Source organism: Molossus molossus, unplaced genomic scaffold (genome assembly GCF_014108415.1).
Source record: "Molossus molossus isolate mMolMol1 unplaced genomic scaffold, mMolMol1.p scaffold_m16_p_10, whole genome shotgun sequence".
In the NCBI taxonomy this organism is placed as follows: domain Eukaryota; kingdom Metazoa; phylum Chordata; class Mammalia; order Chiroptera; family Molossidae; genus Molossus; species Molossus molossus.
The window spans coordinates 72750166-72894344 of NW_023425345.1; the positions used below are offsets into that span (position 1 = coordinate 72750166).

The 144179-nt window shown below is 38.3% G+C and overlaps 1 non-coding gene across 1 annotated transcript; it reads right to left on the bottom strand.

The window, feature by feature from the left end:
- Positions 1-92103: 92103 nt before the first annotated feature.
- Positions 92104-92210, bottom strand: LOC118624939. The gene has a single exon (XR_004958575.1). It is a non-coding gene; the product is annotated as a U6 spliceosomal RNA (small nuclear RNA).
- Positions 92211-144179: the final 51969 nt, after the last annotated feature.

Consider the following 144179-nt stretch of genomic DNA (forward strand, 5'->3'; position numbering starts at 1 on the left):
AGTTGAGGATAAAACAATAACAACAAAAATTTAATCGGAGGAGGGAAAATGGTGGTGGAGTGAATGGAAGCTACACAGACTGTCTCCCAGGGGCAAACTGGAATTACAACTGAAAAAAGACAAGTCATCTGGAAAAACCAACTGAAGAGCAGCTGGAGAGAACCCTTATAATCAGGGATGTAAAGAGGACCCCAAATCGAAACTGGTAGAAGATGCAGAGGCACAAGAGGGCTGGCTTGGTTCCCATAGGCAGCAACGTAGGGCTATCTTGGCTGTGAGAAGCTCCCTCTGAGAAGTCAGGGGTTTAAACCCCAAGCTGGCTCCACAGAACAGAGCATTGGAACAGGGAAAGGTTTCCACATGACACCTGGCTGAAAAAATCACCAGAGCAGAGGTTCTGTCTGGCTGGGAGAGGCACTGAGAACACTGCACTTCCCTGAAGGGCCAGTGCACTAAATTATAGCTACAGCTACTCACCTTGGGCTCCACAAAGGAAAGGTGGACTGGACTGGAGCTGCATGAGGAGAGTCGGGGGTTTGTGGTGCTGGGGAGAGAGCTGGAAAGGAGGCCATCAGGAGCTCTATGCTGAGTCACTCCCCCATGCCTTAGTAGCCATCTCTGTCAAGCAGGCCCTTCCTATCAGAGTGCCTTTAGCACTGGGAGAAGCAACTGCCCCTCCCTCAGCAATTTAACACCACCTGGCCTGGGGAAGTGCAACATGAGGCTCATTGACAGCCAGAGACTACCAGCAAGCCAGTAAGCAGAGACAGGCCTCTGAAGGCTTTGAGTCTGAGACCTGGCTTTCATTGTCGGTGTCTTGGATCTGGGGTCAGAGCTGTGAAGGCTGAGGCCTGGGTGGCTGCACTGAGCCATTAACCCACACTGTAGAAACCATTTTCTTCTCAAAGCAGCTTTAGCCCAGGGGAAAGCAATTTCCCCACCTGCTGGAAATCCTCTTGCCCTACACATCTGTGGAATTTTTCATACACCTGAGGGCTACAACCTAAGGCTCATTAAGTAACTGAGACTAATAGTAAGCCTGCAGGCAAAACCTCTAAGATAATTGAATCTTTGCTTGGCCTGTGATTCTACCAGGAAAGTAAGACTAGACATTGGTGTTCAACGTGGTCCCTTTCATACTCATCCAAACCCAGCAGAGGGAGCTACAATCAGTGGAACATTGACAGTCACAGGGAAATTTTGGCAGCCTCCAAACTCTACTGAGACAGCCAAAATGTTGAAACAAAAAAATAAATTCCAAATGAAAGAACAAGAGAATTCTCCAGAAGAAAGGTGAAATGAAATGAAGTTAAGCAAGTTATCAGATGTAGAGTTCAGAGTAATGATTATGAGGAGGCTCAACAGCATGAGTAAAGAGCTCAACAGCATGAGTAAAGATACAGAAAGAATGAAAATTAACCAATTGGAAATAAAGAATGACATAGCAGAAATAACACATTGGAAGGAATAACCAGCAGAGTAGACAAAGCCGAGGATCAGATCAGTGAATTAGAAGACAGGGTAGAAAAAAATTACCCAAAGAAAAAAGAAAGAAAGAAAAAACAGGAGGAAAATTTAAGAAAGTTGTGGGACAATATGAAGTGTAACAATATCCACATCATAAGAGTACCAGAAGAAGAAGAAACTGAGCAAGGGTTAGAGAATATAGTTGAAGAAATAGTGGCAGAAAACTTCTCTAACTTGGTGAAGAAAAAAGGCACACAAGTTCAAGAAGCACAAAGAGCCCCAAGTAAGAAGAACCCAAATAGGCCCACACCAAGACACATAGTAATTAAAATGACAAAGAGAGAATCTTACAGGTAGCAAGAGAAAAGCAACAAGTTACCTACAAAGGAGCCCCCATAAGGCTATCAGCTGATTTCTCCAGAGAAACACTACAGGCCAGAAGCAAATGTCATGTAGTTTTCAAGGTAATGAAAAACAAGGATCTGAATCCAAGACTATTTTATCCAGCAAAATAGAAAGTGAAATAAATAGCTTATCAGATAAAGGGGGAGGGGGGGGCCTAAGAGAATATATTAGCACCAAACCAGCACTGCAAGAAATGTTAAAAGGACTGCTGTAATAAGCAGAAGAAATTGAGAGAGAAACATAGCCATAATAAATAAAAATGGCAATAAATAAGTTCATATCAATAACAACCTTAAATGTAAATGTATTAAATGCTCTAATCAAAAGACACAGAGTAGCTGAATGAATAAGAAAGCATGACATATATACACTGTTTACAACAAACCCACCTCACAACAAAAGACTCACAGGTTGAAAGTGGAGGGATGAAAAAAATCTTTCCAAGCCAATGGAAAGGGAAAAAAACCTCGGTAGCAACACTCATATCTGATAAAAATAGACTTCAAAATGAAGGCCATAACAAGAGACAAAGAAGGTCATATAATATTGAAAGAATCTATCGAACAGGAGGATATAGCTGTGATAAACATAAATGCATCCAATATAGGAGCACCAAAAGATATTTTAAAACTAGAGGGCTTAAAGAAGAAATTGACAGCAATACAATCATAGCATGAGACTTCAACACCCCAGTGACATCACTAGATAAATCCTGTAGACATATAATTAGCAAGGAAACAGAGACTCTAAATGATGCAGTAATCAAATGGATTTAATAGATATCTACAGAGAATTACACCCCCAAACTACAAAATTGACATTCTTCTCAATGGGACATGGGACATTCTCAAAGACAGATCACATGTTAGGACACAAACTAAGTCTCTACAAGTTCAGTAAGATTGAAATTATATCAAGCATCTTCTCAGATCATAATGGCATGAAACTAGAAATTAATTACAATAAAAACACTCGAAAACATTCAAACACATGTAGGCTAAATAGCATGTTATTAAACAATGAATGGGTTACCAAAGAGATCAAGAAAAATATTATAAAATTCCTAGAAATCAATGAAAATGAACATACAACACAATATCTATGGACACAACAAAAGCAGTTCTGAGAGGGAAGTTCATAGTATTACAGGCCTATGTCAAGAAACAACAACAAATAATTCTAATAGACAATCTAACTCTACAACTTAAAGAACTAGAAAGTAAACAAAAAGAAAAACCTAGAGCAAGTAGAAGAAAAGAAATAGTAAAGTTCAGAGCAGAAATAACCAACATAGAGACTAAAACAACAACAACTTAAAAGATCAATGAAACAAAGAGCTGGTTCTTTGAAAAGATAAACACAATTGAGGAACCTTTAGCCAGACTCATCAAGAAACAAAGAGAGAGGACCATAATGAACAAAATCAGAAACAAAAGAGAAGTAACAACTGACACCACAGAAATACAAAGGATTATTAGAAAATACTATGAACAATTATATGCCAACAAATTGAATAACCTAGGAGAAATGGAAAAATTCCTAGAATCACAGTCTCCCAAAACTGGACCAGGAAAAGCCAGAATACTTGAACAAACCAATAACAAATAAAGAAATTGAAGATGTTGTCAAGAAACTCCCAGCAAACAAAAGCCTGGGCCCAGATGGCTTCACAGGGGAGTTTTACTCAATATTCAAAGAAGAACTAATACCTATTCTCCTCAAACTATTCCAAAAAATTCAAGAAGAAGGAAGACTTCCAAGCTCTTTATATGGAGCCACAATAATCCTAATTCCAAAACCAGATAAAGATACTACAAAGAAAGAAAACTACAGGTCAATATCCTGATGAACATAGTTGCCAAAATCCTCAACAAAATATTAGCAAATAGGATCCAGCAATATATTTTAAAAATTATTCACCATGACCAAGTGGGATTCATGCAGGGATGCAAGGCTGGTAAAATATTCACAAATCAATAAATGTGATACACCACATAGACAAAATGAGAAGATCATAAGATCATTAAAATTATAAGAGCATATCAATAGATGCTGAAAAAGCATTTGACAAAATTCAGCACCCAATTTTGATAAAAATTCTCAGCAAGGTGAGAATAGAGGGATTATATCTTGACATAATAAATGCCATTTATGAAAGACCTACAGCCAACATCATATGGCAAAAATTAAAAGCATTTCCCTTAAGAACAGGAACAAGACAGGGATGCCCACTTTCACCACTCTTATTCAACATAGTACTGGAAGACTTAACCACAGCAATTAGACAAGAAGAAAAAATAAAAGGGATCCAAATTGGAAAGGAGGAAGTGAAATTTCATTATTTGCAGATGACATGATATTGTACATAGAAAACCCTAAAGACTCCATCAAAAATCTACTAGATTTAATAAACGAATTTGGCAATGTAGCAGGATACAAAACTAACATCAAGAAATCAACAGCATTCTTATACACCCATAATGAATACTCAAAAAGAGAAACTAAAAAAACAATCCCATTTACCATTGCAACAACAACAAAAAATGACCTAGGAATAAACTTAACCAAGGAGGTAAAAAAAATAATAATAAACCCGTTCTCAGAAAACCACAAAACATTGAAAAAAGAAATAGAGGAAGATATTTAAAAAGTGAAAACAGCCCTGGCCAGTTTTGCTCAGTGGTTAGAGTGTTGGTCTATGGTACAGCGAGACCCAGGTTTGATTCCTGCTAAGGGCATGTACCTCAGTTGCAGTTTGCCCCAGCCCTGGTTGGGTCATGCAGGTGGCAGCCACTCAATGTGTCCCTTTCACATTGATGTTTCTCTCTTCCTCTCTCTCCCTCCCACTCTATCTGAACAAAAAAATGGAAAAATGCCCTCGGGTGGAAGAGGATAAAAAAAAAAAGTGGAAATATATACCATGTTCATGAATTGGAAAAAGCAACATCATTAAAATGTCCATACTACCCAAAGCTATCTACAGATTCAATGCAATCCCTATTAAAGTACCAATGGTATATTTCACAGATCTAGAAAAAATACTCCAAAAATTTATATGGAACCAAAAAACACCCCTAATAGCCACAGAAATCTTTAAAAAGAAGAAGAACAAAGTGGGAGGTATCACAATACCAGATATCAAGTTATACTACAAAGCTGTTGTAATCAAAACAGCCTGGTACTAGCACAAGAACAGGCATATAGATCAATGGAACAGAACAGAGAACCCAGAAATCAACCCAAAATAGCATGCACAATTAATATTCAACGATAGAGGCAAGAGCATACAATGGGAGGGGTGGGAAGAAATAAACTAAATAACTTATGTGCATATATGCACAACCAATGGACACAGACATTAGGTTGGGGAAAGCAGGAGTGGGGGTGGGAGCAGGGAGTAGGTTGGTCAATGGGGAAAAAGTGAGGACATCTGTAATACTTTCACCAATTTTAAAAAAAGAAATTGAATTGGAAATCACAGAACATGTATTATGAATGTATTTGTTCCAAAAGGAAAGAAAAATATGCTTAAATAATTGGCTTTGACCCTAAATCGCAACATTGGCTAATGAATGTTATATGTATGGTGATCAAATAAAGTGTTTAAGATATGAGTATATTATTTTTCTTATCTTACAAACTAGCAGTATTAATCTAAGTTTATATCCAGATGTTGGATACACATAACAGAGGTCAACTCTAGCCAACATAAGGCCAAAAAGTAATTGATTAGAACAAAGTGAGGTATGTCAGAGAGAAAAAATATTTCTCTACCTTTACAGGTTCTTCCAGTTGTCTCATAATTAAACTGGCATGAGACAGATTAGCAAGAGAAAAAAAAAATTAAGGTTTTAACATTTATACCTCCTGTATACATGGGAGAGACTCAGGAGAACAGGGTAATTCACCAAAATGGTGGAAGCCTTCACCTTAAATACCACCTTTAGCTAGAGACAAAAGAAGATGTTGCTGATAGGGAGTCAGTAGTGGTAGGTTACCAGGAAAAGCAGTGAACAAGGGCAAGATTTAAGTCCATGCCTTCTCCACTAATAATGGTTTCTAGAGATTTAGATATCCTCCTCTTCCAGATGCAGTGAGGGAAGAACTTTTACAAATGGGGGTTTCCTTCACAAATGTAAATGATCTTAAAATTAACCAGTATAAAATAGTGGATATCCCCAAACAAGCATACTTTGGGGTGGCAATGTCTGCTCTCATCAAATCAAAAGAAAATCTGAACAACCACATTCTACAAATGACAAGAACCAGGAAGTTTCCAGTGATCTAAGGAGCAGGGCCTACAGAATGGAATAGTCAGGGAAACAATGATATAATTATGCAGTCCTAAACATTTTTTATCCTTTATTCAAGAAATAAATTCTAAGGTGAGAGACACTGCTTGTCTTACTTTGCATTATATTCCTTTCCTTCCCTTGGTAAAGCAAGACATCTTGAATGAGAGTCCAAGTAATACTGCAGGTGATGGAAAATAAAATAATTCTCCAAAGATAATACAAATGCTATTATTAGATGAAGAGGAAATACATTCTGGGAAAAAAAAACACATCCAGAATCCAACAAACAACTAAATATACATTCAATGGCAGATGAGAGGAAAGACATTCTTTAATACATTCCATGTTGGGTTTTTTTAAAAAAGCAAATTTATTTTATTATTTATTTATTTATTTGTCTTCCAAATGTTTCTCCCTTTTCCCCCATTGACTCCCTCCTCCTGATCCCACCCCCACAACCCTCCCCAGCATTGTCAATGTCCATGGTTATGCATACATCCATATAAGTTATGTGGTTTATCTCTTCCTTCCCCCAACCCCAAACCCCCCCTTCTGAGGTTTGTCAGTCTGTACCCTACTACTATGTCTCTGAGTCTATTTTTTTCATCAGCTTGTTTTGTTTATTATATTCCACAAATAAGTGAGATCATGTGATATTTGTCTTCCTCTGATTGGCTTGTTTTGCTTAGCATAATACTCTCCATGTTGGTTATTCAGAACTTTTTCTTTCATCCAAGAAATGTTTACTGAGCATCTACTCCAAGAGACTGGTTCAGGGAGATAGAACAATATACTAATTCATCTTTTGGATTGTGAAACTGCTTGAAGATGTTTTAAAGGCAGAACTGTAGAGAAGCAAAATTTGCCACCCAAAACATAAGGATTTTTTTTTCTTCCACCTCCATCCACCCTTCTCCCTCCCACAGTCACCACACTGTCATCAGATTATTTTAGTTTTAAGAAACAAAAGACTCAGAAAGAGCCTTTGACCTTCCCCAAAATTTGCTTACAAGAATTTAAGATAGCAAATCTGTTCCAAGAAGAACTATCACTGTAGATAACTACAATGTAATATAAACTAGGTGTGACAGACCAGCAAGTCCTATTTGATCAAAGTTCCTTCTGTGACCTATTGTCTCTAGATGGCCCAGCAAATGTTTGTTTAATATTAACTCTATCATCTCCTTTGAATTATCTTTGAAGTTCCAGACCTTTAACTCCTTCTCCTTAACCCAGAATGACCTATATACCTCTTTTGCATTATTGTCTTTGGAATACTTCATGCTTATATGTATTCCCCATGCATATGTAGTAAATTTTATTTTCTTCCATTAATTTGCCTTATGTCATTTTAATTATTTGACCAGCCATAAAAACCAAGAGGCACAGGGGGGAATTTTTACCTACCCTACATCATAGAAAGCATGTTCTCTACACTATAATTTAGAAATTAATAACACCCCAAACACCAATCATAAAGAATATATGCATCCCTATGTTCATAGTAGCATTATTTATAATTTCTAAGATCTGGAAACAGCCCATGTGCCCATTAGTAGATGAGTAGATAAAAAGGCTATGATACATTTACACAATGGAATACTATTTGGCTATAAAAGAAAAATCTCTGACCCTTTGCAACAGCATAGATGAATCCTAGATTATGCTATGCTAAATAAGACAAACAAAGACAAATATCACATGATCTCACTTATATGTGGAATCTAATGAACAAAATAGGTCCAGAGGCATGGAAACATGGAACAGACTGACAGACAATGGGTAGGGAGGAGGGGATTAACCAAAGAATATATATGCATATATTCTTAGCCCAAGGCCTAGGGAGGGTGGGAGCTGGTGGAGGGGGACAAAGGAGAGGGGAGAGTGGGGGATATCTGTAATATTGTCAATAATGAATAAATTTTTTTTTTTTAAAGAAAGAAATAACAGAATGTGCCCATACAGTGGATCATTTAAACACACACTATAAATAACTTCATGGGTTTAAAGAGAAGTCATAATGGAAATTTTAAATTCTTAGAATTGAATAATAATGAAAATGCTACATAGTATGACTGTGGGATGCAGTAAAAGTGGTGGTTGTGTTCACATACCATAAAAATCTGGCCTGTGATTCAGTTATCTAGTTAAGAAGTTACTAAAAGAATAGTAAAACCTACTCAAAGAAACAGAATGAAAGATGACAAGCAGAAATTAATGAAGTAAAAATACTTATAACTAAGAGAATCAGTAACATCAAAAATTTTTTTTATGAAAAGACCAATAAAATATGTAACCATCGGGCAAAACAGATCAAGAAAATGAATTAAACAGTATTAGGAAGGGATAAATGAGGTACGAATACAGATACAGTGGGCGTTTGAAAGAAAATAAGGAAATTCATGAACAAGATTATGCAAATAAACTTAAAACATACAAAATGGACAAATTCTTAGAAAAATAAAATGTACTTAAACTGACTTAAGAAAAAAATTTCATTATCCTAGGACTATTAAAGAAATTGAAGCAATAGTTTGAAATCCTGCCATCCTAAATGTGTTTCTAGACAATTTAGAAACGAATATGAACAACCTCCAAGGAACTGGATCTTAAACAAATTCTCACAGAAAATACAAAGACAAGGAAAACTCCCCAATCCATTCCATTAGACCATTATAGTACTGATACCAAAAGCAGACTAGAAAAGAACAAATCAAGAAAATCATAAGCCAATATAACTCATGAGAATATATGCAAAAACTCTAAATAAAATGATAAAAAATTTAATCTAAGGTTGCAAAAATGGTCTAACATTAGAAAATCAAAATTCATTAATCTGATATTCTAAAAATTTACACAATAACCTAGAAAAAGCATTATTTCTATTATGGAAATGTTAGGAGAAATCTGTTAAAATCAAGAAAAGAATGCCCACTATACTTGCTTATATTCAACATTGTATTAAGACATTATACGCAGCAGAATTGTCACTGATACATCACCTAAGGCAATAGAAACAAAGGAGAAAATAAACATATGGGACTACATCAAACTAAAAAGCTTCTGCACAGCGAAAGATACAATCATCAAAACGGAAAGGCTACCCACTGTATGGGAGAGCATCATTGCCAATAATATATCAGATAAGGGGTTAATTTCCAATATATAGAGAGTGCTCATACAACTCAACAAAAGGAAGACAAAGAACCCAATTAAAAAATGGGCAGAGGAACTAAATAGAAACCTCTCCAAACAGGACATACAAATGGCTAAGAGACATATGAAGAAATGCTCATCATCACTAATCATCAGAGAGATGCAAATTAAAACAACAATGAGGTATCACCTCACACCTTTCAGAATGGCCACCATCAACAAATCATCAAACAAGTGTTGGCGAGGGTGGGGAGAAAAGGGGACTCTACTACACTGCTGGTGGGAATGCAGACTGGTGCAGCCAGTATGGAAAACACTATGGTGTCACCTCAAAAAATTAAAAATTGAATTTCCATTTGACCCATTGATTCCACTTCTAGGAATATACCCTAAGAAGCATAAAACACCAATCAGAAAGAATATATGTACCCCCATGTTTGTAGCAGCACTATTTACAATAGCGAAGATCTGGAAACAGCCCAAGTGTCCATCAGTAGACGAATTGATAAAAAAGCAGTGGTACATATACAAAATGGAGTACTACGCAGCTGTAAAAAAGAAAGATCTCTTATCCTTTGAAACTACATGTAGGGACCTGGAAAGTATCATCCTAAGTGAAACAAGCTAGAGAAAGATAAGTTTCATATAATCTCATTAATTTGTGGAATATAATGAACATAACAGTCTGAAGAATGGGGTAGTCCCAGAGACGTGGAAGTGGGGTGCAGACTGACAATCCCCAGAAGAGGGGGAGGTGGGGGAGAGATAAACCACAGAACTTATATGCATATATGCATGAACAATGGACATGGACAACAAAATGGGGACAGGGTAGGGTGGGAGGGGGAGGGGGAATCAGTGGGGGGAGGGAGGAGAAACATCTGTAACAAAAATAAATTAATAAAAAATAATAATAAATAAATAAAATCCCCTAGACTTTGAAAAAAAAAAAAAGAAAAGAAAAGAATGCCCACTATACTTGCTTATATTCAACATTGTGTTAAGGATCTTAATTAGCATAAGAAAAGAAAACCATTAAAAGAAAGATGCAAAATCAGCATTCTTTACAACTGATATCAATTGCTATTAAGAAAAACTTTTTTAAAATTTTCTTATTGATTTGAGAGAGAGAGGAAAGGAGAGGGAGAGAGAGAGATAGAAACATCAATGAGAGAGAACATCAATTGGTTGCCTCCTACATGCCCCTTCCTGGGGATTGGACCCACAGTCTGGGCATGTGCCCCTACCAGGAATCAAACCAGTGACCTCTTGGTGCATGGGTCGACGCTCAACCACTGAGCCACACCGGCCAGGCAAGAAAATCTTTTTTAATGCATTGGGAAGAATATGAGAATTTAGCAAGGTAGTTAGATTATTAGATCAATATACTAAAATCAGTAACATTTTTATAAAGCAGCAACAGTAAAACAACACAGATTTTAAACAAAACCATTTCCAAAAGCAGCAAAAAGTCTTAAATATTTTATGAATAAGTTTATAAAATGTATATTTTATTACAAATAATAAACAAAATCTAAGTAAATTGAGAAATATACAATGTTCATGGATAGTAAGACTCAATAGCAAAAATGTCAAATGTTCCAGATTGCATTATAGAGCCTTATAAATCTTGATATAAATATTTAAAAAAATGATCTAAAAATTATAAGAAAAAGCAAAGGGCCAAGAAAAGACAAAACATTCCTAAAGAAGAAGTTGGAGGATTTACTCCACCAGATGTAAATTCTCATGTAAAGTTATAATAATTAACACAGTTCCATATTAGAGCAAATACAGATAAACTGACCAATGCAAAGAATAGCGAGAGCCCAGAAACAAATCCATGCATATATGCAACTATCATTACTAAGACAATCACTCATATGCAAACCTTATTCTGAATACAAATCCAGAACTCTGGATTTCTTCCATCCTATTCTACAGAGGAAGAAACTGAGAATCAAGAAGGTAATTAATATGACTCATATCTCAAGACTAGTAAATTACAACACGTGAATTTGAAATAAGTTTTATTGAGTCCAAAAGCCATATCTTCTTGGATGAGAGACATTGCGTTATTTACCTTTGTATCCCCATCAAATGCTTGGCATGTACTAGATCCTCATTATATACTTCTTGATTGGTCTATATGCACCTACATTATTTTGGTCTGTCACTTAATTTACATAGAATATATGAACTTTTTTGCCTTTACGTATTTAATAATCACTTCTAGTTTAGAAAGAAGAAAATTCAGTTTCTTCCTATAAAACTGGTCTGATCCCCTTTTATTTAAATAACACCAAAACAAAGGAATAAAAGGTATTTTTAATAAACAAATAATATGCATCATAAATTGTTCTGGGTGCTTATAAAACTATGTTGTCTTTATTACATTTTAAAGTATTAGAGACCTAGTTTTGAATTTTGTGTGCCCCTTACTAACAGAGTAAACATTAGGAGGTCACTTTACCTCTTTGGCCTTTTAAGTTTTTAACTGTAAATAGCTAGTAACAGCTGGGCTACTATATCTAGGTAATACCGAGTGATCCAAAACAGCTTATATATGTAGAAGAGCATTGTATGCTATTAAAGGACAGCTGAATATACCACACTACAGTATATTTCTTTGGCATAAAAATTATTTTAGACTGTTTATTTTTTTTAAAGCAGACATAGGAAAATCTCTGAAAACTGAGTAAAAGTTACTTTTTTGTAAGAGATATTTACATTTATAAAGAAAATCTCTATTTGTAAGGGTGTCTCCCTTTGTGTACCAGGAAGAGGATAACTTTAAATCTTTAGAAAATTATCAACAGAGAAGGCAAAGACTTAATTAAATATTATATTATTTTATATTATATTATATTATATTATAAATATAAGACTATATAAATATAGTTATTTTTGTTTACTATGCTTTTCCTGGTAACATTCCATAACTAGCCTCCTCCTTTCCCCACCACAGCATTGTTTGTCTTTAGTTGGAGATAGTACTTCAGGTGATGTCTTGGGTCACTTGAGAAAGTTTTTCAATTTTCTAGTTCTCTCCCATGTATTCAGGAGGTATACATGCTATTAAACATGTTTGTTTTTCTCCTGTTAATCCATCTTTTATTACAGTGAGTTTTCAGCCAAGAACCTAGAAGAGTAAAGGGAAAATTATTTTTCCTCCCCGACACTAATGAAAAGATAGTGGTGATGTTATTGATGGTATCTTATACATATTCATTCTCCTATTTCACTATACACAAACATGGCATAAATTGTGAAACATTTAACTTAATAATACAGCACTTTTTCCTCCCACTGCTTTAAGCTTATCACCATTTACTGAGATTTCTGAATGACCCACACTGGGAAATGTTACTCAGTGAACTGTGTCATCGTTTTAGACTTAGATCATCATTTCTCTGAGCTGAAAACAGGAAGGAACTTGGAACCAAATAGCACAAAGAATATTTTCAAATGTTTCCCTTTAGAGAGTTTTCGATGAACTGAAATTTTCTAGCATATATAAATGAGAGATGATTACCAAGAATAAAAAATTTATTTTCTTGCTTGTCCCAAAAGCAATAAAAATGGAATTTAATTAGGTTTTATACAAACTGGTAAAAATAACCTTGATTTTAATATTTAAATTGTATTAAAGAGTAAACTATAAGTAGGTCTCCTTTCAAGGTTTTTCAATCTTTATATTTCTTAAGTGAACCAGAATAGTAATTTCTATTTTTTTTAATTTTTTTATATGCAAATAACTTTCTGTTTCTCCTTTTTTTCCCCATTGACACCCTCCTCCCCATCACCCCACCCCGACCCCAGCTTTGTTGTCCATGTCCATTGATTATGTGTACATGCCTGTAAGTTCTGTGGTATATCTCTTCCCTCCCCCCCCCACCACCCCCTCTTTTGAGGGTTGTCAGTCTGTACTCTACTTCCAAGTCTCTGAGTCTAACCTACTCCTCAGACTGTTATGTTCATTATATTCCACAAATAAGTGAGATCATATGATACTTGTCATTCTCTGTTTGGCTTGTTTTGCTTAGGATACTTTCCAGGTACCTCCATGTAGTCTCAAAGGATAAGAGATCTTCCTTTCTTAAAGCTGCATAGTACTCCATTGTGTATATGTACGACTGCTTTTTTGTCCATTCGTCTACTGATGGACACTTGGGCTGTTTCCAGATCTTAGCTATTGTAATAGTGCTGCTATGAACATGGGGGTACACATGTTCTTTCTGATTGGTGTTTCAGGCTTCTTAGGGTATATTCCTAGAAGTGGGATCACTGGGTCAAATGGCAATTCAGTTTTTAATTTTTTGAAGTAACACCATAGTGTTTTCCATAGTGGCTGCACCAGTCTGCATTCCCACCAGCAGTGTACTAGAGTCCCCTTTTCTCCCCACCCTCACCAACACTTGTTTGATGATTTGTTGATGGTGGCCATTCTGACAGGTGTGAGGTGATACCTCATTGTTGTTTTAATTTGCATCTCTCTGATGATTAGTGATGTTGAGCATTTCTTCATATGTCTTTTGGCCATTTGTATGTCTGTTTGGAGAGGTGTCTATTCAGCTCCTCTGCCCACTTTTTAATTGGGTTCTTTGTTCCCTTTTGTTGAGTTGTATGAGTACTCTATAAATTTTGGAAATTAACCACTCATCTGATGTATCATTGGCAATGATGTCTTCCATACAGTGGGTTGCCTTTCCATTTTGATGGTTGTTTCTTTTGCTCTGCAGAAGCTTTATAGTTTGATGTAGTCCCATGTGTTCATTTTTTCTTTTGTTTCTGTTCCCTTGGGTGATATATCAGTAAACATTTTGTTGCCTACTTTTACTTCTAGGATTTTTATGGATCCATGGGTCACATTTAAATATTTTATCCATTTTGGCCCTGGCCAGTTTGGCTCAGCGGTTAGAGCGTCAGCCTGCAGTCCCGAGAGACCCGGGTTTGGTTCCCACTAAGGGCATGTACCTCAATTGCAGTTTGTCCCTGGCCCTGGTTGGTCGTGCGGGTGGCAGCCACTCGATGTGTCCCTTTCACATCGATGTTTCTCTCTCTCTTCCTCTCTCCCCCTCCCACTCTACCTGAACAAAAAATAGAAAAATGTCCTCAGGTGAGGGAAAAACATTAAAAAATTAAAAAAATTAAAAATAAATATTTTATCCATTTTGAGTTTATTCTTGTGTATGGTGTAAGTTGATGGTCTAGTTTCATTTCTTTGCACGTAGCTGTCCAATTTTCCCAACATCATTTATTAAAGAGGCTGTCTTTACTCCATTGTATGCTCTTGCCACCTTTGTCAAATATTAACACAGCATAATGTCTTGGGTCCACTTTGGGGTTCTCTGTTCTGTTCCACTGGTCTATATGCCTGTCCTTGTGCCAGTACCAGGCAGTTTTGATTACAATAGCTTTGTAGTATAACCTGATATCTAGTATTGTGATCCCACCTACTTTGTCCTTCTTTTTCAAGATTGATGTGCCTATTTGGGGTATTTTTTTGGTTCCATATGAAATTTTGAAGTATTTGTTCTAGTTCTGTGAAATACATCGTTGGTATTTTGATGGGGATTGCATTGAATCTATAGATTGCTTTGGGTAGTATGGACATTTTAATGATGTTAATTATTCCAATCCATCAACAAGGTATGTACTTCTACTTTTTCATATATTCCTCAATTTCTTTTTTCAATATCCTGTAGTTTTCTGCAAATAAGTCCTTTACTTCTTTGGTTAAGTTTGTTCATAGGTATCTTAATTTTTTTGCAGCGATGGTAAATGAGATTGTTTTCTTCAGTTTCTCTGTGAGCTTATCATTGGTGTATAAAAATGCCATCAATTTTTTGACATTAATTTGGTATCCTGCTACTTTGTCAAATTCATTTATTAAGTCTAGTACATTTTTGATGGAGTCTTTAGGGTTTTCTATGTATAATATCATGTCATCTGCAAATAGACATTTTCACTTCCTCCATTTCAACTTGGATCCCTTTTTATTTTTACTTCATGTCTGATTGCTGTGGCTAAGACTTCCAGTACTATGTTAAATAAGGGTGGCAAAAGTGGGCATCCCTGTCTTGTTCCTGTTCTTAAAGGAAATGCTTTTAGTTTCTGCCCATTGAGTATGATGTTGGCTGTAGGTCTTTCATATATGGCCTTTATTATGTCAAGATATGATCCCTCTATTACCACATTGCTGAGTGTTTTTATCAGAAATGGATGCTGGATATTGTCAAATGCTTTTTCAGCATCTATTGATATGATCATGTGGTTTTTTATTCTTCATTTTATTTATGTGGTGTATCACATTTATTGATTTGTGAATATTGTACCAGCCTTGCATCCCTGGGATGAGTCCCACTTGGTCATGGTGAATAATTTTTTTGATGTATTGCTGGATCTTATTTGCTAGTATTTTGTTCAGGATTTTGGTATCTATGTTCATCATGGATATTGGCCTATAGTTTTCTTTTTTTGTAGTGTCTTTCTCTGATTTCAGGGTTAGAAATATGCTGGCTTCATAAAACGCGTTTGGAAGTCTTCCTTCTTCTTGAATTTTTTTGAAATAGTTTGAGGAGAATGGGTGTTAGTTCTTCTTTGAATATTTGGTAAAACTCCCCTGTGAAGCCATCCGAGCCTGGGCTTTTGTTTGTGAAAGAGTCTTGATTATATCTTCAATTTCCTTAGTTGTTCTTGATCTGTTCAAGTTTTCTATCTCTTCCTGGTGCAGTTTTTGGAGACTATGTGTTTCTAGAAACTGGTCCATTTTGCTTAGATTATCGAGTTTTTTGCCATATAATTGTTCATAGTAGTTGTTAATAATCTTTTGTATTTCTGTGGTGTCAGTTGTTACTTCTCCTCTTTCATTTCTGATTTTGTGCATTTGGGTTCTCTCTATTTCTTGGTGAGTCTAGCTAAGGGTCCATCAATCTTGTTTATCATTTTGAAAAACCAGCTCTTCCCTTCACTGATCCTTTAAATTGTTTTTTTTGGACTCTATGTCATTTATTTCTGCTCTGATCTTTACTATTTCCTTTCTTCTACTTGCTCTGGGGTTTTCTTTTTGTTTGCATTCTAGTTCTTTAAGTTGTGAGGTTAGATAGTCTATACTAAATTTTTCTTGTTTCTTGAGGTAGGCCTGTAGTGCTATGAACTTCTCTCTCAGAACTGCTTTCGCTACATGCCATCGATTTTGTGTTGTTGTGTGTTCATTTTCATTGGTTTCCAGGAAGTTTTTAATTGTTTCCTCAATCTCCTCAGTAACCCATTCATTGTTTAATAACATGCTATTTAGCTTCCATGTGTTCAAATGTCTTTGCATATTCTTGTTGTCATTGATTTCTAGTTTCATGCCATTGTGATTTAAGAAGATGCTTGATATGATTTCAATCTTTTTGAACTTGTAGAGACTTAGTTTGTGTCCTTACATGTGGTCTATCTTTGAGAATGTCCCATGTGCTCTTGAGAAGAATGTGAATTCTGAAGTTTTACGGTGTAATTCTCTGTAGATGTCTAATAAATCCATTTGGTCTAGTGCTTCATTTAGAGTCTCTGTTTCCTTGCTAATTTTTTGTCTAGATGATCTATCCAGTGATGTCAGCAGGGTGTTGAAGTCCCCTGCTATGATTGAATTGCAGTCAATTTCTTCTTTGAAGTTCTCCAGAACATTTTTAATATATTTTGGTGCGCCTATATTGGGTGCATATATGTTTACCAAGGTTATATCTTCCTGTTGGATAGATCCTTTCAGTATTATGTAGTGGCCTTCTTTGTCTCTAGTTATGGCCTTCCATTTGAAATCTAATTGATCAGATATGAGTATTGCTACCCCGGCTCTTTCTTCCTTTCCTTTTGCTTGGAAGATTTTTTCCATCCCTTCACTTTCAACCTATGTGAGTCTTTTGTTGTGAGGTGGGTCTCTTGTAAACAACATATAGATGAGTCATGCTTTCTTATCCAATCAGCTACTCTCTGTCTTTTTATTGGAGCTTTCAATCTATTTACACTTAAGGTAATTATTGATATGTACTTGTTTATTGCCATTTTTGTTTAGTTTGGTTATATTTTTCTTACTATTTCTTCTACTAATTACAGCAGTCCTTTTAACATTTCTTATAGTGCTAGTTTGGTGCTAATGTATTCCCTTAGACTTTTTCTGTCTGGGAAGCTCTTTATATGACCTTCTATTTTGAATGATAGCCTTGCTAGATAGAGTAGTCTTTGATTTGGATCCTTGTTTTTCATGACCTTGATTACCTCATGCCATTCCCTTCTGGCCTATAGTGTCTGTTGAGAATTCAGCTCTTGCCTTATGAAGGTTCCTTTGTAGGTAACCTATTGCTTATCTCTTGCTGCTTTTAGGATTCTCTTCTTTGTCTTTAATTTTTGGCATTTTGATTACTATGTGTCTTGGTGTGGGCCTGTTTGGGTTCTTCTTACTTGGGGCTCTCTGTGCTTCTTGAACTTGAAAGCCCTCTTCCTTCACCAAATTAGGGAAGTGTTCTGTCACTATTTCTTCAAATATATTCTTTAACCCGTGCTCATTTTCTTCTTCTTCAGGGACTCCTATGATGCAAATATTATTGCATTTCCTGTTGTTGCACAGTTCTTTTAAGGTGTCTTCCTGTTTTGTGGTTTTTCTTTTGGTTTTTTGATTGGTTGATTTTTTTCTACTCTGTCTTCTAATTCACTGATCTGGTCCTCAGCTTCCTCTACCTCGCTGTTTAGACCTTCCAATGTGTTTTCTATTTCTGATATGTCCTTCTTCATTTCTTCTTGGTGATTTTTAATTGCCAATTGGTTGATTTTCAACATTTCTATGTCTTTACTCATGGTGTTGATGTCCTTACTCATGATGTTTAGCTTCCTCAAGATCATGGCTCTGCATTCTAGCTCTGTTAACTTGCTTAACTGCACCTCATTTATCTCATCTTCTGTAGAGGTCTCTTGTTCTTTCATTTTGGATTTGTTTCTTTGTTTCACCATTTTGGCTATCTCAGTGGGCTTTGAAACCTGCCAAATTTTCCCTGTGGGTGTTAGTGTTCTGCTGTTTGTGGCTCCCTCTCCTGAGTTTGGATGAGCGAGGGAGGACCCACATCAAACACCACTGTCATGTCTTATTTTCCTGGGCAGAGTTGTAAGCTCAGGAATGGTTCAATTATCCTCTAGCTTTTTGCCTGGAGGCTATTAGTCATTGTTACTTGAAGAGCCTTGGGTACTCAGTTGAATGAAAAACTCCCTCAGGTGCTCAGCATAAGGGGATTTCCCGAGGGTGGGGCAGATGCTGATTTTTAATAAGCCTCAATTTGCATTTCAATGTCTCAGTGGGTGGGGTTAAATCTTTGAGGGAGGGGCCACTGCCTCTCCCCAGAGCCCTGGGAAGGAGTCAGATGGCCATTGTTTTGCATGGCCTCAACTCAGCAAAAGCTCTGAGCACCCTCCAAATCCCCAGTGTTCCCACATAGTTCCGGTCCAGTCGCCCTCCCTCTGCCAGAGCCCAAGGTGAGTGGATGTGGCTATTTTAGCGCTCTGTCCTGGCTCTGCACTGTGGAGCCACTTGGGAGTGTAACCCTGAGTGTAACCCTGCTCACAGCTAAGACCACTGCTGTCTGTGGGCTCCCCTCTCATGCCTTCATAATCCTACCAGGATGGAGTCAGTGTCCCTGGTTATATAGTCCTCGCAAGGTGCTTTTCTGTTGCTTTTTCCTGACGATTTTTCTTTATTTTAGTTGTTATTCCAGTTTGGTCCTGGGAGATGGTCTGTGTATCTTCCATTCACTCTGCCACCATTTTTTCCATATGCAAGTAATTTATTTAAAAAGTGCTCCTAGCCCTGGCCAGTTTGGCTCAGTGGTTGGAGCGTCGGCCTGCGGTACAGAGAGACCCGGGTTCGGTTCCCGCTAAGGGCACGTACCTTGGTTGCAGTTTGTCCCCGGCCCTGGTTGGTCATGCGGGTGGCAGCCACTTGATGTGTCCCTTCACATCGATGTTTCTCTCTCTCTCTCTTCCTCTCTCTCCCTCCCGCTCTATCTGAACAAAAAAAAAAAAAAAATGTCCTTGGGTGAGGAATAAATAAATAAATAAATAAATAAATAAATAAATAAATAAAAAGTGCTCCTAGTAAACTGGTGAAGGAGGGAGGATGTGAAAGCAAGGGTGCTATTTCAGGCAAGAGTAGCGACAGCCTGATCCAGCAGGGTCATTTTGTACTGTAAATTAAAACGCACTGTTTGTCCTAACTCAAGACTAAGTTGCTGGGCTTTCATACTATATCACCAACCAGTCACCAGCTTGTGGCCATCCTTGGAGGCAGCGGTGGATGTGAACTCTTCAGCACATCTTCCTCTCTGCTTCTGCTGCTGAAGATGCTTCACCAGCTTGAGTCTCTCTTTGGGAAAGATGGCAGGACTGGCCTCTAGAAACTTTTTTAAAATGTTAAGAATTAGCAAACAAATGTATCAAATGTTACATGACTTTCTAAATGCTCAATCTTAATTTCTATATTTAATCCCTTTATGGTTTTTAGATTTCATAGTAATTTTTAATTTATAAGAAATAACATACTTATGATAAAAAAAAAAAGGTGTCTGGGAAATTGGATTAAATTTAAATTATACAAGATCAGAATAATTCTGAAATCTTAAACTCTGTGGGTTATCAAATGCATTTTTTCTACCAAAACTCAATAAATGATAATGATTAAAATACCAATATAGAGATATTTGCAGTAATACTCACATCCCTGGTTAAGTTATGAAAGTAAGATGGGCATACAATGTAATATACAGATCATAGAAATGTATGCTTGAAACCTATATGATCTGATTAACCAATGTCAGCCCAATAAATTTAATCAAAAAAATAAGGCCAAATGATTGGACTCAAAAGTAAAACAAGTTGTTCTGGAAAAAAAGAAACTATAAACTGTGCCAAAATTGCTTTATTTCTCTGAGAACTAATTTGATACATTTGGGTATTTAGGTGTACAGTATGTAATAATGAAATGTGTTCTTTGTAGATGGCCGCAGTTGTTCAACATTATTCACTTATCAGAGAAGCATATATTCCAGCTACTTTGGGAAGTTATGTTTACATAAGCAATTGTACCTAAAAAAAAAAATGAGTTAAATAAAAATTTCACTGAAAAAAATAATGGAAGTCAGATAGATGGATAACTTCATCAAAGCATGTGATTTGAAACATGATAAAAGAAAGCCAAGATACCTAGTCCTAACTAAATAAAGAGAATTAAAATGCATCTTAGTTTACGGCTATTTTCAGAGCACAGATCTTGCTACGGGGAAGAAAAAGCATGTATAAGCCCATTTTCACTACACGGCTTCCACACTATTCCATTATTCAGTATAATGAAATTGGGCATTCTGTCAATAGATGAAAATACCTGGATTTTAAAGTAATGGATTTTAATCCCCACATTCAGCCTGTAAATCTAATGAAGCCAGTGGTTTAAAAATCCAGAACCATAGGTATAAGTCTTTCTCCTCTACTAAGAATATCTCTGAACTCCAGGAGACAACCTTGAACAGGTGATGTGACTAAAAATATTTAGTCAAAAATAATTTTTTCTGAAATGCCAAGTTTCTGTCAGGAGAATATGTATATACCACAGGGTTAAAAATGAGAAAATAAAATTTTCACTTTGGGGCATATAAAGCAGTAAGTTCATTTGTTAATATGCCTTTTAGGTTTATTATCAAAATGTGAATTGAACTTTTATGGTACATTAGCTGAGCTATTTCTAACATTCTTTTGAAAATGAGAAGATTCATGTCCAAAACTGACTATCTGTGACCTATTTCTAATAAATAAGTGGGTATGTGAATAACAGCTGCCTCTGTAATTCCCACTGACTTGAAAACTGCTTATTTTGAGCCATTTGGGGATAATTCTAGAAAGTTATAATGATTTTTATGGGACCATACAAATGATGAAACTCTGAGAAAGTGATACATTCTCATAGTGTTATTGGTAGGGAGAGGTCCTCACCCTGACCTGTTGCTCACAGGGGTGGAATTCTTGTGATATCCTGAGAAGAAGAATTTTCTGAGATTTGCACAGGAGAATGAGTGATTTTTATGTCTGTGGAATTAAATCCCTGAGTTTCCAAGGTCCCATTTCCCTTTGTCCAGCCAAGGAAGAAAAATAACTGGAGCTTCATCAGAGTTAAAATCAGAGTCAGTGTCCAGATTTTCCATTCCATGTTGGGACAGTCCAATTCAGCATCAGGCTAGCTTAGCTTGTGTTCCCTGCTGCAGTCCATCCGTCCACTGCATGTGGGATCTGCATGGCTGTGGGCCATGCAGGCAAATGCAAGAGAGCCAAGAGCCAGGAGACAGAATTCCTTTGTTTAGGGGAGTATGTATTCCCAAATTTTCATGGGCTTGCAGTGGCCATACCCAAAGACAATAATCTCTGTTCCCAAATGTGACTGACAGGTACCTTCCTCAGTCATCCCAACTTTACTGCACATACATCTATCTCCCCTTTGTTGGACCCTTTCTCCCAGTGATCTGTGGGAAATGGGCCGGTAGTTCCCTGGGGAGTATAAAATTACAGCATCCTGGTGAAGCTGCCCAAATGGCATACCTATAATGTCTGGTCTTCCCTTTGCCCCTTTCCTATTATTAACAACTATCTAATTACTATAGTATCAATAGTTTTACTCTAGAATTTAGTATAATAAAATTGAACCTTTTGTCAACAGTTAAAAATATTTCAGATTTACTAAAGCAATCAGTGTAGAGCTGTCTTTGAGTTGACTTTATAAATGAGACACGAGACCTACTGAATGCAGTTGTTATAATAGAAAACTAATCTAAAGAAAGTAGAAACATGAAACACTCCACACATTCTCAACCAGATTCTACGTGGTCTGTTAAATTTAACAGGAAATATATCAGATTGCTGGATATTTTATTGTTGTATAACCACCAAAGATGGTAAGCAGACAGGTAAGATATTTTAATTTTCCCCCCTCTGGTGAATACAGGACCAACCATTGTCAAGGGTGGCACAGTGCAATTATAAAGTAAAATTTTCTTTTGCATTTCAACAGCAGAGAACTTCTCTGGCTGCCAACAGTATCTACATTTAAATTCTGCAGAATCACAGTTACTTGTTCTTGCAAAGGACAAACATTAGGTCCTGAATGGCCTTTGAAAGTCATCTCATTTGGATTTGAGTGAGAGCTGAACTATATCTCTTTACCATGTAGGAAGAAAGAAAGTGGATTAAAGAAGAAAGAAACCTGTTTGAAATGCACAATGTCTTTCCTAAAGGAATTGAATTCAGAGGAAGCTGAATTCCAGACTAGTAAACAGGTTCAGTAATCCTCTCTTTGTTTACTGAGAATGAATCACTTCTCAATTTCTGAAAAGAAACAAAGACATATGCTCTCTGTTTACAAAGGCTATAAACTCTCAAGTTGAGGCCACTTCGAGCTCACTGAGACTGCTGGCATGATTGAGTCATGCTCTTATGAATGCCATGGCACAGTTTCAAGAAATCAGCAGAGCTGTTGAGCCAACTGATGATAATGCTCCAGGAGAATCAGCCTTCAGCCCATGCCCACAGTCAGGTCACAGATTTATTCCTATGTATTCAAGCTCCTAAAGGTTGATCTCCATAACAACAGGTCCAACTCTTACCCCTGGAGAGAACGTTGGAAACCATTTTGGATGCTTCTTACTGATGTAGGAATGTCAGCTGAACTTGGAAACCTGCCCAAACTGGATTTTGCCTTGACAGCAGCGCTAGAGGCAGGGTCCTACACTGACTCCTCAGCACCAGTCACAAAGGCTAACTCTTCTGCACTGGAAACACTAACTTTCAAAAAAGTTAGTGACATTATATTTCTGGTTCCTTAGACAAAGCCCACTTCAGATAATGTTTTTCTAAAAGATAAACTGAGGCACATTAAAAAATTTTTGAAGAGTTTATTTGAGCAAAAATCAACTTGAAATGGACAGAGCCCAACCAGAAGTGGTTGTGATAGAGTAGGCAGTTAGACAGGCATGAGCTGAGCAGGAACAATAGTCCAGGTACAGAATGTCACCAGGGTGGAAACTCCCAGGTGCCTAGCAGTGGGCAAAACTAGAGAAAACAACTATCATAAACTAGGATCACCCCAGGGTGATCTTTCTACCCCTAGCATGTCATTACTTATGTGGTTTATACCCCCTGACCTTTTGTATCAATAGTCATGTGGTTTAGACCCCCTTAAAGGAGGAACAAGGAGAGCAGAGGATAGCCTCTCATGACTCCCATACAAGCCCTTGCATGACCACTCCCTTAAGCATTACACCCTCAGGACAATGAGGTTCTGACCTACATCAACAAAGCTTAGGGAAAAAGCCTCAGGTTTGTTGACCACAAAGACAGAGTTTTGGTCAAACTCGAAATAACATCTAGGGCTCAATTGTGGTTCAGCTCCAGGTCCAGAAAAGCAGCAAAACCAGATAAAGGGACACCAGGGCTGACATCAGGACCAAATAAAATGACTAATGACCCCACCTCTAGTGCTGACCAATCAGTAGAGACCATGACCCTGGAAGGACATACCTGGAAAGTTGATGAATATTCTATTGGATCTTCCTCTGTGACCTACCCTAAAATCCCACCTTTGGAAAACAGATAAAAGTCCTTAAGACAAAGAACCCAATGTGCACTGGCTCACACTCTTTTGAGCATGCTGATGCTTTTCCCCACCCCCTTCATTCCTCAGGTGTGCTCTATCTCTGGAGCATGCCTGCACCTTTCCCTCTCTTCTTCTCTCAGGCGTATTACATTCACTATCTTTCTCCTAAGCTCCAAGGGCCCTTCTTTTACCTCTATAACTTGTTTCCCTAGGTCCATGCAGCCCAGCTGGCTCATTTCTTCTACCTCTGTGACTTTCTAAATAGGCTTCTTGTGTTAGAGTTCTTGGCTCTAAATTCTTACTTAGCCAAACTCAAGGACTGAGGTCTAGCCCCACCATTAACAGTTAGAGTGGTTGGTCAAAAGGAGCTAAGAGAAAGACTTATCTGGAGAAGGTGTGGAAGCAAAGAAAGGAAATTACTTGATTGGCTATAGCTTAAAGCCTATCTTGTGAATAGTTGTCCTCAGCATTAAGATAGCCTTGAGGCATTTTGGGCTTAATTTTGGATTGCTTACATAGGCCTCCATGACATTGAAGCCACATTAGTTAATGGCCTCCTTGTTTAATTAACAGTTTTTAAAATATTGAATTGTGAGAAAATGACACAGCCGATGAAAACAAGTACAGTGGCATCAAAATTTGAGAACTTCTCTCCAAAGAGTTCTATTTTAGCCATCAGGTTCATAAAAGTCATTTTTAAAAGTAGAGCCTCTTTTGCCAAAATATCTGAATTATTATTTTTTATATAAAGAAAACAATCTAAAAACACTTTTTTAAGATCATCTAACATTTCAAAGATGTCAGACATTATTCTTACATAAATTTATGCTTCAGAGCTCCAGTGGCGCAATCGGTTAGCGCGCGGTACTTATACATAAATTTATGCTTCTGAGTAAATTACCTAAACCTGGAATTTTTAGCATATGGAAAGATTTTTTAAAATACAAGTTTCTAAACCTCACCCTAGAACCATAAACCAGAATTTCCAAGGGTAGAGCCTTTAAATCTTGATTTTATTTCCTTTTTATGCTCCACCGGTCATTCCAATGATTGGAAATCATTGGTCTTAAATGAGATCTAAGTCCCTTAAGAAAATAAGAACCTGAAAACCAAATAAAACATTTAATATTTAAATGTATCTACCTTTAATTACATCTTGCATGACTAATCCTGAAATGTGTATTTTGCATTTTTCTAAGTAAATTATTTGGCTATCAAAATTTAAATTTTGCACTTAAAAGGGAAACTTTTCACATATTTTATTCTACTTATGATAGAAAGTATGAATGGCTTCTAAAAGTATCATGTAATATGATTAATAATGCAATGTAAAGGTTTATACATGTCAGTGGTTTCATCACAACTCAAAAATTCTAATACTCAGTGCTTATGAACCCCATTTAGCCTAAGAGTGTTAATTTGTCCCTGTGTCTTGAGCTTTATTAATTAACTTGTCACCATGTATTTAATAAGGTTACAATGTATCTAGTGTGGTTGAAAAATAAATGAGCAATGGCAAGGAAATATACTGATGCCAGTATGTGTTGCTTTATTTGAAATTTTCTTCTTCTTTTTTTTTTCCACTAATTTTAGGTGGTGCCACCATTAACAAAGGGATCCCAGGCATATGTTATACATTAGTTAGTGATTATAAAGCACAATAAACATCTCCTTTAAGTGGACTACTAATGGCCATTACAGACTGTGGCAAAGACTGCTAATTGTCCTGCCTGTTAGCCTTGGTCTCCAACTGGCCCCCAACATCATATGGGAGAGTATTAACTTCCTATCTTATTTAAGTCTCTGTTGCCGTGGCCACTGTGGCTTGGTGGGTTAGAGCATTATTCCGTGCACCGAAGGGTCACGTGTTTGATTCCTGATCAGGATGATATTTTTGCAATAACCTTATTATTGTTTAATTGAAAGGGCAGACCAGACAATATAGACATGCCATTTATACAGCTTCACCAGGAAGCTTGCAGTTAACACTCCAGGTCTATTCCCTGAGTGGGGGAAATGCTGACAAAGGGAGTTTAGACACATGCCCAGTAAGGTCTGAGTGATGTGGAGGTGTCTACCCATCTGTCATACCTGGGAGTGAGTCAGTGGCCAGAATAGGTGTGTCCACTGTAAATGCAAAAAACCTGAATATTTAATTTCCTAAAGTAGACAAAGGAAAGCTCTCTCTGATGCGCTCTCTCTCTTACTGTTCAAGCCAGACTCCAGGCTGTCAGGGCTCCCACACCCTGCATTTCTCCCACATAGCCATGTGGGACCCATACAATGGATTAATGGACTGAATCTAGACTAATCTTGATCTGGACCTGGTTGCATCATGGAGAAGACACTCTGAACTCTGGCCTTATTTCTGGTCTTGCTAAATCCATAGCTGCCCCCTTTCAGGACTGGACTGAGGGAACTGGAATACTACAACCCCGAAAATGTAACTCTATACCAATAAAAACTATCCATTCTCCAACGTGAGTCTTAGAAAATTCATTTTCTAAAGATGTCACAAGAGCCCCACTCTCATAAATGTCAGAGGCATCTGCCCCCCTCATCCCTCTAGCAACAAAGGCACATGCCCAGGTTTTAGGGTCAATCCCCAGTCAGGGTGTGTACAGGAGCCAACTGATTGATATTTCTCTCACACTGATGTCTCTTTCTCTCTCTCTCTCTCTCTCTCTCTCTCTCTCTCTCTTTCTCTCTCTCTCTCTCTCTCTCTCTCCTTTCTTCTTCTTCTTCTTCTTCTTCTTCTTTCTCTCTCTCTGAAAATCAATGGAAACATCCTCAGATGAGGGTTAAAAATAAACAAACAAATTTTTCCATTTTTTGTACAGATAGAGTGGAAGGGAGAGAGAGAGAGAAACATCGACGTGAAGGGACACATCGAGTGTCTGCCACCCGCACGACCAACCAGGGCCGGGGAAAAACTGCAACCGAAGTACATGCCCTTAGCGGGAACTGAACCCAGGTCTCTCAGGACCGCAGGCCGACGCTCTAACCGCTGAGCCAAACTGGCCAGGGCTCATCATTTCAATTCTTAAAGATAGTCTTCCTTATGCTTAACTCCAATCACTTCTGTTTTATTTCCATTCTATTTCCTTCCATCAGTTCTCTGACTCTACCTATATAACTAACAGTCTTTTCTTTCTGCTCATTACATCATTTTTAGCAACTTTATGACATTAGAAACTTTTACGTTTGTCATATTGAGAATAGCTACCCAATCCATGAGACAACACGTTTTTTATGACTGGTTACCTCTTCAAATTCTCTCTTCAAAGTACTGAAGGGGGGCAGATTAGGCCACCCTAAATGCTTCATTTCAGTATGTGGTTTATTTTGAGTTGAAGACAATCAAGGCCCGAAAGATGCAGGAAGAGCTTTTTACCTCCCAATTAACTGCCTAAAAGAATTTAGAGGGCCTGATCCAGAAAGAGAACTATCACCAAAGGTGACTACACAGAGTATGGTCCAGGTATGCTAAGCAAGGAGGAACTCAGCAGAGTCTCTTTATTCAGATTCCTCTCTGTACCCCATTGTCTCTGCATAACATGGCAAACATTTCTGTACCGAACATTTATTCTTACCAACCTTCTTTAAACTGTCTTCCTTCTCTTAGAGGCCCTAGACCCCTATCCCCTTCTCCTTTCCTCGGGATGGCATCAAGCCTTAATTGTTGAGCGTCTGAGAGTCTCATGTCTATGTAAATCTATTTCCTCCTGTTAATCTGTTTCATGTCAATTTAATTATTAGACCAGCCAAAAGAACCTGGAAGGGTAGAGAAAAATTTTCTTCCCCTACATTATAACATCAATAATTAACTTTTAAATTCTGGACAAAAAGCACCTTTAAGTAGATTTATTTCATCCTCATTTTCTGATTGCAGAAGCATATTTTAAGAATTTAATATATAACTGGAGTCATCATAATATTTAAAAATTTGTTTCACTGCCAAAAAGTTGACCACAAATTATTTTAGTTACCACTATTATTTTAATATGTGACATTTACAATTTCTCCCATAAAGCTTTGGCTAACCAGGTATATTCTTCTACATAAGAGTAAATATCAAGAGAGAAAAGACTGTTTTTATTTGTTTTCATAGCACCTGCCACACTAACATAATATCTTGAATAGCATAGGTCTTCAATAAGTATTTAGTAAATGTACTCACTTCCTATGGCTGCCATAACAAATTATCACACATCAGTGACTTAAAACAACACAGATTTATTTTCTTACAGTTCTGGAGGCCAGAAATCCAAAATCAATTTCATTAGGCTAAAGTCAAGGTGTTTGCAAGGCATGCTCCCTCTGGAGGCTATAGGACAGAAGCTATTTCTTTGCCTTTTCAAATTTCTAGATCTGCATTCTTTGTATTTCTTGGTTCATGGACCCTTCCTTCATCTTCAATGTCAGCAGGTAACATCTTCAAGTCTCTGTTTGCTTCTGTGATATCACCTTCTCCTCTATATCAAATCTCCCTCTTATAACTATATGTGATTATGTCCATGGTCCTTCAGGATAATCTCTTCATCTCAGAATATGTAACTTAATAAATTTTTTTGTAATATAAGATAATAGTCATCATTTTGTCATTATTCACAGGTTCCAGGGATTAGGACAATATCTTTGAGGGCCTTCATTTAGCCTACCACAGCGAGTTTAATTTAGCAGCCTTCACTGGTGCTGTTAATTACATTTTGCCACTATATGGGATGGTGCTAGAGAGCTCTCTGACCAAAGCAAAGCTATTTAACAATTGTATTATATAAACTTTTTGATAAGAAGAGTAATAGGATACTGAATACTTTACAAAGTGCTTTCTTATTTAATCATTAGGACAATTCAATGAAGTCAGTATAACTATTATCTTCGTTAAAACTATGGAGATATCCTGTCCAAGGCTACTCTGCAAGAAAGCTGGACAGCCTGACTTCTCTCTCCTGACACTCTAGAACCACCAGCCCTTGATTCCTTTCTGGTATTTACCTCATTTCCAAGGTAACTCCTTCTGTTAAAACTTTGTAAGCCACACACATTTATAAGCTATTAAAATGTCACCATTCAAAGCAACATTCAATATATTCACATACACAGAGCCTTCACCTACTACTGCTGCAGGAGAAATTGTTAGGCCAGATTTCCCTGTCACTCATGGAAGTGAGGTTCTTGGGGTACTGCTGAAATAAGCATTTTCAGAAGCCCCCATGGGAGAATGAGGTGTGGTAAAAGATTTTATTTGCTTGGAGTTATATTCTTGGGGTTATAAAGCCCCATGTCCTTTAACCCAGTCCTGGACGGTATGCAGCTGTGGATTCAGCAAAGCTAGAAGCAGGGCCAGTATCCAGAGCTTTCATTCCATGATGAACTGGGTCTGGCCAAATATCAGGCAAGATTCAGTTCATTAGTTCATTATGTGGGGTCCACATGGCTATGGACTACATGGGCAAATGCAGAGCATGGGAAGCCTGCAAGCCAGGAGTCTGGTGTGGGCAGCAAGAGAAAGAGAAGAAAAGACAGAACTTCCTTTGTCTTGAAATTTATGTATTCAGGTTTTGTGCCCTTGCAGAGGGTACACCTATCCTAGCCAATGACCTGTTTGCAGGTGTGATTGACAGACAGGTAAGCACCTTCCATGTCATTCAAACCTTATTGGGTATGCATATAAATTGCTTTTGTCCAGTCCTTTCCCCCATCACTTTGTGGGGAACAGCTTCTGGCAAAGCTGTATAAATGGCATGCCTATATTTTTTGGTCTTCCCTTGCTCCTTTTCTGCTAAATAATAACCAGATTATTATAATGGTATCACTACTACCAAGACATTTTCCTACTAATAGTATTTGATGTCCCCAGAGGTACAAATTTAACCCTAATAGCCTCTGCTTCTGCCCATTTGACCTTTCTGAGTCTCTGCACCTAAGAACCAGCGCAGATCAGCCTTCTTTCTCTCCTAGCCTTGTCAGAGAGTTCTCTTCAGGAGTCTCACTTTTCAGTATAAACTGTTTCTTAGAAGGTAGTAACTACCGTTCAATAAAACTGTCGACCCCTATCCAGTAGGAAAATAGCTGCCCCTTCCTTCCTTTACCATGGTCTAAGGTTTTCTGATAGAGTTCAACTCCTTAGGCGCAAGCATACCATAGCACAGTATACCTCATGATCGATTTCCTGCCTGGGCCTCGATCCTCTCCCCACGCAGAACTGTGTCTTCGCATACAGTGTGGCCTCTAATTGGAATATCTGCCCTCACTCCTCCTTAGTGAGTTTTAAAATAGCCACTCATCCTTCAGGGCTGAGCTCCATCCACACCTCTGTGAAACCTTTCCTACAGACTTCCCCACGGAGACCTGGCCCTGCCCTCTTATGGCCCACCAGGTATCCAGTGCCCTTTCGCCTACATAGTTTACCACACTGAATGGCATTGGTGTGATTATCTCTCCATACCATCCTGGAAATTCGCAAGGAACAAAAACTTTGTGTAATTTGCCTTTGTACTTAACCTTTCTGTGTCTCCATTTTCTCATTATAAAATAGTGATTATAATAATTTCTGCCCTATAGGGTTGTTAGGAGGATGAAGTGACTTAATATATGCAAAACAGAACAGTGCCTGGCACATCAAAGTGATCAATAAGTGCTAGCTATTATTATTCATGACATTTATCACACTCCGACATCATTTTTATATGTTTGTTTACAGCCTCTCAACGTGCTTAGCATGTAAACTCCAAAATGGCAGAGATTTTTGCCTGTTTTGTTCACTTGTATATCCCCAGACCCTGGGGACTGTGTGCCTGGTACATAGTAGGCACTGACGATTTTGGTGAACAAATATGTGAGGGAATGAATCCCTAATATCATACCTGTTATGTCATAGGAACATAGTATGTTTTCTTAAATTTAACTAAATGTTTTGCTTTAATGTATTTTTTACATATATGATTCTAAAACTGAATAACTGCTTCTTCAATGAAGTACCTTCCTAAATTTTCATGAATGACACAGCGTTACAACTTTTTTATGCAAAACAGGTATTATTATTTATATTATTGTATGTAGCTGTTGCATTTTACTGTTGTAAAATATTAATTTTCTTCTTTCTACTTTCCTTGGTTGATTTTGATGGCTTATTTGCCAGCCAGCTATTTTCAGCGTTTTTTTTCTTTTTTAATATATGCATTGCTGGCTATGTTGCCTCAAAAATTGCTTTAATGTAGTAAACACAATATAGCACATGTTTTAATATGCAGTATTTCTGTTATTGTTAAGAACATATTCTAATTTTCATTATGATTTCTTCTTTGACCCATGGGTTAATATTTTTATTATATAAAAATTATCAAAAGTATAATTTTAAAATTCCAAACACATTAGGGTTTTTAAGCATTATACTTTCATAACCAAAAAGCCCCTTAAAATTCACTTTGGTTCAAGATTTCTTCACCTCCGGTACATTCTGACCAGTTAGAAAGGCTTTAGGCAGGTTTTCTCTAGTAGTTAAAATTTCTTAATGTATCAGTCAGGATGCCCATTTAAATTTAAATTAAAACTAAATAAAATTTAAAAATTCACATGAGCCACATTTCAAGTATCAATGGCCATTTGAGGGTAGTGGATACCATATGCAGTTCAGATATAAAACATTTTCATCACCGCAGAAATTTTTATTAAATAGGCCTGGTCTTGGTTATTTGCAGTAACAAACACCACCCAAATCTCAGAGGTCTCGCGTAGCAAAAGTTTATTTCTGTACTCAAAGTCCACCGCAAGTCAGGATGATTCTAGAGCGCTGTCCTGCATGTGCTAGCTCAGCTTTGCAGGCCGTTTTGGTTTTGTGGCCCTTTGTATCCCACACACTCCCATGATCACCACAGCAGGGAAAGAAAACACGGAGAATTGTGCACCAGCCCCTAAGTGCTCTCACCTGGAAATGACAGCCATGCCTAACGGCAAGAGCCTGGGGAGCCTGATGCTGTGTGTATACAGAAATAGAAGGAAATGAGTAAACATTCATGGAATCTGCCACATTAGGCATGACCATCTGTGTTCAAACTTCTTCCTTATAGGTACTTTCTTAGAATTAATACCATGTACATGAAAATACTCAATATAGTTTTAGGAACACAGTAGGCTATCAGTAAATGCTACTTCTATGCGTCTTCCTCTTTGCAATGGCTTTTTATATGACATCCCAGGTTATGGTCTCAGCATCATTTAATCTATTTTTATATAATATCATCAGAATTCACAGATCATTTTCTTGATTTCCTACAGGAAATTCTTCTACAGTTCTTCACTGTATACAGATTGAAACACAATCTCTTTCACGTTATATCTGAGGCCTCGCAGATGTATCTCCCATTTCCCCTGCACTCCAGCAACGTCACATATGTGGCCATTCTACTCCCAGGTCTTCTGTATAATTCCCCAACCTTATGCTTGCTCTGAGATTCTTCCGATAATGTCCTTCCTCTCTTTCCCTACCCACCATAGTTCTCTAAACCGTTAAAATGACACCTTTTTTTCTTTCTTTCTTTCTTTTTTGGTACATGCCCCTAGCGGGAACTGAACCCAGGACTCTCTGGTCCGCAGGCCGACGCTCCAACCACTGAGCCAAACCAGCCAGGGCAAAATGACACCTTTCTTGGCTTCCTTTTAAAATTAGTCTTTCATCCCATCTTACTCCAGCTGTGTATCTCTTACCAGCAGCTTAATGAAAAGGATGGAGTTTTACTCTGATTGTTTTACTCAAAGCCAGGAATGTAGTCTGTGCTTAGTAAATATTTGATGAATTTAATAAAATCTTCCCCTGGGGAGCTTTTCTTCAGAAATGTTCCACCAAAACTATTAGCATCTTATAAGAAAAACAATATAGCCACAGATTAGAAACGCAACCCCTTTTTTCAATAAACATCAATATAGTATCTCTAATATTATAGAATAAAACAGAGTGCAACCAAATAGACAGGCTGAAAATATAAGAAGTAGACAGAAACCTTAAAATGAAAAAGAAATTACTCATTGATTTACTCCTCATAGAAGTAAACATTTTATTTAAGTAGTTTTACATCAGCATTCTGTAAAACTACAGAGAAATGGAAGATTATATTTCAAATACCTTTTAAGTAGAAATCAGGAATGTAAGAGCACATTTAAAAAGAAACAAAAGAAATTATATACATACATGGATAACCAATGAACACAGACAACAGTACATTGAAGGTGGGGGAGCAGGGAGGAGAGGTCAATGGGGGAAGTGGGAACACATCTGTAATACTTTCAACAATCAAGATAAATTTTTAAAATTAACTCACAAAGACTTCCTGTGTCCTTGAAATGTCTGTGTGTACTTCAATGTTATAAGAGAAAGTAATGTGAATCACCTCTAAAATTTCAATATCATTAAGAGAGTATTGAAAAGAAATTTTAAAAAGAGATAGCAAATCCTTACATTTGCAAAAGGAAGTATAAGAAAAGATATTATATAATTTGTTCAATTATACAAGAGTAAGAGGAACTATTTCTTGAGAGAATAAAAAAATGGGAAAAGAAAAGACATTATCTCAACACATCTGGAGAGTAATGATAATCACTTCCAAATAGGAGGAAAACCTAAAAGAAATACTATCTCAACAAGACTCTACATAAAAGCAAAAAAGCTGGGAGGTTTTTATAAGTCACTTACAGAGATTATCTGTAAAACAGAAGATAGATGACAAGCAAATAAAGATATAACAGGCTATTTCCAAGGAGAGTGTTCTCTGGAGTCTCTGTAGGAGAAAGGACATTACAGCTGATTTTTCAATTTGAGTTTTTGAAAGTTTAGCTCTACCAAAAAAAAAAAAAAAATGCCCTCCCTCATTTTCAAAGAATCCCAGGAAATGTGTACTCTTACTTTCATATACCCCTTTTGTCCTAAAGCAGCTAGTTTTCAAAACACCATGGTGGTGGGCTCCTACCTGGAAAATTTAAGGGAAAACAACACTCTTGGATGAGCCAGTCACAGAGGTAATGAGTGTATTTTTGCCTGTGTAGCTGGCAACTTTCTTTAGTTCTTTCCTTTAATTCTGCTGGGCTGCCCATACTAAATAGATTAGCTCAATTAGAGCAGAGTCCCCCGGGATTGAGGATACAGATATAATTCTCATTCAGGCAGTGAGCTGTGCTCAGAGAAAAACTGTTCTACAGGAGGTCACTTTGTGGTGGTCGTCAGGTTCACAAATTAATGTCCTTGGTCACAAGAATCTGAGTCAAGATCCTTGAGAAGAGTGAGGAAGATAGCGTCTGCATTTAGCCTTGGAAAGCTTTCTATTTTCTTTTAAATATGTGTTTATTGATTTTTTAGAGAGAGAGAAAGGGAAAGAGAGACAGAAACATTGAGCCCGCAACCTGGGCATGTGCCCTGACCGGGAATCGAATTGGGACCTCTCAGTCCGTGGGCCGACGCTCAGCCTACTGAGCCACACTGGCCAGGCTGGAAAGGTTTCTAAGGACTCTGAAGACTGAGTCTCTAGGCAGCCTAGAGGACAAACCAGCCAGCTGGGCCCCAATTTGCCCTAAAACGAAAGATGGTGTAGGACATGTAGAATGAGCCTTGAGAAGACACAAAGAATGCAAATTCCAGTACAGCAGCACAGACCCTAAGAGATCCCCACCTTTAAGGTCTAAACTATATGCCTCAGGAATGGGATGGCTAGAAAAGACTTGTGTCACTCATTTTAGACAGTGGGAGTCCTGTATGTCCCTGTGGGTCACTGATTCAGATTCTGCTTTGTCTGACCTTGTCTGACTTCTGTCTAAACCTGAACTGGTCTGGAACATACAACTTTTCTTGGCAACTGATGCCTCACTTTGTTGTTGTGGCCAGTCTTCCTGGCCTGTTCTTGCTTTGGCTGTCCCCAACCCTTCCTCCTGATCTGTGCCTATTTCTAAGGCTCCCCAATGCCTGTCTTCCATCCACCCTAGCCTACTCACTCATATCTCCTGCAAAAACTGGCAGAAGCTACAGAAACAAAATCGCCCTTTGCTCTAATTGCCCCAGCAGGAAGATTCCTGAGCTGCAGCCTAGGCAATATAGAGGGTAGACACCCATCACATCACTCTCAACACACCTCTCAACTTGAATGCCCTGGCATATTCATTCACGCTGTTCTCACCTCTCAACTTGAATGCCCTGGCATATTCATTCACGCTGTCCTCTGCAAAGGAAGCCTCTTTCATTCAGGATCCACCTCAACTGTTACCTCCTCCAGGAGGCCTTCTCAGGCAGAAGGTTCTCACAGCACTTGGTACATATATCTCCACCAAAGCAAGTTAAATATTTAATCACTATTATTTTTTCAATCTCTGTCTGTCCTTACAATGACCTGGTTAAAAGCTGACACTGTTTCTTTCCTTCCTCTGTGCAACCTTAGCATTTAGCATAGTGCTTGACTCACTGCAGATGAAACTGTATATTTAAGAAGAATTAATACACTTTTATTAATTTTTCTTAAATATGTAAATATGGCTTTCTAGATCTCAACTTCCAGATAATTAGGAAATGTCACCATGTTAGCCCCAGTGTTTCTTTTTTTTTCCACCAAATAAGTACAAGATTAGTTCAGAGTAGCCTGAAATTAGTAGCTAGTTTCTTCACCAAATATCTGCTGTAAAGTTGCAGCCATCCAGTCATCAACAACTTCCCTTCTAATATGAATAGCCTGCACTTTTCTAAACACTGACCCTCTACCACTATGGGACATCCTCGAATGGATCACTCCTGCCTCCTACCAGGCAATGGAAAAAGCTCCTCACTAAATACAAGTCAAGTCTTTTAAATGTTAGCAGTAGGGAAGGGGGCATCTCAACTACCAGATCTTGCAACTTCAGCAAACATACTTTATATAAGACCCCTTGACCCCATCAGTGCATTCACTCTGACTACCAGGGACCTATGCTTTTAAGGGAGTGACCTTGGAGAATTGGTTCCATACGGTTATCAGTGATTCATTCTCAAATCATACTTCAGGGAAAAATCTACTGATGTCTTAAAATTGAAGGATACCTAGACTTGGAGCAAATCCTCTGCAAGGGTTAATTGCTGCCTCAGTCCACACCCAGCCTGTTCTTCCAGGGAAAGTCTAAAATGTTACAGTTACAGATAGGTCTACTTTGGCACCTTGCTGAGTTATAATGTCAACATAAGGGGAACAAACTAATACAACCATTAAAGTAAAGGCATCAGCTTTGAAGTTAGGCAGATATAAGCTTGAATTACTTCTACCATTTAGCTTGGGCAAACTTCTTATCCTATCTAAACCTGGTTTCCTACCTCAAAAATGGGGATAAAACTTCCTTATAAGATTAAGAATGAGCCCTGGCCGGTTTGGCTCAGCAGTTGGAGCATTGGCCTGCGGTCCAGAGAGACCCGGGTTTGGTTCCCGCTAAGGGCATGTGCTTCGGTTGCAGTTTGTCCCCAGCCCTGGTTGGGTCTTGCAGGTGGCAACCACTCGATGTGTCCCTTTCATGTCGATGTTTCTCTCTGTCTCTCTTTCTCTCTCTCCCGCCCACTCTATATGAACAAAAAACGAAAAAATGTCCTCGGGTGAGGATGAAAAAAAAGATTAAGAATGAAATGAGATAACTATTAAGTTATAGCATTTGATAAACAACCAATTAATAATATTGTTATTGTTGTTGTTATAAACCCTTCGTCTACTATATTCTAAGGTTCTCTGTGAAGGATCCAGACCATCATCACTTTTGAAGCCTTAAAGAGTATCATCATCTGTGGCTCTGTCACATCAATATTTCTCTCTGTCTCTCTCTTTCTCCCTCCCTCCCACTTTATCTGATAATAAATAAAAAAATATCCTCAGGTGAGGAATTTAAAAAAAGAGTATCATCATCTAAGATTTTGAGACCCAGGCACACATTCGTGACTAAAGCCACCTCATAGATTTCATTTGGTCTGGGGATCTATGGTATAATTTGGGAATTATCTATGACCATCAGCTCTGAAAGGCTGTGTAGGGCATGTATTATCTGTGGTGATACTAATAATATGATACCCAGTCCTCTAGCTCTGAGGACTAAAGGGGTATATGAGGTAATGAGCTCTCTAAGGACAGTAATCAGATCCCCTATTGATCCAGCACTGACCATGTGTCCTGAATATAATAGGTGTTCATGGGAACCTGAAACTTCCTACCCCTAGCCTATGAGTCTTGAGTTAATTCATTTAATTCAACATGTATTGAGTAACTCCCATGTACCAATCATTGTATTCAACACTGAGAATACAGAGAAAAGATATAGACCTTAACCTTAAAAAGATGACACTTTTGATTGTGTTGTTTTCCTAAACTCCAACACTCCCTGACCTTTCAAGTAGATAATCCCTTAGACCACACCTAAAATTGAGCCCCACTCTATTTCTGCTATGGAAATGATATTATTTCAAATATGTGCTAGCTCTCTCTGGAAACACCAGTCCCAAGCCTCTCGGTCTTATCACTTACTTAGCCATTACCAGGGCATTCAGAGTTTATATATTTTCTAACAGAAACAGAACCACTGGGAACTTCCAAGTTGGTTAGGACTATGACCCTTGAAGTCAGGTAGAATCTCAACTCCCCCCAATCACTTGCAGTAGTAACATACTTACTATAAAATCTCTCTGACACTCATATTTTTTAAATATCTGGAGCAAAGGGCTAGTAATATTTATTTCATAGGTTTGTCATGAAGATTTTAAAAGATGGTATATATGATACACCTAATACAGTCTTTGGTTCATAGCAGGAATTACCTGGGTAACAATATTGTCCTGAGTCTAGATTACAAGACAAAGGCAGTGTCTTCCACATTTATCACTTTATCACCAACACTTAACTTAGTACCTGGAATATGGTAGACACTGAATATTTATTTCTTTATTTCTTTATATATCTGTAGTCATGGGTTTATTCCCCTTCCCTCTTCTCCCATCTGGTCCCTTAAAACAAGAAAAAGAGTAAAGTCAAGTAAGGTCTGTCAGATACGATGTCACTGTTTAATAGATCTGGAATGGTTAGCCATGATTGAAATAAAACTAGTTCTCAGGGTGTCATACCTCCTGGTTAACATCAGTCTAAGGGACAATGTTTGAGTCAGAGCTTGCTCGTGTGGACGCTGTGACAGCATGCAGAGTGCCCTCGCGCTGCTCCCGGACTCCCTGAGTGAAGGCTTCCTGGGTCAGCAGACCTCTGCTGAGTCGCGTCCTGGAGCGATGCTCTGGGGCTCCTGTGCCAGGGAGGGTCCCTCTGCCAGTTTCCTCCCTCATCCCTGACGCATTTGTGTCAATGAAGAGCTGGGTTTGCCTGCAAATTACAGAGATTGTTTACAGTGGTTTAAACACGTAAGGTGTTGATATCATCAGCAACAAGAAGTCTGAGGGTAGCAGCAGCTGTCACTGGCTCAACAACTCAAAGATTTCAAGGTCAAGATCTCTGTGATGCTCTTGACCTTTTTCTCATTGTCTCTAGCGTCCAAATATCACATCCATAGTCCAGGCATAAAAAAGAGAGTGGAAAACACTGAAAACCAGAAAGCACTGCATCTATATCAGGGAAACAAAAGAGTTTCCAGAAATCCCACACTCGAGCTTACACATCACTGGCCAAAATTTTATCACATGGCCTCCCCTGTGTGCAAGAGAGATCTGGAAACGCACACAATTTCAATTAGACATATTACCACCCTCAAAAAACTCAGTAAGTAAAGCAGAATAGGAAATAGAGCAAGCGACCAGAAAACTCAGTCCCAGCATTGCTCACTTCCTGTGACTGGGAATAAATGGCAACTAGCATTTCTTACTGAAAACTTCATCTTTAATCACCTCCTCTACCAAGTTGTTACAAAAACAGCAAGTCTTTCAATGGCTACCTAAAGCCCAACTATCTTTCAGCCTCTTGAATTGGAGAGCTAGGTAGGTCAGTGATGTCATTCACCTTGGAGAAAGATGCTTTTAACACAACAGTAGGGTCAGTCATCCCAGTCAAGAAAAGCTGCATCTCTCCTCTCATAAGAAGACAACTCCAGACCAATAGAATAAACTGAATCAATTTTTTTTTCATTACCTTCCAGATCAAGAGGGTGATTGAGCTTTGCCCGTCTGCTCAGGGAAGTCCATATCAGCTTCGCCACAGCCACATGGCTTTCCAGCTAGTTGGGAGTCCCCTATGCTGATACACAAGTCCCCCCTCACACACACCATCCGCATAGCTATGAAAAAACTCTCTCACCTAGAGAAGTCCCTATAATCTCACATGAACCGAACAGCCAAAAGATGGGTCTGAACAAATCATTTGCAGTGATACCTCAAAATAAAACTTCCATCTTCCTAGATCTCTAAATAGTTAAGCAATGATTCCACTCTCAATGAAAATTTCCAAACTTATGGCCTATGAACTCTTCACCCCCCAAAAGCATAATTAATTACCTCTTTTACTATGTTGAACTAGGCACAAAACAACACCTTCAGTGCACACTGCTCCTCAATCCAAATTTCAAACTGATTCTCCAGACCAGTAGAAATGACTACTTTATTTAGACTGGAGGGCATAGAGACTTTGAGCCTCATTTCCAGCTGTGTCCCTGTCACAGGAATCGAGTGTGATAATGAGAAAGACATCACAGCACAGGAAAACAACTATCAAATGCTTGCCCACTTCCCTGAGCTGAGACCTAGGAGATTTCAATGGAAAAAAAAAACAGTCTCTTCAGGCTCTGGTCCTACTCACCTCTCCAGCCTCACCTTGGACTGCTCCCTATTTTGTACTCTCTAACTTCATTTTTTTTTTTAATGCATATTTTTCCTCCACCTCCTTCTTGCCCTCTGACAAGCTAGCTGCCTACCTGTTTTTTAGGACATAACTGGGACATTACTTCCGGGTTAAATATCTCACCTCTGTCCTTCCATTCTATGTCCCTCATCAAGCACTTGTCATATATACAACTATAACACAACTCTCACTTGCCTGTTTGGTTCATCCTCCCTTCTCCCCCACCCCACAGTTATTCCCACTGGGGCAGCAGCTCTGTCTGTCTACTCACAGATGCATCCCTCATGCCTGAAACTGTGCCTAGCACATAGTAGGCACTCAGTAGAAATCACTGAATGAAGGAGTGAGATATCTAAACGCAGGAACAGACAGTGACCTCATGTTCCCTCTCAGAACTTGCTGGCCAGATTTTCCTCCAGTTCAGATATCTGGACTCACCCTGCTGCTAAAACTAAGCAGACAAAGAAAAGAAAATACAAAGAATTCAGCACAGCCAGGGAAACAACTCATTAACAGCTTAACTGGTGAAGAGTCAGAAGCATCATATTATACTCTGTCAATCAGTATGTCTGTGTGAGTTTCCTTACAGGTTTGAGGGAAAGATTGTTTTGTCTTGTTTTCTTTTGTTTACAAGTATTCTGATATTACTGTCTTCTTCGGATCAGTTACAGCTGGTTTTGTCCAACGCAATTTTAAACATCTTGTATAAATTCAAATGCCACCATGTCCTTTTAAAAAACAAGCATACGAAAATGATTGTGGTCCCCAGACAAATCATCGCAGCCTTTTGTCATTAAAATTGAAATAGATACTATAATATTAGGAGAACCTCAACAAGCCACAGGCAGAAGAAATGGGAAAAAGCATAAAATGAGTTGTTTTGCTTTAGATTTGAGGCTCTCTCCCCACAGGCAGAACAAGTCTGGCTGAATCAAAATCTATGTTCCAGTGTGTTAGCCTTGTCCCAACCAGGCTTTAGGGATATCTGGACACATAGAGTTATACCCTCCACTCTCTTCTCTCCCTCAAATAACACAAATAACAGCACCAGTGAATATTACAGTCCCTCCCCTCTCAAGCCTGTCACAGTACAAGGTCTAACACTCTCAAAACAGTAACCACACTTTACTTGTCACTAAAGACATAAGTGCAAGTATCTGTTGCCACTACCAGTTGTGAATTCCTAGAGGGGTTCTTCACAACACCCAGCCATCCAGTGTATTACCTGCTTTTATGTCTCAGTATTGGGGGGTGGGGGATTGTCCAAGAGAATTGGAATGCTGAGCACTTAATTACAGCTCACTAAATATTTTATTGTTTAATTGATGATTCCATGACATCAATAATTCCATTATTATATTCTAATAATAACTGTGCTTTTCATTATTTTCTCCCAAAACCTTATGACTGTTTTGCCAATGTGTAGCTTGAGTGTTTTTAAAGTTATCGAGTTGCTTCAAAATTCCATTAACTTCTACTTTTTATCTAGCATGTTCATTCTTTTTATCCATGAAATTTGACTAATGGAAATTGATTTCTTTCTCCTAAGTGTCATTTTTTTTTGCCACATCTAATCCACATCCTTTGTTGCTAGCTCATGGGTTTTAATGCAGTCATTTCTGGTGTTAAATTTGTAAATTATGCTTATATTTCTTATACTTCAAAAATATTGCTTTGCATCTTTCTGGAGGTATTTAATCTGTAATATTATATTCCATTCCAGGGTAATTCCTACTTTCTTTTTAGCAGAAACTTAAATGAGATTGTTCCTATCTCATTCAATGAATGTTCAAATGTCCCTTACTCTCCAGGTCTTTGGGATGACTGTTGCTGTGACCTTTTATTGCAAAGACCTAGGAATCATTCATTATATAAACAGGCCTTAGTACTGCTCAGTGTGTTGAGAAGAGACCATGGGTATGCTTGTCTTTGGTCACTCTTACCTGCTGTAAACTCTCTGTGACCTCGGCAAATCACTAAGTCTCTCGGAGCTTCACTGTACCTGAGTCACAGGGTTGTTGAAAGGTTTATATAGAAAATACTTGAAAGTTCTTGGAAAGGTGCCTACCACATAATAGGGAGTTAAATAAGGGTTCATTATCTTTCCTAATCATCCTCCTAAGATCTTCCTCTCTTCCTATTCCTGTTCTATACCCTAAGGGCCTTGTTGTCAGACTGGCTAATGATCCTTTAACAGCATACTTTTAATAGGAAACTCTGAAAGCCTGAAAATAAAATTGTCCAAAAGAAATGAGTTTGAGGAATCAGAAGAGGTCATAGGAGAGAATTCTGGGCCAGAAGAACCTCTGGATCCCATCACACTGTGTTGCTTTGGACTGTGGTTTCTGCCTTCACTCAAAGGTCCGCCCTCTGGGCTCACTTTTACTCAAGCAAAAAGAAAACCGAATGTTGAGATGTTCAGGGTATCTGAAGTTAGATGAGTCAGCTAACAGTGCTGCCTCCTTCTGAATTTTGACCACAGGGTTCATATCACTGTAATAAGAAAAGAAGAGAACAACATAAAAATATATTTTTAAAATTAAAGACATTGTGGAGTCTCTGAAGCAGGTGTCTTACTGGCTACTGGCACATTATTGTTCCTGAAGTCCCATTCTCTTGAATGCTTTGTAATGGTGTACCTTGAATTTCAGCGACAAAATAAAATGATGAGTGTAGTCAGGTGTATCTTACAGCTTTCCAATTCTCCTGTAAAGTGAGGATTTAAAAATACTTCTTACTTTTATTAAGTGTCAGTTCTGCTGTTCAGCAGTAATTAAACAGAAAGGAAAATGTCAAGAATGATAAATTACTATTACAGGATTTTCTTTCTTTTCTCTTCAGAAAACTATCAGCCCTGTATCATGAGATTCTAAAATATTAACTTTGAGGGTATTGAAGGAGAAAGCCTTCCTGCTTTTTTATTTTCAATAAATGATGTCTCAAATCCATGTAAATTGTAAGGTCTATGATTTAAACACAATCCATGGTGTCTGAATACCCCATGTTTATTCAGTTTCATTTAGAACTACTTGACCCTGCAGAAGTAAGTTACTGTAGCTGAAACAAGCATATGTAGCCCCGTTTGCTCTGTGAAAACGGGAAATAACTTTATATTTCAATATTCAACATAAGGTATAAAGTTGAGGTTAGTGAATGCTCTTTCTGGATAAAGTCAATCATTATTAAAGCTTTTAAGAGATGAATTTCCAAGTGCCTCTGGCATTTCTATTGAATCCAAATAAAGCCTTAGGGATCATAAGGAAGAGCATTAAAAGCCAATTACGTTTTGTGAGCATCATGTTTCAGACTGTAAGTCTCATTATTTGAGATAATCAAATTTCCAGCTTATTTCTCAAACAAATAGAAGTTAAGATAATAAACAGGGTGGAGGTATGGAGCAATTTAAAGACCTCCACAATTGATTAGTTTGGGATGACTATATCCACTTGCAATGAGGAAATGTGCGAAATCTAGAAACATAGTTTTAAAATCAACAGTATGTATTAGTTGGGGTTCTCCAGAGGAACAGAACCCCCCCCAAAAAAAGTATATGTCCATATCTTTATTTATATCTAATCTATAGTTATATATCAATATCTGGATAGATAGAAGTTTATAATATTATAAGAAATTGGTTCACACAATTATGGAGGCCAAGTCCCACAATCTGCCATCTGTAAACCCAGGAAAGCCAAAAGGTCTAAGAACCAGAGTGCCAACATTTCTACTACATATAGGGGAATAATCAGAAAATTAGTTGATGACAAGTAAACATACAGAGAATAATTAACCCTAAAGATAAGATTATAGCCATGACTGGTGTGGCTCAGTTGGTTGGGCGTCATCCTGTACACCTAAAGGTTGCTGGTTTTATTCCTGGTCAGGGCACATGACCAGGTTGTAGGCTCAAGCCCCAGTAGTGGGCGTGCAGGAGGCAGTTGACTGATGTCCTGCTCTCACATCAATGTTTCTCTTTCTCTCTCTCTCCTTTCCTCTCTGTCTAAAAATCAATAAAGTATTCTTTAAATATATATATATGATTATAATAGCTAACATTAATTGAACATTTATCATATACACATTTCTGTTAATATTTATAATTGCATTTTATATTCACAACAATCCATTTTACTAGTGAGTAGCCTGACGCCCAGAGAGTTTAAGTAGCTTGCTCAGTGGCACCCAGATAGTGAGAGGTCAGTCAGTAGTCTGACGAGAGCCATTGCTTATAACCAAATTCAGTGATTCCCCTCATTTCATGAGGAGCAAGAATTGTACACAAGAAATCAGGGTCTGGACTATAACAGAGGGAACTAGCAGAAGAATAAACTCTAAAAAGTTTTAGTAGATTTATTTTAATAATTAAAATGTTAACGTGAATTCAAGTTCAATTTTTTTTAGGTTCTGCCTGCAAAGTTGCATTTTAATACTGTGCAAAAAAGAAAAAAATAGCTAACAATAAAATGGCCCACTTCTGTAAGAGACAGCCATTCTTACGGGCAAATTGCTTGTAAATATATTTGAGAATATTTCAGCCTTTGAGACTAAAAAAATGTAAAGAACAGAGGATCTGCATTTCAAACTTTATTATGTATTTTTTTCAGATCTACATCACGCTTTTCAACCATAAACTTTGGAGTTTACGGAGTTAGAGTCTAAAAGCTTGCCACTTTACTATGCATGTACTTTATTATGCAGTTAAAACCAAGATTATAAAAATAAACATTTTATGTCCTATTCAAATCAAATTTTCTAAATAATTCTCTGAGTAAAAGAGGAGAAAACTTTACACGCTCTTTTTTTTTTTTTTTTTTTTTTTTTTTACAATGGGGCTTACCTAAAATAGCAAGTCAGATATAGGGTTATGGAGTTGTGAATTTATGCTCCTTTTCAACAAAAATTAATTAGAATAACTCCACCCCAGCAACACTAAATTTTAACTCACTAGCATTCTTTCCCCCTATTTCTTCTCCAGCTCTCCCCATTCTCTTTCTCTCTGTTTCCTGAAATCTTGCCAATTCCCTGTATCAACAGTTAGCACGCTATTCCAACCCATAAGGATCAACCACTTTTTGCCTCTGCGCAAGAGTAAAGCAAACAGTTGAAATTTGGGTGTTGTTAATATTGTGGCAAACAAACTCGAAGATGCCCTCCCATGATTAGCATGTCCTGGTGTTCATGCCTTTGTGTATTTTCCTCCTCCTTGAGTGTGGGCAGGAACTGTGGCTTGCTTCTAACCAAAAGAATATGGCAAAGGGAATGGGATACTATTCTGTTAATTACATTAAATTATATAAGACTCCACCTTACCAGCAGACTCCTCTAGAAATTTTTCCTGCTCCTTTGATGAATTAAGAGCCATGTTGAAAAGCCCACATAGGAGGACCTCTAGGAATGATGGGCTGCCTCCAGGAACTAAAGATGACCTCCAGGTGATGGCCATCAAGAAGCTGGGCCTTCATTCCTACCAATGCAAGGAAGTAAGTTCTACCAACAACCTGAGTGAACTTAGAAGTGTTTTCTTCCCCAGTCATGTCTCCAGATGAAAAGGAAGCTTAGCTGGTACCTTTATTATAGCCTCATGGGACCCGAAGGAGTGGCCCTAGCTAAGCCATGTCCAGAATTCTAACTCAGAGAAATTATAAGATAATTACTGTGCATCACCTTAAGCCACTAAATTTGTGATTAATTTGTTATGCAACATGAGAAAAATAGTACCATATCTTCCTCTGAACCCTTCAACCCAAATACCTCACAATGAAACCTCCCATTCTTCTGTCTCTTACTTGCTTGACTTCATAGAATCCTCCAGACCCAGACTCCCCTTCATCTGGTTTATTATTAACTTCCTCCTCAATGTACAACCTTTCATGTTCAATTTAGAAACCATGGTTTATCATTTCATCCACTTTCTTGCCAATATCCTCAACACTCTCATTCATATTCTTCCATAGCAAATACGTGACAAATCCCTAAACCTGAATAAATCCAACTATTTTCCTTCTCCATTCTTATCTTGTGGTAAGAAAAATCATTCAACTGTACAAGTTGGTATTACTGAAAATTAGTGGGTACAGAAACATTTGTTTTATTACAAATAATCACTATTGTATGCTCATTTTTTTTTTATCCTCACCCGAGGATATTTTTCCATTTTTTGTACAGATAGAGTGGGAGGGAGAGAGAAGAAGGAGAGAGAGAGAGAAACATTGATGTGAAGGGACACATTGAGTGGCTGCCACCCGCACAACCAACCAGGGCTGGGGACAAACTGCAACCGAAGTACGTGCCCTTAGCGGGAACCGAACCCGGGTCTCTCCGGACCGCAGACCGACGCTCTAACCACTGAGCCAAACTGGCCAGGGCTATTGTATGTTCATTTTGCAAAAAAAAAAAAAAAAAACAGGGACCTGGAGAGTATTATTCTAAGTGAAACATGCCAAGCAGAGAAAGACAAATATCACATGATCTCACTTATTTGTGGAATATAATGAACATAACAGTCTAAGGAACAGGGTAGACCCAGAGACGTGGAAGTAGGGTACAGACTGACAACCCTCAGAAGAGGGGGTCGGGGGACAAAAGAGATAAACCACAGAATTTATATGCATGTATGCATAACCGATGGACATGGACAACAAAGCTGGGGACAGGGTGGGGGAATGGGGAGGAGGGTGTCAAAGGGGGAAAAAAGGAGAAATATCTGTAACAAAAATAAATTAATAAAAAAAAAAAAGATGTTAAAAAGTGACGGACAAAGTACTAGATGCAGATTTAAATGAGAACTTTCTCCACTGGTGAATAATGCATTAAATGGTAATTCCCTCAGTATTTAGGTAATGCTGTTTCAACTATATTTTTAAGCCCTACAAGCACTTAATTATTCAGTCATTCTTGATATGCCTAGTTCAAAGGAGCAAAGGAAAAGGGAATTCCAAGAACCCTTCCTTGTGACTCAATAGAAGTTGTGTTATAAATGGGGTAAAAAGGTAAAATATCTGTAACAAAAAAAATAAATAAATAAAAATTTCAAAACAAAAAAAAAAAAAAAGAAGTTGTGTTATAGGCTTTGTGTTCTCATTTCAGAAACAGTGCTATTCTTCACATTATTTGGTAGAAAAAGTTACCATGATGTTCTAATTTGCTCTGACTTAAGGTATTATCGGTTAGAATGCCAGTGGCTCCTAAGGGCATAATGGAATTGTTTTAATGGCTTACAGTCCTTGGGAGTGTGAATGATACAGCTAAATATTTTGTCAAATGTATTAGGTTGATCATTCTTTGTTACTGTCTTTGTCATGTACTAATAAAAACTCTCAACTGCTTTTTCCTCCACAGATGTTCCTAAATGCATCAAAAAAAGTATTCTGTATCCAAAAAAAGTATTTTACTTTTTTTCAGATACAGAGAATCCAGAAAGTAGGCGGATAGTAGTATTTCTTTTAATCCTCACTCATGGATATGTTTTTTATTGAATTTAGAGAGAGAGGAAGAGAAACATTAATGTGAGAGAGAAACATTGATTGGTTGCCTCCTATAAGCACCCCAACTGGAGATCAAATTTCCAACCTGGGTATGTGCCCTGACAGAGAATTGAACCTGCAACCTTTTGGTGTACAGAACAATGCTCCAACCAATTGAGCTACCTGGCCAAGGCCAGATAGTATTATTTTAATGGATTTTTCCTGTTTTATAATATTAATTTAGCCACTAATTAAATATAATTACATTAAATAATTAATATTGTATATGCAGGACAGCCTTTTCATGTGGGAGCTAGTGTCTTTTTTAATTCTAAGGGTATGTATCTTAAAATAAGTAAAAGTTTTGTATTTTGTTGGTATTTGTAAGTATGGCAGATAATTTTCTACTTTCTAATTTTTTTACTTCTCTAAAACATTTCATTTCCTTTTCTAGCTTTGCCATTTTCTGTTTTGCTTTTTCTCTCTTCCTTTTTTTCTGAGTTTCACAAAAACAGCCCTAGTATATCCAACTCTAGATCCAAAGGATAAATTTTATCCTCTTTTTTATAGGAATTATGTTTAGTTGATAATGGGCCATAAAATAATAATGTTCATAAATGAATATAGTGTTTATTTATTACTTCTTCAAGAGCAAGCTTTATCCAAAGCTATGAATTCACTTCGGTTATGTGCCTGCCCGGTTCTATGAAGTAGATGAAGGTAATTGTAGGTTTATTTTATTTCCTCTTTCCATCCTTTCAACAAGCACCTCCTTATAGCAAAGGAATAACTGCCACGTGACAGCTAGTTACCAACCATAGTTCCTTCTCATAAGAGCCCACTCATCAACAAATGTCTCCTGGATGCCTAGTGTATGTGGAGCTGCATTTGTCCTCACTGTGCCCTTACCTCCTGCCTGGAATAGCTTCCCTCTACGGACTGTGCTTCTCTCAATGTGGATTGGTTAACTACTCACCATTCAGGTTTCAAATTAATCAACACTTCCTCTAGGAAGCTGTTCTTGACTGAGCTCAATGCCTCTCCCAAGTGATCCCATATTTACCCTATTATATCACTCTGTGTTAAAGTTACCTGTTTCTCTTTGTGACCATGTTCAGGCTGGTAGACTTTTTCCAGTTGGGTTTCCCCAATGCCTAGCAGAGGATCTAACATGGCAATAGGGCTGAACAAATATGAGGTCAAAGAGGAAGGGCAGCTCCAGTGCTATGGGAATCAAAGAAGCAATAGATGAATTTTCCTGGGAGGATTATAGAAGGCTTGGTGATTTATGAAGGACTTAGTAGGATGGATAGAATTTGGAGAGAAGGCATTTCAAACGTAAAGAAAAGTTGAGCCAATAATGATGTAGGCTTTGTGAAAATCGTGGAACATATTGTGGACTGGAGCCAGAATACTGAATGAAGGCATCCTGGCTGATTTTCTATGGCCAAATATATTCTTAAAATAGATTCAGGCAAAACCAAAAATAAAGTAAAATTAATCAACTCCCAGCTTCCATTTAAAATGCTTGTTATCCATACTGGTTTTCAAACTGCTTTTTACTGACTTGTTCCCTCTATTTAAAATGACCTTTCATCCAAATTCTGAATATACAGATCTTAACAGTGAAACAAGGTCCACTTGTGTGCCAACTCCTCTATCAAACCAAGGCTATTAATAATAATGATGGTGATGATGGTAACTGCTAATTACTGAAAACCTATCATATCCCAGGAACTATTTTAAGCACATTAAACACACTTCCAGTAATCTTATCAAACCCAAAATATAAACATTTTATTCTCCATTTTATAAAGTGGGAAACAGACTCAGAACTCTCAAGGTTATATAGGAACACAGCCAGTATTCAAACCAAGGTCCATTGCCTTCAGCGCCTAGACTTGCATTACCATACCACCTGCTTTCTGGGCTTTCTTCTGAAGCCCCATGACACCTAATCCCAGTCTCAGTCATAGCAACTGCCATGTGTCTCTTGTAATTTTTTTGGTGTCATACTAATGTTCCCTTCTTTAGTGAGCTCCTTAACTTGAACATTCTGTGCAACCCTACCAAGCATCAAGCGGTACACAAATTATCTAATGTGATCAATAGACAGTTTTTGAGTGAAAATAGTCTAAAGGTCATTTTGGATAAGATCCCAAATTTAGCTGCATTAATGAGATGCATGAAATCAACTTGCTTGAGCCCAGGCCGGTTTGGCTCAGCGGTTAGGGCATCGGCCTGCGGTCCCAAGAGACCCTGGTTCAGTTCCCGTTAAGGGCATGTACCTCGGTTGCAGTTTGTCCACGGCCCTGGTTGGGTTGTGTGGGTGGCAACCACTCGATGTGTCCCTTTTACGTCGATGTTTCTCTCTCTCTCTCTCCCTCCCACTCTATCTGAACAAAATATAAAAAAAAAAATGTCCTCGGGTGAGGATGAAAAAAAGAAATCAACTTGCTTGAGGTGTCATTTGTACTTGAAGTTGAGCTCTCCCAACTTATTTGTTGTTGTTTATCTAGTGCCAGAAAAAGAGAAGACAAAGGAGGAGGAGGAGGAGGGGTGGGGGGAGGAAGAGAAGGAGAAGGAAAAGGAGGAGAAGAAAGAAAGAAAAGGAGAGGGGAGAAAAGAGGAAGGGAAGGGAAGGGAAGGGAAGGGAAGGGAAGGGAAGGGAAGGGAAGGGAAGGGAAGGGAAGGGAAGGGAAGGGAAGGGAAGGGAAGGGAAGGGAAGGGAAGGAGAGGGAAGGGAAGGAGAGGGAGAGAGGGAAAAGTTCTACCAGTGGAATGAGATGCATTATCTTTGGTCACATCAGCTTAGGCAGAAATCATCTTTTATTTTTATTCATAGAAAGAGGCATATCCAATGTCCCTCGTAAAAAGGTTTTGGCTTTCACCACAAGACTTCTCTGCAGTGTTTGAAAAGAAATCTTGACTAGTAACCAGCACTGTGATTTTGCAAATATAACCAGGAGTAATTGATAATTTTTCTTTCAAGTAGGAATAAATAACTCCTACCCTATAAAATATACACAAATTCAAAGCCTCTTGAGTGACCTACATGCCTCATTTTTCCTTTTGAAAATTTAACTAAAGCAATAGAATTTAACCAAATTGACTACATAGCCTAGTTTAAAATTCATTCATCACACAAATTTTAAAGTCAATTTAGCTCTATTAATAGGGCCTCTTGCAGTTATCACCAGAAATAGCTTTGCATATGTTTATGAAGCCAGATTTTAGTCATTTTGGCATTAGTTCATATATAGCCTATTTCTTTGGATTACATAAGCAAATAAAATATATGAAATAAAAACTCAAATGAAAGAAAGCAGTTTGGATACAGAGGAAACATTTTACTGTTATACTATTTTATAATGGTTGTGGTGGTGTGTGTGTGCCCTTGCTCCTTGGATCCTGTGGAGTTGATCTAAACAAGGTGCTAGCTTTGATATAAAACATACATAAGGCAGCTACAAAGATATAAGGAAGCTGTAACACTAACCTTCAGCTATTAAAGATCAAGTCAATATATGTTCATATTTTTATAGTCTTTGACCTTCTAAAATTTTTGATGAGTGTATATTCATAATATAAATCCCATTGTATAAAGTTAATTACACAATTTATAACTCAGACCCAGTATCCCACCATGCCTAGTTCCTCTGAGATCACATATATCCAACAAAAAGAAATGACAAGTTGAAAAAAATTCATTCAAGATTTTCCTTTGGCCTTGACAGTTTATGTTCTTGTTTAGTCTCAATTTTCCCTTGTCAGCAAAGGAAGAACTACCCTAAAAATGTACCCTGAATGCACAATCAGGACACATGTGAACATGTCAGAAAGATGTCATCAACCCATGACTGAGGGCTTGTGGACTTTTACATGTGCAGGATGGAATAAAATCCTCCTCCTTGATAATAGAGGAGAAACTTGGGTGTCAGAGAGGAACGCCCTGTGTGAGCCACCACCACCTTGTATGGCTCCAGCTCAGGCATTTTCTGTAAAATCTATGGGGAGCCTTCCTAATGAAAAGCAGGTCAGGGAGGGGCAAATATGCTTCAGTTAGTAGGCTTGGGTTTATTATTTTGCAGGAAGGGTCAAAGACATAGGTGGAATATTTATTTCTTTGTAAACTAGACTGGGTAGTCTTCAGAAGAAAATTAATTCTCACTGCATTATGCATTTAGCTTTAGGTAAATCAAGACCTGCCACATCATGAGCAAAGAGTTAACTGGGGTTAAAGCACTATTTAGTATCTACCTCACTAAAGCCTACAGTTTCTTCCTTCTCTCTGTGAAACAACAATAACCCAAAATTATCATCATCATCATAAAACATAATCAGATTATTCCATTTCTGCCCAGTCAAAACTTGGGACAGTTTACAGGACACCAAAGAAAAATGGGGGCAGGACTGTGCTATCCTGTGAGGGAGGGAAGCAGACTCTGAGGAGGGGTGGAGGTTGTGCAGATACCAGGAAAGAACAAGCTGGAAGATAAGCCTGTCAGGAAATACTGACAGTGTCAGGAAACAAGGTGAGGCTTTGTCCCATTGTTTGGACAAGGAAATTCGTTGTCTAAAGAAAGACAATTTCCAAATTTCTGATGCTGTGCCACTCTGGGATACTCGTGTGAAGCCTTGTTACCCCCCTACCAGAGTTTAGTGTGACTTTTCTCTGGAGAGAAAATGTCCAGCCTCTGAGTGGGGGGGGGGGGGGGCTGGGCAGTGGTAGGTGGGCAGTGGCCGCCTCAGCTCCTTATTCATCTGACAAGCCCTGGTCTGCCCTTTGCAGTTTCTACTCTGAGAGTATTTCCAACCTGCAGATTACTTCTCTGCAGTGATTATAAATTTAATTCCCTGACATCCATGACCCAAAGCATGGTGAGCCAGCCTCAGAAGGGGCAGGAAAGGAAGAGAGGCTGGCCCTAGAGAAGATATAAAGTTACACACAGAGACACATCTTAAGTTCCCTTAAGGCCTGAGAAAAATGAACCCAAAAGAATAATCTTTCATCAATATTTTATGCTGTGACCTACTTGAAAGAAAATCAGGAAGCAAGAGTTTTTCAAAAAGTTTTCTAGACCTTTTTAAAGCTAAGGAGAGAACCCCTCCCTCCTTCCCTGGGAGGCTTGAAAATTTATATCCCACTCCTTCATTGGTCCGAGAGGGTCTACCCTCCACTGCACCCCATCCATCCATTCTAAGAAACAAGAGAGTCAAGCGGTGCCATCTGCCTCGAGGGTTCCCTTTCCCTCTTCTCCTTTCTGGGGTTTCATGTCTTTATGACACCCTGAGTCAAGTCTCCAGCTCACATCCTCTCAACAAGAACCAAGACCAAGTAGATTATTGGCAGGACACCAGTATCAGCTAGAAGATACATCTGTTATTACTCATTTAAACATAATCTATTATCTAATGATAGATGTATACTGATAAAAAAAAAACTATTCTTATCTACTACTTATTAACACTACGAGAGCACAATATTTGAAGGAAGGTTTAAAGGAACAAAATAACCAAGGTACAGCTCATATGCTTAATATATTAATATAAGTTAGTCTTTTTAATTGATCTTAATTGTCCATCCATTTTTTCCCCATTGACCCCCTCCTCCCTGCTCCTGCCCCCACCCCCGCACCCTTCACCACACTATTTCTGTATCCACTGGTTATGCATATATGCATATATGTGTTTCGGTTTATCTCTTCCTGCCCTCCCACCTCCTTCCCTCTGAGGTTTGTCAGTCTGTTCCCTACTTCCATGTCTCTGGATCTATTTTGTTTGTCAGTTTATCTTGTTCATTAGATTCCACAAGTGAGATCTTGTGATACTTGTCTTTCTCTGACTGGCTTATTTCACTTGACATAATACTTTCCAGGTCCCTCAGAGGACAATGGATCTTTCTTTTTTACAGCTGCATGGCATTCCTTCGTGTAAAGGTACCACAGCTTTTTTATCCACTCATCTACTGATGGAGACATCGCCTAGGGCAAGAGAAACAAAGGAAAACATAAACAAATGGGACTACATCAAACTACAAAGCTTCAGCACAGCAATAGAAACTAGCATCAAAATGAAAAGGGAACCCACTATATGGGAGAACATAATTGCCAATGATACATTGATAAGGAGTTAATTTCTAAAATATAAAGTACTCATACAACTCAACAAAAGGGAGAGAAAATCCAATTAAAAATAGTCAGAGGACCCAAATAGACACGTCTCCAAAGAGGGCATACAAATGGTCAAGAGACATATGAAAAAATGCTCATCACTAATCATCAGAGAGATGCAAATTAAAATGACTATGAGGTATCATGTCACACCTGCCAGAATGGCTACCATCAACAAATCCTCAAACAACAAGTGTTGGCGAGGGTGTGAAGAAGAGGTGACTCTGGTACACTGCTGGTGGGAATGCAGACTGGTGCAACCACTATGGAAAACAATATGGTGTTTCCCAAAAAAAATTTAAAATGGAACTACCATTTGACCTAGTGACCCTACTCCTAGGAATATATCCTAAGAAGCCTGAAACACCAATCAGAAAGAATATATGCACCCCCATGTTCATAGCAGCACTAGTTACAATAGCTAAGATCTGGAAATATAAATTAATTTTAATCACTGTGGAACATAAGCCAATCTTGTTTTCATCTTTTCTGAAGGACAAAGACCTGAGTTCTAGGCTCCCTTCAGTGTGGGAGCACCTCTGTGATCACTGGAGCTTATCCTTGAAGTACTATGCAGACCTTCTCCAACCCTTGTCACAGCCACCCAGCGGGGTACTTTCATTAATTTTTTAACAATGTATGGCTAGAAGGACGCCCAGCCCTGCATTGGTGTTCTACTATTTGATCCTTTAAAAACATATTTTCTGCTCCTCTTCTGCAACTTTCACTTGCTCCAAACCAAAGACAGCAATCTCTTCTCAATGGGAACTTCTGGGTTCTTCCTCATAACTCCAGACCCCTGCTCTGTCCATCATCAAAGAAAGGCCTGAATGCTGACTCACTGAAATATATTTATTCATTTGTTCTAATGAATTCAGGTCTGATTGCTAGTAGAAGAGCAACATAACTACTTAATGCTGAATAGAATAGAAGTCATAAAAAATGTACTAAGTCCATGTTTCCTTTCACATCCTTTACTCCATTTCATTAATAAGTTTCAAAATCCAAGTCTACATTAACCAGAAAAGGCCTGGCTGCTTCCCCACAACTTATCTAGCAGGAACACAGAATCCCAATGGCTACTCTTCTTGATTTCTTCTAAAGTTCATTTGACTTTGTTGTCCCCATTTCTTATCCCATCATATCTCACCTATCCCATAAAAAAAAAAAGCTTTGAGCTATACACAATTATAGTATTTTAGGTGTATGTAATTTAATAGCATTTGTTTCTGGTATCTGTAAATACTTGTATCTGTATCAGTATGTGGTAGTTTGGATATTTACAAAGAACAAAATATACTAAGTATTTTTAGCACAGTAATACATGTAAAAAAGCATTTAATTAATGAATTTCTGTCATAGTAAGAATCAAGATCATCCATCTAGTGCTCTTTCCATAATATTATGCATTTCAGAAAATGAACAATCTCTCTATTTCCATGACTGACTACTCAGGAAAATTTGCTTGTCAATATAAAAACTGTAATGTAATGATAACATTTCTCACAGTTAGATTTAATGACATGTGGACAGTTATAGATCGAAGATATGGATCTTGTCAGAACCAATGAATTCACTCAAGAAACATTAGTGGTACACAAGAGCAGGAAGCTGGGACAATGGCCACAGTGATATGAAACTGATAGAAACTGTGTAGATCCAGTCTACAATGGGTGCAGTAAGGCAAGATGACTGCAGGATAGCTCTTTGTCAGGTGTTCTTCAAATATAAATGCTTGGGAGCCATAATAATGATGGAAGTAGTCAGAGTTCAAGCCTATGAAAATTAACTTGAACATAACAGAAAAAAAAAAGGTTATTTATTTTAAAATTCTTCACCATATCATTACATGCAGTTTTGCTTTAGGGAGCTGAAACAGAAGACCTAATCCAACACACTTGCCTTGAAAATGCCCAAGAGGAACAGTCTATTCCCTAATAGCCCTGTTTATTCTGGGGCTAGAGAAGCTCGGTCAGAATTCCTCATGTAATGAGATTTTCAGTTGGAAAATAGACCATGTGTAATCAAAAGCATAAAATGTTTACTGCTATATAAATTTGCTCCCTGCCCTGGCCAGTTTTGCTCATTGGTTAGAGCGTCAGCCTGCGGACCAGAGAGTCCCAGGTTCAATTTCCACTAAGGGCACGTACTTAGGTTGCAGTTTGTCCCCGGCCCTGGTTGGGGTTGTGTGGGTGGCAACCAATCAATGTGTCTCTCTCACATTGATGTTTCTCTCTCTTTCTTCCTTCCTCTCTCCCTCCTGCTCTATCAGAAGATAAATGCAAAAATATCCTCCGGAGTGGATAAAAAGAAAATTTGCTTCCTACCACTGCCCCAGTCCAAGTTCCCTGCATACAGGATGAATTGACCACTACTTGGGATCAGAAGTAAGGAAACAGCAGGGGAGACATTGGCATCTGTACCTCAGAGACAGGTAATATAAAACTTCAATTAACTAAATGCAGCTGGATGATTTCTCACTTACCAATTTTTTTTTCCACTTCCTGATCTCACAGCCCACCTCAGCAATCACTTTAAACACAAAAGTGTTAAGTACACTCATAGAAATAATTCAGCTTTTAAACCAACCCATCAGGGAATACATTCTGGGATCTGTACACTTTTAGCCCAATCTCATTCACATTCTTTATTTTTACATTGACCCTTTGTGTTCAGATTAATGACACCCAAAGTGCTGCCAGATATTCAATCTTCAAAAAAAGCTTCAATATTAGTCATGAAACTCTACTTGCTAAATGAAGAAGCATTTTCAAAACTTTCAAATTAAAAACAGCTGGTATTTAATTTCTTTGTAAGCAAAAATTTTAATTAACCAAGAGTTCATTCTTGCAGAATTTTTATTGGTCATTGCATTGCGTTATAAGTGATTTGGGAATTATCCATTCTTTGGTACAATCCATGTGTCTCTTCCCCTTCATTTGAGTAATCAAAAATTATCTGCATCTGAAAATGAACTTGTATAATTTTAAGTAAATAGTTAATATACGAGTGGGTTCTGTTTTCAGGAATTTTATGCTCAAGTCCCAGAGAGAAAAAAACTCTCAAAAAGTGTTTTTCAATAATGAGTTCCAAACCTAATATTATTTCCTTTTGAGGTCTATTTTTTTTTTAAATATGGTTGTCTCACTCAGTTCATCCTTGAAGAATCTCCATAAATCTTCAAATAATATTGTTTAGTCCAAATTCCATTAGCATACTAAATATTGGCCTTAAATGAAAAGCAGTGTGAACATTGATTGAAATATTAAATGATAAAATAATATAAAATGTTAAGCTATGGTTATCAAAATAGCTACCTCTCAGTAATTCTGTCTACTGTGTGTTTAATGTGTGTCACTGCTGTGCTTTATAATATATATTATCAACCAATGAGCCTCATTTCATAAACCACATACAATCATCAGACATGTCAATTTATAATCACAGCTTGGGTATACCATTAGTGGAAAGCAGAATATATTGCAACCCTTAATTAACTAAACTTTTGCTGCACTCCACTTTTATGAGAGAAACCAATCCCTAGAAAACTCAAGGAGCGAACATTTAGAAATCCATTAGATCCTAGGGTTCCATGCACACTAAGGCCAAATGCCTACATCCGTGGTTCTTAATCATTTTTAAGCAATAGAATTTTTTTCAATAAAACAAAAAGGGAGAAATTATTACAGTTAAGGGGATGCATGTGGGGGCGGTGGGGAGAGGGAAGGAATTAGTTTAAGAGCTCTGCCCACGACTACCTTAGGATCCAGTCAGATAAAGCTGGGATATGTGGTGGTACCAAGAAATTCCAAAATCTCAGTGGCTTAGAATAGCAAAGGTCTATGTCTTACCTATCCAGGCTGCAGAGGCTCCATGTTGACACTTGGTGGTATTATTACTGCAGAAGGAGAGGAGTCAAGTAGGTATTCATGCATGGCAAGTAAAGGCTTCTACCCAAAGAGACACTCATCACTTCTGTTTCTGTGTCCTTGACCAAAGGAAGTACACGACTGTGTCTATTCTTACAGTAGTAGAAAGTAGAATCCTTCCAGGGCAGTAAGAGAGAGGCGCACAGGAATCATGTCTGACATATGCCAACTCGCAGTGTCAAAGCTAGAGCAACGACTCAAAACTATTGCCCTTTATGTCTTCACTGAATGTTATTTGAAATAAGGCATTGCAAGATGCAAACGGATGAAGAAAAAAATTATTTTCTGCCACACAATAGACGTATTGGGAAAGTTAAATGGACTAATGTACTAGGGAAAGATTCTAACGACAAGAAGGATTTTCAGAATATCCCTTCGGTGAATTGGAAAATTCAGTTAACTAGAGTACAATTTTCCAAATATATTATCTAACTCACATTTACCTGTTTTATTTTTTAAATGAGGCTTAGTAATACTTAACAGAAAACAACCTTCAAAAATGACAAGAGAACTAATACTTGCTCATTTCCTCTTTTCTACTTTGTCAACCTAATTATATGGCCAAAAACCAGAAGCAAGTGCAAAAAGATTAAAGAGAATCAGTGAAAACCATTTCAATGGCCATCTATGTTACATAATAATTACTGTCACCCTAGGTGACTATTGATGCAATATTGTGTGTAAAATTGAGGTTAGCAGCTTATAAAGCATGATCAGCCTTCCCAACCTTCATTTCCTTCCTATCATACAGTAAATGTAACATTAGAGGCAACAAGAATGATCAAAGAACTCCCAAAAGCAGCAGTCAAAAAAAGTGACAACAGAAAAAAACAGATGGAAAACTATCTAGAAAAACACCTTCATTCATGAGAGGTGAATAGTCCACACTTAGCAATCCACCTTATATGTATCATAGGACAACCTAACAATTAATGCTCATAATGATGGCCCTAAGTCATGAATAAAATATTAAAATAATAATGGTCTTGGGTGCATCACTTAGCCTCATTAGTGTTTAGTTTAATTATCTAAAAATAAGGGAGTAGGAATAACAGATCTCTGATCACTTTGTGATTCTATGAGGCTATAAAAAATTGATCATTACATACACATATGAACTGAAAACCTATGGAAAAAATAAAATTGAAATAGAGTAAGGAATTAGGCCAGGAGAAAAATCAATGAAGCAGGCTCCAAATGCTTATGATTAAATAGGCTAAAAATACAGTACATTAGTCATAAGGATTTGGGTTGCAAATAAAAGAAACCCAGCACACACTGGCTAAAACAATAAAGAAATGTATTAGTTCTTATCTTGGAAAGTTTAGTAGTAATGCAGGCTCAAGATTTGATTTGAGCCAATAGCACAAAAATGTTGATGGCATCTTAAAGCTACTCTGCTCATGGAGGCAAGATGGCTGCCCCAAAACCCCAGGGCTACGAGCCGTTTTGTCCATATCCAACATGAAAGAAAGGGCATCTCTAGCTCAGCCTTCCAAAAACAAGTCCTGAGATTCACTGTAATTGGTCCAGGCTGGGTCTCATGTTCGTTCTTCAACCAAACACTATAGCTGGGTTGTAGAGAGGGTTGCTTGGCCTAAGTCAGTGAGGACCCACTTCAGAAGCTTATGAAGGGATGACCTTCCAAATATGCATACAAGTCCACAAGGAAGGGTAGGTACCCAAATAAGAGTAGGAGTACTGGCAAGAAGAGGGAAAGGACAGTTGGCAAATAATAAGCAAATGTCCACTATATGTTGAAGAAAGCAAGATAGAAAAGAAGCAATTTATCAAGTTATTTAAATAGATTGAGAAATATTCAAATACTTTAATTTAGCAAACCACCATGATAGATACTGTTAAGGTGATATAGAAGCAAGAATTACATAGCCCCTTCCTTCTAAGCAGATGTGTAAATACTTAATATAAAGCAGAATAAATGAAGTACTGTGGTTGCAGAGATACAAGGTGAGGGGTAAAGAAACACCTTTAAAAGATCAAAGTTTCCAAAACAGCAAAGCCTAACAAAGCACATTCCAGAATACTTAGAGAATCAGTCAGATAATAATTTACACTTCTCAAAACAAAAAGAAATGTCCAAAAAATAAAAAGAGGCACAGATCATGTCCAGCTATTAAAATTCAACAGGACTATCACAGAGGGTAAATCTTTGTAAATGTGTTTGTTTGTTTGTTTGTTTGTTTGTTTGTTTGTCTTATTTGGGGGGAGGGGTACGTGCCCCTAGCTACTAGGGCCTAATGGGAACTGAACCCGGGACTCTCTGGTCTGCAGGCTAAGGCTCCAACCACTGACCCAAACTGGCCAGGGCTTTGTCAAATTATTTTGATCCTCAGAACGACACTAAAACAAGTATTCAAACAATTTCTAAAATCCTAAGCAAAGAACTTAAGAGTCAGGACTCTTCCCCATCGCTGTCATGCTCTTAATGAGCACCAGTCACTGGAGTCCTAAAGACTGACGCTTAGGGCATACGGAAGACTTAAGTGCAAATCCAGCAAACTTCCTGAGCATCTGCTATGCTCCAGTGGTAGGGAGATGCTTATAAACAGATCATTTCTATGGAATGTTTTGAAGCAAATTTTGAAGTAGATGGACTGTGATTAACAAAATCCTGGCTCCCACCACCCCAACTTCAGCCCTGAGCAAAGGTCCAACAGCATTTGTCTTCTTGACTAGGGAAACATTCCATTAATTCCCCACCTCCCCAAAATTCCATCAAAATAACCAACAGAATACCAATCTAGGGAAAATAGTGCATAATGCTAGAAACTAGAGAACAGCAATATTTGCATGACAGAAACATCAAGGAATTTCTGATTAATATTGTGCAGATGAGACCAGATTGGAGCAAGGGCCAACCTAATCCACAATTCTGGAATTGTTGGCCAGGAATATAAGTGGACAGGTGTCCATGAGAACTCCTATATCTGACAAGCATAGACCACCTTCTATAAGGACCCAGAAAAATCACAGAATACATGTAACAACACGACAGTTCAGCAGAAGGGCATCATGCTGAGAAGTCAAAGCAATGTCCTCCAATGAACTAGGAGGATTAAAAGAGAACTTTACAAATTTATAATTTGTAGGTTTAACAATAATCAAAGAGACATCGCATTCAAGGAACTAGGACAGGCAGCTATTAGAAGGGGGTTCTGAAATAATAAAAAAAAAAAAATCATGAAATGAATACCATAAAGCCCAAATTAAATACTGTAATAGAGACATGTGGACAATAGATCCACTATTTCAAAAAAGTAAAAGTGAAAAAGAGAGAGATTGACTGGTCAAAAAGATAAGAAGCAAGAAAGACAGATTCTAGGGATCCAATTCCTCATAGTAAGGACTACAGAAGGTGAGAACAGAGAAGAAACAAAAATCAGAAACTTTCTTAAGCTGAAGAAAATGCCAAGTATTCACATAAAAGGGTTTACCAAGTAGTAGGAATGCTTTTATTAAAAGACTGTACGAGTTTGGTCGGGCTGTCAAGACAGAGGACCACAGGCTGGGAGGCTCAGATGACAGGAATTTATTTATCATGGTTCTGGAGGCCAGAAGTCAAAGATCACGCTGTCAGAGGTTTGGTTTCTTCTGAGATCTGTCTCCTCAGTTTGCAGGTGGCTGCCTTCTCGCTGTGTCCTCACATGGCCTTTCCTCTGTGTGTGCTCATAGCTAGTGTCTCTTCGTGCATCCAAATACGCTCCTTTTATAAGGACCCCAGTAAGTTTGGAATTGGGCTCACCATAAAAACCTCATTTTAACTTAATACCATTTTTAAAGGCCCTGGCTTCCAATATAGTCCATTCTGAGGTACTAGGGGTTATGGTTTTAACACATAATTTGGGGGGGGGGGCAATTTAGGTCATAACAGATACCAATAACAAGATGTTTCATGGTTACTCAGACCTAATTTAAATCTATATATAACCAGGATAACAGAAAGACATTCTCAGACATAAAAAGTGCAGAGTGTATAACACCCATGTAATCTTTCCCAAATAATTACTTCAAAAATAAAAAACTCAAAAATTGGTGAATTGTGGTGGTATTAAAAAAGTTTAACCAATAATGAAGCAATTTAAATATAGAATTACTTTTAAATAATTGTAGATATCAGTGTCATAAATGTAATGTATTGTTTAAATAAGTCTTTAAATAGTCTTTATGTAAAAGTAAAAATCTGTATCTAACATACCAGATCATATAAAGGAGACCTAGAAGAGGGGAGAGAACAGGGAAATAAAAGAATACTAAATGAGAGGAAAACTGATTTAAACATATTGTAATTACTGACATACATTCATTATATTGAATACAAATAAGATTAAAAAAAAACTTTTTAAGTTATCAATATTAACAAAAAAACATTCCACATGGCAAAGAAAAATTTTTAAAAGAAGCACAAAAACCCAAAAAGTATAAAATAAAATTACAGTGAACCCAAACTATCACTTGTGGTAATAAGTATGAATTATCAAACTTATTTATTAAGACCCAATAAAAAAATCCAGTGTTTCTTCTTTCTGCTTTTCCAAACTGACCATAATAGAGATATTTAATTTTTATAATTATAAAAATGATAAATATTGTTATAAAGTATAGAAAAAAACTAACTAAACAATGGGATGTTTTGACACACACCAATATTGTAAATTTGCCCACCGTTGCCATGTCAACTAGATGCTGCTGGGAACCACACTGCACAAAGCTCAGGCTGCTCATTCCAAGGCGAACTGCCCCATCCACAATCCCTCCAAAGGGATCAGCACTCTAACCTGACACTGTCTCCCTCCCTCCTCAGCACCCCAGCCAGAGTGGATTAGACAGGTTACCCAAGGTCAACCAATCCATGGGCTTGCTTATGGCCTGGTGGGAAAAGATGAGCTAGAGCAATTGGATTCCTTCTTTGAGATTATTAGAGCTGGAAATATGGAAAGAGGAAGTCAGTCAGCAATGAGAGCCAGAGTTGCAGGGCTCTTGATAGCTCCCTGGGTATCTCTGTAACAAATTTTCCTTTTTCCAGGGCAACTTGAGCACCTCTGTTCCAGCAGCCAAAAGAACTGAATCACAATATGATGGGAAAGTGAAAGATTCTATTATTTAAATATCTGCTCCACATCAAATTTAAAAATTAACTAAATTGACTGAATTGATTCCTGTTTAGCACCTTATGAGGATGTGATTTTTACTCCATACTGAAGTTACTTATTATAGTTCTTCCTAATAAGATATGCCAAGGAACTCTGTGTTAAAACTGTTTAGACAGAGTGACTAAAACAATTAACAAGTTGTCTAGTGTGTTCACATCTATCTGAGTGAACATGCACAGTCCTTTCTCCATAGATAAAATCTACACTGTCGTTTTTATTCAGGCAAACACGTTAGGCCTATGCTTGTTGCAAATTTCTCATTATCTCTGTTGAGTTGAGGGAATAATACACTGAATTTAATTCCTTACAATAACAACTTTGTTTTATGTTTCATGATGGTTGATAGTTTTTTTATTTTTTTATTTAATTAATTTATTTATTTTTGTTACAGATGTTTCTCCTTTTTCCCCACTGATTCCCCCCTCACCTCCCTCCCCACCCTGTCCCCAACTTTGTTGTCCATGTCCATTGTTCATGCATACATGCATATAAGTTCTGTGGTTTCTTTCCCCCACCCCAATCCCCTCTTCTGGGGATTGTCAGCAGACTGGTACAACCACTATGGAAAACAATATAGTGTTACCTCAAAAAATTAAAAATTGAACTTCCATTTGACCCAGTGATCCCACTTCTAGGAATATACCCTAAGAAGCCTGAAACACCAATCAGAAAGAATATATGTACCCCCATGTTCATAGCAGCACTATTTACAATAACTAAGATCTGGAAACAGCCCAAATGTCCATCAGTAGATGAATGGATAAAAAAGCAGTGGTACATATACACAATGGAGTACTATGCAGATGTAAGAAAGAAAGATCTCTTATCCTTTGAGACAACATGGAGGGACCTGGAGAGTACTATCCTAAGCGAAACAAGCCAAGCAGAGAAAGACAAATATCACATGATCTCACTTATTTGTGGAATATAATGAACAAAACAGTCTGAGGAATGGGGTAGTCCCAGAGACGTGTTAGTTTTTTAAATGATAGTGTCTAGTTATTATTTTTCAGATCAGCCATCATTGTCATGCTTTCCACTGGCTATAGGTATGATAATTAAAAATAAATAAATAAAAATACTTGAGGCCTGTGTTTACTTGCTGCCTTGCCAGTGTGTATCTTGTAGGATCCATTTGTTAAGCCAGAATTCTGTAAGGAGGGCTGCCTCCCTGGTTTACTAACTTTCTTTACTAGAATAGTCAAGTGAGGTCAGCCATGTTCGAATCTAAAAAGAAGAAAGATTTAAAAAATCAAAACTTTGTATTCCTAGGAAAACAATACTATGAAAGGTAGAAAAGGACTGGACTCACATTATATTTTATTTATTTAATAAATAAATATGTGAACAAGTGAATGACAAAATTAATTTTAAAAGTGGATAAAGAAATAACATTAAATAAAATGAAAACTTAACCTTTCAGTTAGACAATTATACATACAACAATAGATAATTTACTGTAGTATTAATAAAATTAATTGCTAATTCCTCAAATTGGCAATAGTGGGGGGAAAAGCCTTTGATACAAGAAGCTAAAAGATAGTCTCCCTTGTAGTTTAATATTGTCTCTTCTTCTCTGTTTCTGCCGACCTTTTTCTGTATGTTCCTCATTGTTCTGGTCAGGAATATTTACTTCTTAGTATTTCAGAGCCTATGCTACTAATAACAGAAGAATAGTTTCTCCTTATGCACTTACTCAATGGACACTATAAATGCAGTCTTTAGCAATGGTGCTTGGAAGGAGAGGTTCTTTTACTAAGTAATTTCCAAAACGTCAACTATGTCCTAAATTTATTTCCCTAGGAATGTTTTTTCCCTTCTGCTTGAATGTTGTCATAGCACTGTGCTCTCTCTCTCTCTCTCTCTCTCTCTCTCTCTCTCTCTCTCTCCCTCCCTCTCTCTCCCTCTCACTCTCCCTCTCTCTCTCAATGGTATGTATTTTCATGCTATAGCAAAATAATTTGATTTTATATGCTTTTGGTAGAAAAACAATTTTGTGAGCAGAAAACAGATCCCCCTACTAGATAAAAATATAACCACCCTTTCACTTCCTGCGCAGTCCCCCTGACTTACCCTCTCAGAAGTTCGACTGTATAACTGTTTCAGTACTGATATTTGAGTGTTCTCATTCTACCATTCTGCCTTTTGGTAAAAATGTATCCTCTAATCTATTGTGTCTTTTTGTACTTGATTAACTTAACCTTTCAACTCTTTGAAAGCAGGAACTCCATAGTACCTAATAGTATCTTTTACATATGCGAATTAAATTAACATTGAAATGACTTGATTTTGTTTGGGGCTCTAAACATGTGGAAAATAGAATAGGGTAGGAAAGAAAGTAATCCAAATATTCAATATGTGGGAAACACTAGACATAAAAAGTAAAATATTAATAAATGCAGTCAAAAATACAATTTAACCTCTTATTAATGGGCTGAGACATTAAGTGTAAGTCACATCTCTTGACATGTAACTTCACCGAGTAACATCCTAATGCAAACACAGCTATTCTTCGGGTTTTGTTTCTTCACCTCAGCTGTGTGCTCAAGTAAGGCGGTTTCAATCAATGCAAAGGAAGGGAGATGGGCTCACTAACCTGCCAGGTCTATTCCCTTCTTTATGGCTCCGAACGTGTGGTGGGCTCTGATCTCGTGGCCCGGCTAGCCAAGGAAAATGAGATAGAAACTGATGCAGCTGCATATCTTGACAATGAGGTCTGCCATGTTAGAAAAAACATTCCGAAATGGAATTGTGACAACTATCAGCTCCCGGGGACATAGAAAATTAGTTTGCTCAAAATTCCAAAAGGCGTGCTCAAGCAAGGCGGTTTCAATCAATGTAAAGGAAGGGAGATGGGCTCACTAACCTGCCAGATCTATTCCCTTCTTTATACCTCTGAACATGTCTGAAGCACATTAAGAAAACATTTATGTGCTTGCTCACCTTGAATGCAAAGGCACACTCTGCATCTCCCACACAGCCCATGAGGACCTTTCATTTTCAAGTTTACAAAGAAGAAAACAAAATTAGAGTTTGTCACCTTTAGAGGAAGAGAAAACAGATTTAAATCAGGCAGCAACCTGAAATGCTCAATCATAAGTGGAGAGAAACCAGACACAGGAGTACATGGCAACTGGTTCTTAGGCACAGCCAGTAATGAGGTTTTCACACACAGTGTTAGTGACTTCTAATTGCTCTCGGAAACTGAAAGCCTATGGCCTGACTCTGGAGTCATTAAATCCCACAGGCTTTGTTCACAGCATCACAGCCTGTGGTGGTTACGCTGCGGCAAAGTACATTCCTGGCTCCTCTACCCCTGCACAGTGCACAACCCATCTACTCAGATTCCACCAACTAAGAACTTTGGACACTTCAGAAAGTAGTTTGGGCTGAAGCTCATCTCATCTATGAAGAAAGGATTTCTAAGATATTAGAACTGTAAACAAAATGGCAGAAAAATGAATAAATTTCATGGCACAGACAAGCCCAGGATGGCCTTAAGATCCCCCTTAGCTTGACTAAATCTTAGATTTCTTCCTAATTACAGGCCCTGACCACCTCATTTTTCTAGAGCATTTAGGTTTGTTTGTTTTTTTTTAACCTGTAACTGTAAATTATTTAGAGAAATAATTTAGGATATAAATCTTCTATAACCCAGGAATGTCTTTTCAAGGACCTGGAAGTCATCTTTTGAAAGTAATCATCAAGAAAGGTAGCACCCCTATCTCCTAGCCTCTGTGGGAGGGTAGGAGCCTAACGCCCACAAGTGACCATTAACAAGCACGGATGGCCTAATCACATTGACCAACCACTCACTCCCTTACCTTTCTCCAGGACTTTTTACTAGCTCACCCTCCTGTTGAAAAATCCTTCCACTTTTTGTATCAGCAGAGTTGAGCTCAATCTCCTTTGCCTATTGTAATAGTCTCTCCCTCTCTCTTATTGCAATTGTTTGGAGTAAAATCTTTCTTGCCTGTTTAACTGGTTCAGTGTTTTTTGTTTTGTTTTTTTACAAACAGTAGACATCATCTACTGTCCCTTTCTTTCATATTTTATCAAGGGCAGCAATATTTCCAACTAAAAGATTTATGTGCTCCAGCTGTCCCTGAAGCTGGGGGTGGCCATCCCCCATCCAGCAGCCACACTGATGAGAGGTTCTGTGCACAGGATAGCTGAGGTGAAGAGAAGACTGAGCCTGGGATCCTGATAACCTGTGGAGCTGTCATTAAAGCCCCAAACGCTTATCTCCTACTTCCTTTGCATGAGAGAGAAATGCACTTCTCTGTGTAAGACTGTTATTTGGGGGGAAAGAGAGAAGAGTCTCAAGCTGTTTGTTCAGGTAAACTTTTCAAGCTTCCTCCAAAATCATAGAAACAACTATTTGACATACTGCTTTTTTTGTTTGTTTGTTTGGTACGTGCCCCTAGCCTCTAGGGCCTAGGAACACTGAACCCAGGACTCTCTGGTACGCAGGTCGACGCTCCAACTGCTGAGCCAAACCAGCCAGGGCTATTTCACATATTTCTTAGGCCTTAAAGGGATATTAAATAGCTATTCCTCACCCTCTGTTTTACAGATGAGAAAACTGAGGAGACCCAAAAAATTGCAATCAGCTTGACCAAAATCCTTTATATAGGACAAAAAAATAAAATGCATACCATTATTTCTTCCCGGTGTCCAGCCTGGTGGTGCCTGACATCTGGCAAACACTCCATATGAGTTTAGTGAGTAAAAAGCATGTAAACCAATCATTACAATTCAGTGAGGTTACTATTATATTAAACAAATAAACAAACTGAAGCAGAAATAGTGAGCTACACATCACTAATCACTCTACTTGCTCGTCATGTGTATGCCACGTTTAAACTTCAGAACTCATGTTTGGCAACATACTTATTTTTAATTCCATAAGTCAAACTTTCACTAGCAACTGGTCTTCGTATTAGTGATTTTTATATGGATCCCAGCAGGCACTTTGTTCAACACACAGAGTCTGGCTAAAATATTCAACGGGCCCAATTCTCTCTAGGAGAACAGTGCTATCTGAGCCCCAGACACCCTCCTGGGGATCTGTTGCTCTAGGTCTGTGTGAATTTACGGCAGGGAAATGAACATATTAAATCTCTCAAATGCGTTCATTCTGCTGTTGTATGTAAATCCACACCAAAGTGTAAATTCTTTCACATGCCAGATTTTCAAACTTATTGTTAATTGTATTTTAAAATTTGCAAATACTTAAAGTCAAAAACACAGACACAAACGTTTTACTAAGGCAAAACTTATAACAAACTGAAAGCCTGTTTTCTTCCATGTATTTTCAGAGGTGTTCATCTGCAGGTAACACTACAGGGGAGCTTCCTCCAGTCTCTGTTACTTCACTTTTACAAAACTGTTTCTTCATCTACAGTGACAGTGTCTGACCAGACAGAATTTCCGGTGCTGTCAGCTCTGATAGTCTATGGTTTTATTATTTTAATTTCTATACTGTGTAATGTGGGCCTTGCTGACTTCTCCTCCCTCACATGCCATGGAGAAAAGAAACTTCTGTCCTACTTTCAAGGAAGGAAGGTCTAGTAACAAACGCTTGGGTTCCCACTTGCCATCCACTCACTCACTCACTCATTCACTCCTCCCAGTGGGAGGAAGAATGACTTACCTGATGGGTCAGGCAAGGAACATCTGAAATCCATAGGACCTTGTTTGCCAAGGGTAAGGTTACAGTATCAAAAATTGCATTAAGCAAGACTCTTGCTATCTGGTTGTTTTGGCTCTTATGCCCTCATGCTGGGTGCTCTTAGCCCCTCTGCTTCCTACCTCAAGAGCTGTCCTTCCTGGGAGATCCAATCATCTCTAGCTTCTCTGTTCAGGACTCACAGGCAAGTTTCAACTGGAGTATAAGATAAGAGGCCAAGCCACCATCTTCTAACTCAGCTTCCCTTGTATAAAGCTGATACTGTCACCTATATTTGACAACTGGTATCATTGTCCTTTGTTGAGAACACCACATGAATAAGCACCCAAGCTGGTATCTTCTGCACACTCCGGAAAGTCAGGACACGACTCTGTCCTAGAGAAGGGACTATGACTATGGCTGGACCTCAAAATAGGGGTAACGTGAAACGGGGAAGAAATTCACACATGGCAAGTCTGGGGAAGGCAAAGAGGAACCAATCTAAGTATCGTCCATTCTGTGCTGATGTTGGTGTCATTCCCAACAAAGCCCCAAGGGAATTTACACCAAGTATTTACCAAAATAAGTGGTTTTTTTTGTATCCTCACCCGAGGACACTTTTGCATTTATCTTCAGATAGAGCAGGAGAGAGGCAGGAAAAGAAAGAGAGAAATATTGATGTGAGAAGGACACATTGACAGTTGCCACCCACACGACCCCAACCAGGGCTGGGGACAAACTGCAACCGAGGTACGTGCCCTTAGCAGAAACCGAACCCGGGACTCTCTGGTCCATGGGCCAGTGCTCTAACTGCTGAGCCAAACTGGCCAAGGCCAAAATAATAAATTATAAGAGTAACTTTAATGACTTACTTTTATCATCATGGACTCTAAGAAATGGTCAAATTATCTGATTCCTTAGGCTTAAGGCAATAAATACATAAAGGAGTTTACAACAGTCAGAAAGAAAGCTCTGCCTTCCCCCTATGCAGTGATGGAAAGGGGTGAGCAGTCAGCCATGTCTGAAAACAAGCACAGAAGCGGAAGCCATAGGTAAGAAAGGCAGATCAAATATGGAGTGAGGAAGGCAGAGAGGGTATTGCCAGTAGTCATGGCTCAGAGCAGACTGGATGCCACGGAGGAGCCTCCAAGGAGACAGCAGGGATAGGATCTCTGGATGTCGGGGCCCAGTAACTGGAGTTGCAGGAACTTCTCCTAGCTCACGGAGGAATGCCAGAGGATCGCTGTCATGATGTACATTCTTAAGCCAGTACTGTTCATAGTAATAAACTGCAAACCACATAGGTAAATTTTCTAGTAACCACATCAAACAAGTAAAAACAAGTGAAATTAATTTTAATAATATATTTTATTTAACTCAATATATTAAAAGTATAACTATTTCAACATGTAATCATAGAGAAAATTATTGTTATTTTTCATCTTTTTTTAACATTGTGTTTGAAACCTGGTATGTATTTTGTATTGTATACTTACAACACAGCTTAGCTTAGACTAACCACATTTCAGGTGCCAGTAGCCACATGTGATAACACTGTAATACTGTCTTAAATTATAGCCAATAGTCTGGGTCCTACAGGAAATACTGAGTGAGAGAGAGTGAGAGAGAGAGAGAGAGAGAGAGAGAGATGTGATTAAATCATCTCCCAACAGCAGCAGAAGATGCAAATTTTGAACTCTAAAGACAATACCACTGAACCAAATTGTGGATAATGTTATTTTGCAAAGTAGATAATGTTCTTAATCTAGAACCACAATGTACCCTCATTTTGAAGTTTTCGTCATAAGGTCAAACAAAAAAAAATTGTTTTAGAATATTACAAATCTGGTGATACACATCTGTATTTTAAAATTCCCAGTTCTTATGCATACAAGATTGGCCTCTCCTGAGCAAATCTCCCCTCCCATATTGCAATTCTCAGTTCCTGTGAGTAGGCTAGCCACAAGGTTGCCTCTGCTCCAGAGAGCAAATCATTGCAACTAAACTGCCATCTCTCATCTCTCTAGGCATCCAACAAAGGCTGATCCCATAAATTGCCAAGGAAAATTCATCTTCTCTACCCATGAAATCATTCTTACACATACACTAGTAAAAGATTAGCCAACAATGAAAAGATTTTGTCACTGAAATTTGCACCAACAAATCAGTTTCCTGTCCTTCCTTTTGCATACTTCTTTTGCATTTGTAAACCCTGAGACACAGTTGATGATCTTTAAAATATATCCTTTTATTCCTATAAAAATGTGCTCTGGAGAGAATAAGATGAGTTGCCTACTATCAAAAAGGGTAATCTTGTTTGAAAAATAGGCCTTCTGCCTTGCACAGAGACAGCTGATAAATTAAAACAAAACAGAGGAATTAAGTAAAAGAAGATACATAAATTAATGTAGCCTGAAGGCAACCTCAGCTTCAATGCCAACAAACCATAACATTTGTATGAGGTTTTCCCTGCTTATTTTACATTTAAAAAATGAATAGCTAACATAGCAAAAGCAAGCACCTTCTTGAAAAATATATAGCAAGGATAAAACAAGTAGACCTCTTTTTTTGTTTTCACTAATGAAACAAATTATAAGCTACAGTTATTAGCAGTCACTGAATGATCAATACTCTAGATTTATTTGCTTGGGCACTTGTGAAACTAGATTTTGACAGCAGTGTGCTAGTAAGAAATCACAATAAAAGAAAACTTTGGGTAGATAGAGAATTAATGGTTTCATCGTGTGTCAATTATGTTTACCTTGCAATTTAGTTTTAGAAGCTCAAGATTACTGAGCACGACTCAACAAAAGTGACTTGACTATTTGAAATCCTACAAGAAAAATCATTTTTTAACTCACAAAGTCTTAACTATAACCGCACATTCTCATGACTGTAATCATTCAGATGCATCCAATCTCAAAAGAGAAACTCCATTTAAATGTCTCTTCATCACTAGCTCACTTTACCTTCAAGACCTAAGGTCAATTTCTCACAACGATGGATGTTAGTAAATAGTGATTCAACTTTCTCGCATTAACAACAGCATCCTTTTGAAATGGGTGTCACCAATTAATTTTTATGCCTGCCCCAAAGTTACAGAAACTCTCTTAACCAACCCCTCCGCCAGTAGCAACCCTGCAGCCCCCTTTTGGAAATGGAAGTCATAATGGATAAAACTCTATCATTTTGTACTTGAAAAGTGGGGAGAAAGTATTTGAGGACTGAGCTTCATTAAATAAACATAAAGAATGGCTTAAAGTTCCAGAAATAAGTGCAATGTTGTTTTAAGTACCGTTCCACATGTCAATAAATGTTGAAAGTATTTTTAGTGACACCTTTTTTTTTTAAGAAATCTACAGTATGTGACTATTCAGTTACTTAATTGATTTCCCATTGGAAATACTTTTTAAAGTATATCTCTTATCTCTATCACTGAAAAGAAGTAGTTAAAATTTGCCTACCCAATAGTCTTCCCAGTTGTTTTTCTCTGGCCAGTTCCTTCATTGCAGCCTTTGCCTCTAGGGCCACCATTGCTCTTCCACACATCAAACTGAGGAATAACGTCTAGTCAATCACAATCCATGGCCTCTCCAGGCCAGCTGAGAAAATCTGCTCAGAGCACAAACCTTCTGGACACTTGAAACTAACTTAAGGAGTAGCATTGTGCTGGATAGCACCCTATATCCTGACAAAGCTACGGTGGGTGACAGTCATTTGTCTGTCAATACCGCCCACCCTTTCACTGTGGCTAGATGCCCCAGATGGCACCCTAAACCGAGCATGTGAAAGTCAGCTGGGCCACATTCTGTGTGTCAGGTATATACCAGGACCACCCTTCAATCTGGACCCATGGCTCTTTGCTGTCATATATTTGGTTCTATGATTCTCCTGGTTTCACATCTAAGTTCTCAACATCAGCATGAAAAGCTTCTCTTTGTGACCAGTTTGAACTCTCTTATAAAACTTAGCATCCCCCTAACCTGATACTCTGTCCTCCTCAATTTCACCCCTAGCCATGTAGGCTAGTCCCCTCTCTCTACTGTTGTTCCAGAAGGATGAACTCCTGAATGAACTCCTGAACATCACATCTGTTTGGATTCCCTATCACTGTGCTCCATCTGCCTGCTTACAGAATACTCATCAGTTACTTCAGCTTGAGGGGGACTTCCTAGCTAGGATCTAATGATGGGACAGGAAAAGCTAAATGCCAGCCAACATTAGCAGCTAAATCTATCTTCTCCCCACTGCCCACCCCCAGCACCTGCCCCACTCCTGTGAATAGAATATTCCCATGTCTTACACCTTTTTCCTTCCCCATTCCAAGTCTCCTCCCTTCCACTTAGTCTGCCAAATTCTTCCATAGTTTTCAGGCCATTCCTGACTCTTTCTGTGAAAATAACTGCTGTTAAAATGACATGGATTTCTAGAAGAAAATGTAGGCAGCAAAATCTCAGATATCACACACAGAATTTTCACTGATACATCATCTAGGGCAAGACAAACAAAGAACAATGAACACATGGGACCACATCAAACTGGAAAGCTTCTGCACAGCAAAGGAAACAAGCACCAAAATGGAAAGGGAACCCACTGTATAGGAGAACATAGCTGCCAATGATACATCAGATAAGGGGTTAATTTCCAAAATATGTAGAGTTCCAGCTCCTCAAAAGACAAAGAATCCAATTTAAAAATGGGCAGAGGCACCCAGCCAGTGTGGCTCAGTAGTTGAGCATCGACCCATGCACCAAGAGGTCACCGGTTTAATTCCTGCTCAGTGCACATGCCCAGGTTGTGGGCCCAACCCCCAGTAGCTGGGCATGCAGGAGGTGGCCAATCGATGTTCTCTCTCATTGATGTTTCTATCTCTCTCTCCTTCTCCCTTCCTCTCTCTTTATAATCAATAAAGAACAAAAAAAAATATTTTTAATAGGCAGAGGACCTAAATGGACACCTCTCCAAACAGGACATACAAATGGCCAGGAGACATATGAAAAAATGCTCAATGTCACTAATCATCAGAGATGCAAATTAAAACAATGATGAGGTATCACCTCTTACCTACCAGAATGGCTGCCATCAACAGATCGTTAAACAAGTGCTTGCAAGGTTGTGGAGAAAAGGGGACTCTGGTACACTGCTGGTGGAAATGTAGACTGGTGCAGCCACTATGGAAAACATTATGGAGTTTCCTCAAAAAGTTAAAAATGAAACTGCCATTTGACCCAGTGATCCCATTCCAGGAATACATCCTAAGAAGCCTAAAACACTAATCAGAAAGAATATATACACACCTATGTTCATAGCAGCGCTATTTACAATAGCTAAGATCTGAAAACAGCCCAAGTGTCCATCAGTAGATGAATGGATAAAAAAGCTGTGGTACAGCCCTGGCCGGTTTCGCTCAGCAGTTAGAACGTCGGCCTGCGGTCCTAATAGACCCGGGTTCGGTTCCTGCTAAGGGCGCGTACCTTGGTTGCAGTTTGTCCCCTGCCCTGGTTGGTCGTGCGGGTGGCAACCACTTGATGTGTCCCTTTCACGTCGATGTTTCTCTCTCTCTCTCTCTCTCTCTCTCTCCCTCCCCTCTACCTGAACAAAAAATGGAAAAATGTCCTCGGATGAGGATGATAAAAAAAAAAAATAAAAAAAAAGCTGTGGTACATATACACAATGGAATACTATGCAGCTAAAAGGAAGAAAGATCTCTTATCCTTTGAGAGGACGTGGAGGGACTTGGAGAGTATTATGCTAAGCAAAATAAGCCAATCAGAGAAAGACAAATATCACATAATCTTATTTTTAATTAATTTATTTATTTTTGTTACAGATGTTTCTCCTTTTTCCCCCACTGATTTCCCTCTCCCCTACCCTCCCCACCCTGTCTCCAGCTCTGTTGTCCATTCATACATGCATATAAGTTCTGTGGTTTATCTCTCCCCCATTACCCCTTCTTCTGGGGATTGTCAATCTGTACCCCAGTCCACATCTCTGGGACTACCCCATTACTCAGACTGTTATGTTCACTAGGGGCACTTACAAAAAAAAACATGATCTTATTACTTATGCAATACAATGAACAAAATAAGCTGATTAACAAAACAGACTCAGAGACATAGAATTAGGGATCAGACTGACAAACTTCAGAGGAAGGGCTGGGGGAAGGTGGAAAGAGATAAACCAAGGAATTTATATGCATATATGCATAACCAGTGGACACAGACAAAAATACTGTGAGGGGGTGTTGAGAGGAGGGTGTTAATGGGGGGAAAATGAGAAACATCTGTAACAAAAATTAATTAATTAATATTTTTAAAAATGACATGGATTTCAGGGAATTGAGCAGTAGTCAAAAAGTTGGGCATCTTGTTTTTTCATCCTGAGTTCAGCCATCAATGACACTTCACTGTTTCATTTAAAGTACTAGTTTTCTAGGACATCAAACACACACACATGCATCAGCTGCTATCTATATCAGATTATTTATGCTTTGTTTTCTTCCATAAGGGCAGTTAATCAGAAACATTAGAAAGTAGAGCTACCCTATAAAGTCTGAATTTTGTGGCAAAGCATGTGCAGAGCTAGCAGATACTCTTGCTCTATTCATTGGCCTCTCATGAAGGTACAAGGGCAACTGAAAGCTTCAAATATTTCAAAGGGTTTGAAATGGTTTGGGGGAAATTTGGGGTTGCTAAGAAGGCCTCTCGAAAGGGAATTTCATTTTAACGTATTGTGTCACATACACATTTTATTGCCATTTCTATTCTCTCAGTCATCAGAATACCAAGCTAGAGCACTGAACCATTGGACACAAGGATGAATTGCAAGAAGATTAGGAAACGGGGAAAGTGCAGATGGGTTTAATGACTCATGGGTGAAGCGTTGGGCATTGGTCATAAGCCAATATGGAACCAAAGATACTGCGAATGGATTCAGGCTGCAGAGCGACAGGTTCTGGTTCCACTTACCAGATAAAGCAGGTGACTCAACACTTCCACCAAGTTCACGAAGCAAAAAGTTCAGCTGGTTTACTCTATTTTATCTTCCATTTAACCTTTTAAAATCAAAGTATCTTTTTAGCATACTAGAACAACATGGGGAAAAAAGTGGAAAAATATGATTCTCAAGGGAGAAAACAATGACCTGCAATACTCAAATACACACATAAGTAAAAGGTTGCAATGGTTGAGCTAGGAATATTTGTTCAAAATGAATGCATTAAAATATCAATCATTTCTTACATAAGGAGTTTTAAGTGGTTTCACGGATGACTGGAAACTAGGAATGTTGGCTCTACTAAATTCTGCCTGCAACTCAGGCTATAACTTAATCTAAGCAGGTTCCTCATGTGCGCTCACTCCCGATTTTGAACATATAGAAAGGAATGTGTACCACCCTAGGATCTTTTACAGGCCTTCCCACATTCTGAATGCTTCTCTGACCCTTCCGCTTGCTATAAAGTAAATTGCTCTGCTCTCTGTACCACCTATATATCCTAAAGGTATTTCTCACTTTACACATACTCTGTATTAGTGGTTCATCAGCCAGTACTACGCCCCTGCCCACTACCTAATTCCTTATATGCTATTAAGAGGGATTTATCATTGTTTAGGACTGAAAAACAAATTTTGGCAGGGATCTGATTGGGCAAGTTATCTTAATATTAGAAAATGCATAATGACTTTCAATTAACTGACCAGAATTGTCGTTCCCAGTGTCTTGAGAATTCTGATCCTCAATATCTATATTCAATAAAACAACCAGTAAGATATGTCATACAAACATCATGGATATTGAAGTCAGAAAGTCTTGGAGTCACACCTAAACTCTGTCTAAATCCACTTTAATGCCTCCATTCAACAAATTATACTATGCATCTTCTCTGTTCCAGAGATGGATCTAAACGCTGGGAGTACAGCAATACACCAAACAGATAAAATAGTGAAGGAACTGTGAGCCTAGAAGAAACTTCACAGGTCTTCTAAGCTTGACTGAGACACGTCCATGCCCGTTTGCTCATATATTGTCTCTGATTGCTTGTGTTACAACAGAAGCATTGCATAGTTGTGACAGAGACCATCGGGACCAAAATATTCTAAAGTATTTACTTTACAGAAAATGTTTCCTTTTCAAAAGAAGTCTGCCATCCTTTCTCTGAGGCTGCTTGCATCTCTTACTGAGTGTTGACTACATGCCAACACATTCTTCCAGGCTTTGGGAACAGAGTGGTAAATAACACACATGCCCCATCTTCGGGGATTTTAAAGTTCAGAGAAATAGGACAAGGAAATAAGTCATTAGTATCCAATAATGTAAGTAGATCTTTCCCTGTTTTGTTTACCATTGTATCCCAGATAACTAGAATAGTGTCTGGCACACTGAGGATGCTTAATAAATATTTTTTAATAAATTAATTTTATGTTTCCCAAAAGAAGTAGTGTCTCAACAAAAAACGACTTTCTAGGCAACTAGAAAAAAGAGAAGTAAATGTATGTGCAAAGGCCAAGAGGCTTTTAAGTGCAAAAATATTTTTAATAAAGTAGATTAGTAGATCTTATTGGAATGAGAGGGGTAAATTGCAAGAAAAGAGGCTGGAGTAGTTAGCAAAGGACAGGCCCGCACAGCCTACTAAGACATGCTGATCAGTGGGGACTTGAACTGGGAATAATAGGCAACCAATGAAAGATTTCAAACTTGAGTGTGATGTATTCAGATATGCACTTTAGAAAAATCACTCAGTGTGGGAGCTGGAGGGTAGGCAGAACTGAAGGCCCAGGGGCCAATTCACAAGCACTGGTAGTGACCTTGCAAAGTGACATAAGAAATCTTCCCCTGGAGAAGTCTAACCCCAGGCCTCCTCAGGTGTTTGGGTGTCGGTGCCCCTTGGGTGTATGTGAGATACGTGACACCACCAAAGATCAGAAGAGGCAAGACAGTGAAGCTAGAAACAGACAACTGGGCACAAATGATAAGGAAACATGTTAGCAGAGCCTGTGGTGCTTTGAAATTATTGTTAGAGTAATTGGAGCTTGAAATAGATATCTCAGAAAATCTAGACTCCTGGTCAGCCAGGGGACAAAATGCTTATCTTCTCTGAAAACCATTATCACTTGAAGCTGGTTCTTGATTTAGCCGGAGCAAAACTCTTCCCATTGGTTTGAAACCCAATGTGTAGTTTCTCTTCCTAGATTGTTCTCTTTCCCCATGGTGAGTAGAAGGTGTGCAGTAAGGTCTCCGGTCGCCAGGGAGACCAGCAGAGTGGCTGGCAGGAGGCACTGTCAGGTAGCACACGTTGTTTTGCTCACTCATTACTGTCCAAGGTTCTGCTGTGAACCTTGCAGGTTCCAAAACTCCAGTCCGGAGATAAACAGACTCAAGGAGGCTGACTCAGGCTTACAAAAGACTGAAGTATAAACCAAAGAAACCAACTTATTATTTTACAATAACAGATGTAAGCAGAAGCAGGTTATTAGCATCCTCGGCCTGGTGTGTTCTTTTTCTCTATAAGCAAACTACACAGGGAGATAAATTATAATCATATTATTTTATGAAATGTTTAGAATCCATACAAAATAAATTAGTTACATGCTTTGACCATGTTGAGACACTGAGCTAAGACAGCCTGAGGTAGACATCCCACCATGTAGAAGGTCGTGTCAATGGAAAAGAAATATTCAATGTCTCTCAGCTAAAACTCCTCCCCTGGGTAATTCTAGGAGGGCACTCACCATCATTTGCCTCTCTGACTTTCCATTTTCTGTTTTTCCATTGCTGGCCGACTTCAGTTCCGTCTCTAACTATGTTCATCTAGTTAATCAGGTTACAGTCCAGTCTTGATGACTCCATGTAAAGTCATTCACAAAGTGACTTTCATATCTTTGTCCTAGCCTGCTAGGTGCAGAGACCGCATTTATTCCCTGGTTTCCAAATTCTTGGGAGCACTTTCCTCTTGCTCCCTTATACAGAAACAGTTTCTTATGTTCAACTGTGTCTCTGTTCGACGTGTATCTAGAAGCTGACAGCAGGCCTTGATTAAGATAGGACCTCATGCATTGTGGTATTTTTATTGCTTTTTACTAGGGTGAATTTTTCTGCATTTGAAACCTACTTTGCTTAAGCATTCATTAAAACATTTACAGCCTTTACTGATTACATTTAAGATCTCTTGGATGTAAGAGACAGAAATAACACTGCAATGTACATGGTGCTTACTATTTATAGCCGCTGGATTAATCATTTATGTCCAGTATTTAATTCAAGCCTCTAAATTATGGTAAAAGTATCATTACTCTCCATATAGGTATACACAGATTGAGGTTCAAGGAAGTTCAGTGGTTCCGGAAGGTCACTAAGTGATACAGCTGGGATTCAAAACTAGACCCACCAAACATCAAATCATGTATATCACCTCCCCATGTTCACAAACATTAAGAAGAATTAGCCTGGCTACTCATTAGGACCCTGGCTGTTTTCCATATTCACTGTACCTCTCAACTTTTTCCAGAAACCAAAACAGTAAGTATATTGTATTTTGATGGCATATTATCTGAATCCTCTGATTTTGGTTTTGCTCAAGTGGTCCCAACCTGTAGCTCTACGTCTTTGATATTGACAGTCCCAGGGTGTGTCCCAGCACTTTCATAGATGTGGCTTTGCCCAGGATAAGGTCGGGAAACATCACTTTATGGTGTTATTATCTAGCCTCCCCGTATCATGTGCTTGCTTCCAGATGCTAGTAATCCAACTGAACCAGCCCGCCCAAAATTGTTGCAGGCTGCATGGTTGGGTGGATTCTAATGCTTCCCAGGTGTGGTTCTGTTGACCTTCAAAATATCCACTCACCAGCATCCCCAGAGTAAAGAAGAATTCAAACTGATTTATGAGAAAATGACATTTCATTAATCTAAATACAGTGGGTCCCAAAACAGGTTGATCATCAGAATCACGTCAGAGATTTTTAAGCATATAGATTCTAGAGCCCATTCTAGGAATTAGTGGATTTCAGCAGCTCCAAGGCTATTTTGGAAACTCATCTAGATTTAGAATTTCCAGTATAGTAAATACACCCATGGGTGTTGGAAGCAGAAGACCTGGGTTTAAGGTCTTGTCTGGCACTCTGTGATGTTGGGCAAATTCATCTTTTTAGCATTGATTTCCTCCTAAGCAGAGAGAGGTTATAAAATGCGTATTTCTTAGTGTGCATGGGGAGGACTAAATAAGATAACTTAGATAAAAGGCTTCATAAATAATTATTTTATTTAATATTAACACACCTCAATAAGAAAGACAGCAAAGTACAATGGGCAGGCAGTCCAATTTTACATTCATCTCGGCATTTAGTTAATGCATTTCTCATATTCATCCTTGGATCCAATATTTCCAAATTTATGACAAATATAACCATAGCTATCCTTTATAAAAACAAACATAAGCATTACTGTTACATTTAAAGAGAAGCCAAGAATCTTGACATGTCTTTTTTGTCCTCAAGCTATTAATTTGTCTTCCTTTTGGGAAAGGGTGTTTTGAATTTCTTACTATCAATCCTTCACTTAATATGGAGCTTCATGAATTCCAGCTGTTAGCCACATAATTTCTCTCCACATTTGATTTCTGGGCTTTTCCCTTGTCTCTAAATCCTTCCCATATGTTTGTCAGGGGGCCTGGGATGGAGGGGCAGAGGACAGGAGGCTCAGAGCTGCCCTCTGTCCAAGGGCTAAAGTGATATGTGGGAACACGTGACAAGCCACAAGTGTGCTCTGTCTTCAAACCAGGCCTTCTGCCCTCCAGGCTGCAAAGCCACCTGCTCCTTATTTTCCTGAGCTATTCTTCAATTTACCATGTTAAAAAAATTTTACTTGTTTCAGCTGAAACTGCTCCTGGACCGTCTGCATCCTGGCTTTTGTTTACAAAGGCTCTGTGGTGTTCTTGCCAAGGAAAAAAGAGAGAGGAAAAAAAATACCCGACTTCAGCTTCAGTTTAACCTTGTACAGTCAAGGTCTCTTTTAGTACACTAGAGAAATCGGAAGCAGTGAGTCCCGTGGGAGAGATGTGACTGCTAAGAGATGGAACAGTGGCTCCAGGTACTCAAAGAGAAACATAAGTAAAAGGCTGCAATGTTTAAGCTAAGAATATTTGTTTAAAAAGAAGTGCACTGGCTTTTAATGCAGCTTCTAATATAAGGAGCGTCTAGTGGCTTCACAGTTAACTTGAAACCAGGAATCCGAGGACTGTTCAGTTTTGCCAGCAGTTCAGATCACACCTCAGCCTCAATGCAGTGAACCCCTTGTGAGCTCTGCCCCTTCCTCTTGGCACATGTGATGAAGAACCAAACCACCCCCAAATCTTCCGACTCCTTCTCTGATCCATCCACCTGACGGAAAGCTAATCACTCTCTTCTCTCAATTGTTTCTCCATCCATTGCAGCCCATCCACCTTATTCTAATTAGTTGGCTCCTTTTTCAGCCTCCCCAACTTGGCTGAGCCCTCCTAAAGGTCAAGATTATACCTTGCCCCTGGGTGGCTCAGTTGGTTGGAGCATTCTCCTGTGCACCAAAAAGGTTGCAGGTTCTATCCCCGGTCAGGGCACGTAGGTGGGTAACCAATACATGTTTCTCTCTCCTCTTCTCTCTCTCTCTCTCTCTCTCTCTCTCTCTCTCTCTCTCAATCTCTCTCTCTCTCTCTCTCTCTCAATCTCTCTCTCTCTCTCTCTCTCTCTCTCTCTCTCTCTCTCTCTCTTTCCCCCCACCCTTCCGTCCTCTCCAAAATCAATGAACATATCCTCAGGTGAAGATTTTTAAAAAAAAAGATTATGCCTTATTCATTAGGATGACCCCACCCTCCAGCACCGAGCACAGTGTCTGCCAAATCCTGGGTGTTTGTTGCTGAACTTCACAAGTGGCAATGTATGTTTAGAGAATTAAGGAGAGTATGTGTCAAGTATTTGCGATAAGTTCATCTTATATCATTTTTCCACAGCCCTGACACCAACCTTCCTCTCTGACTTAAAATCTCCTCTGCACAGACTATATTTGGAGGGCTTATTTAATTCTGAGCACCAGCTTTGAAAGAAATGTAGAGAGACTGGAGTTCATCCAGAGCCCAGCAAAGAGCCCGGTGGGTAGCAGATGCATCTGATATCTCTCGTGCCCCATTTCTGAATCTCTTGGTCCTACCTAATTCCAGCTACTGCCACAGAACCAGATCACCTTTCCAAAAATATGCCTATCAGCACTTACCTCAGATCCAGTCTGCTGTCTTTTATTTCCTCTTCAAGTCTCCTCTGCTGAGAAGGTGGGTTTGGGGAGGATGCTCCTGCTGAGGCATTTGCGACCTGAGAGTAAAGGAGAGTTAATGCCCCGCTCAGCAAACCTCTGATCAATGGGAGATGAGAAAAATGAGTAGATGCTTTCCTTGGGCAGAGAGTCTTGAGACGCATCTCATATGCCTCCTTGGATCCCTGCCATAAAATGGAGCATCCTGTCCCCCTAAGCAGTAGCCAACATGAAAATACATTTTTTATTGACTCTCTTTCCCTGCATGGCTCCTTATGCCTCACTCCTGCTCCCTAGATCATACAATAAAATATTTACACATCAGTTTTGACCAATACCTGAGTGAATGGGTAAACATGTTGGAGGTCTACAAAGGTGTTCCATGAGGTGTAAAAATCAGAGCATGATTCTTTTTAAAAAAAGAAAGAAAGAAAGACCGTAAAAGAATGTAGAATTAGTCATGTGGAAGAAAGAGTAGATTTATTCTGTGTTGCTCCAATCAAGTTAAACTAGACCCATGAATGAAGGAAGACTGACTCAGTGCAGTGTTAGACAAACGTTTAACGATTGGAGCTGGCCTCCCGCCTGTGTCCTTGCTGCCAGTTCTCCTCTCTCGTTCATCCTACACAGGAGTCACAGATTATTTCTTTAATCAACAGCCCTTCAATCAAGTTATCACTTGTTTGAACACCTCTAATAGCCTGCAACTCACTTAAAGACCAAGATCAAACTCTGGAATTGGAATTGTTTGACAATATAATAAGCTGTATCATGAGGTGAGGGGAGCTCCGTCACAGAAAGTGTTCAAGCTATGGCCCATTAACCATTTGGCAGATTCATTATAAACAGGATTCCCTCCCAGTTCCTTCTCTCCAGGAAACTTCCAGTCACCTCCACTCTTGTATTCTATTATCACTTTGTACTTGGTCCATCTAAAACAGAATTCAGCCCAGCCGGTGTGGCTCAGTGGATTGAGCATTGTCCCATGGACTGAGAGGTCCCAGTTCGATTCCTGCTCAGGGCACATGCCCAGGTTGTGGGTTCTATCTCCAATAGGGGGTGTGCAAGAGGCAGCCAATTGATGTATCTCTCTCACATTGATGTTTCTATCTCTCCTTTACTCTCTCTCTAAAAAAATTAATAAATAAAAAATAAAAACATATTTAAAAATAAAATAAAAAATTAAAACAGAATTCATGTCTTCCCCAACCTCCACCAACTTACTTTCTTGACTTCTTTATTTCTGCAGTGGTACCTTTCCATGCCTTGTCAAATTTCTAACCATGGGCAAGACCTGCTCAAATGCTATCTCCTCCATAAATTCTTCCCAGTTCACCCTCTTCTATATTTTTTTCATGTCTACATTATAACACTAGACCCACACAATTATAGGTGTTACAAACAGAAACAAATCTGCAAACACGTTGAGAACAGAGACCAGGTCTCACTATTTTTTTTCCTAACAATCTCAGCACCTACACGGTATCCTGAACACAGTAAGCACCCAGAAAGTATTTGGTAAATGAATCACTGAAAAAAATAAGGCAGTGTTGAGAAACACGATTCCTCAAATTACCACAATGTGAAACCTGACAGGCATTGTTGCCCCTCCCCTCAAATCCCACAGCCAACCACAAATTAGTCTTGCTTCTTTCTTTAATCCCTCACATCTCTCCTGGTTTATATGTCCATCCCATCAATTCAGCCTGGGCCTTGAATCTCATTCAGTAACTTCCCAGACAGTGTCCTAACTCAAGACACGCTCAACACCTTTTAATATCCATTCGCTGTGGATAAAAACATCAGATTATTCTTTCTTAAATCCCGCTAATGGCTTCTCTCCACCCATGAGATAAAATCCAAGGGTTTTATCCAAGGCCTTGCCTGGGAATTCAGTCAGCTTCTAGTCCCACCTTTCCATCTTTCTTTCTCATATGCCTTACGTCAACCTAGAGTGTTCTACCTGCTATAATCCCAACCATGGTTTCTGCATTTTTTATTTTTTATTTTTTGCCAAATCATTCATTATTTTAAGCCCCAGTTTAAATCCTCTCATATTTATGAAGACTTTCCCAATGACCCCAGCCCTGAGTGCTCACTCTCCAAATGAGTAATGTAGTTATTGCCTACAACCATATACTCATGTCCCAAAGAATGTTCCAAGGAGCAATAGGCCTCGAAGATTTCCCATCACCAAAAAGAAAAAGAAACCCACTTTGGGAAGTCAAATAAGTTTAGGAGATGTATATCTATACATAGAGCAATAACAATGAACATCTATTAAAAGTTTATCAGCTGTTAGTTTCAGGTATGCTGTTCTTTCAATTAATCCTTACAACAATGTTATGAGGTGCCATTCATGTCTGTCTACAGATTTAAAAACTGAGGTGAGACATTTGACCCCCTTTAACCCTCAATTTTTTTTATCTGTAAACTAGGATTCAAACCCAGACAGAGTTTGTGATTTGCACTTCTTGAATATGTATAGTCAGTCTGATTTTCAGGTGTATAAAATGCCAAAGAACTCGCCACAATCAATATTATTTTTGTTTCTCAACTAGACTAGAAATTCTCTGATGGGAAACACCAGTCCAATTCCCCTTTTGTCTCCACAGCAAAGAGCACAATGAATGTGCATCTCCTTGATAAAGTGGTTAATATCTTTCCTTAATTTTCATATTATTAATGGACTTCCTTAATGTATAAGAACAATACACTATAACGTCTTAAAGCACTTTTTTTATCTGTTAATTCATTTTATTTTCACAACAGTCTCAGATAGGTTGCTATTTTCAGTGCTTTCTGTACATAAGAAAATCAAGATACAGAGAAGTTAGATGATTTTCCCAGAAGTGAACATATAGGACGTGGCAAGAAATAGGCTTCCTACATTCCACCTTAATGAGTGTGAAATCTTCACTCCACCTGACACCAGGGTGACCCATCAGCATCTCCAGGAGGGGCTTCACTGTCCATCTTAAATAAGGCCCCTTTATGTCACCCAGTGGCCACTGACTGTCAACCTGAGAGAGAGAAAAATGCAACTCTCCTGCTAGGAAAAAACAATAATAATAATAAAGACTTTCTGATGCATCAACCTTGAGTGTATTAAGGCCGCTGTTTTGTGGAAATTAAATCACTGTCTCTCTGAAGTGAATTACTAGAGGAATACATGATATTACACCAAATCGAGCCTCTATTCCTTCTGTTACTGCTTCGTTGTTCTTTTCCTTTTTGCTTATCCAATCATGAGCCACCTATTTGTATTCAGCATTTGAACATAAAATGGAATTCACCCCTTTACATCTCCTTGTGGATATGTGTATGGAAAGTGTTCACACACCGACACAGATATAGCCTTCACTGGGTGGAACTTAGTCCTCATGCCCTTGCAAGACCACATTTTCTATCCACAAAGCTTTTGCCTAAATCATGAGCTTTGGTATTTCTACTGGTAGCACTCCAATGTCTCTCAAAAACTCTCTGCAGAGGAGGTTGTTTTCAATGAATTCTTCTGTTCTTTCCTTGCCCATCATCCTTTTCCTGATCAATGTTTTAGTCTAACTACTTGATTTTCAAATTACTTTGTAATTACAAAATGCTTACCTAATTTTATCCTAATTCCAAAAAGCGATTTTCATTGGTGCCATCTCTGTCTTTGTCTATTCCTTTTCTTAGCAATATTGTAGCTAGATGTGAAATTAATTGCACCCTGGTTTTAACAATGCTAACCTTAACTAGCTAGCTGTTCTTTTTTAAGGAAGCATCAATTTTTTTAAAAGCATTCAAGTGAATGGATGAAAGAATTAAGATGTCTTAGTCTGAAAAAGTGTTGAGGGTGACTATAATGGCCATTAAGTACATAGGAGATAATGGCTAGTTGTCGGCACCTGCAGCGAGACTAGAACAAAAGGGAATGGGTTTTAAGAGGGAACATGGAGATTCAGAATAGAAATAAGGAATAAATTACTATCTAAAGGCAGAACTGGTATAATCTGTAAGTGGAACAAATCTATGGTACATGGGGTATTTTCAAGATTCCCAGGAAAACTCCTGCTTCCCCACAGATTTATCTCTCTTGCTAGCCTTCAGAGAGTTCTTAAACTCCTCCACCACTCATCCTTCCCACACTCCCTAAGACTCTCTTTTTAAAAATCAAATTGTCTTACAATTCTTTAAGTCACAGGCATATCAGTATGGTTCACAGGAACAGCAACATAATTTGTGGGGCCCTGTATAAAATAAAAATGTAGAGCCCCTTGCTCAAAAGTTAAGGATTTCAAGATAGTGACAGCAGAACCTTAAAGGTAAATGTGGGGCTCTTCTAAATGCAGAGCCCCATGCACCTGCACAGGTCATACCCCCATGAAGCTGGCACTAGTGGCTTAGTTTGGTAGATGTAGAATACTAGGAGGTTGGAGCATGTGACCTCTAAGATCCTTTAAGCATCTGTCAAATGATGGACCTAGATCCAGTGCCTAATCATGGAGCAACCAGCTTCATGAGATCATGATAGTACCTCTCTACCTTCTTAGGTAGTGGGAAGAGGACATCATAAGAAGAGGAGGAATGCCCTGGCCAGTTTGGCTCAGTGGTTAAAGCATCGGCCCATGGACCAGAGAGTCCTGGGTTTGGTTCCCGCTAAGGGCATGTACTTTGGTTGCAGTTTGTCCCTGCCCCAGTTGAGGTCGTGTGGGTGGCAACCACTCGATGTGTCTCTTTCACATTGATGTTTCTCTCTCTCTCCCTCCCGCTCTATCTGAAGATAAACGCAAAAATGTCCTTGAGTGAGGATAAAAAAAAGAAGAGGAGGAAAGAGTGAAGGAAGATGAATATGAGCCCAATTCACCCTGCAGCTATGTGAGGGCCTTCTTAGGTGAAGGACGATACAATGGATACAATGAACACGGGGAAAACCTGCAAAGTAAGTCTTGAGCCCCTGGTCATTCTTGTGCTGGTGCCCTTTTTCTCCAGTACCCCCAATTGGTCCTCAGCCTCCACGGAAGCACCCACTCTTCTCAGGACTGATTAATCCCCATGTTTTCTCCATCCAAGCCATGGGTCTGTGACTCTCTACTCCTACTCTGTGTGATAAACCTGATAAGGGTAATACAAGCTGTGGTATTCATAGCTAATAATGTCTTAACATCTAAAAAGAAGATGAAAAGCAACCCTCCAGGGCCTAGGAGAACAGCCTAAAATGAAATGAGCTAAGTTCAAAGTTTAATTTAACAATATTTTTCATCTTAAACATACATGTGAATTCTAATTTCTAGTCCATAATATAGTTGTCTATTTTCAGATTTTTCAGAAACTTTACTCACATCAAATTACATCTAGAACAAAATAAGCTGTCTACATTTTAATTTTTCTCCAGATATAAACAAAATGTTATATCCAATACAATTATGAAAAGAAGTCACACTGATGTGTTGGAGCCAATTTGTTTTTATTTTTAATCCTCACCAGAGGATATTTTTCCATTTATCTTCAGATAGTGTGGGAGGGAGAGAGAGAGAAACATCCATGTGAGAGAGACACATCGACTGCGTGCCTCCTGCACAACCCTGACCACGGTCGGGGACGAACCGCAACTGAGATATGTGCCCTTGACTGGAATCAAATCCGCAACTCTTTCATCCGAGGGCCGCTGCTCTAACCGCTGAGCCAAACAGTCCAGGACCCACTGGTTTTAATTTTATTTTATTTTTATTTGGAATAATTAGAAGTTCAAAAACACCAGTTCATAAGGTGACAAAACTCATTTCTCAAAGACTAGCCGTGGGGTTTGCCAAGGCTGGTTTAGAAGGCCTCAGCGCAGGAAAGCCCTTGGGACCAATAAGATTAACGTATGTTCTCCCAACACAGAATGTCTGGTTCATTTCGATGTAACCAATTCTCTAATAGCTGGAATTTCTTGATAACATAAAAGTAATAAGTACCAACTTTTCCAATCATGTACTCTTGGAGTTGTCAAGAAAGAATGAAATTGACCAACACAAAAAGGTACATTTAGTGGATTTTTTGGTGCGTTCTGTCACCAAAACATTTATGGGAACAGAAATTCAAACTTAACCCCTGCCCTACTATTCCGACATGTACACATGCAAGTCAATGCTCCCCATTTATTCTGTGGCTTCACCATCCTTCCTAAGGGAAAATGCTGATCAAGCTCCTTGAGACAACATTCACATGTTAATTAGTGTTGCCTTTCAATAAATATCAACAAGAAAAAAATTGCTGTCATTTTTGTTACCTCTTCTCACAGACCAGGCACAGTGCCAGAGGCCATGCATGCCTTATCTCAGTCACACTGCAGGAGAGGAAGGATAATTATCTCACTGAGTCATTAGGAGGATTAGATGAGCTAAGCACTCAAAGTTTGCTTAATATCAGCTAATTTACATATGTTATTTTCTTTAATCCTCTTAATAATCTCATGATTAATAAGTTAATAAGATCAAACTACCAAGTAACAGCTGAAATTTTACCCCAGTTCCAAAAACAGTAGAAAGCCTGTGCTCATTTTATTGCTTTGTGTTCTAAGTCCAAGACTTGGCCAATACACCTTTTTTTCATGAATCACCTCTGCTTCATCCCCTCCAGAAAATGCCTCCACTGACCACCCCAATAAGAACAGCCTGCTGCATTTTTTTCTCCTATAGATAATACTCATCTGACCTTTATTATTATTTTTTTATTCTTGCATCAAAGTAGCTTATATTGCTTTTCATTTTTTTTAAAGACATATCCAAAATCATGGCTGAACCCTGAAGGAACCAGCCCGAGTGAGTGTTAGTTCCAGACCTGGAGGCCTCTGCAGTTAGAAAGGACACTGGAACATGTGCACAGCAATTACTACAAGTTTAGGAGATGAGCATTATGGGGAAGGCTCGGCAAAGTGCCTCCAGAGGACAGAGGCAGGGGTCCTCTCAAGTTTGGGGGTCAGGGAAAGGTTTATGAAGAAGATGACTTATGAGGTGGGCCATGAACAACAGGTAGGTTTGGAGGGGAGGACCTCCCATCTGAGAGAACAACATGAGCAAAGGCTTGGGAACAAAAAATAAGTAATAAGCCCAGCTGGTGTGGCTCACTGGTTGAACGTCCACCCATGCACCAGGAGTTCACTGGTTCAATTCCCAGACAGGACACATGCCCAGGTTGTGGGCCCAATCCTCAGTGGGGGGCATGCGGGGGGGCAGCCAGTCGATGTTCTCGCTCATGGATGTTTCTCTCTCTCCCTCTCCCTTCCGCTCTCTCTAAAAATCAATAAAATAAATAATAAATCTCACAGCATCATTATGGAATTCTTAGAAGTAGTTCAGTTTAGCTGAAGGAATAATGAATATGTGAAGTAGAAGTTATAACTGGAAAACTGGGTGAGGAATAGAGAATGTCAAGACAAAAATTGTATTTCTTATTATTCCTCTGACAAGAGGGAGCCATTAGGAGCCGTGGGACAGAAAGGTGGCTTACTCAAATGTGGTTTGGGGGCAGAGTATGCTTCTAATGTACTTCAGCGTGTAGACCACAGGAAACAGTGGACAGGGAGCCAGGGGGACCAGCTCATAGCCCCAGTCCAAGCCCAGTAATGAGAACCTAACTGAAGGTGACAGAGAAAGATGGACAAGGTCCAGTTGGAGGGACACTAATGAGCTGGGCAAAATTTAGAAAGTAGCTGATGAAGGGAAGGGAAAAGAAGGAAGGAGGAATCAAAGTTCACTTTTGCTGGGAGAATGTCAGCACCATGCTTCACCCACCACGAGAGGAAGCAGTGTGCTCCCGTCACAGCACAGGGAGCACATGAGAGATGTACTTCCAAGCCCCCTGCCCTGCCCTGTGAGGCCCCTCATGACCTCACTCTGGCTCTAGCCTCACCAAGCTTCTGTTCCTTGGACATGCAAGCTTCTCCCCTCAAGGCCTTGCACTTTGCTCCCTTCATCTGTAATGTTCCCCCCACCTCCATCTTCACCTGGCCAGCTTCTTATGTCACCAGATCTCAGTCCAAATGCCACCTCTTCAAAGAGGCCTTCTCTGAGCACCTAATCTAAAGTATCCCCAATCTCACACTCCTACTCACTCGATCCCATCACCGCATTGTATTTCCCACGAGGCATTTCCTGCTAACTGTGGACTTTTTTTTTTATCCTCACCCAAGGACATTTTTTCATTCTTTGTTCAGACAGAGTGGGAGGGAGAGAGAGGAAGAGACAGAGAGAGAGAAACATCAATGTGAAAGGGTCATATCGAGTGGCTGCCTCGCGCACGACCCAACCAGGGCCAGGGACAAACTGCAACCGAGGTACATGCCCTTAGCGGGAACCGAACATGGGCCTCTCTGGACCGCAGGCCGATGCTCTAACCGCTGAGCAAAACCGGCCAGGGCTATCTGTGGACTTCTTGATTACCATCTGTCTCCCCTCACCAGAATGTCAGCGTCATGAGAGCAGGGCCTCATTTTGCTCTACCATTGCAAACCTGAGACCTAGAAATGGTGCTCGGCTCCTCATAAGCAATCAAGTAGTCACTGAATGTATCAGTCAATTTGCACCGCAGATCACCCTCATGAACTGGCTTTCTGCAGACAACACCACATTAACCTCAGCCCACTCTCCCAATCAAAATGCACCTCCATTGTAGTAGCATGTCAATTATACTGACAGAAACATCTATTACTTCTACTACTGTTATTACTACTACTAATAAAAAACCTACCACATGGTGTGTGCTTACCATGTACCAAATAGAGTATTAATCATTTCATATACATTATCTCATTTACCACTGTTACTATCCTCATTTTAAAGAAGAGGACCTCAAGATTAATTCAATGAGGTTATAGGGCTTGAAAGTCATACACTAATAAGTGGTAGAACTAGAGCTTGAATCCAGTTTTTTCTGACTCGAAAACCACCATGACATACTCACTCCCCCGTCAAAAGTATGAATTTTCAAGCAGATCATCTAAAAGTTTAAGAAACACTAAGGTGAATGATGGAAACCCCAACTGGGGAGAGCATGAAAAAAAAAATTATTTCTAAATAGCTTTGGAGAATTCTGGATTACAGACAGAAAGGTGAATTCATCCTTTGAAAGAAAAATGTTTTCAAAGAAAAGGCTTAGCTAGCCAGTTATTCTTTGTTAACTGTGTCAAGACAATCATTAATCACCTCATTTTAGAGAGATCCAATTGTGAAAGTGGCCTCCCAAAGCAAGGATAGAGATTGGGTTTGCAAGAAATGCAACTACCAGAGAAAGGAAGATTTTAGAGCACAGCAGGGCTGCCCACTACACTCAGCCCTGCCTGCTGCCCACGGCCTCAGCCAAGTTAGGGGAATGGAGCTGTACATTCTAGTCAGAAGACAGGAGCAGAAACTGTGCAAACTTTTTCAGGATATTGTAGATCATTGGAGTGGTCAGTGGGTTTCCAGCATGCAACCCATGCCCTAATCTCTTTAATCCTGCTAAATTTAGGGCCCATGCCAAATAATGGGTAATCAACTTTGAGACTCATTGAGACACAGTTTGAATGGGGGAAATTTCTATGAATCTGGCAAAAATGCTATAGAAATAAGTATACGCAGGGAGCCAAATGACCCAGGTTGTGAAAAATAAATATAACCTGGTGAGGTGATTGTGACACCACTTTTCAAGGCTGCAAATAGTAAAAGAAGATGAAAGAAAAAGATGAGCTTTTCAAAGTGATATAAAATTTAGAGCTTTCTGGTTTATAGTCAAATAAATGGAAGACTCCAGTAGAAATGCTAAGGACCTTGATTATCACATCACTTAGGCATTTTGGATGGTGTTATTATACTCAGCATGCATCCTATTAATATTGGGGCTACATTTTTTTTAAAATTCTTAATATGTGATCGCTTTTCAAACAGAAAAACATGGTCTATATCCTTGCTGAATTTACCAGGGAGAAATTCTTTTAAAGACACAGTAATTGTATCGGTAGAATTTGTTGGATCTCTTCATTTACCTTAGAAATGATCTTTATATGTGCACATCTCATCTGTCATTAATTTATTTTAATACTTCATTGCTGAATTCTTCTAGAAGCCATATTTCTGTACTGCTGGGTAACAATCTTTGGGAGAAAAATTAAAAACTAAACCAGAAACAGAAAAGGTTAGTCCTCTATTGTTTTCACACCATAGAAAGCATGGATGCAACTCTATTTTAATAGCAGAATAAATGGTATAGTGATAATGTTTCCTACTAATAAATTAAAACAGAAATATTTCTGATAGTTATGGCCTGGAATACAGAATCTGAAAAAGTCATACAATTGCTCTGGAAAACGTTTCTTTGTATTTAAAAAAGGAGGCTATCATTTTAACATTTCTCTTAACTTTTCTAAAAATAATAACTGTGACAGAATACTTTCTCCCCTACTAACTGGGACACCAAATAGATAAAAAGTAACTAAAGAACCACAGTGACCTCTAGTGAGGTGAAGCAGAATCATTCTTCATGCACAGTAAATGAACTACACAGAGCATCTGCGGACAAAATCATTCTCTTTCTACAAATGAAATTAGAAGAAAATCATAGTATTGTTGATTCAAAAAAATAAGTATTCATCCCTAGATCCAATTTTCTTTTCTTTTCTTTTTTTAAATATGGAACGCTTCACGAATTTGCGTGTCATCCTTGTGCAAGGGCCATGCTAATCTTCTCTGTATCGTTCCAATTTTAGTATATGTGCTGCCAAACCAAGCACTGGACCCAATTTTCTTAGTTATTAGGAATTTCATATTTATTTTAAGTGATAGTTTGTGTAGTTGTAAAAAAATGCCACATGCGTAATTTTGCATACTGACTTACTTTTAACAAGACAACCCAAGCATTTCCCATGTTATTAAAAATCCTCATAAACATCTTTCATGTGATAATTTATTTAACCTTTTCTTTTATTTAAAATTTTTAAAAAGAATTAAAAATATTTTAAAAGAAAGGAAATTTTTGCAAAAGAATTCAAATAGAATTTGCAAAGCAGTGCAAGGTCCTTAGGGTTTAAGAACTGCTTGAAGGAACTCATAGTGATGATTTGTAACCCAAATATCAATTATTCAATGATCCCCTACTATGTTCAAATTGCTAATGTTAGATACACACTGTGAAGGGCCCGACAGAAGCAGCAATGCTGGGTGGATATGAGAAAGGTTATCTACAAGGCACATGCATGTAAACAACGCAGGTCAGTGCACTGAAGTAGGAAGTAAATACCGTAATGAGCTGAGAAGATCAGAAGGGTGAAAGCAGCCAGCCCTCTAGAAAATAATCAGGAAAGCCATCTAAGAGATGGACAGTTGAACAAGAGAAGGAAGATATACTCAAGATACAGTTAATAAAGGAAGCCAAATTACAGAGGCAGGAACACAGTTTTCCCAAAGGATAGAGAGTAGATGATTCCAACAAAGGGTTTAGAAGAAGCACTTCTTGTCAAAGAGAAGGGATTGGAAAGAACATGTTCTGAGCCTCAGCCATGCCCAGTTACCATGTCTGGAGGTTTACCTGCTCATCTCACTCATCACAACTTTGCAGTTAGGGGTGTCATTAACCTCCTCTTAAGAAAAGGAAGCTGAGAGGTTAGAAGGGGGTGATTTTTGACCAATAAGTAGAAAACACAAGATTCGAACCCAATCAGTTGTCTTATGTGGATTATATTTTATTTTTTAAACTATTTAAAAATTAATTTGAAAGAGAAAGAGAGAGAGAAACATTGATTTGTTGTTCCACTTATTTATGCATTCATTGGTTCATTCTTGTATGTGCCCTGACCAGGGATTGAACCCGCAACCTTGGCCTATTGGGACAGCACTTTAACCAACTGAGCTACCTGGCCAGGGTCAGATTATATTTTCTAAAGTGATAAAATTGTATCCCTTGCAATCATGTTTAATCTATTCATTTATCTAGGAGAATGAAGCCTTTTTTATCATAGAAAGAAAGCAATGCACTTCAATCAATGTTCTGTCTCAGTGATCACAAATGTAGAATATGTAGCTTCTGAATTAAGTATAATTGCAGTTAAACAACTGAAACTCTTTTAGACTCCGCAAACCACAATTATCAATTTTCTTTTATATGTGGAGTTTGTAATGGCTGAAAACTATGATACTGAGAGTAAAGATGCTAAATCAGTCTTTGTAAAATCACAGGGGAGGGTAGCCCCTCCTTCCCCTCCGTAGCAGAGGGGAGGAAGGGGTGGAGTGAGAGCAAGAAGCGTAATGCTGCCTGTGGGGATGGTGCTTGGCTGTATTGCACCTGCGTTCAGGCAGCCACACAGGCCCATGATATTCCTACACAGAATAAAACTAACATTTTAGCACCCTTACAACTGACATATGCCCTTCACATATGTTACCCATTTAATACCTGTCCCAGCTACCCAGGGTCACAGAGTACTGAAAAGCTGTGACATGCAGTTCAGGTGCTCAGAGTTCGCACATTCAAAAGCACAGTCCTTTTTTTTTTTTTATCCTCACCCGAGGACACTTTTTCATTCTTTGTTCAGATAGAGCAGGAGGGAGAGAGAGAGAGAGAGAAACATCGATGTGAAAGGGACACATCGAGTGGCTGCCACCCGCACGACCAACCAGGGCCGGGGACAAACTGCAACCGAGGTACATGCCCTTAGCGGGAACCGAACCCGGGTCTCTCCGGACCGCAGGTCGACGCTCTAACCGCTGAGCCAAACCGGCCAGGTCAAAAGCACAGTCCAACAACACAAAGTCAGGTCAAAGGAACTTGAGTCTTTCCTTACATTTCTCAAATATTCTGAAGTGAGTATGAAGTCACAGCAACACTTTTTTAAATTCCCTTTTTCTCTCTCCTTCACTTCCCTCACCAACCACAACTAGTCCAACACCTTATAGTTCAAAACTCCTTACAAAAAAATTTTCTTTTTCAAATTAAAAACTTCTGCTCCAAAGGGAATGTTAAGAGAATAAATAGGCAAGTCATACACTGGAAGAAATGCATCCACTGGGAAGAAATATTTTCCAAGCACATGTCTGATAAAGGACAACTGCTTAAAATATACAAAGAACACTTACAACCCAACAAAAAGGAAACAAACAACCCAATTAAAAAGTGGGCAAAAGATCTGAATAGATTCCTCACCAAAGAAGATATGCAGATGAAAAATAAGCATTTGAAAAGATGCTCAACATTAAATTGCAACTTTAATTGCAAATTAAAGCAATGAGATACCACTACACACCTATTAGACCAGTTAAAATCCAAAACACTGACACCACCAAATGTTGGCAAGGATGTGGAGCAACAGGAACTCTCATTCATTGCTGGTGAGAGTCAAAATGGCATGGCCACTTTGGAAGACAGTTTAGCAGTTTCTTACAAAGCCAAACATACCCTTACCATACAATCCAGGAATCACACTCCTTGGTGTTTATCTAAATATGTTGAAAACTCGCATCTACAAAAAAACCAACATACTAAAATTCAGAGCAATTTTATTCATAATTGCCTACAATTAGAAGCAATTAACCATCAATAATGAATAACCAACTGATAAATCCATAAAACTATATATTATTCATAAAATTATGTATTATTCAGTAATTTAAAAAATGAGCTATCGAACCACAAAAAGACATGGTGGAATCTTAAGTGCATATTGCTAAGTGAAAATAAAGCCAATCTGAAAAGGCTACATACTATATAATTCCAACTATGTGACATTCTGGAAAAGGCAAAACTATAGAGACAGTTAAAAGAGCAATAGTTTCCAAGGAGTGATAGGCAGAATGGGAGGAAAGATAAACAGGCAGAGCATAGTGAAACTATTCTGTATGATACTATAATGGTGGCTTCATGGCCCTATGCATTTGGCAAAATTCATAGTACTTTACAAGACAGAGTGAACTCTAAGGTAAACTATGGGTCTTATTAATAATAGTGCATCATATTGGTTCAGCAATTGTAACAAACATGCCACACCAATGTAAGATGTTAATAATAGGAGAAATTAGTGAAGAAGGTAAAGTATATGGAGATGTTCTGTATTCATTGCTTATTTTTCTATAAACTTAAAACTGGTCTGTAAAATATAGGCTATAAATTTTGGGGTTTTTTTCCCTCTCTCTCCACCTAGAAGTGGACAATGGGACCATCTCTAAACCCCCACCAGCCACTGTGGGTGCCAGAGGACTGGGAAAGATGTGTCCTCCTCACTGTATTTCTGTTGAGAATCCACCCATGTGGTTTTTAACCCTCTATCTTTCCTCTTGGCCATCATTTTGTTTACTTGGGATTAATTTTCATCCTGTCCCACTTGTTATTCCTATGCCCATGTCACAGACCCCTGTGCTCTGTGTGATGCCAGGTGACCTTATGAGAGACCCAGAACACAGATGGCTCACCCATCCCCTGGTGGGATTCTTCATGGAGAGAGAACTTCCTGGGAGGTAGCAGAGGTTGCCCCAGGAAAGTAGTAATGATCTGGAGGTGATGACCCAGTGTTCAATGTCTTCTCAGAAGGATACCTTGCAAAGGAGCTGAGAACTGATTGGTGGGATCTCCAGGCACCCAGACAAAGGTCTGACGTAAAGAGGAAACGGGCATGGTCAGCCATCAGGGGAAATGACCCTCTCTGCTTTGACGGGTTGTTCAGAGAAATCATTCTTCAGAACCTGCCACTTCCTTTGTTACTTTGTGAGGATTTTATTACAAAAGTGATACTCAGGGTCTACCTTTCTCTAGAACTTCTTGAGTCTACTTCAGAAAGCTCTTTCAGGAATTCCCCAAAGCAGTCCATATCAACATTCTCAGGATTTGGAGACAGGACCGAATTTAAACTGCCTAACAAAATCTTCAAATAAATCTGTGTGGGATACTACAAGTCACTATCATTAACAAAGAATACAGAGCCCCAAACTGACACAGATCATCAGCCCTCTACAGTTACATTCAAAAGTACTCCCTCTTAGTTGGACAAAGTCATTTTTGGTTTTAAGAGTGAAATATGCAAATAACCTCCTTTTATTTTATAGGGTTAATTTTTTCATAAAGCTCTAAACATTCTTACTTTCTTATCTGATAATTGTCAGTCTGCCAAATCACTCAGGAAGAAATGTTTACCATGCAGTCCATACGCTTTTAGTTTATCGTTTTGCCATCTGTTCATGGAAAGCTATCAACACCAGCGCATACATATACATTGTCCTCTAGTCTTCTACTACCTAAGCAGTAAACACCACCAGAAGTTTGGCAAAGCATTATTAGCAGCAGATGACCTTTCTTTTTCCAATGATATGCAAAGAATATTGCCTAGACACACAGAATGCATGGGATCAGATAGGATGCCAAGTCAACAGTTACGTTCCACAGAGAAAATCATTTTTCTCATACAACCTCCAGTAAAATAAAACTGTGGAACTGGAATGTTTTCTAAAAGACATTTTTCCTGTAAGAAATAGAACCATGGTATCATTTTAGAGGCATTTCTACTGATTTACAATATTTAGTGTGGACCTATTCCCTTTGTAACTTTCAAATTGTTATGTAGAAGCTTTCCTTTACTTTTACTAGTAAAGAAGAGTATTAAATTTACTTAATGTTTCCTCGGTGCCTGTTTTGAGATTATTGCTCATTATATCCTCCCTGTAAACATATGGAGAATTTTACAATCCCCCTAAAATATGGTAACTCTACCGGAGAAATAGTGTTCTGTGATAACCCCAATTTAAATTTACATTTCGCTGGGTTTTGATCTTTCATATTATTAAAGATTCATCACTTTCATTATGGATTTGATTTAAATTTTAGCTGAACTTTTTCTGAATTTAAAGTGAAGATTGCGCTACATGGGTTGAGCAGTTTACATTTGTGGGATAGCTGAACTAGCTGACCCAAGAAATGAACAAACTGAGGCGAGATGGTTAGTTTAGGTTTATTGAATCTTGACTAAATTTAAGCAAGTTATTACTTCTCTTACAAAATCTCAAATAAAAGTAAGAATATGATTTCTTTACAGAGCAATTTTTTATTTCCTGAGTTGGTTCATTCAGCCTGATAATGACTGGTTTAAGGAGACCTGTGGTAGAGATTTGAACCTCAATGGACAGGCTTGCTTTGCACCAAAAAAAAAAAAAAAAAAAAAACCTAAAAACAAACAAAAAAACCTCTATTAAGCTTCTCAAAGATGTATCATTTTTTGTTGCCATGGATACCAGAAAAGATGTATGGATGGATCTGTGTAAATCCATAGTCACTAATCACTTCTGGAAAAAATAAACCCAGAACTTCAGATCTTACTGAAAATGATTCATAGCATCATTTTGAGTAGAAACAAATGTACTTTTCTCCTACATTGAAATAAAAATTTGAAAGCTAAGTTCACTCTCACATACCAGGCTCTGCCTTACCCCCAGCATTATGGTATTCATAGATGACAGTAATGTCAACCAATATCATAACTATCTTCATTTTTGGTTCTAAATCCAACTGAAATAAAATTATTGCAAAATTCACATTATGTTATAATATACCAGAATCTTACCTTGATTGTAGCCACAAAGGCAAAAGATAAAATCAAAATTTTAGGAGATCTTTTTTATAATCAAGCAGGAAAATACCTTCTCCAAAAATCCTGCCGTGTAAAGACAAAAGCAGATGATTAATATGAAGGCACCATTTACCGAAAATCTGAACATCATTAAATTAATATACATCTTTTAGCCTCAGCCATGAGCCAAGCACTGAAGTTATTAAAGGAAATTCAAAAACTGTCATTTGAAAAAAATGAGGCATGCATAACAAAACAACTTGTAAATAGCAAAGACAATCTAGTCTAGTCTGGAAAAGATAGTGCAGATAAATTCTATGGGGATCGAGAAACAGAAATATCTTTGAAAAATGGAATAATAAAAGAAAGGCTTCCTGGAGATGGTAAGGCTTAAAGTAGACTTGATTTGATTTAGAGGTGAATTAAAGGATAGGCATCTCACATCAAACAAGACTGCTTACTTTCATTAGGATGCTGAGGGAAGCCTCTCTGAGGAGATGGCATTTGAGCTGAGACCTAAATTATGAAGAGTCAACCTGTAGACTTCAAGCAGAGGGAACAGCAAGGGTATATGTTCTTAAGGGGAAAAATATTTCATGTTTATATTCTAAGACAGAAAGAAGACCAATGTGGCAGGTGCACAGTGAGAAGGTGGAAAGTGGCCCATGTTTCAGGCAGGAATAAGAAGGAAGCAAAATGAGAAAGAATGTGTGTCTACATCAAGATTGAAAATTTCCCAAATATCTCTGTAAGACTTTGAGTGGCATCTCCCATGACTGCTCATAGCTGCAAGGGAGCCTAAAATGTAGTTCTTAGCTGGCACATTGCTACCCCAAACAAAATCAGTGTTCTCTTGGGGAAAGTGAATACTGAGAAGGTATCCTGCTGTGTGAGCTACAATATCCAAGAACAAATTGAAAGAAGATAGTTGGTTATAGGATTCTGGAGTCCAGGGGAGTAGTTAGAAATATAAAAGCTAGACATCAGCCTGTAGAGGATAATTAAAGCTGTGGGACTGAGTAATATTGGTTTGGTAAAATGTGAAGAAAGAGGACAGGACCCTAGGATAACCCTGGAAATTTTTCAACATTTGACGTCCAATAGAGGAGGTAGTAAAAAAAAGGTTGAAAGGGGCAGTCATAAAAGTAGAAGGAAAACCAGAATATGCTGAACGCTGCTGAGAAGTCACGTCAAAGAGGGCAGATCAGGGCCTACTGGATTTGGCAACATGGACATGGTTGGTAACCATGAAAAGAGTAGTTTCAGTAGAGTAATGATTGAAGCAGGTTGAAGAGTGACTACAAGGCAAGAAAGGAGAAGTGAGTAGAGACAACTATTCCAAGAAGACTTGCTACAAAGAAAACAAAGAGCTAAAGCAATGATAGAGGATATGTGACTTCAAGAGTCTTTATTGTTGTTGTTAGTGTGCTTGTTATTTGCTTGCTGTGTAAGTGGGAGATACTAGAATATGTTGTTCTGCTGATGGAAAGGCCTTTAATTCCAAGCTGAGAAGGTGAAAATTTAATTTTAGAAATGTTGCAAGTTTTTAAGCCAGAAAATTACATAATGAAGTTGGTGTTTTAGGAAGATTCATCTGAAAAGAGCTTCTCATAAATTTTATAAAATTGGAAAAGTATACATAGCCATGAAAAGTGCTGGATGTCACCCAAAGGGAGCTGACTAATGCAACAGAAAATGGCCTTAAAGAGGCTCCTGAGGTAAGTCAGCTGTGAGTCTTTCAATGGCTAAAGAATAGGCCCCAGAAGGGGCATTCAGAACTGATGCCTCTCCAAAAGGCAAAATTTAAACTTAAAGTCTGCCTCTGAGAGACTGCCATAAAAACTCCAAACTCTGTAAAATATCTGAGGATAAAATATTGAAGACATCACTTAAATCTGTTCAATATTAAATGGATGAATGTGTTGGATCAGCACATATTTTTGTTCTTATGATTTATAGAACTAGCCCTGGCCGGTTTGGCTCAGCGGTTGGAGCATTGGCCTGTGGACCAGAGAGTCCTGGGTTCAGTTCCCGCTAGGGGCACATACAAAAAAAAAAAAAAACTATAGAAATGTATATGGTATTTTATAGAACACAAAGCACTAAAGACAAAATCCTGTCCTGTGAAGTTTACAGTCTCATTCAGACATAAACTAAAACACTGGATGATGATCCCTAAAATGGTTTGGTTTTTTTTTGGCAGCCAAAGTGATTGGAAAAGACATAAGCACCACCAACACAGTGGATCAATGTTTTACACATCCCAGCCCACAGTCCCAATAGAAAACCTTGTTAGAGACCATAGTTATTTGCAAAAATGTTTTTATCTATATTGCATAAACATTCCAAAGATTTTGGAAATGAAAATGTGTTCATTTTCATGGCTCCTCTCTGATACTTCTTTGATAACAATTAGGAAGCAGGGAGGCCATAGTTATGAAGCAACCCAATCAATTCACTTTTCCGATGGAGCTGACAGCCAGCAAGGTGAAGGTGAAGTACTTCACTCAAGGTCACTCTACTCATTAGCGGAGCGGGAACTTGGAGGTGAGAACCCTAAAGAGCAGTCTGGTACTCTTCCTCTTTTCCTCTTCAGAAGCCAATCAACTAATAGAAGTTTCATTCATTTTCCCATTGATTTTTTTTTTTCATGAAACTCATGTGACTCTTTCATGCTGTTTCCTCTGATATTCATCTGCATTATGCTGCACTTTAACAAAAATATCAGCAAAGGAGAGTGGCAGCTGCTTTCTAAGGCTGAAATTCTGGATTCTGACAGCTCAGAATCAAAGATTGTTCATAGTGTCTATGGAGTCCATTTTTAAAGTTTTTTCCCCTTACAAATCAGGTGGCTCCCACTCTCGGCAGTTACATTTAAATCAACGTAAAAATGTAGCAAAAACCAGCAGTTTGTGAAATTTGGGTGCCTAAACAGCAGCCTACAGAAAACAGCATACAGTATGTGGTAGATTAATTGACTGTGAAATTACAGTTTAAGCAACAAAGCTTTTTAAAGCGTTAGGGATGTAAAAAAGCATGTAAACAAACTGATTTTCATTATTTGTTGAAGTAAAACAGTTTGCCTTTTCTTGTGCTTTCTCTTTTTTTCTTCCTTTCTCTTTATAAATGTCTTACAAGCTTTTGCTATGGGATCATTTCATTTAGAAAGCTTTCCTAAACAGCACTCCTTGAAAAGGGAGACTTGTCTGTAGAGGTGCTAAATGATTCTTAGCTGACCTCAATCTGCTGTGGTTTCTGTGGATGCTAAAAGCTAATGACACATTATACAAATCAAGGTATTGTATTAATGTTATAATGAATAAGGTGAGTGGACATTGTTGTGAAGCTTCGTGATTGCCTGTCACTTTACAACTGCAAAGGACAATGAAGAAAATTAATCCAGCCCACTCATTCCAAAAATTAGGAAAATGAGGGCTAATAAGAGGAAGTGATTTGTCCAGGACCCCACAAGCAGTTAGCAGCTGAGCTGGAGTCAGAATCTTATAAAGCTTAAGGAATTCTAAAACTCCATTCCCCAGGAAGTCCTCTGTGCGATACCCCAGGTCTGGGTGTGGTAGCCTTCAGCAAACTATACCTATCAGATCCCTTAATCTTGCCTATGAGCAGCCTGCAGGTCAATGACTGAAGGTGTTCAGGACTAAAGCCAACCTGCAAGAAAGGTCAGGCATTATTAGGCATTATTTCCCTAATGCTAAAGACAGGGGAGACAAGGCAGTTATTTTGGAAGAGGGATACAATTAGAATATTTATTCCATAGCATTTAGCCTATGATCACAGCAACATAGGTAATATAAATGCATTAAACTAGATTGTTAAAAAACCTTCAACTTTCAAATGTTCATTTTTTTTCATTTCGTCAGAGTTCTCCAGCATGCCCCATTTGGCTTTTCTATTTCCAAATAACATATTGGTTTCCTACATGCTAATCATTCCATAGGGTACCAGTGCAATGAGTGTACATAGTCCATTTGATGAGCAGTCTATTTGTTATTGGCTTAAATATGATCAGTTGCCACTTTTGTGTCATCCAGTAAAGACAGTATTCTTTCTAAATATACTTACCAAAACTTTCAGTAAGACATGTGGAATCTATTGTATTCAGAATAAGTGAACTTGTTACAAATTTAAAGTGAAGGTATAAAATATTTCCCCCCATAAATTTTAGGTTTTTCAAAATATTACCAATTCTATGGAGGCTAGTTATAGATATGATGATGGGGCCCAGCTCTTACCTGACAGGAACACCTGTCGGATCACAAAGCCATCGATGTGTTACCTTCAGCTCTAGTGGATGTGTGTTAATTGAGAGAGATAGAAGCAGGCAATTATAAAGCTCAGGGGGGAAATATCACAATATTTGATCAGAGAAGGAAGAGGTAGAAAGTAGAATGACTCCTGCGTGTCCACCTTCTTCACACAATGGACATGGCAAACGCCTACTACGTGGATCCATTCTCTTTGCACTAAATCCCTGCTTTCTAGGTTATGATATCTTCATTCCAGAAGCATTCTGTCTCCCAATCCAGCTATTACTAACAAGCTTTTAAGGACTGTCATTATCCCAATGAGACCCTCAGTGGTGTCCACTCAAGTTAGGGGAGGTCTTATCATGAGAAGGAGGCAGAAAGAAGAACTAGCTTCCCACAGGTTATTTTCCTCATTGGAGAACTTGGTCAACATATGCCAGAGAAAAATCTGCTTTCCTCATAGTGGCAGGGTATTCCTCCTAAGCAGTTTATATAAAGTAGGGTGAGAACCCCCACAATGGTAGAAATGAAGTTTCTGGTCTCAAAATGAACTCTCCAAATTTGGGAGTGGTGGAAGGGAGAAGACAAAGCCCAATCTCAGAATTTTCCAACCAAATTAAGTAACAATATTGGTCATTTATTTATTTGCTCAGCAAATATTCACTGAGTGTCTACTCTGAGCCAGGCACGGCTCTCGCTGCTGGGTTATGGCAATAAACAAACCGGGAAAGTGAGTAAATACATATGGTATGTTAGAGGGTATACATACTACGAAGAAAAATAAAAGAAGGCAAATGAGGAACACTGGGACTTGGGAAGGTGGGCCAGTTTGTAATTGTAAACAAGGTGTCCGAGGAAAGGCTTACTGAAAAGGTGATTGTAGAGGTGAGTGAACCAGGCAGCTATCTGGGACAACAGCAACACAGGTCCGAAGGCAGGAGCAAACCTGGCATATTGGAGGAATTGCAAGGAAGACCATTCGGAGTGGCGAAAAGGAAGGGAGAATGGTAGGTGGTGAACAAAGACAAAGAACATGTAGGGTCTTGTAAATCATAGTAAAGACTTTTACTCTGAGTGACATGATTTAACTTACATTTTAAAAGGATTATTCTGGTTGTTGTGTGGAGAATAAATTGAATGGGGGAGGAGGGGTATGGGGTGGGGAGATAAAGGTAGAGAGACCATTGGAAGCTCTCACAAATAACGGTGGTTCAGACCAGGGAGGCAGCAGTAGGAATAAAGAGAATGATGGGTTGTGGATATAGTTGCAGATAGAGCCAATGAGATGGGCAGATAATTGGATGTAGGATGTAAAAGAAAGGAGTCTTCAAGACTCAAGGTTTTGAACCTGAATAGCTGGAACGACAAACTGAAATGCAGGACACTAAAAAAGAAGCAGGTTTGAAAAGAATGATCCGTTTGAGACATGTTAAATTTGAGTTGCTTCCCAGATATTCAAATGAAAATGCTGGGAATAAGGACCTGGATATGCAGACCTACATTGGGAGAAAAGACCCTGGATAGAGATATAAATGTCAGTCACATATACAAAGCTTCCCCACCTGCTGATTCAGATTCCATGGTGTCTCTTCCTATTCAGAACTTGGTTATTCTTTCAAGCTCTTTGAATTACGGGGGCCCTATTCCTAAGGACTTTGGTCATTTAATATTTTTCCTTCTGCAGAAACATCTTAATTTCAGGGCTCAAATGAGTAACTAGAAAAGGAAATAATCATTCTTCTACTATTTCTAGAACCAGAATTTCTAAGTTTTTCTTCCATTAACCACTTAAGAAACTTTTTGGTGATTTTTTTTTTAAAAGAAAACAAAATAAGAAATTCTCTGGTAAAATTATTATACAGTTTAATTTGTGACTCTTTTTACAGTGATTTTGTGAGATATTCTCAGCATTTTACTGCTATGGCACTGGAAACATTCAGTTTGTTGTTTTTTGCATTGTTAATAAAAGTTGCCGATAGACTAGTTTAAGAATGCGTTATTGTCACACTGACATTTTAAGATCTAAGAAGACTCCCTTGTTCACCTAGGCCACATGTTTGCCTCCATCTAGTCATTTGATAATCCAGAAATCGTTCAGTCTTTAGACTCTCTTCCAAAAAATCTCCTTTAATTCACCATTAAATTGTAAGGAAGAGACTCCCTTCACACCAGACTAAGATATGATTAAGGCGTCAATAACCAATATTAAAACTACTATTTTCTATTGATTTTACAGAATCTTAGCTTGTCTTACATTGAGTAGACGAAGCATATCACACAGCTCAAGGAGTGACTGTATGGTACACAGGCAGGAATCTTCTCCTGGACTTGGAGTCAGATGTTTGCTCTGACCACGATAATGCCTTCTGCTCGGTTTATGACAATGACAATGGCAAATCGCTATGCCTCTCAGTTCCTAAACCCTAAATATAGTCATGTGCTGAATAGCAATATGTTAGTCAACAACGGACCATGTATACAACAGTGGTCCCATAAGATTATAATAGAACTGAAAACTCTTATCACCTAGTGATATAGCCATTGTAGCATCATAGTGCAACATGTGTTTGTGGTGATGCTGGTGTAAACAAACCTACCACGCTGTCAGTCATATAAAAGTATAGCATATACAACTAAGTATGTTACATAACACTTAATAATAATAAACAACTAGGCTACTGGTTTGTGTATTTACTATATTATATTTTATCATTATTTTAGAGTGTATTCTTTCTATTTATTTATTTATTTTTTAAATCTTTATTGTTGAATGTAAAACGTATTACAGATGTTCCACATTTTCCCCCATTGACCCCCTCCTCCCCACTCCCTCCCCCCTCCCACCTTTTCCCACACTATTGTCTGTGTCCATTGGTTATGCATATAAGTTCTTTGGTTTATTTCTTCCCACCCCCCAACCCCTTTCCCTTTGAGGTTTGTCAGTCTAGCAATGAATTTGTATTTCTTAATCTCTTCACCTTTTTCACCCATTCCCCCAACCCCCCTCCCATCTGGCAGAATGTTCTCTGTATCTATGAGAATGTTTCTGTTCTGCCTGTTCATTTTGTTTGTAGATTCAATTGTCGATAGATATGTATTCATTGCCATTTTGTTTGTTCATATATTTTATCTTTTTCTTCAAAAAAACCCTTCAACATTTAATATAGTAACGGTTTGGTGGTAATGAACTCCCTTAATTTTTTCTTGTCTGGGAAACTCTTTATATGACCATCGATTCTAAAGACAGCTTTGCAGGATAGAATAATCTTGGTTGTAGGTTCTTGCTTTTCATCACTCTGAATATTTCTTGCCACTCCCTTTGGGCCTGCAAAGTTTCTTTTGAATAATCAGCTGACAGCCTAATGGGAACTCCCTTGTAGGTGCCTTTCTTTTGCTGCTTTTAAGATTCTCTCTTTGTCTTGAACCTTTTGCATTTTGATGATGATGTGTCTTGGTGTGGGCCTCTTGGGGTTCATCTTGTTTGGGACTCTCTGTGCTCCCTGGACTTGTATGTCTGTTTCCTTCACCAAGTTAGGAAAGTTTTCTGCCATTATTGTTTCAAACAGGTTTTCAATTTCTTGTTCTTGCTCTTCTCCTTCTGGCACCCCCAAGATGTGAATGTTGGCACGCTTGAAGTTGTCCCAGAGCTCCTTACACTATCCTCATTTCTTTTGGATTCTTTTTTCTTTTTGCTGTTCTGATTGGGCATTTTTTGCTTCCTTATATTCCAAATGGTTTGCTCCTTGGATTGAAGCTGTGTAAATTATTCTTTATTTCAGTTAATGCCTCCTTCAATTCTAACTGTGTATCCATGATTTCCAACTGGTCCTTTTTTATGCTCTTGAGGCCCTCCCTAAGTTCACTGAGGTTCTCACTAAGTTCATTGAGCATCCTTATAAGCAGTATTTTGAACTCAGTGTCTATTAGGTTGCTTATCTCCATTTCGCTTAGCTCTTTTATTGGGGTTTTGTTCTGTTCTTTCATTTGGGACCTGTTTCTTAGTCTCCTCATTTTGGCTGCCTCCCTGTGTTTGTTTCAGTGTGTTACTTAATGAGAGGTATGGGGCTCGCTAAGACCAGATGCTGCTCGTTTGAAAGAATTTAGGAAAAACCTGAAACAGGATCCAAGACAGGCCAAGCCTATGGTTAAGCAAGTGGCAACAGCTTGGGTGGGCTTAAAAGTTGGGTGGGGGGGGCCTCAGGGAGTCACCAGGGCGGGGCTACCAGTGTGAGCCAGGTTGCTGGAGTCCCAGGTATGGCGACTGTCTGCCACCCCAGGGAAGGGCTCACCAAAGGAACAAAGGCCTCTGACAGCACGTTTGTCCCGGAGAAAGCCCCCTCTCCAGCCCTCGCTCCAGTGCCAAACAGCTCAGTTCTTCCCTGTATGTCTCTGGTGCCCCTCGAGCTGCCTCCCCTTCAAGCTTAGAGGGAGAGAGTCCGACAAGTCCGTGCGCGGGCCCTTTAGGGAGCTGCCTGGGGCTCCAGCCGCTTCAGCTTCACTGAGCCTCAGTTCCTGCTGGTTTTTCCAGCCAGAAGTTATGGGTACTTCTCTTCCTGGCACTGGAACCCTGAGCAGGGCACCTGGTGTGGGACGGGGACCCCCTCAGTCCTCAGGAAGGACCTTCCTAGCCGAGGTATCCTCCTGATTTTTATCTGCCACACGTGGGTGTGGGACCAGCCCATCGCGCCTCCGCCCCTCCTATCAGTCTGGATGTGGCTGCTGCTTTAATTCCGTAGTTGTAGGACTTCCATTCAGCTTGATTTCAGGCGGTTTTGAATGATGGTTGTTCTGTAGTTTAGTTGTAACTTTGATGTAGTTGTGGGAGGACGTGATACCGCGTTTACCTACTCCGCCATCTTGACCGGAAGTCTATTTATTTTTTGTAAGTTTACTGTAAAACAGTATGCTGTGTTACACCAGCAGCAGCCTCATACATTTTATATTTACCACATCTCTTGATTATATTATTTTACCTAATAGATAACCTAGAGGAAAATATACTAAGTGAAATAAGTCAGACAGAGAAAGACAAATACAGTATAAGTTCACTGATAAGTGGAATCTTAAAAGCAAAAACAGAAACAGACTCAGATACAGAGAAGAAACTGATGGTTGCCAGAGGGAGGGAGGTGGGGAGATGGATGGAAAAAGTGAAGGAAAGACCTGGCCGGTTTGGCTCAGTGGTTAGAGTGTCGGCCTGTGGTCCAGAGAGACCCAGGTTCGGTTCCTGCTAAGAGCGCATACCTCGGTTGCAGTTTGTCCCCACCCTGGTTGGTCGTACGGGTGGCAGCCACTTGATGTGTCCCTTTCACGTCGATGTTTCTCTCTCTCTCTCTCTTCCTCTCTCTCCCTCCCACTCTATCTGAACAAAAAATGGAAAAAAATATCCTCGGGTGAGGGAAGGAAGGAAGGAAGGAAGGAAGAAGGAAGGAAGGAAGGGAGGGAGGGAGGGAGGGAGGAAGGGAGGGAGGGAGGGAGGGAGGGAGGGAGGGAGGGAGGGAAGAAGGTAGGAAAGAAGGAAGGAAATGTAAAGGAGATTAAGAAACACACAGTTCCAGTTATAAAATAAGTAAGTCATGGAGATGTAATGTAGAGCATACAGAATATAGTCAATAATATTATAATAACTTTGTACAGGGACAGATGATGACTAGATTTGTTATGGTATCACTTCGTAAAGTATATAAATGTCAAACCACTACATTGTACTTCTGAAACGAATATAATATGGAAGTCAACTATAATTTTTAAATAAATAATGTTTTTTTTTATTTCTAAGTCTCTGGATAACATATACTAAACTCATTCCTTACTTTATAAATTCTAAATAAATTAAAATTTCAGATGGGAGCCCAGCTGGTGTGGCTCAGGGGTTGAGTGTCGACCCATGCACCAAGAGTTCACCGTTTTGATTCCCCAGTCAGAGCACATGCCCAGGTTGTGGGCCCAATTCCCAATGGGGGGCATGCAGGAGGCGGCCAATCAATGCTCTCTTTCATCGATGTTTCTATCTCTCTCTCTCTCTCCCTTCCTCTCTCTCTAAAATCAATAAAGAAAAAAAATCATGTCAAATTTCAGATGTGAGACTATTAAATAAGAAACACCAGTATAATCCCTTATAATAAATATAATAGTCTTACTAATGACCTATAGTGGATCAAAAAGTGTCATTTATTGAAATAATGTGTTTTATCAAAAAAGAAGCCTCCTTCAAAAAAATCATATATTTACAATATTATCTGCAATGATAACAAAATATAACTGCTACTTTTGAAGCAGATTTCCAAATTTTTGAAATTTACCTACATGCTATAGTTTCCACTTTTGCTCAATTGCAGTAATCTCACCTTGTAAATAGAGATGTCAAAAATAGTATTGGAGATTTTAAAACATATATTCACATCTCAGTGACCCATGGAGAAGAATTTGAACACCAATGAGTGCATCTAATTGTAATCCTAAAATTCCTAGAACAATAGAATCACAAAAATGGAACAGGGTCTCAGATTCTCTATGAATATGATTCTTGAGTGAGGTGTTCTAACTTTTCCCTACTGAAACATTACCTATGCATCAATGCTAATTTATTTAGGGATTATAGAGATTGTGGTAGCCAATCTCCAAAATGGCCTCTAATGAACCCCACCCCAGGTGTTGTCTCTTCTCACACTGCACCAGGGTTGATCTGTATAAACAACAAAATAACTGACAGTGTGTAACTTCCCAATTTATATCCCAAAAGACACTTCAGCTTCCATCCTGGTTGCTCCATCTTGCTCAACTCACTTAAATCACTTTTTCCGTGTGGCCAGCAGCCAAGTCATGACCTTTGTGTAAAGAGACCCACTTGGTAGGGATCTGAGGCCTTCTGCCAACATCCACATAAGTAGATTCTCAATCCAATGTGCAGATTTTGTTCATTTTTATGGTCAGAGCTCAATTTCTTCCCAAAATCTTTTTAGACCACCTCAACACCAACAAATCACTGCCTTTTCTCAACTTCTAATGAATTTAGTTCTAACAGTAGAGTTTCTGAGAGTCAGAAATCTCTCTAAGTACCTTGAGAGCAGAATAATGTTTTTATAAGAATTCTTTACCTCATCTCCACCCTTATCTCCTAGTATTAGTCATTCACTAGTAATAGGACCCTGTCTGTCTCATACTCATTTTAGTAATTCTGAGATATGTTCTATACTAGATACCATATATGACACACATCAACTGTCCATCTCTCCTAAGGTCCCCCATGAATTCTGGGGCTCAAAGACTGAAAATTACAATCCCCAGACTCCCTTGCAGCTACAATTCAGATATAATTTGGGTTGTGCCAGTAAGATGCACTTATGTGAGATTTGGAAGCTGGAAAAGAAATGGAACACTATTTCTTCAGTTGTGATTGGGCTCCAGCCAACATGAGTATTGGCAGCCCACAACTTCAAGGTTATAAGGAAGTTATAAAGGCAGTAATGATAGTGGTAGCACCAGTTTTCTGACCCAAGGTCACAGCTCAGTTATGTGAACTTATATCAAAAAGCCCAGAAGCAACTCCTACCTCCAAGCCTTTCACAGATTTTGTAAGAAATTCCGTTCAAGGTAAGATGCCCCATTGGTTTCTGTTGCCTGCGTTGACCCCTGAGTGATGTACATACTATTCAGCTTTCTTTTTTTTAAGCATATGCTGATAACCTGGTAACTTTTTGGTTTATTTCATTTATTTATCCACTCAACTCTCAAGGATATTTGTTGAGTGAATAGATAAGTGGAGAATAAAAGAAGGTCTCAAAGGAAAGATAATTATTTCAGTTTTTGATAATATGCTTGTGAGTTCTCCAGGTGGGGATAACCAATAGACAGTAGAATCTAAGGTCTTCAGTTAAGCATAGAAGTCCAAAGCTTCCTTCAGTACTCTGATTGGTGTTAGTAAAATGTCAGGTAAAGGGACTTAGCACTCACTGTTTCTTGATTACCTTAAATGGGTCTGAATCAGAGCAAATGCATTTAGTATTACTTTGAATAAATAGAAGAAATGTAAGAAGGTGATAAGGAGTATATAAAGGTTAACTCTATCTTTTTCTTAACTTCTTTGCAGCAGGACAAACCACAATTGTATTACCATAAAATCTTCAACATTTCAGTAACCAATACTTTGAGGCTAATTTAAAAGAGCATAATTATTTTCAATGCCTCTGCTTGCTTCAGCAAAATTCAAGAAGGAAAAAAAGGCATAAACAGAACTTCCTAAGACAGAGCTTTTAAGAACTTGGGCCATCCAAATCATTCCAGCAAAGCCCTTGTAAACTACTAAAAGGCATAGAAAATTATTGCTACTTAAATATTTAATGTTAATTAAGGCTGGCATATTAGTTTTCAAGCAAATTTATGGAAAAAATAGAATTATATTTTTAAATGTTATGTGTATACTCGATACTACATTAGAGTCTCAACTACAATAAAAGTATATGGTACATTTATGCCCATTTTTACAGCATTTTTATTATTTTAAGTGATTATAAATGTTTATAGTAGCTCTAGCTTTATCATATTGTTAATAATGTTTATAACACTGTGCCCAGAGCTGAATATGAAATACATACCCAATTACGACATGTTTCTTTAATGTGAAATAGGATTTCCTTCATACACTCAATATTGTAGTCGAACTTAGGCATTGCCTCTACCTTTTTGTACATCTACAACAGGTTTCAGAACAGTGCAGGGTACAAAGAAAGTGTTTAATGTTTTCCTGTTGCTTGACTAAATGCATCAGTGTGTATAAATCACTCAAATCATACTATACCTGAAAAACTAGTGATTTCTTGATTTGACATGCTTTCATCTCTTCCAACTGTTTTATTCATGTCTTTCTACATAGCAGAGGCCTTTCCTGACTCAAGGACAGTTCCTGATGAACTACAAGATAATAAAATTATCTGGTAGAGATTATAATGGCTTCCCCAGTTAATCTCTTCTCTGCTCCATTGCTGCTATAATTGAACCTTATATAACTGTTCTCAGAGCCTGTGCATCAGCTCACAATCAGGTCTCACTGGCTCAATGTCACTGCTTCTATCACTCAGTCATTCATTCCACTAATATGCACAGAGGACCCACCACATGCCAAGCACTGGCAAGGCAATAGAAAATGTAGGTAAGAGGACAAGCTCCCAAGACAGACTACCTGGCTGTTCATATCTTACTCCACTTGTTACTAACTGTGTAGCATTGAATGCATTCCTTCATTTCTCTGGGACTCAGTTTACTCACTGATATGATAAAGACTAAATTAGTATTTCCCTTACAAGAGTATTTTAAGAATTAAAAGAGTTAATATATATCTTTTAGGATATATACACAGAAAGCACCTGACACATAGAAAGTGCTCAATAAATAGTACTAGTCTTGGGATACAACATTTAGTGAGTAATCCTGCCCTCAGGGAAATCACAGTCTAATAAGGAAAGCAGATATTTAATCAGTCATTACTTACTGAATAAGTGTGGTGTTGATGGGAGACACAGACAGAACAAAATGTTTAAATTAGACAAAGTCTACGTAGGCTTCCTACAGAAGTCAATGTTTGAGCCAAGCTTTCTAAAATACAGAGAACATATTCCACCAAGAGGCAACATCATGAAGGCCTAGAGGTGGAAGGTTGAAGATGGCCAGAAGGATGACCAAGGGTAGTGCAGCTGGAGGAGGAGCGGAAGCCAGAAGAGCTGGTACAGAACAGATAATGACAGGCCTTGCATGCTACTTGAGGGATGTGAACTTGAACAATAAAGTCAGAGGTGCCATTGAACAACTTGGATTTTCAAAAGATCTTTATAGAGACTAAGGATAGGAATTAATGTGTCAAGTAGCTCCAAATTTCAAGATCTGCAGAAAAGGGTAGGAAACAACCACCCTCTCCACTTTTTTCTTATTATTTATTACCACTATACCCAGCAAGGGTTTGTCAAGTATCAGCTCTAAAACTTTAAAATTACACATGGACTCTAGATTCTCTTATGTATGGTATATTAAAAGAGAACTTCAGACCATCTATATATGATCAGCCCTACTAGAAAATTAGTAATGTGACAGCTTCTATTGTTCTATGAAATTTCCATTCATTCATGAGGTGAATCTGCCCAAAGATACAGATGAGGATCATAACTCTATTTTTAACTTCCTATTCTTCCCAAGTGAAAACAGGTTAATTATATTTCAGAAGTAACCTTTTCCTTTCTTTAGATTGGTAATAGTGTCAAATAGTTTCATAATGGATAATAAAATTCCCATTAGTATTATGAATTATATTAGTATGAATCTTTACCAAAGTCTTAAAATGTTTTAACTGATATTTTAACTGTCTTAAAATTATAGTATAAAGTACTTTTTGAAAATTCTCTCATGGTTCAATCCCAGCTCACCAAAACCAGAAATCTTAACCAATGCATTGCACTATTAGTTCAAATTCTCCTCTCTTATATAAAGCATTTAGTAATTCTGTATCTATTGCTCTTTACTACTATTCCTGTATATTTTTAAACAGATCTTTGCATTGCAAAAACAAGACTTAATTGTCCAAAGAGGCTCCTTACAATCTGGGACACTGTATAAATGCCTTCTAGGATGCTGAATATTGGATGGAGAAAATAATTATTTTCAGAACAAATGATAGAATTTAAATACTCTTTCCTATGTGGTGTTTCTGGTCACCCATTACAATTGCTACCCTTCCCTAAAGATATCCTTTCTTTATGAAATGCTGCCCCACCCAAACTTTGCTGCTTACGGTTCCATGTCCCGCTTTGGATATCACAAATACTTTGACAGTGATTAGGTATTTGAATTACTCTAAATATCTCTTTGGCATCCAGATGAATAGACTTGGACTATGACTACATGACTGCAAAATATTCATTTGAGAAGAAAATATGAGCCATCCCCTAGGACATTTAATTTCTCCCAAGACAAGGAACAAATTTATTAAAATGTTTACTAATGCCATAGAAGTAATATGTTGTAGGTATAACGTTAGTTTTTGACCCACAGTAGGTCTTATTCATTTTATCTTGCTGCATAAAGCAGCTTAAAACACACACTGATGATCTCACAGTTGCAATAGATCAGAAGTCTGGGCATAGTGTAACTAGATCTTCTACTCAACATCTAGCAAAGCTGTAATCAATGTGCCAGCTGAGCTGCATGTTCATCTGAAGGCCTAGCTGTGGAAGAATCTGCTTCTACATTTATTTATATGTTGACAGAATTCATTTCCTTGCATCGATGTAGCAAAGTGCCCTGGTTTCTTATTGACAGTCAGCTGGAGGTCACCCTTGGAACAAAGATGCCACATGGCCTTCTTGAAAAGCAGTTCACAACATGGATTTTACTTCTTCAAGACCAGCAGGAGAATCTCTTCTTCCCATGTGTTAAGCAGTATTTTATATAACAAAACATAATTACAGGAGTAACATCTCATCATTTTGCCATGTTCTATTGGTTAGAAGAAAGTCATAGATTTCACCCACTCTCAAGGGCAGGGGATTCAAGGACATGATCCATGGGGGTTCACATTAAGGGTGGGTCAGAACATAGATGCTTGAGCTAATACTATCATCCATGGAATACATTCTATCTTTTTATCCAAAGGGGGATAGAGTACAAATAATCATACTGTAATTTTATTCATTGTTGGGGATTTTACTGCTGGAGTCATTAACTCAGCATCTAAAATAATATTTACAAAGGAAATAATTAATACAATTAGTACACTTGCTCCTATATTTTGAAATACCCTGTTAAGGTTCTGAAACACTCTGCTAAGGCTTAAAAACAATTGTGAAGACATGGCTTTGGCATTTTTCTGGGGGGAAAAAATCAGAATTTCAGGGTAGAAAAGCATCTACCATGCCTCCTACTTATCTGACTTAGGCTGGTAATGGATAGCTCAAGAATTCACTGGTATGAACATAGGTGTGCATATATTCTTTCTGATTGGTGTTTCAGGCTTCTTAGGAATATATTTCTAGAAGTGGGATCACTGGGTCAAATGGCAGTTCAATTTTCAATTTTTTGAGCTAACACCATAGTGTTTTCCATAGTGGCTGCACCAGTCTGCATTCCCATCAGCAGTGTACTAGGGTCCCCTTTTCTCCACACCCTCGCCAACACTTGTTTGATGATTTGTTGATGGCGGCCATTCTGACAGGTGTGAAGTGATACCTCATTGTTATTTTAATTTGCATCTCTCTGATGATCAGTGACATTCAGCATTTTTTCATGTCTCTTGGCTATTTGTATGTCCTGCTTGGAGAGCTGTCTCTTTAGGTCCTCTGCCCATTTTTTAATAGGGTTCTTTGTCTTCCTTTTGTTGAGTTGTGTGAGTACTTTATATATTTTGAAAATTAACGCCCTATCTGATGTATCATTGGCAAGTATGCTCTCCCATATAGTGGGTTCCCTTTCCATTTTGATGGTTGTTTCTTTTATTGTACAGAAGCTTTTTAGTTCAATGTAGTTCCATGTGTTCATTTTCTCCTTTGTTTCTGTTGCCTTAGGTGATATATCAGTGAAAATTCTGCTGCGTATGATGTATGAAATTTTGTTGCCTGCATTTTCTTCTAGGATTTTTATGGAATCATGAGTCACATTTAAGTCTTTTATCCATTTTGAGTTTATTCTTGTGTATGGTATAAGTTGGCAGTCTAGCTTCATTTTTTTTTTTTTTTTTTTTTTTTTTTTTTTGCATATAGCTGTCCAATTTTCCCAACACCATTAATTAAAGAGGCTGTCTTGGCTCCACTGTATGCTCCTGCCACCTTTGTCAAATATTAATTAAGTATATAGTCTTGGGTAAATAGACGAGTGGATAAAAAAGCTGTGGTACCTATACACAATGGAGTACTATGCAGCTGTAAGAAAGCAAGATCTCTTATCCTTTGAGATAACATGGAGGGACCTGGAAAGTATTATCCTAAGTGAAACAAGGCAAGCAGAGAAAGACAAATATCACATGATCTCACTTATATTTCTGGAATATATTGAACTAAACAAACTGATGAATAAAATAGACCCAGAGACATAGAAGTAGGGTACAGACTGACATTATTCAGAAGGGGTGGGGGGATAAACCACAGAACTTATATGCATGTATGCATAACCATGGACATAGACAACAAAACTGGGGACAGGGTGGGAGGGGATAGGGAGGAGGGAGTCAATGGGGGGGGGGCATCTGTAACAAAAATAAATTAATTTTAAAATAATAATGATAACAAAGAATTCACTGGGTTTCTACTGAGTGTGTCTGCACTTCCATCTCATTAGCAACCCGCATTTTCTGCATAAATCTACCCAAGGATATTTTCAAAGGACTTACTTGGATGTAGAGGCAATGCAGTCCTTTATCAACAATTTTCTGACTAGATTTCAAGATTCTCTTGGTTAAATTTAACTATGGGCTATAGTAGAATAAAAAAAGAAGAAAAGATGAATTTGGTGTTCATGATGTATTTTTCCAACATAATAAACTTATACACTTCTTAGGAGTATTTGAGCAGTTGACAATGGTATTTTGACCATTTCCACTCTGGGATGTGCCATGACTGGAATCATTAAAAATTTTTCATATCAGAACTGAAAACCATTAACAGAGGATAGTGTTAATCCTCATGATTTTGGGCTTTCCAAATGCAATTCAGGGCAAGAAGGGAACACCAGAGGTCTTATATTGCAGCTTTAACATAAGTTCAAAAGAAATAATACTATATTTAGAGTGTATTCACCTGCATACAGAAAAGGCAGTGACTCAGTATTTTTTTATTCTTGTCACCTGCTCTTATCGCTCCTAACATTACCACTAGTTAGATGACCTAGTTAAAGGAATACACAGAATTATCTGGGAAGTCTACACAAAATTAAAAATTGAGGCAATTGTCACAATGACTAAATAAAACCAAAACAGACTCCAAAAAATCTTTTCTTCCATAAAAACTGAGTTGAAACAATTTATTGCTTTAATAATGTAGATATAAACAATTGGGAGGAGAAATAATTACTATTTATTTTTAAGATAATTATCTCAATTTTTTTTCTTACTTCACATATGTAACTAAATATAACAAGAAAAAGAAGTCAATATTCTGAAAGTTGAACATCCATCTATCATTCTTCCTTCATTTACTCACTCACTATCAATAAGTCTGCAAGGTTCTCTGCTGGACACTTTAGTAACTACAATGAAGAGTCATTACAGGATCCTAGCCCTATACACTTGTGTAATATAATTTATGAAATATGCACTTAATTCTAATGTATACTAAATTAAATAAAAAGTGAATCAATAATGTAATTCCATTGGGACATGTCAGTCAGTATTAACACATGCACCATTGGTGTTCAAAAGAAAGGCTAGACAAGATTTAAGTGAGCATTTCATTCTTTTCATTTATTTTTTAAATCTCACTCATTTCTTCAGAATGTGACTATTGTGTGTAGAATTCTTAGTTCAGAATAAATGTTTCTATAAAAAAATTTTCCCAAAGGCTGAATTTGTCTTACAAAGTATATCGAACAATTTACTGCTCATTTATTTTTATCTTCTATTTTTAGCTATTTTTAAAACTAATAATGGCCCTGGCCAGTTTGGCTCAGTGGTTAGAGCGTCGGCCTGCAGTCCAGAGAGACCCGGGTTCGGTTCCCGCTAAGGGCATGTACCTCGGTTGCAGTTTGTCCCCGGCCCTGGTTGGGTTGTGTGAGTGGCAACCACTCGATGTGTCTCTCTCACATCGATGTTTCTCTCTCTCTCTCTCTCTCTCTCTTTCTCTCTCTCTCTCTCCCCCCACCTCCTTCCCTCCCTCCCACTCTATCAGAAGAAAAAATGGAAAAATGTCCTCAGGTGAGGGTAAAAATAAGATAAAATAAAATAAAATAAATAAAACTAATAATGGAATCTTACTTTCAAATGGCACATAACAATCGTCATAGACTTGAAAAAAAAGATAGATAACATAGTTCGAATTTTATGTTTAACTGTTAAATAATTTTGAGGCAGACTGGTTCCTTAACCTCATGAACCTGTGCATATTGGGTGGTGAGATGGTACATGTTGGGTGGTGGGCCTTAGGATTGTGAAGAGGCACTAACTTGAAACACAACCAACTGGAGGTGAATCCGTTATGTACCTTGGAAACCTTCCTTCACTTCTCTTATACTCATCATTCTTTCATCTGTAAAATGGGTGTAAATTTTACTGCAGAGATAAATACTACATGCAATAATGTATTTGAAGCACTTTGCATGTAGAGGGTACTCAAAAAACATTGCTATTTCTTCACCTATAAATTGGAGTAATAAAATACCCATTTCACAGATTGTTGTGGAATAGCGTTGGTAAATGTGTGAGGAAATACACAGGCACAGTTCCTGGTGTTTAGTAGACCTTTATTATATATGTGTATGTGTGTGTTTATGTGTGTGCACGTAGTTGCCGAAGTGAGTATGTTTATTTTATTGTATTTTCTGAACCATCATACAGACTGGAAAAGAACTGTTACTTTGGAAAGTGCACCAAAAAAAAAAAAAAAAAAAAAAGGCTACTTTTGCCACAGGTCCCACAGTCTATATGGTTGATATGATCTAATAAGACCTTATTTAATTAGCTTGATGCTCTAGGAAGCTTTGGAACTTCTGCCTCTAGTTGTTACATCTGCTTTTGTTTTTCTCCATTTACAAGTATCTGTCTCATGACACTTGGCTCTTTCTTCCTATATGTGGGGTTCTGGTTGAATAATAAATTTGAGATTTACTGCAACTTCTTTGAGATTGCTTTAAGATAATCCCTAACTATTAACAGGTCAGCTCTTCCTTCTCATCTTGAGAAGGTAGCATTCCCTATTGTCAGTAACTGTTCTTCCTTGGAAAGGAAGATAAACTGGACAGTTAACTGTCTTTGTACTAATGAAACAGTCCTAAGTAATGCCAATTTCTTGAAATATAGACCTGAAATCTGAATATAGTAATTGTAAAAGACTTGAATAAGCAATATATTTCTGTGCTGACATGTTATAAAATAAACCCTGACTGATGGAGCTCTGCACTCTATTTTTCTTTGCTTTGGTCCATCAGCAGTGAGTTTATCCACCATAGAATATCTGATCTATGCACAAGAGAATTTTCTGATTCTATGTTATCATTATTTTATTTGAAGCACTGTCCAAACTAATTTCTGATCTGAAAATCATCTCCCACTTTCTCTACCTTTATATGAGAGAATATTTAGATTCAGCTACATGTTTCATAGGCCATAAGTAACAATGTCTTAAGTATGGCAGAAGTTCATGTTTTCAGTCATGGGTGGTGGAGGGGTGGGAGGGTTGCCAAGTTTTGTACATCATCAAAAGACCCAGACTCCTTTCTTCCTGTTACTCCACCAGCCTTAGGCTTCTGTCCTCATCTGCATGGTTCAAGGGTAGCTCAACTCCAATCCACATTCTGAGCAGCAGAATAAGGTTGGGAAGAAGGAGCATGCTCCCTTTAAGAATAAGTTTCTAAAATCACACATCACTGCTCCTCACTTCTCATTGGCCAGTGCTTAGTCACACGCCACACCTAGCTGAAAAATAGATTTGGGGATATAGTTGTTGTTCCAGGAGTCAGATGCACAACTAAAAACCAATGGTTCTGTTATAGCAGAAAAAAAGGAAGTGAATATTAAATCACAATTATTGGTCCCTACCACACAGTTTTTAGAAATGTAATCATCATGAAACAACTCTGCAAAGAATGTTCTCTCACTAAGGACTTCGGGGGTGGAGGGGTGGGGCAGAAGGGGGCTGTTAAACCTAAGAGAAAAATAAAGAACTGCCATTGTGGACAGAGGCAGGCTGATAAAATAAAAAGACAAAAAACTTAATCTTAATTTGAACTTGACAAATATCTCTCTTCAATCTCTTTGCTAAAACTCTTGAGTTTTCTAAAAGTTTGTTTATTCTTAAATAGCAACAGGACATAAGTTCTCCTGATTTTTATTTTTACAATTTGGGGATTTATGGTTTATTTTTAATGCAGCATTTTCCTAGAACGAGGTTATTCAGGAAACTAAAAGAGGCCAGATTTGCCTACTTAAGCCTACAGAGAAGAAAGCTCTTTTTCAGATTTAATATTAATACCACTCATTTGTATATATTAACCTCATGAGATATGACCACTCCTTAAAGTAGGCAGAACAGAAAACAAGACCCCTGTATTTCTAGCCTGAAGGCAGCTGATATAATGAAAAGTTCAACCGGTGGGGGGGGCCCCAAGGCCTGGGCTCTGCCACTGAATCTTATTCTCAGCCATGGGGCCTCCAGCAAGTCAAGTAACCCTCTGTAATTACTTAACACTTTATAGTAGTCCCTCCTTACCCACAGGAGATATGTTCTAAGAGTCCTAGCGGATGCCTGAAATCACAGATAGTACCGAACCCTATATATACTGTTTTCCCCCTATACATACATACCTATAATAAAGTTTAATTTATAACTTAGAGACAGTAAGAGATTAAAATAATAACTAATAATAAAATAGAATTATTATAATAATATACTGTAATAAAAGTTATATAAATGTAGTTTCTCTCTCAAAATATCTTATTGTGCTGTACTCAACCTTCCTTCTTGTGAAGATGTGAGATGAAACGTCTATGTGATGAGATAAAGTGAGGTGAACAACATTATTAAGTAGAATGAGCATAAGCACACGACACCGAGACCATTGATCCGATAACCTAGACAGCTGCTAAGTGACCAGTGGGTGGGGAGCATACACGGCCTGCACACTAGACAAAGGGGTAATTCACAGCACATCCTGGGAGGGATGGAGAAGTCTCACAAGATTCCGTCATGCTACTCAGAACGACTAGTAATTTAAAACTTATGAATTGTTTATTGCTAGAATCTCCTCCCATTGACTGCTTTCAGGCGTCATGTGACCATGGGTAACAGAAACTATGGAAAGTGAAATGATGGATAAGGGAGGACTACTGTAATTGGTTCTAACAGAGGTGCAAGTGAATATCAGCAAGCTGAAGACACATTTTTTTTTATGGATTAATATAATATGGTGTTTAATGGGACTATTGATTAAAATACCACGGGGAACCTGCTTTGAAAGGGATGTGCATATTTTCTTAAAAGCAAATTCAATAAAAACTGTCAATCTGATCCTGAAATAATTGGCACAAAATCAATCTGGGCAGCAAAAATATTTCCACCCCAAACTGTGGTCTTTTTTAGCATGTAGGTATCTCACAAAACCACAGGTTTGGTTTAATTTTTTCGATGAGCTATTCCACTTTCTATTTTTCAAGATGGTTGAGGTCCTCAAAAGATGGGCTTTTCAACGTCTCCTCTTTTTGAGTGAAGTCTAAAAGATGTTAAAGATGTTGATTCTGTTTCTGAAGGTTCTGTACTACAAAAGTGTGCATTAAAACAAAGTGACAAAATGGATAATAATCATTCACTAAACAAATATTTATGAAGATGTGACCATGTGCCTAACTAATGGGAATATAAATTAATGGTTTAAAATACAGTGGCACTAACCCTGCTCTCAAAGAGGTGGCGACCTGGTGGCTGAGACCATCACATGTACACAGAACTACAAATGGAAACAGATGTGTCTTGATGGGGAGTTGTGCCGAGAAGCGTCCGCCTGGCCTGGAATGACAATGATGGTGGTGGAAGAGGAACATCAGGAAACAATGAAACATGGTGGTTAAGACAGAGCTTAGGCTCTGGGTGAAGAAAAACTACAGCAGGAATCAGCATTGTTGCATAGTAGCTGGGTGACAGAAATTAACAATATGATTAGAATGATTGATAATAACAAATAATAAGGTATTTGTCTTTCTTATAGTGTTTCTAAAGTACCACCAGCTTTTCAAGACACAAGTATAACTCAACTGAGGAACAAGTCTATCCCATCTCTCATTTACTTTTAAATTCCAGTTAATATGCCTCTGTCCCCGAACACATCCCACAGGGTACAAATGGCACCACTGAGACGAGAATAACTGAGGTGCATAAAGGGTTGACTGAAGATATTTCAAAATCCCACTTAAACCTTCCTTGAAAATCCCCAGAAGAGGAGGTGGTGGGGAGAGATAAACCACAGAACTTATAGGCACATATGCGTGAACAACGGACATGGACAACAAAGCTGGGGAGAGAGTGGGGAGGGAGGGGAAGGGGGGAATCAGTGGGGGGAAAAGGAGAAACATCTGTAACAAAAATAAATTAATTAATTAAATTTAAAAAAAGAAAATATGCAAGGAAGAGCTGTTTTGACTACGATAGAAAATCCTTTTTTGGCAGAGACTTTAAGGATTAAACACAGATTAAACATCTACCCTTCTTAACCTCCTTACCAAAAGGAAGCGGACAAGAAATATTAGGTTTGCAACAACCAGTGCGCAAAACATAACACCACAAACCTGAGCCGTCTTAAAGTGACCGCACAGGTTGTGAATGCCAGACCATGGACAAAGCAGAACTATCTTGAACCTTTAAACTTAATGTCTGAAAGAGAGGGAGTGGTTCTCAAGAATAAAGTTTTGCTCATCAAATAGCTATTTCTCATCAAACCAGGTGATGCCAGAGAAAACATAAATGGAAAATAAAATCAAGACTATAAACGGTCTGTTTAATCTTGTCCATCCTTCATCCTCTGCCCAGTTTTCAGAAAACTTGATGGATAAAAGATGGTAATCTTGAAAAGCAGCAAAGAATAAAAAATTTGTCTTTTTCCCCAAAAAGCCCATTCTGATTTTGGTACGGAATGATTTTCATGATTTCCTTTGTTGTTCTTGAGTTTTCTTGGTTGTTTTTAATATAAAAGGTATTGTTCTTGTTTTCCCTCAAATTGATTTCACCCATTTCAATGTGTGGCATGACTAACCACACACTGAATACATTTAACCATGAGCTACCACATGTTTTCAGTAGCTGGCATGACTGGTGCTAAGGCCTTGTGCTCACTATGGGAGAACTGATTTCTCCTCAAACCTTCCTGAAGAAAAACCAGCTCAGCCACTGGGGAGCTACAGTTTCCATGGACCTGAGTGGTAAATCATTATCAGGAAAGCAAGATGTCACAACATCCCCTCCCCCTCCCCTTTTTTTTATCCTCACCCGAGGACATATTTGCATTTATCTTCAGATAGAGCGGGAGGGAAAGAGGGAGGAAGAGAGAGAGAGAGAAACATGGATCTGAGAGAGACACATTGACTGGTTGCCACCCATACAACCCCAACTGGGGTCAGGAACAAACTGCAACTGAGGTACATGCCCTTAGCAGGAACTGAACCCAGGACTCTCTGGTCCAAGGGCCGACGCTCTAACCGCTGAGCCAAACCGGCCAGGACAACATCCCCCATTTTTATCAACACAAAAGTACTTTGGGGCTAAAGAAATTATATCTTTGAATCCGAATCATCTTCAAAGTAAGCAAAAATAATGTCAATTAAGCAATTGATTTTATTTTATATAACAATATTTTAAACTATGAGTATGTCAAGTCAAAATCTTCCAAAAGGTTATGTTTGCAAAAATATATGCTACATTTTCATTTGGTAACTCAAAGATAGAAAATAAAAACTGCATTGGTCTAATTTTATTGAAGAATTTTTTCTATAAGTGGTAAAATGAGTGTACAACAGATGGTGGTGGAGGTCACGGCAAAGGGGGTGGTGGTGAAGGTGATACTGGTTTTCAATAAATGAGTTACTGATTCTTTTTAATTTGAAGGTTAGAAAATAAAAGATTAACCAGAAGCAAACAAGACTAGGTTATATGGGGAATTCATAAGACTCACATTTTGCATTAAAAACTTTTCATAGGGCTAGTAAATCTATAGATAGACAGTAGATAGATGATAGATGATGATAGATAGATAGATAGATAGATAGATAGATAGATAGATAGATAGATAGATAGATAGATAGATAGATAGATAGATGATAGATAGATAGATGATAGATAGATAGATAGATAGATAGATAGATAGATAGATAGATAGATGATAGATGATAGAATGTGGCCTTTTGAGGGACACATTATGATATTTCTATGAGAAATGTAGATGAAATAGCCTCTAGAAAATAAGATATTGAAAATATAACAATTTAACTTGTATTAACTAAATGTGTAGTCTTTGGCAAATTACCTGACCTCTCTAAGACCCAGTTTCTTTTTAGCAAATGGCTATAATACCCACCTCAATGGCTATTGTAAGGTTCAAAATAATTAATAAATGTAAAATACTTAACATATAGTAAGCAATACCCTCTCCTTCCAGCCCCAGCCCCATTTTTTCCTAGTGTTCTCATTTTTTTTCTTTCAATAGAATAAAACTATTTTGATAGAATAATATTAAATGTCTTGGAGACACTAATAAAACATATGAAGTAATCCCAAAAATTAATTCAATATAAGACCTATCTCTGATCATGTAACACTTTGTAAGCCAGAAACACATAAAACTTACAATGTTAAGAAAATGGGACTTTTTCAGAGGTGGGCCTAAGTTACACCTAAATATTTTATTGCTTTGTTCTATCCTACTGGTTACATCACCTCCACCATTTGTTCAATCACTGCTCTCAAGAAGAAAAAATTGATTAGACCTTACTTCTTAATAACATATGAAGCTTCAGTCTGAGTCACTAATTTGGAATTAAAAAAGCAATTTTTGGTGTTAAGTAACACTTCTATTCTATCCCTTTCCAAGAGAAGAATGCCTCATCTAATAACCTGTGTCTCTGAGATAAATGAATGCATTAAAGCTCTTAACACCCCTTTGATGGACTACAAATGGTCACAATACAGGACAATATTTGAACAGTAATGATTTGTGCTTTCTTCTTAAGTGTAAGCTGATTGCAAAGGGTCCTAGACGGCACGGAGTAAATAGCTAACGGGGTCATGAATCTTAATAGCTTCCAAATCAGAACGATCTGCAACTTATATGCTCTGACTGGAGTGTGAATGGGATGTATAAATATTAATAGGTCTGGCAGAGCCTCTGCAGACAACCTGTCTAAAATTTCACAGCAGGAAGATTGAAGTTGCCGTGCACAGAGCAGACGTGAGGCTCCCACCTGGAAATGAACTGTCAGCATGTGTGTAAATACATTTTTTCCTGAAGGGATATTTAACACTCAGTGCTGCCCTGACACCCAGCAACACGATGCATCGATATTTAACTCCAGTCCATTATTCAAAATTATGAACATGCAGACCAGTTTTATGTCCAGAAATGTTAAGACAGAGCATCCTAGTTTGAGTCTCAAAATACCTTTTTTCTTTTTTTTTTCAAAAGACAACTTTGAAAACAGCATGAAATCCCTGGAAGACTCTAAAACAATACTCAGCTCCATGACTTGCCCGCCAGAGGGGTACGACTTGGTTCTGTAACATCCTATTCTCCGTGGACAGAACACATGGACGCTGATGGATCTGATCAAGACAGATTTCAGTTCTGTGCTATGAGTAATACAGTGAACTGCAAATAATAAGCATCAGTGAAAAAATGATGCCATAAAGAAGAAAATTTGTTTTAAAATGAACAATGTCCTTGCACAACAATAAAGGAGTATTTGTCTTTTCTAACTGTAGCACTCTGGAATAACTAAGACCTCTATAGTAACTTTTCTGTACTTTTTCCTGTAAGCAGAACTTCTCTCGGAACCAAGTATGGGAAGACACCTTTGCTATTCATGGATGAAATGGAACTAGGAAGGAACAGAAAGGTGAGGCATTCTTAGGAGTAACAAAGAGAATTTGGTCAAATTGGAAAATAACCCACATTTTCCTTTATTTTAGTATTTGTGAGGGAAACAGAAATGCATGGGAATATTTATTTTTATATCAGTTTAAGGATGTTTCTGTTGTTTCATGAAGGGAATGAGATATTGATTTTAAATTATTTTGGCTTTTGCTCATCTTGGACAAAACAAAGCCCACAGTTTCTTTACTAGCTTCTCTCCTGTCTCCAAAAAATGGTATTAATCGTTATTTGCCCTCAAGTGAGAGAGGCAGTGAAGCCCTTGAGAAAAAGCAAATACTCATTAGGTGTAAAGATTTATGCATTTGATTCCTGTTAAAGATTTATCAAAAATTTGTCTTCACCAACTTGGGGCTCTCAAGAGAAATTACTTGCGATTTGTTCGATTTTTCAAATCAAAGGCTGTCACGGACAACAAACCAACAAAGCTTCATCAGCCACTTTTTCACACAAAGGAAATTTAAAATAATTAATTATAGCCCCTAAAATAATTCTGGTTAACAGCAAAACTAAATAAATGAGCTCCAAGAAATTGGGGCACATGCCATTCCTGATCCTTCCACTTAATTTCAGACATACAGGTATCTCCTGCTTTTCAAAAATTCATGTTACACCACTTTGCTTTAATGGAAGACCTACATAAATGAGTTTTCACTAACCGAAAGAAATCCAAAGAGGATTTTTGCTTTTACAAGAAAAGGTGAAAAGCAAACCAAGTGCTCAGCGTTTGTTTGCAGCAAGCTGTGCCAAAAGCAGCCGCTGGAGGGCCAGCCGATGAGGCTGGGCGCTCCGTCCTGGAGACTGCGCTCAGCCTCCCAGCATCAGCCGCCACAGCTTTGAACTGCGCCTGTGCGCATCTGTGCTTTGTATCGATTTATTCTGTACATTCCTTAGCAAGGTGTGTCCTAAAGTATCAGAAAAGCCTAAGAAAGCTCAAAAGGGTGTTACACTTAGCATAAAACTGACTCAGAAATGTTTCCATATAAAGTCATGGTAATTGTTTCTTCACTTGAGCCATTGCAGCTTACCGGCGGTCTCCTAGAAACTCTCTACTTTCAGACTGCGAGGGAAACCTGTATTGTATTTTCACCTTCAATAGCTCTTCTGCTATAAATTATCCCTCACACTTTAAAGTTCCTCTGTCTTTCCTCTCCCTCCTCCAGCCTCTCTGATAAATTGTTGGGGAACCCAAGGAACTCCATTGTTAAACTTTCATAAAACTAGATCATCTTATAACAGTAATCAGTCTTCAATTATCTGCTTGTCACATAGAATTTTTTAAGCTGCTACACACCTGTGTGGACATTTAGCAGAGACCAGAATTTCATTAGAAATTTCCAATTTCTCAAGAAAATTCCAACTCTACAAAAAAGAGAAGAGTGTCCTACGGGGGCTTGACACCAAGTATAATCCTGGTTAACCCACACTTGGCAATCAAAATCCTGGAGCAATTAGTACCTCATCTCTCCCCAAAATTACAGATTTATAAGATTAGATCTGCATTCCAAAGCTGTCTGCCGTCAGCCCGCAGCCTGCAGATGAAAGAACAGTCCTTAGAAGTCACTGTGGAAGGTTCAGTGTTAATTATGGCTGCCCAGTGTCATAATCCCTTCTGGCTTTTTATATTTCTATTCAAACTTCAGTTTTGAAATACTTGTCTTTATCCCCTTAACTTCTGAAAGTTGTCCCTTTCTGTATGAGTAATATGTAGGGCACAGGTGTTTTTGTCTCCAGGATTATAGTTCTTGACTATACAAAGACAACTTTAATTTTAACTTTATAAGAGGCCACTTTCAATGTGTATTGTGGCCTTTGTTCATGTTATAGATGATAGAATAAAAACCTGTGGCTAATGTTTTGCTTTATTTCTTAAAAATTCAAAAATCAGTGGCCCATCAGCACAGAATTGCATTTCTGAGATTTATGATTGCAGGTCTGTGTATCCCAAAGGTTTTCTTTTCCTGAGAGAACCACCTTCAGTTAAATGACACATCAGTTGCACCAAATACCCTTTCTATAGTCGTGCTTTTCACTACTGCTCAAAGCAGATGCATTTGCAGATAGGAGGATAAGTTGACGCCTGGCTGTGGTGAGTAATGAAAGCATTAGAACACTAGCAAAGCCCCCAAGTTTATCCCACGATGAACATGGCTTGGAAACATTGAACTAAACAAAATGTCCATACTACCTGATTGATCTGAATCTTTACATTTGGGGGCAGAGGGGGGTCCGCTCAAGTGATCACAGCTGGCAAGCTCTATTACTCTACTTTCCTATTTCTCTGTTTTAAATTGGTCAGATTTCAGCTGATGTCCTCACTGCACCCCGAGAGGCTTTGGAGTTAGGATATAGAAATCACGTTCCTGTGTGTAGACAAAGGGCTTCATAACTCCCCGTGGCAACATAAGTCTGGTGTTCTCTTTCCAGCAGCCAATTCTCCTATAAACTCCAGAGCTGGGACAAAAGCAGCTTTCGTGAAAAATTTATTATACACACCCCAACATTGTTAAAGACAAGTTTAACCAGAGAGTTTCCGAAATCACTGTGCCTCTTCTTTTTACTTTTCAAAATATACATATTAAAATACATTTTACAGAATGGTTTCAAGCATAATGTTCAAGCAGAAATACACATTGGTGTCTCAGATTAAGCCATTAAGGCACTCCTTGAATGTCTAGGGGTTACTCCAGGGCCTGTATTTACATGTAAATTAGGCCCAGCACATCAAACAAAAATGTCATGACTTTTAGATATGCCATTAAATTCTGCACAATAACTTTATATTCTTCACTTTAATACTTAGCATGCCTGAATCTGTATCCTTCCAATAAGGCATTTTTGAAATAGCTTTGCTTACCTTTATTTTTTTTTCCATCACCATTTATCCCCTCTGTGCCCTTTTCCACCTCCACCCAAGCTCCTCACAATCACCACTGTGGTCCATGTCCATGAGTTCTCTCTTTTTTTCTTTTTTGCTCAATCTCTCCACATGCCCACCAATACCCACCACCACCAGCATCTATAAGTCTATCTCTATTTTGCTTGAATTCAGTTTGTTCATTAAATTCCACATATGAGTGAAATCATATGGTACCTGTCCTTCTCTGACTGGCTTGTTTCACTTAGCATAAAGTTCTCCAGATCCATCCATGCTGTCACAGAGGGTATAACTTTCTTCCTTTTTATGACAGTGTAATATTCCATTTCGTAAATGTACCACATTTTTTTATCCACTAATCTGCTGATGGACACTTTGGTGGCTTCCAAATCTTGGCTATTGTAAATAAGTCTGCATTGAACATAGGGGTGCATATATTCTTTCAAATTAGTGTTTCAGGTTTCTTCAGATAAATTCCCAGAAATAGATTGCTGGGTCATAAGGCAGTTCCACTTTTAATTTTTTGAGGTAACTCTATACTGCTATTTTTTTTTAATCCTCACCTGAGGATATTTTTCCATTTATCATCAGATAGAGAGGGAAGGAGAGAGAGAGAAAGAGAAACATAGATGTGAGAGAGACACATCGACTGGTTTTCTCCTGCACAACCCGGACCATTGCCAGGGAAGAACTGTAACTGAGGTATGTGCTCTTGACTGGAATTGAACCCACAACTCCTTGGTCCACAGGCCAACAATCTAACTGCTGAGCCAAATTTTTAATTAAATATTGCCCCTCATCCTAGAAGTGTAAGATACTTTCACTTTCACAATACTTAAGATGCCTTACTTTCGTGATGCTATTGTAAAGGAAATACTGCCATTATTTCTGTTATTGTTGCTGTTAAGATATCTAAGGGTTTCTCCCCTCAGACATGATCCTCAGAGTGTGTGGGTGACATACCCACATCGAAGCAGCACCAGATACCCGTAAGCACAACACAGTTCAGTTTATCGCTGCTTTACAAAGTAGAAAATTACACATCAAAAAGAAGAAATTATTTCTCTATCATCACATGGCTGAGAAAGACAGAGCAGGTCTTCTATGTAAATCTTGTTCTCAGTTTAGTCAAGTAAAATGGCCAAAAACATGGAAATACAAAAAACATGTTAAGTATTTCTAAAAGAAACTTAGAATTCTGAACTTTGTCAAAACCAAAGTCAATTATACAAGATGTGAATAAAATATAGTATATAAAATAGTATCAAGAGGGTCATCATTAACCTATTATTTCAAGAAGTTATAACATCTAATTAACTCCTTTCTTACTAAGAAACACCATTTGGTTATAGTCACACTCACAGGGAAGTTAAAATTTAATAGTCTCTCAATACCATTTTTAATTATATTAGATTGTCCTAAAAGTAATGTTTATCTGGACACAAATGTTAAAAACCAGTTTGGTCCTGGTCGGTTTTGCTCAGTGGTTAGAGCATTGGCCCATGGACCAAAGAGTTAAGGGTTCAATTCAGATCAAGGGCACATATCTTGGTTGCGGTTCGTCCTTGGCCCTGGTTGGGGTCATATAGGAGGCAGCCAGTGGATGTGTATCTCTCATCTCTCTCTCTCTCTCTCTCTCTCTCTCTCTCTCTCATCCCCCCACTTCCCACTGTATCTGAAGATAAATGGAAAAATATCCTTGGTTGAGGACTATTTTTTAAAAAAATAAGTTTGGTCCAAAAACAATATGGCAGAGTAGTGAGAACATGAAGATGAAGTAGAAACCAAACTTGTCCTGGGGAAGGTAATTTAGCAATAAGTTTCAGAAGCCTTAAAAATATGCATGCTCTTGACCCAGGAGTTCTAAGAGTACATCCTAGATTAATAATCCTAATTTTGAAAAAGTAACTCGAGCATAAATATGTTTGATTTATAATAATGAAAATTGAATACCACCTAAATAATAAAACATAAGACAATGGTTCCATAAACTGAAATATATCTAATAAGTAGATCATGTAGATGTGAATTAAGTACAGTACATAATAGCATGGAAATGCATATGGTATTTGTTACATTTTAAAAAGATATTAAAATATACCTACAAAATGCAACATAATATAAACAATATAATGTAAAAAATAATGGAGCCCTGGCCGATTTGGTTCAGTGGTTGGAGCATTGGTCCACAGACCAAAGACTTATGGGTATGATTCCCAGTCAAGGGCAAGTACCTCGGTTGAGGGTTCAATCCCTAACCCTGGTCAAGGTCATGTGGGAGGCAACCAATCTATGTCTCTCTCTCTCTCTCCCTCTCCCTCTCTCTCTCTTTCCCTTCTTCCCTCCCACTCTATATTAAAAAAAAATCAATGAAAAAATATCCTCAAGTGAGGATTAAAAATAATAATAATAATGGATAATAGACTGGAAGGAAATATACAAAAATACAATTGAGTGAGTTTATGCGAGATTTTCTATTCTATTTTTAGTTATTTAAAAATTTTGTGATTATAAGTATTAGTTTGAAAATTATAAACCTTTATAAAATAAAGAAGGGAAAGGTCAGTGTTAGTTCTAGTAATGGAGAACCTGGTCACTTGAACCAACCCCTTTGCAGAGGACAATATAAAAGCTGAGTGAAATATAAAAACATCTGCTAGAAGGCATCAGAGACTTAACAAAATAGTGAAAATAACTGAGCTCAGATCTTGGAAAATATGAAAATCCAGAGAAGTGAGTTTTTCCTTTTAATCTACTTTGGCCTTAAGACAAATTCGAGAAGAAGCTGCTGAAAGTGAAGCGGCACTGTTGAGAGTCTCGTCACCTAGTGGAACAAAACTTGGAGCCCAGACCTGTTACGTGTAGGAGCTCACATAAATCCCCAGGGTTTGGGACTGGAATTCCAAAGACCTGCCTCATATGCACAAGAGAAAATTGTAAGTAAGACAGCCCTCACAGGGCCTGAAACTCATCTTTAAATCTTCTGGTTGGCCCCAAAAATATCTCAGTTCTTAAAATTGTTATGAAGGTGATTTTAGATTGCTAGTGCCCTCAGACTCTTGGCCAAAAAAAAAAAAAGCAAATTCTCAAATTCTCTCTGGACAAAGAGACCTTCATCATAGAATTTAAATTACTTCCACAAAAAAAAAAAATTTTAAGTATAAATTCTAGATATAATCAAAGATAACCGGGCATACAAAGATATGAGACCACACGAATGAACACAGCAGAACAAAATAGATCTACAGGGTTGTTCAACAAAATTAGGTCATTTTCTCTTTAAAAAAATTATTTAAATACCCATATGCTATCTGATGCCTAAAGTGAGTGAGAAGCAACTCTGAATGAAGTAACATAAACTGAATTTGTTTATTATGTTGTATTACTGTCAATTAACAAAGAATTATGCTAAGGCACACATAAGTAAGTTTTAATGGAACAAATCCCCAAATGTAGTAAATAATACAGGTAGCAGCATAAATATAATAATAAAAATAGAAATAGCAACATTAAATTTTTCAAATTTATCAAAAGTTTATCAACTTAATTAAATATATAATTATATTTATCAATATCCATTTATTAGCAGTAACAAGTTATAAGCACAGAAACAAAAATTGATACTACAAGAATAATTTGTTTTCCCACCAAATTATTTAGTACAACTTCTATGATCCCTAAATGACCTCTTATTTTATAAAAAAAAAAAAAAAAAAAAAGAGCAGAAACAGAAAAGAAAAAATAGGCAGAAACCATAAATAAATAATATTGATCAAAATTCTACTTGCATGCCATAGGCAACATGGTTTTTTAAATTTAATATGTATATCAAAATAAGGAGTGTGCCTTGTAAATCCACCATGTTCATGAGCTAAAAATAGGGTATATTATTTCTATCACCATTGATTAAAGCTGAATAACTTTTCCACCAAACTAGTTTTACATTCACTGATCCTTTATAATCACTTCTTAGAGCCCTTGTAAATAAGAAACTTATTATACATCGCATTATATATTTAGGACTTCTTAAATTGATAACTGAAAGGTAATTTGGCAAGGGTTTTTTAATTAGAAAAAAATAGAAATAGAAATCCTATCTGATTTCTAATATTTAATGAGATGCAAATTGAATGTTTTTCTCTGTCCAACATCAGAAGGGTCGATGTATAACTTATTCTCTGATATTTAGGTTCATGCTGTGAATTTTAAATTGTAATTCCCTAGTACACTTATCTTGTACCTCACCACTGACAATATCTGCTCAGTCCTTCCCTGGAACAGGTTCATTTTCTTCGGTGATGAAGGGATTGAAATTTGGCTTTTCCTAGCTTTCCTGAAGCACTGCATTTGCCATTTGCATTCGAGATCCAGCAGGTCTTACTGATCATGCAAATTTGCAAAAATTAAAAAGCTCTGCAAAATGTTTGGAGTATGTTCAAGAAAATTGGGTTACCTGAAGCTAATATTAATGTTGAGGGGGAGGAAAGAGGACGGAGGCCAAGCAGATAAACAAGGCTAGTATCTTTTAATGTCATTAATGCAAAACACGGTTTACAGAGAAATAACACCTGTGAAAACCCAAATGTGACCATGCAAGATCACATTTATGCGAGCAGTTGACATTCAGCAAATACAGACTGTGTGCCGTTGTTATGCAGCTTTAATTATGCACTTCGTACTAGCTGCTAGAGAGGGATGCTGCCAAGTGATGCACTTACGGGGAAAATGTTAGGGATAAGTCCTCTCAACTACGACTATTTGACAGGTAAAATGAATGGTAATGAGTTCAAAGCACTACAGGTAAAACCTATAACAATAGTGTGTACATAAAAATTGGGGCACGGTGTGTGTGGTCTACACCCCTCCTTCCTCAGAAGGAAGCTGGGAATGGAGGGTTACCTCCTGATTGTAAGGTACAGTACTGGGGGTGGGGTTTATGGCAAGTGTGTCTCAGGTTTTCGTACCTCTTTCCGTGTGGGTATTTCCTCAGCCCACTACCCCTCACCTCGTGTATAGGAGTCACTGGACTAGTTTCTGTATAGTCAGTTCATCCCGGGAGGAGGGAAATTCAGGAGTCTTCTATGTCATCTCCTTAGCGCCATCTGTCATTCCTCTTTTTATCCATCTTACCACCCAACACACTTCATAACAACAGTAGGTGCTCAATAAACATGTGTTTAATTGAAGTAAATGAATATAATAAAATGTAAACAAAACATAACTTCAGTGGTGAAACATTAAACTGTTCACCTTACCAAATAATCCTTTGATTTCATTGATATAAACCGAAAAAAGAAATAGCTGTAGATATACAGATGTAAGTCGGGTTCCTAGAAAATTCATTGGCATGAAAGACCTCCTTCCTCAACAATGCTGAATAAATGTTTCTCTATTTTAGAAAACTGAAATTTGACAAACTAATTGTTTTTACTTATACAGAGTATTTTTTAAATAGTATATACAGCAATTATGTGTGGTACAGTACACTCAAATAGTTGCATTATAAGTACTTTAAACTGTGTTTTATGGGCTGAACATGGGTAAATAAATTGTTAATGGAAAATAGAATGGCCAAATATACTATCTAGAAAAAGGGCCTGAACTTTAATTTCAACTATTATAAATATGCCTTATAAAGAGGCATTATTTCTTACAGAACAAGGTTTTACTTTCTCTGGACTTTGCACCATGAAATTTTAGTACAATGTGTCTGTGAGGTAATTATAAAAAGCTGACTCTACAAGTTTGGAAATATACCAGTAAGTAAAGCATTAAAAACAGTACTGTTCTCACTGTGACAACATGAAAGAATAGCTTTGTCGGTAATTCTGAAGTGAAAACTAAAACCCAAAGAAAGAAGAATCCTCGTGTAGTTTTTGTGGGGCTTTTGTTTTATTATTATTTTAATGTATTCTATGCTAGTTCTCAAACTTCCGAGGGCATCAAAATCACCTAAAAAGATTGTAACACAAGATTGCTGGACCCCACTCCCAGAGTTTTTGATACAGTGGCTCTCAGGTGGAACCCTAGAATTTGCATTTCTAACAAGGGTTCAGGGGATATCTATACTGCTAGTCAGGGACCACACTTTGAGAACTGTTCTGTGTGATTGCTAACAATTTATCATGAGAAGGTAATTTTCTGAAATATTTTCTAAACAACAAACACTGAAAAAGAACTCACATTTACTTTACAAAAGACACTTGTTTAAATTGGTGCATCATACCCACTTGTATATTTCAAATTCTACCATAATATGCCCATTTAGAAAGATGTTTATTATTTCACATTATTTCATAGAACCTGTGATGGCTTCTCTCATAAGGTAAAAAATATCCCTTGGTAAGTCAAAAAACCATGTGGTGGAGACTTTAGTGACAGGAAGTATGCTTTAATTTATGTAATCACCCACAACACCTTACACATTTGTGAGTATGTAAATACATGTTGTCTGATTAACCAATTATTCCATTTTGTATGGAAAACCAAATCCAGGTTTTTATCAATTTAGTTCATTTTTCTAAAACGTTCCCTCGTAGCCATTATAGGGAATGTCTTAACTCCAAAGTCATCCCTAACCAGCATCTCCCGCATCCAGCCCTCCTCTCCCTCTCGTTTAATCTCTACTTCAACCATATCAAAATCTTAAGTTCCTTGACCCCATCCATATTCTCACATCTTTCAGCTTCCTTTGGTTTCAGGTCCTTCCTTCCAGTTCCAGGACAGATTATCTCAATCATCCCCCTAACATTTTTCACAACTATTCTATCTCCTTTTGCCTGGGCTGAACCCTTTTAACAAGTCTGTCCCGAATCACACCAATCATCAGCCACCATTTCTGCTCCACTATAACTGAGGGAGAAAAATCACACAACCAGGCAGACTGGTGTTTCTGCACACTTTTGATTTCCCATCTCAGCTGAGCTCTCTACCTAACCATTCCGTACCCCAAAACGGTCGCCTTTCCAGTTCTCCTGCATAGTGATTCTAAACCTCAACCTCCCTCTCCAAACTCTCTCTCTCGCTCACTCCCTCTTTGAAAATGACTTTGCCTCTCCCGTCACTGAGAAAAACGGAAGCCACAGGTCAGCCTCTCTCTTAACTTCATCCCCTTTCTCTCACACTTCTTTTAATAGAACAAATTTTGTATATGTTTTTATTGATTTTAGAGAGAGAGTAAGGGAGAGGGAGAGAGAAAAGCATCGATGAGAGAGAGAGAGAATCATTGATCAGCATGTGCCCTGACTGGATATCGAACCAACCAGCGATCTCTCCGTGCATGAGACAACACTCAACCAACTGGGCCACACCAGCTAAGGTGACAGATTTTCGTTTTGAGGTCCGGGATAACCAACCTTTAAGATGGACCTCAGTGATCCCTGCCTCCTGGTATTCATACCCATGTGTAGTCTCCTCCCGCAACGTACTGTAAATCTGTGTGAACAATTGAATATGACAGAAGTGATGGCATTACTCCAACATTCGATTATGAAAGACACTGCAGCTTCTGCCTTGGGCTCTTACTCTCCTGCTTTCTCTTGGATCACTTACTCTAGGTGAAACCTTGTCATAAGCAGCCCTGTGGAGAGACCCATAAGTTGAGGAGCTTGCGCTTCTTGCCCACAGTCTGGAAGCAACTGCTCCAGCTCCAGCCAAGTTGAGAGACTGGCTCTGCCAACAGCCTTACTGCAACATCTCAACAGATCTTCAGCCAGAACTGCTCAGCTACCTGCCCCCAGATTTCTGATCCTCAGAAGTTGTGTGAGATTATACATGTTTATTCTTTTAAGCTGCTAAATTTAAGGGTCATTTGTTTACACAGCAATAGATAACTAGTGCTATGGCTAAGGCTAAACCACCTACCTCTTCTTGCCTCTCCAAAGTCATCATTCGGTCATCCGGTTTTTTGTTGTTGTTGTTCATTTGTTTGTTTTTAATCCTCACCTGGGGATATTTTTCCATTTATCTTCAGATAGAGCGGGAGGGAGGAAGGGAGGAAGAGAGAGAAAAACATTGATGTGAGAGAGACACACTGATGGATTGCCTCCCACAGGACCCCAACCACGGTTGGGGAGGAACTGCAACCAAGGTACTTTGCCCTTGGCCAAAAATGAACCCAAGACTCTTTTGTTCATAGGCGGATGCTCTAACCATTGAGCAAAACCGGCCAGGGCTCAGTCATTTCTTTCATCCTGTATGTCAAGCTTTTCTATTCTGTCTCCTTCCCTATATTAGTTTAAGTCTTTTTTAATTTAAAAAAAGGGGAGGGCCTTCTTTATGTTTTTTTTTTTATCTCTCTTGTTGCCCCCTATCTCTCTCCTTCTCTTTACATCAAAATTCCCCAAAGTAAAGACTTTCTATTAACAATTTCTAACTGCTGCCTGCTCCTCGACCCTTTACTAAGTAGTCTGCCATTCACTTGCAGAACTTAACTAAAATTTGTCCCAGAAGCTTCTGATGGGCTCATGTTGCCAGTGAGAAACAGAAAAGAGACAGCTAACAGGAGTGGTTAGAAGCACCCCTCCAGGGCCACACTGCCTGGGAGGCAGGGGAACCGTTAGAGAGAGGGCCGTGGTAGCAGCCAGCAGAGAAATGTCGATGGCTTACTCCAAGGTTGAAGCAGAGGGGCTAGAAAGAAAAAGGAAGACTCGAATATTTTTTTGTAGAGCAAAATAATAGAACTTGCTGATGAGGAAATAAAAAGGTAGAAACTGAAAATGACTTCCCAGTTTGGCACTTGAGCAACGGGTGACTGTTGATGAGCTATTGACATGTGGGATTTGGGGAGAATAGGTTGAGAGCAGAAGGATAAAAATTAAGTTCTAGCATTGTTTGAGATCCCTAGGGGACATCTACATGGAGATCTCATGAAATAAAATGAAATGTGTGAGATAGTATACTGGACACTAATAATTCCTGTTCATTTTTAAAATATGACAAGTGAATTCAAAAACATCTATCAGAAACTGTTCATTATTTGTATATTCAGAAACTGTAAAAAAAAAACTACTTACTGTATGTAGTTCAGAAGTTCTTGAAATTCTCATTTACAGAGTTTGGTTCATATTTCTTGAAATTAAGGCTCAACTAGGGTTTAATATTACATGAATAATCAGACACAGTGGAGTGCAAAATCGGTGACTTGCAGAAGCAAAGTCTGCAGGGATTTTAGGCTTCTGATTAAAATATATAGACAGCACATAATTTAGGGTTAAGTTTATCTCACATTCTTATCCCATAACTTTAGCCCCAGAGGAGAAACAAGATCCAGCATATTAAGTATCTATCAGGGAGTATGAACACCAAGATCTCATTTAAGTAATTCTCTTATTGAGTCATCATGTCCTAAAACAATATTAACTATTTCAGTATGAGAAAAGCAAACACAGTACAAATAGAAGAAATAAAATAAGTTAAAATGATTAATAATGTTAGAAGGAATAACAATAATAAGAACCACTCAAAAAAATAGCAAAAATAGAGATTCCAAAATGGCGGCGGAGTGAATGGAAGCTACATAGACGATCTCCCAGAACCAAACTGGAATTACAACTATAACACAGACAAATTGACAGGAAAAAGCAACAGAAAAGCAGCTTGTGAGGACCATACAACCAGGGACACTGACTCGATCCTGGTAGGATTGCAAAGGAGTGAGAGGGGAGCTGGGAGCCCACAGACAGCAGCGGCCTTAGCTGTAACCAGCGCCCTCAGGTTAAAGTCTCAAACGGCTCTACAGCACAGAGCCGGGAAAGAGGCTAAAAAAAGCCACAGCCACTCACCTTGGGCTCCCGCAGAGGGAAAGTGGACTGGACTGGAACTGTGTGGGAACACTCGGGATTTGGAGGGTGCTCAGAGTTTTTGCTGAGTTGCAGCCACGCAGGACGGTGGCCAAATTACTCCTTCCCAGGGCTCTGAGGAGAGGCAGCAGCCACTCCCTCAGAGATCCAACCCCAAAATGGGTCATTGAAATGCTAATTGAGGCTCACTAACAACCAGCACCTGCCCCACCCTCAGGAAATCCCCTTATCTTAAGCACCTGAGGGAGTTTTTCAATCAACTGACAACCCAAAACTCTTCAAGTAACCTGGACTGCTAGCCTCCAGGCAAAAAGCTAGACGATAACAGTACCTTTCCTGGGCTAGCAACTCTAACCAGGAAAGTAAGACTTGACAGTGGTACTAAACGTGGGTCCTCTCTCACTCATCTAAACCCAGAACAGGGAGCCACAAACAGCAGAACACCAACACCCACAGGGAAAACTTGACAGGCTCCAAAGCCCACTGTGATAGCCAAAAATGGTGAAACACAGAAACAAAAGCCAAATAAAAGAACAAGAGACCTCCACCAAACATCAGATCCATGTGGAACAGTTAGGCAAGTTAACAGAGCTAGAATTCAGAGTCATGATCTTGAGGAAGCACAACATCATGAGTAAGGACATAGAGATGCTGAAAATAAACCAATTGGAAATTAAGAACCACCAAGAAGATATCAGAAATGACATATCTGAAAAAAAGAACACATTGGAAGGCCTAAGAAGCAGAGTAGAGGAAGCTGAGGACCGGATCAGTGAAATAGAAGACAGGGTAGAAAAAAAAATCAACCAATCAGAAAACCAAAAGGAAAAAACGATTAAAAAACAGGAAGACAGCTTAAGAGAACTGTGGGACAACTGGAAACATAATAATATTCGCATCATAGGAGTCCCTGAAGAAGAAGAAAATGAGCAAGGGTTATAGAATATATTCAAAGAAATAGTGACAGAAAAATTCCCTAATTTGGTGAAGGAAGAAGGCATTCAAGTTCAAGAAGCACAGAGAGCCCCAAGTAAGAAGAATCCAAACAGGCCCACACCAAGACACATAGTAATTAAAGTGCCAAAAATTAAAGACAAAGAAAGAATCCTAAAAGCAGCAAAAGGTAAGCAACAGGTTACCTACAAAGGAAATCCCAAAAGGCTATAATCTGACTTCTCACAAAAAACACTACAGGCCAGAAGGAAATGGCATGAAGTAATCAAGGTCATGAAAAACAAGGATCTGAATCCAAGACTACTCTACCCAGAAAGGCTATCATTCAAAACAGAAGATCCAAAAAGGGCTTTCCAGACAAAAAAAGGCTAAGGGAATACATTAGCACTAAACCAGCACTGCAAGAAATGTTAAAAGGACTGCTGTAATTAGTAGAAGAAATTGGAAGAAACATATAACCACACTAAACAAAAAAGTACATATCAATAATCACCTTAAATGTAAATGGATTGAATGCTCGGATAAAAAGACACAGAGTAGCTGATTGGATAAGAAAGCATGACTCATCTATATGTTGTTTACAAGAGACCCACCTCACAACAAAAGACTCACATAGGTTGAAAGTGAAGGGATGGAAAAAAATTTTCCAAGCAAATGGAAAGGAAAAAAAGCTGGGGTAGCAATACTCATATCTGATAGAGTAGATTTCAAAATGAAGGCCATAACTAGAGACAAAGAAGGCCACTACATATTATTGAAAGGATCTATCCAAGAGGGAGATATAACCTTGATAAACATATATGCACCCAATATAGAAGCAACAAAATATATTTAAAAACTTCTGGAGAACTTCAAAGGGGAAATCAACAGCAATACAATCATAGCTGGGGATTTCAACACCCCGCTGACACCACTGGATAGATCCTCTAGGCAAAAAATTAGCAAGGAAACAGAGACTCTAAATGAAGCACTAGACCAAGTGGATTTAATCAATATCTACAGAAAATTACACCCCAAAACTACAGAATTCACGTTCTTCTCAAGTGCACATAAGACATTCTCAAAGATAGACCACATGATAGGACACAAACTAAATCTCTACAAGTTCAAGAAGATTGAAATCATATCAAGCATCTTCTCTGATCACAATGGCATGAAACTAGAAATCAATTGCAACAAGAACATGCAAAGACATTTCAACACATGGAGGCTAAATAGTATTTCATTAAACAATGAATGGGTTACTGAGGAAATCAAGGAAGAAATTAAAAACTTCCTGGAAACCAATGAAAATGAACACACAACAACACAAAATCTATGGGATGCAGCGAAAGCATTTCTGAGAGAGAAGTTCATAGCATTACAGGGCTACCTCAAGAAACAAGAAAATTTTCTAATTGACTGTCTAACCTCAAAACTTAAAGAATTAGAAAGCAAACAAAAAGAAAACCCCAGAGCAAGTAGAAGGAAGGAAATAGTAAAGATCAGAGCAGAAATAAATGACATAGAGACCAAAAAACAATTCAAAGGATCAATGAAACAAAGAGCTGGTTTTTTGAAAAGATAAACAAGATTGATGGACCGTTAGCTAGACTCACCAAGAAACAAAGAGAGAGAACCCAAATACACAAAATCAGAAATGAAAGAGGAGAAGTAACAACCAACACCACAGAAATACAAAAGATCGTTTACAACTACTATGAACAATTATATGGCAGCAAATTCGACAATCTAAGTGAAATGGACAAATTTCTAGAAACACACAGTCCCCCAAAACTGGACCGGGAAGAGATAGAAAACTTGAACAGACCAATAACAACTAAGGAAATTGAAGAGGTAATCAAGACTCTCCCAGCAAACAAGAGCCCAGGCCCAGATGGCTTCACGGGGGATTTTACCGAACATTCAAAAAAGAACTAACACCCATTCTCCTCAAACTATTTCAAAAAATTTAAGAAGAAGGAAGACTTCCAAACTTGTTCTATGAGACCAGCATAATTCTAATTGTAAAACCAGAAAAAGACACTACAAAGAAAGAAAACTACAGGCCAATATCCCTGATGAACATAGACGCCAAAATCTTGAACAAAATACTAGCAAATTGGATCCAGCAATACATCAAAAAATTATCCACCATGACCAAGTGGAATTCATTCCAGGGATGCAAGCCTGGTACAATATTTGCAAATCAATAAATGTGATACACCACATAAACAAAATGAAGAATAAATATCACATGATCATATCAATAGATGCTGAAAAAGCATTCAACAAAATCCAGCATCCATTTCTGATAAAAACACTCAGCAATGTGGGAATAGAGGGATCATATCTCAAAATAATAAAGGCCATATATGAAAGACCTACAGCCAACATCATACTCAATGGGCAGAAACTAAAAACACTACCCTTAAGAACAGGAACAAGGCAAGGATGTCCACTTTTGCCATTCTTATTTAACATTGTACTGTATTCTTAGCCCCAACAATCAGACATGAAGGAAAAATAAAAGGGATCTAAATTGGAAAGGAGGAAGTAAACTGTCATTATTTGTAGATGACATGATATTGTACATAGAAAACCCTAAAGACTCCATCAAAAATCTACTAGACTTAATAAATGAATTTGGCAAAGTAGCAGGATACAAAATTAACATCAAGAAATCAACAGCATTCTTATACACCAATGATGAACTCACAGAAAGAGAAACTGAAAAAACAATCCCATTTACCATCGCAGCAAAAAACTTAAGATAACTAGGAATAAACTTAACCAATGAAGTAAAGGACCTATTTGCAGAAAACTACAAGACATTGAAAAAAGAAATAGAGGAAGATATAAAAAAGTGGAAGCACATACCTTGTTCATGGGTTGGAAGAATTAACATCATTAAAATGTCCATATCACCCAAAGCAATCTATAGATTCAGTGCAATCCCCATCAAAATACCAATGACATATTTCACAGAACTAGAACAAATACTTCAAAAGTTCATATGTAACAAAAAAAGTCCCCAAATAGCTACAGTAATTTTGAAAAAGAAGGAAACAGTAGGTGGGATCACAATACCAGATATCAGGTTATACTACAAAATGACTGTAATCAAAACCGCCTGGTATTGGCACAAGAACAGGCATATAGACCAGTGGAACAGAACTGAGAACCCAGAAATGGACCCAAAGCAATATGCTCAATTAATATTTGACAAAGGTGGCAAGAGCATACAGTGGAGTAAAGACAACCTCTTTAATAAATGGTGTTGGGAAAATTGGACAGCTACATGCAAAAAAATAAAACTAGACCATCAACTTACACCATACACAAAAATAAACTCAAATGGATAAAAGACTTAAATGTGACCCATAAATCCATAAAAATTCTAGAAGAAAATGTAGGCATCAAAATATTGGACATCATACACAACAGAATTTTCACTGATACATCACCTAAGGCAACAGAAACAAAGCAAAAAATGAACACCTGGGACTACATCAAACTCAAAAGCTTTTTCACAGCAAAAGAAACAATCATCAAAATGGAAAGGCAACCCACTGTATGGGAGAACATCATTGCCAATGATACACCAGATAAGGGGTTAATTTCTTTTTTTTTTCTTTTTTCTTTTCTTTATTGATTAATTTTTGTTACAGATGATTCTCCTTTTTTCCCCCACTGATTCCCCCCTCCCCCTTCCCTCCCTGCCCCTTCCCCAGATTGTTGTCCATGTCCACTATTCATGCATACATGCGTATAAGTTCTGTTGTTCATCCCTCTCCCACCTCCCCACTCCTTAGGGGATTGTCAGTCTGTACCCCACTTCCACGTCTCTGGGGCTACCCCATTCCTCAAACTGTTATGTTCATTATATTCCACAAATCAGTGAGATCATATGAAATTTGTCTTTCTCTGTTTGGCTTGTTTCACTTAGGATGATACTTTCCAGGTCTCTCCATGTAGTCTCAAAGGATAAGAGATCTTTCTTTCTTACTGTTGTGTAGTACTCCATTGTGTATATGTACCACAGCTTTTTGATCCATTCATCTACTAATTGGCACTTGGGCTGTTTCCAAATCTTAGCGATTGTAAATAGTGCTGCTACAAAGATGGGGGTACATATATTCTTTCTGATTGGTGTTTTATGCTTTGTAGGGTATATTCCTACAAGTGGGGTCACTGGGTCAAATGGGAGATCAATTTTTAATTTTTTGAGGTGACACCATATTGTTTTCCATAGTGGCTGCACCAGTCTGCATTCCCACCAACAGTGTACTAGAGTCCCAGATAAGGGGTTAATTTCCAAAATATATAGAGTACTCACACAACTCAACAAAAGGAAGACAAAGAACCCAATTAAAAAATGGGTAGAGGAGCTGTATAGATACCTCTCCAAACAGGACATACAAATGGCCAAGAGACATATGAAGAAATGCTCAACATCACTAATCATCAGAGAGATGCAAATTAAAACAACAATGAGGTATCACTTCACACTTGTCAGAATAGCTGCCATCAACAAATCATCAAACAACAAGTGCTAGCGAGGGTGTGGAGAAAAGGGGACTCTAGTACACTGCTGGTGGGTATGCAGACTGGTGCAGCCACTATGGAAAACAATGTGGTGTTACCTCAAAAAAAAAATTTAAAATTGAACTTCCATTTGACCCAGTGATCCCACTTCTAGGAATATACCCTAAGAAGCCTGAAACAGCAATCAGAAAGAATATATGTACCCCCATCTTTGTAGCAGCACTATTTACAATCGCTAAGATCTGGAAACAGCCCAAATATCCATCCGAAGACGAATGGATAAAAACGCAGTGATACATATACACAATGGAGTACTATGCATCTGTAAGAAAGAAAGATCTCTTATCCTTTGAGATGACATGCAGGGACCTGGAGAGTATTATCCTAAGTTAAACAAACCCAAGCAGAAAAAGACAAATACCACATGATCTCACTTATATACAGAATATAATGAACATAACAGTCTGAGGACTAGGGTAGACCCAGAAACATGGAAGTAGGGTACAGACTGACAACCCTCAGAGGAGGGTTGGTGGGGGTGGGAAGAGATAAACCACGGAACTTATATGCATGTATGCATAACCAATGGACATGGACAACAAAGCCAGGGACACTGCGGGGGGGATGGGGAGGGGGGTGCCAATGGGGTAAAAAAGGAGAAACATCTATGACAGAATAAAATTTTTAAAAAATAGCAAAAATAAATAATTGTTAGTGATCAGAAGCTCATTTTAAAATATCAGAAATTATATTGCTCTGGCTGGGTGGCTCAGTGTGTTGGAGCATCATCCCATGCATCAAAAAGCTGCAAGTTTGATTCCCAGTCAGGGCACATTCTTAGGTTGCAGATTTGATCCCTAGTTGGGGCTGTTACTAGAGGCAACCAAATAATATTTCTCTCTCACATCGATGTTGTGCT